This window comes from Homo sapiens, chromosome 6 (assembly GCF_000001405.40).
Source record: "Homo sapiens chromosome 6, GRCh38.p14 Primary Assembly".
Taxonomy (NCBI): domain Eukaryota; kingdom Metazoa; phylum Chordata; class Mammalia; order Primates; family Hominidae; genus Homo; species Homo sapiens.
In genome coordinates this window covers 14168431-14311000 of record NC_000006.12, presented here as the reverse complement: position 1 = coordinate 14311000, position 142570 = coordinate 14168431, and the positions used below count along the sequence as shown (strand labels likewise).

General features: G+C 43.4%; 3 long non-coding RNA genes across 4 annotated transcripts, besides 17 other annotated features; 2 read left to right on the top strand and 1 right to left on the bottom strand.

The window, feature by feature from the left end:
• Nucleotides 7964-8604: an enhancer, noted in NCBI's record as "OCT4-NANOG-H3K27ac hESC enhancer chr6:14302628-14303268 (GRCh37/hg19 assembly coordinates)". NCBI's record gives its function as "activates a minimal SCP1, AML or CMV promoter by ChIP-STARR-seq in naive H9 embryonic stem cells {active_cell/tissue: H9 hESC(naive)}" and the evidence as "EXISTENCE:reporter gene assay evidence [ECO:0000049][PMID:30033119]".
• Nucleotides 8605-9244: an enhancer, noted in NCBI's record as "NANOG-H3K27ac hESC enhancer chr6:14301988-14302627 (GRCh37/hg19 assembly coordinates)". NCBI's record gives its function as "activates a minimal SCP1, AML or CMV promoter by ChIP-STARR-seq in naive H9 embryonic stem cells {active_cell/tissue: H9 hESC(naive)}" and the evidence as "EXISTENCE:reporter gene assay evidence [ECO:0000049][PMID:30033119]".
• Nucleotides 11751-12276: an enhancer, noted in NCBI's record as "H3K27ac hESC enhancer chr6:14298956-14299481 (GRCh37/hg19 assembly coordinates)". NCBI's record gives its function as "activates a minimal SCP1, AML or CMV promoter by ChIP-STARR-seq in naive H9 embryonic stem cells {active_cell/tissue: H9 hESC(naive)}" and the evidence as "EXISTENCE:reporter gene assay evidence [ECO:0000049][PMID:30033119]".
• Nucleotides 13475-14143: an enhancer, noted in NCBI's record as "OCT4-NANOG-H3K27ac hESC enhancer chr6:14297089-14297757 (GRCh37/hg19 assembly coordinates)". NCBI's record gives its function as "activates a minimal SCP1, AML or CMV promoter by ChIP-STARR-seq in naive and primed H9 embryonic stem cells {active_cell/tissue: H9 hESC(naive and primed)}" and the evidence as "EXISTENCE:reporter gene assay evidence [ECO:0000049][PMID:30033119]".
• Nucleotides 18635-25180, bottom strand: LOC124901266 (uncharacterized). The gene is made up of 2 exons (XR_007059465.1): nucleotides 20933-25180; nucleotides 18635-18914 (listed from the first exon to the last, which is right to left on the bottom strand). It is a non-coding gene; the product is annotated as an uncharacterized LOC124901266 (long non-coding RNA).
• Nucleotides 25181-25546: 366 nt separating this feature from the next.
• LINC01108 (long intergenic non-protein coding RNA 1108) lies at nucleotides 25547-30874 on the top strand. Of its 2 annotated transcripts, NR_108096.1 has the most exons (3): nucleotides 25547-25945; nucleotides 26821-27056; nucleotides 27813-30874. It is a non-coding gene; the product is annotated as a long intergenic non-protein coding RNA 1108 (long non-coding RNA). The 2 variants fall into 2 exon arrangements; NR_108097.1 differs by lacking the exon at nucleotides 26821-27056.
• Nucleotides 37137-38050: an enhancer, noted in NCBI's record as "OCT4-NANOG hESC enhancer chr6:14273182-14274095 (GRCh37/hg19 assembly coordinates)". NCBI's record gives its function as "activates a minimal SCP1, AML or CMV promoter by ChIP-STARR-seq in naive and primed H9 embryonic stem cells {active_cell/tissue: H9 hESC(naive and primed)}" and the evidence as "EXISTENCE:reporter gene assay evidence [ECO:0000049][PMID:30033119]".
• Nucleotides 39321-40520: an enhancer, noted in NCBI's record as "P300/CBP strongly-dependent group 1 enhancer chr6:14270712-14271911 (GRCh37/hg19 assembly coordinates)". NCBI's record gives its function as "activates an origin of replication core promoter dependent on BRD2, BRD4, P300/CBP, MED14 and CDK7 cofactors, with strong dependence on P300/CBP, by STARR-seq in HCT116 cells {active_cell/tissue: HCT116}" and the evidence as "EXISTENCE:reporter gene assay evidence [ECO:0000049][PMID:35650434]".
• Nucleotides 39886-40030: an enhancer, noted in NCBI's record as "145 bp enhancer 158 fragment used in the MPRA reporter construct; PK_construct_3811". NCBI's record gives its function as "activates an SV40 promoter by MPRA in HepG2 cells {active_cell/tissue: HepG2}" and the evidence as "EXISTENCE:reporter gene assay evidence [ECO:0000049][PMID:23512712]".
• Nucleotides 39953-39963: a transcriptional cis regulatory region, noted in NCBI's record as "NFE2L2 motif; enhancer activity is reduced when this motif is scrambled". NCBI's record gives its function as "necessary for full MPRA enhancer 158 activity {active_cell/tissue: HepG2}" and the evidence as "EXISTENCE:site-directed mutagenesis evidence [ECO:0005528][PMID:23512712]".
• Nucleotides 45291-45822: an enhancer, noted in NCBI's record as "NANOG hESC enhancer chr6:14265410-14265941 (GRCh37/hg19 assembly coordinates)". NCBI's record gives its function as "activates a minimal SCP1, AML or CMV promoter by ChIP-STARR-seq in naive H9 embryonic stem cells {active_cell/tissue: H9 hESC(naive)}" and the evidence as "EXISTENCE:reporter gene assay evidence [ECO:0000049][PMID:30033119]".
• Nucleotides 69445-69514: an enhancer, noted in NCBI's record as "active region_24050". NCBI's record gives its function as "activates an Ori minimal core promoter by ATAC-STARR-seq in GM12878 lymphoblastoid cells {active_cell/tissue: GM12878}" and the evidence as "EXISTENCE:reporter gene assay evidence [ECO:0000049][PMID:35858748]".
• Nucleotides 74531-75031: an enhancer, noted in NCBI's record as "H3K4me1 hESC enhancer chr6:14236201-14236701 (GRCh37/hg19 assembly coordinates)". NCBI's record gives its function as "activates a minimal SCP1, AML or CMV promoter by ChIP-STARR-seq in primed H9 embryonic stem cells {active_cell/tissue: H9 hESC(primed)}" and the evidence as "EXISTENCE:reporter gene assay evidence [ECO:0000049][PMID:30033119]".
• Nucleotides 75032-75532: an enhancer, noted in NCBI's record as "H3K4me1 hESC enhancer chr6:14235700-14236200 (GRCh37/hg19 assembly coordinates)". NCBI's record gives its function as "activates a minimal SCP1, AML or CMV promoter by ChIP-STARR-seq in naive H9 embryonic stem cells {active_cell/tissue: H9 hESC(naive)}" and the evidence as "EXISTENCE:reporter gene assay evidence [ECO:0000049][PMID:30033119]".
• Nucleotides 76217-76417: a silencer, noted in NCBI's record as "peak5670 fragment used in MPRA reporter construct". NCBI's record gives its function as "represses an SCP1 promoter by STARR-seq MPRAs in K562 erythroleukemia cells {active_cell/tissue: K562}" and the evidence as "EXISTENCE:reporter gene assay evidence [ECO:0000049][PMID:32103011]".
• Nucleotides 99277-99336: an enhancer, noted in NCBI's record as "active region_24049". NCBI's record gives its function as "activates an Ori minimal core promoter by ATAC-STARR-seq in GM12878 lymphoblastoid cells {active_cell/tissue: GM12878}" and the evidence as "EXISTENCE:reporter gene assay evidence [ECO:0000049][PMID:35858748]".
• Nucleotides 99587-100026: a silencer, noted in NCBI's record as "silent region_16944". NCBI's record gives its function as "represses an Ori minimal core promoter by ATAC-STARR-seq in GM12878 lymphoblastoid cells {active_cell/tissue: GM12878}" and the evidence as "EXISTENCE:reporter gene assay evidence [ECO:0000049][PMID:35858748]".
• Nucleotides 101117-101166: a silencer, noted in NCBI's record as "silent region_16943". NCBI's record gives its function as "represses an Ori minimal core promoter by ATAC-STARR-seq in GM12878 lymphoblastoid cells {active_cell/tissue: GM12878}" and the evidence as "EXISTENCE:reporter gene assay evidence [ECO:0000049][PMID:35858748]".
• On the top strand, nucleotides 108707-116552 carry LOC105374940 (uncharacterized). The gene is made up of 2 exons (XR_926501.2): nucleotides 108707-110371; nucleotides 115725-116552. It is a non-coding gene; the product is annotated as an uncharacterized LOC105374940 (long non-coding RNA).
• Nucleotides 123317-123517: a silencer, noted in NCBI's record as "peak5669 fragment used in MPRA reporter construct". NCBI's record gives its function as "represses an SCP1 promoter by STARR-seq MPRAs in K562 erythroleukemia cells {active_cell/tissue: K562}" and the evidence as "EXISTENCE:reporter gene assay evidence [ECO:0000049][PMID:32103011]".

Here is a 142570-nt window from a genome sequence, read left to right as displayed (position 1 = left end):
GCCAGTCTTAGGTCTCAATATTTTATGAAATAGTCATTAATTTTCAATACAAGGCTGATGGTGATATGATGAGGACTGCATGTTTATGCAGAAAACGTTCCTTGGCTATCTCTAAGAGTTTGGTGAATGTAGGGGAAACAATTATCTCTTATTTTTGTAAGGCAAATGGTAATTATCACACCAGTCTCAGCTCTCTGAGAAGATAGGTCACTGCAAAGAAAGGGGCGGACTGACAGTGGGTGTAACACTGGGTAACATGGGAAGTGGGAGAATGAAGCTATTTTACTTGTGGCAGAAACCATAGAATCCATTCATTTAATCAATCATTCCCTCAACACAAATGTATTGAGTATCTACTAAGTCCCAGGCACACCACTAGGTGCTGTGCCATTCAATACTAAATGATGCAGAGGCTGTTCCTGCCCTCTGGGAGTTGACATTCTTTTGGCCACAAGGACTTAGGTCTCAGGAGACCCAATTAAGTCTTTTGTATGCAGGAAAAATTTTAAAGCAGCAATTTCTGCCACCCAAGTCTGACTACTTCTCACACTTGGGTCACCCAATTTTAGGCACTGGTGACCTAGAAAATCACTGACTTTCATGTAAACATTATGTTCGAGTATTGGGGATCTTAGGGATTAACCTACAGGCATCAATGCAGACTTTGTTCTTTTTAGGTCAGTTGGATAAAGCAGGCATGTGGCCCCTGATCCTCTTTGTCCCAGTTAAACTATGAATCTCTATCTCAGCGTCACAGACAGTACTTAGTCCCGGCCCCAGTTAGCTGCCTTGCACGTCCACAGTTCAGAACACATAAAGGCAGGGCGTGGATAAGACTATATTTGTCATGACTATAGGATAAACAGCTTAAAACACATATTGGAGACATAATGGGTCATTTTTCAAAACTGATAATGTCTTCGAAAACCCACTGAACAGTGTTAAGGACTAAGCAAATCTACAGCACAATCAGGGTCACCTGTTGTGGGGGTCATTTTGTTGGACTCTATATTACAACAGCTACAGACGTGTTTCTAAATTGAGGCTTCCATTTTCACTATTAATAACATGAGGGCAAGTCCCAACCTCCCTCCAGAGTACCAGCTATTCAAAATTAATTTATTAAAAATGCATTCTAGTCATTAGCGCTAAGCAGATTTATGAAAAGCAGATTGACTAGGATACAAAGATGTGCAAGCCCTTAAGTTTCGATCTGTGCCATGTTTGCTATCATTTATCTAGAATTCTGGTCATGTGTGTCAATATTTGCAGACTACCACTTTGCAGGTTATTTATTTCCCCTGGTCCATTTCTCATGGTGACACGGCTTTCCAGCATTGTGTGACAGGTGGTAGTTGACACCAATTTATATTAACTTCAGTTTATGCTGAAAATATTACACTAAAGGGAAGACGGTGTTCAGATTATGGTCTGAGCATATGTCAAATGCTAGGAAGAGTCTTAAAATTTCTCCTCATTTTAAAATGGTGAGCAATTTGGCTTTAATTTTTTGACTGGCATTTTTACTATTCTTTTGGTAGGTTGTCAGTGGATTTAGTGACAGCTGGTAACACCAGCTACAAAATATATTTTTCAAAGAAAATATTTAATAAGAACTCAGGTAAGCTCTTGTGTAGCGTTTCTATATTAACTATTTCATCAATGGAGGAATGGATTATGCAGTGCAAAAGCAGATTTTAAAAAAAATCAAAGATCTTTTTGTTTTTAAATAGTAACCATAAAAAGAGTTCATTTAGGGGCCAGCTGTCTATGCTGGAATTCTGCTTTCCTTGAAATTGTATTACTTTTCAAAGCGTAAGCAAGTTTATAATTTTAGAAAGAAAATTATTTGTATCCATTTATCATTGAATTTTAGAGCCAAAAATGACCAGAGTGACCCTGTGGTCTCTTTAACTATTGAGCATACTGAAGTAAGGAGGTAAGTGGGTGGCTCCTGGGCGCACGGCTGTAGCAATACAACCTGTGTTGGAACTCAGCTCTTTCCATGCCATCACAGACTATTAGCTCTCTGCTTATCATTCTGTGTGCATCTACACTTTCTATTATTTTATCTTACTGCTTATCAGTGGGAAGGAGCAGAATGCAGAATTTTTGAGTTGGAAAAGATCCATTTACTGATATACATTGCATAAGTATTTATTTGGCTAGCCTCTACTATGTGCCAGGCATTATGTTAGTTATTATGGAAACTAACATAAATCATTTCCCTCACTAAAGATTTTATAATTTGGGGTGTGAAAATGCACACGTGTGTGTGTGTAGGTGTGTGTGTTGGTGCAGGGATGGACATGGGGGTTGAGAGAGACAACTGCCAAGGGAGAAAAGCAATTCAGGAAGTGCACTGAAGTGTTATAGGGGATATAATACCAAGTCTGTCCTAGGGAAGGAGGGTGCCCAGGAGAAGGTGGGCTTCAGGCTTCAGAATCAGCCAGAGAGTTTTAGTTCTTAAATCAAAATACACCTTCCAGAGCATATCCCAGAACGATGACATTAGAATTTCCAGAGCAGGTGGAGAACAAATTTACATTTAATAAATGCTTCCACATCGTTCTGCTTTTCAGCCAAGCTTGCCACCCCCTGTCTACTCTACCCAGGGCTAAGGTGGCTGCTGGTCAGGAAGGATTTATAAGAGCAGATGTCTCTTGCATGAAAATCTGGAAGCTAAAGAAAGCATTTCCAGGCAGTCAGAGATGACCTTTGTATTAAGTCATTCTCACATTGCTATAAAGAAATACCTGATACTGGGTAATTTATAAAGAAAAGAGGCTTAATTGGCTCACAGTTCTGCAAGCTGTACAGGAAGCATAGGGGCAACTGCTTCTGGGGAGACTTCAAGAAGCTCCCAATCATGGCAGAAGATGAAGGCGGAGCAGGTGTCTTATGATGAAAGCAGGAGCCAGAGAAAGAGGGTGGAGGTACCACACACGTTTAAAAGATCAGATCTCGTGAGAACTCACTGACTATTGTGAGGACAGTACCGAGGAGATGGTGCTAAACCATTCATGAGAAATCTGCCCCCATGATCCAGTCACCTCCCACCGGGCCCCAACTCTAACACTGAGGATTACATTTCAACATGAGATTTGGGTGGGGACACAGATCCCAACCATATCAACATTAGACCTAGTTAAGTCCAGAGTTCCTCGCCCAGTCATTGTCCCCACCAGGCCATCTCTGACAATCCCTGGCAGAACAAAAGCTAATGGGTGACTGTACACAACATCCTAGCTGAATGTTTCTCTCTGATCGGGAACCTGAGTAGTCAGCAGACAAAATCACCTGAGGAGAGCTCATAGGACCAAGGTGCGGGGGTGGGGGAAATCTCTTCCTAAAATATTGAAGACCTCACTGGTATTAAAAATAGGTCTCCATGGAACCTGCAGCAATTCCTAAACAGTTGTCTGCGTTCCATTGCAAAGTAATGGCAAAATGAGAAAATAAAGGATGACAAGGTGAATTTTCCCTAAAGTTTAACTGATTTAGTTTTTAAAACTCTGAGTAAAAGGATCCTTATTGTTTAGAAGAATGCAAAATGATAGTTAATAACATTTTTATGTCCTTTATTTGGAAAAATTAAAAGCTATCAACCGTATGTCAGTCTCTGAAATTTAAAAAAAAAGATTTTACTGGTCTTTGAAACCCAGATGTCTGGGGACAGCCAGTCCAGAACTTCTAAACAGAACTCTTTTTTCTCTCCACTCTTATCTTGTCACTCTTTGTCCTCACATACACTAAAATCCCACTGCAGATAACCCCTCAACCTTTATAAATTGCTTCTTTTTTTGTACTATCTTAACAAACTTTGATTTCTTTTCGATTTATCTTATTCACCATTACTATACTTGCTGAAATCAATCCGAATGCAAGCACAGTAGAAACGACTTATTTAAACTTTCATTAGATCATGACCACTTATTTGAACCCCCAAAATTGCTAGACAGAATTTCAGAGATATTAACATTTTTTCTCCACAACGAAAGTAGAAAGGTGATTATTCCTTCTCCCCAAACCAGTTTCCCCAGGAGAGCTTTCTTTTTTGCAATCATAATATTTGATGTCATCCACTGCTCCGGAATCTTATATCAGTGAGTAGAAGTACTTGTTTCCCTCGTGGTTAGGGGCTCAATTTATGTGGATATGAATAAGATTTATGGTGTGTAATAAACATTACTAAAACGTGACAAAAGAGTGAAGATTTAAAGACACTTACTAATTTAAGATGACATTTTAAACATTCACAGTCTTTAGAGCAATACATATTTCAGGTCTTTATACAGGTTTCCAGGCAGAATGCCTATTAGGAAATGAAAATCAGCTGTGTACTTTCTCGCTCTTCGCACAACTCCCCACCCCCATTTATTGCTACCCAGTAGCGACCCTATCCATCAGTGTTTAGTGTTTCCTTTTTGCTCAGCACCTAGATGTTAAACAAATTAGAATCTTAATATATGAGGTGTGACCATGAGGTCTAAAAGGAAATAGAGAAGAAAAAACATATGAAAAAAAAAAAAGACTGGCCACAACTTCGTTATGGATGCCTGGCTAGACCTCTAAGTTTTCAAGGACTGAAATTGACTTAGTGCCAGTCTTCTGGAAAATGCTGCCCAAGCTATTTTTCCTCTTACATAGGAAATTATACAAGTAAATCTACCAAGAAAACATGCCATGGAAAGTTGATTCTTGGCCAATTTTCACACATCTGGTTCGCTGGGCAGTCTTTGCTCATCAGCTAATAAGGACTTAGGTGAACCCAGCTTAGTCCAGGCTGGCCCCCCATTCCGCGTTTGATCTCACCTGGAAGGCGCCCTCAGCTCTGGCGTGGCACTCTTCATTCAGGGCCTCTTTTATTTCCAACACAAAATGGTCTCTTGTTGTTAAATGGTTTCTAATTTTTCTAATAGGAGACAGTAGAGTTTCTTGCTGGTTTTCAGTAAGTGTGCTTTATTTTGCCTCCCTAATTTGTTCCCAGTTGAATCTGATTGCATTTACTTGGGCAAAAAGGAGGGGCTGTGGTAACCCTGAAAGCCATGTGCTTGAAGTAGCCCTAATGATCTCATGGGGTGTTGTGTGTAATGCAAACCCCAGGTCTCCTCCACTCTGAGTAGATGCCAGTCTCGGTGACTGACATGTACTTAAGCACTCAGGGCTGTTTTTCAGTGTGTGATTTACTCTCTCCCCTTTAATTACCCTGGAGATAGCAAGCCGTGAATACTTGAGGCTTGGCTTTCAGGGTACAGAGTATTCCCTGGCACAGGTCACAGATAGCACCTTGTCCCTTTGGGGCCTGAGCTAATTCAGGGAGGAACCCCATTACAGGTTCCAGGGTGGACTTATCTCTGCATGTCTAGGAATTTCAAAAATATATATCCAGGAGAGGAGTCTCTATGGTGAATTATGGTCAGCCACAGAAGAGAATTTAACTCATTCTGAGAAGCCCATAATGTTCAACAACCCATATTATAGAGAGCTATTTTTCTCTCTTCTCACACAGCAGCACCCCATGCCCTGCACATGGAGGGCTTAATAAGGATGGTTCATCTTCTTCCATGGGTAGCATTCACCCTAGGGGCTACCCACGTTCCTGCCACGCCTTTATGAGTAAAATGAGAGTTAAGTCTTGACATCATTTCTAGTTCCTGTCATCAACCTGGGCACTGTTCAAACTTGGAAGAACAAGAAATGAGTCAGGGCAACACGGGTTGCAAGGACGGTTTCTTACAGCTGAGGGCTTTTGCATGGCCCTTCCCTTGAATGTTAGTGAGCGAGCCTATTTCCTCTCACCTTTCTGGATGCTGCACCTTACCTACCACTGTGTGGATACATGCCTTCAGTGAGTTTTCTACTGGTGAGGGAGTTGTGGCTTGTCAGGCCTGCCTTCTTCCCAGCACAGAGAGATGCTCGGGCCTTCCCAGTCCATCCTGGCCTCATTCTCCCATCTGAGCTAACCGTGCCACTGGGAGGGCCTTTTCCTTAAAAAATGGTAATTTTCTTCTATCATGGGCCATTCTATGCTATCACCTAGTATATATCTACCATGAATCTAATATGTATTGGTTACAAATAAAGCAAATGACTTCTTTGAAGAAAATGTCAACAGTTAAAGATACTTAAGGCTAGGCTAACTCCTTACCATTGTCTCAGACAATCACCCTTCCTCACTCTTCCATGCCTTGGTACTTTTACCAGTACCTGGAGGCTGCGGAGAGGTATGGTTTAAGGGCTCAGACTTTAGTATCAGAAAGCAAGCGGTGTGACCTCAAATAAATTACTTAGTATCTCTGGATCCATAAAATGAGGGTGTTATGGCCAAACAGTTGCTAAAGTCCTTAGGGCACTAAAAGTCTGTGATTCCACACTAACAATGTTTTGCAGGCAAGTCTGGATGTGCAGTTTGGGAAATTTGCCTCTGTTTTTCACACTATGCTCATCTTTACTCAATGTCTTGTAGTTAGGCACATTGACTGTTTTTCTCTTCCATTCATTCATAAGGTTGACTGGCTCCACTTGCTTTTCTCTCAAAGCAAATGAAGCTATTCAGGCTTGTGCTTAAGTGGAGGTGCAAAAGCTAGATTTTCAAAGCAAACATAATAAGGACTATCCAGAAGGAATTGTAAAAATCAACTCAGATTAATAGACGTAATGTGACTAAGCTAGCTGGGCCACTGTGAAAATTTTGTAGGAACCAGGGCCCCCAAAGTGTAGGCAGAACCAGCACTAACACTTAGTGAACCCAGCACATACAGGGTAAGGTCCCCATGTCGAACTGCTGCCTGAAAAGGTTACCCCTCCCAAGCAGGTAGGAGTGAAATTACATCATATTAAACAAGCAAACAAAAACACCAATGTGGAGGGAAAAGATAAATGAAATAAAACTGGTATAATAATAATTGATGACACTGGGCAGCAGATGATGGGTAGATGGAGTCATTATTCTCTTTCCTTTACTTATGTGCATATTTAAAATTTTTCAATATAGAACATTAAAAAGGGATCACAGATTTAAATGTAAAATGTATAAAACTTTTAGGAGACGGTATAGGAGAAAATCTAGATGACCTTGGGCTTAGACATGACTTTTTATGTAATGACACCAAAGGCACAAGGAAAGAAATAATAAACTTAACATTATTCAAATTAAAAATTTCTGCTCTGCAAAAGATATTGTCAAGAGAATGAAAAGACAAGCTACAGACTGGGGGCAAATATTTGCAAAAGACATATCTGATAAAAGACTGTTATCCAAAATATACATAAGAATGCTTTGAACTCAACAGTAAGAACACAAACAATCAAATTTTTTAAATGGACCAAAGTCCTTAACAGGCACCCATCCAAAGAAGATATAGAGATGGTAAATAAGCATATGAAAAGATGCTCCACATCATATGTGATCAAGGAAATGCAAATTAAAACAATAATGAGATACCACTACACACCTATTCAAATAGCCAAAAAACACTGACAGCACCAAATGCTAGTGAGGATACGGAGCAACAGGAACTCTCATTTATCACTGGTGAAAATGCAAAAGCGTACAGCCACTTTAGAGGACCAGTTGACAGTTTCTTACAAAACTAAACATGCTCTTACCGTATGATCCAGCAATCACGCTCCTTGGTATGTACCCAAATGAGTTGGAAATGTATGTCCACACAAAAACCTACACAGGATGTTTATAATGGCTTGTCTATAGTTGCCAAAACATGGAGAAAACCAAGATGTCCTTCATTAGGTGAATGGACAAACTGTGGCACATTCAGACAAAGGAATATCATCCAGCACTAAAACAAAATGGGCTATCAAGCCATGAAAAGGCATGGAGGAAGTTTACATGCATAGTACTAAGTGAAACAAGCCAATCTGAAAAGGTTACATACTTTATGACTCTAACTGTGTGACATCCTGGGAAAGCAAAATTATGGAAACAGGAAAAAGATGAATGATTGCCAGAGGTTAGAGGGGAGGGAGGGATGAACAGGCAGAGTACAGAGGGTTTTCAGGCAGTAAAATTACTCTGTAGGATACTATAATGGTAGATATACACCATCATAAATTTGTCCAAACCCATAGGACATCCAACACCAAGAGCAAATCCTAATATAAACTGTGGACTCTGAGTGATAATGATAAATCAATGTAGATGTATCAATGGTGACTGTCAGGCCTCTGAGCCCAAGCCAAGCCATCGCATCCCCTGTGACTTGCACATATACGCCCAGATGGCCTGAAGTAACTGAAGAATCACAAAAGAAGTGATATGCCTTGCCCCACCTTAACTGATGACATTCCACCACAAAAGAAGTGTAAATGGCTGGTCCTTGCCTTAAGTGATGACATTACCTTGTGAAAGTCCTTTTCCTGCCTCATCCTGGCTCAAAAAGCTCCCCCACTGAGCACCTTGTGACCCCCACTCTTGCCCGCCAGAGAACAACCCCCCTTTGACTGTAATTTTCCTTTACCTACCCAAATCCTATAAAACGGCCCCACCCCTATCTCCCTTCACTGACTCTTTTCGGACTCAGCCCACCTGCACCCAGGTGATTAAAAGCTTTATTGCTCACACAAAGCCTGTTTGGTGGTCTCTTCACATGGACGCGCATGATATTTGGTGCTGTGACTTGGATTGGGGGACCTCCCTTGGGAGATCAATCCCCTGTCCTCCTGTTCTTTGCTCCGTGAGAAAGATCCACCTACGACCTCAGGTCCTCAGACCGACCAGCCCAAGGAACATCTCACCAATTTTAAATCAGGTAAGCAGCCTCTTCTTACTCTCTTCTCCAACCTCTCTCACTGTCCCTCAACCACTTTCTCCTTTCCACTCTTCAATCTCTCCCTTCTCTTAATTTCAATTCCTTTCATTTTGTGGGAGAGACAAAGGAGACACGTTTTATCCGTGGACCCAAAACTCCGGCGCTAGTCACGGACAGGGAAGGCAGCCTTCCCTTGGTGTTTAGTCATTGCAGGGACGCCTGATTATTCACACGTTTCAAAGGTGTCAGACCATGCAGGGACGCCTGCCTTGGTCCTTCACCCTTAGCGGCAAGTCCTGCTTTTCTGGGAAAGGGGCAAGTACCCCAACCTCTTCTCTCCTTGTCTCTACCCCTTCTCTGCCTTTCTGGGGGAGGGGCAAGTACCCCTCAACCCCTTCTCCTTCACCCTTAGCGGCAAGTCCCGCTTTTCTATGGGGCAAGAACCCCCAATCCCTTATTTCCACGCCCCAACCTCTTATCTCTGTGCCCCAATCCCTTATTTCCGTGCCCCAACCTCTTATCTCTGCGCCCCAATCCCTTATTTCCACACCCCGACCTCTTATCTCTGTGCCCCAATCCCTTATTCCCGTGCCCCAACCTTGTATCTCTGTGCCCCAGTCCCTTATTTCCACACCCCAACCTCTTATATCTCTGCACCCCAATCCCTTATTTCCATGCCCCAACCTCTTATCTCTACGCCCCAACCCCTTTTCCCACTTTTCTGGAAGGTAAGAACCCCCGAACCCCTTCCCTCCATTTCTCTACTCTCTCTTTTCCCTAGGCTTGCTTCCTTCACTATGGGCAACCTTCCACCCTCCATTCCTCCTTCTACTCCCTTGGCCTGTGTTCTCAAAAACTTAAAACCTCTTCAACTCACACCTGACCTAAAACCTAAATGCCTTATTTTCTTCTACAATGCCGCTTGACCCCAATACAAACTCGACAGTAGTTCCAAATAGCCAGAAAATGGCACTTTGAATTTTTCCATCCTGCAAAATCTAAATAATTCTTGTCATAAAATAGGCAAACGGTCTGAGGTGCCTGACATCCAGGCATTCTTTTACACATCAGTCCCTTCCTAGTCTCTGTGCCCAGTGCAACTCGTCCCAAATCTTCCTTCTTTCCCTCCCGCCTGTCCCCTCAGTACCAACCCCAAGCGTCGCTGAGTCTTTCTAATCTTCCTTTTCTACAGACCCATCTGACCTCTCCCCTCCTCCCCAGGCTGCTCCTCGCCAGGCCGAGCTAGGTCCCAATTCTTCCTCAGCCTCTGCTCCTCCACCCTATAATCCTTTTATCACCTCCCCTCCTCACACACAGTCTGGCTTGCAGTTTCGTTCCGTGACTAGCCCTCCCCCACCTGCCCAGCAATTTACTCTTAAAAAGGTGGCTGGAGCTAAAGGCATAGTCAAGGTTAATGCTCCTTTTTCTTTATCCCAGATCAGATAGCGTTTAGGCTCTTTTTCATCAAATATAAAAATCCAGCCCAGTTCATGGCTCGTTTGGCAGCAACCCTGAGACGCTTTACAGCCCTAGACCCTAAAAGGTCAAAAGGCCGTGTTATTCTCAATATTCATTTTATTACCCAATCTGCTCCCGACATTAAATAAAACTCCAAAAATTGGAATCTGGCCCTGAAACCCCACAACAGGACTTAATTAACCTCACCTTCAAGGTGTACAATAACAGAAAAAAGTTGCAATTCCTTGCCTCCACTGTGAGACAAACCCCAGCCACATCTCCAGCACACAAGAACTCCAAACGCCTCAACCGCAGCAGCCAGACGTTCCTCCAGAACCTCCTCCCCGAGGAGCTTGCTACATATCCCGGAAATCTGGCCACCGGGCCAAAGAATGCCCGCAGCCCGGGATTCCTCCTAAGCCGCGTCCCATCTGTGTGGGAACCCACTGAAAACCGGACTGTTCAACTCACCTGGCAGCCACTTCCAGAGCCCCTGGAACTCTGGCCCAAGGCTCTCTGACTGCTTCCCAGATCTTCTCGGCTTAGCGGCTGAAGACTGACGCTGCCCAATCGCCTCGGAAGCCCCCTAGACCATCATGGACGCCGAGCTTCAGGTAACTCTCACAGTGGAAGGTAAGCCCGTCCCCTTCTTAATCAATACGGAGGCTACCCTCTCCACATTACCTTCTTTTCAAGGGCGTTTCCCTTGCCTCCATAACTGTTGTGGGTATTGACGGCCAGGCTTCTAAACCTCTTAAAACTCCCCAACTCTGGTGCCAACTTAGACAATACTCTTTTAACCACTCCTTTTTAGTTATCCCCACCTGACCAGTTCCCTTATTAGGCTGAGACACTTTAACTAAATTATCTGCTTCCCTGACTATTCCTGGATTACAGCTGTATCTCATTGCTGCCCTTCTTCCCAATCCAAAGCCTCCTTTGCGTCCTCCTCTTGTATTCCCCCACCTTAACCCACAAGTATAAGATACCTCTACTCCCTCCTTGGTGACCGATCATGCACCCCTTACCATCTCATTAAAACCTAATCACCCTTACCCTGCTCAATGCCAATATCCCATCCCACAGCATGCTTTGAAAGGATTAAAGCCTGTTATCACTCGCCTGCTACAGCATGGCCTTTTAAAGCCTATAAACTCTCCTTACAATTCCCCCATTTTACCTGTCCTAAAACCAGACAAGCTTTACAAGTTAGTTCAGGATCTGCCCTTATCAACCAAATTGTTTTGCCTATCCACCCCATGGTGCCAAACCCATATACTCTCCTATCCTCAATACCTGCCTCTACAACCCATTATTCTGTTCTGGATCTCAAACATGCCTTCTTTACTATTCCTTTGCACCCTTCATCCCAGCCTCTCTTTGCTTTCACTTGGACTGACCCTGACACCCATGAAGCTCAGCAAATTACCTAGGCTGTACTGCCGCAAGGCTTCACAGACAGCCCCCATTACTTCAATCAAGCCCGAATTTCTTCCTCATCTGTTACCTATCTCGGCATAATTCTCATAAAAACACACGTGCTCTCCCTGCCAATCGTGTCCGACTGATCTCTCAAACCAAAGCACCTTCTACAAAACAACAACTCCTTTCCTTCCTAGGCATGGTTAGTGCAGTCAGAATTCTTACACAAGAGCCAGGACCGCACCCTGCAGCCTTTCTGTCCAAACAACTTGACCTTACTGTTTTAGCCTAGCCCTCATGTCTGCGTGCAGCGGCTGCCACTGCTTTAATACTTTTAGAGGCCCTCAAAATCACAAACTATGCTCAACTCACTCTCTACAGTTCTCATAACTTCCAAAATCTATTTTCTTCCTCATACCTGACGCATATACTTTCTGTTCCCCCGCTCCTTCAGCTGTACTCACTCTTTGTTGAGTCTCCCACAATTATCGTTCCTGGCCCAGACTTCAATCCGGCCTCCCACATCATTCCTGATACCACACCTGACCCCCATGACTGTATCTCTCTGATCCACCTGATATTCACCCCATTTCCCCAAATTTCCTTCTTTCCTGTTCCTCACCCTGATCACGCTTGATTTATTGATGGCGGTTCCACCAGGCCTAATCGCCACACACCAGCAAAGACAAGTTATACTATAGTACAAGCCACTAGCCCGCCTCTTAGAACCTCTCATTTCCTTTCCATCGTGGAAATCTATCCTCAAGGAAATAACTTCTCAGTGTTCCATCTGCTATTCTACTACTCCTCAGGGATTATTCAGGCCCCCTCCCTTCCCTACACATCAAGCTCAAGGATTTGCCCCACCCAGGACTGGCAAATTAGCTTTACTCAACATGCCCCGAGTCAGGTAACTAAAATACCTCTTAGTCTAGGTAGACACTTTCACTGGATAAGTACAGGCCTTTCCTACAGGGTCTGAGAAGGCCACCACAGTCATTTCCTCCCTTCTGTCAGACATAATTCCTCAGTTTAGCCTTCCCACCTCTATACAGTCTAATAACAGACCAGCCTTTATTAGTCAAATCAGCCAAGCAGTTTTTCAGGCTCTTAGTATTCAGTGAAACCTTTATATCCCTTACGGTCCTCCGTCTTCAAGAAAAGTAGAACGGACCAAAGGTCTTTTAAAAACACACCTCACCAAGCTCAGCCACCAACTTAAAAAGGACTGGACAATACTTTTACCACTTTCCCTTCTCAGAAGTCAGGCCTGTCCTCGGAATGCTACAGGGTACAGCCCATTTAAGCTCCTATATAGATGCTCCTTTTTATTAGGCCCCAGTCTCATTCCAGACACCAGACCAACTTAGACTGTGCCCCCAAAAAACTTGTCATCCCTACTATCTTCTGTCTAGTCATACGCCTATTCACCGTTTTCAACTACTCATACATGCCCTGCTCTTGTTTACACTGCCGGTTTACACTGTTTCTCCAAGCCATCACAGCTGATATCTCCTGGTGCTATCCCCAAACTGCCACTCTTAACTCTTGAAGTAAATAAATAATCTTTGCTGGCAGGACTATGCTGAATCTCCTCAGGCACTCTCTAATCAGATATCCTGAGTCGTCCCAATTCTTAGACCTTTTATACCTGTTTTTCTCCTTCTGTTATTCCATTTAGTTTCTCAATTCATCCAAAACCGTATCTAGGCCATCACCAATCATTCTATACGACAAATGTTTCTTCTAACATCCCCACAATATCACCCCTTACCACAAGACCTCCCTTCAGCTTAATCTCTCCCACTCTAGGTTCCCACGCCACCCCTAATCCCGCTTGAAGCAGCCCTGAGAAACATCGCCCTTTCTCTCTCCATACCACCCCCAAAAAATGTTCGCCGCCCCAACACTTCAACACTATTTTGTTTTATTTTTCTTATTAATATAAGAAGGCAGGAATGTCAGGCCTCTGAGCCCAAGCCAAGACATAGCATCCCCTGTGACTTCCACGTATACGCCCAGATGGCCTGAAGTAACTGAAGAATCACAAAAGAAGTGAATATGCCTTGCCCCACCTTAATTGATGACATTCCACCACAAAAGAAGTGTAAATGGCCGGTCCTTGCCTTAAGTGATGACATTACCTTGTGAAAGTCCTTTTCCTGCCTCATCCTGGCTCAAAAAGCTCCCCCACTGAGCACCTTGTGACCCCCACTCCTGCCCACCAGAGAACAACCCCCCTTTGACTGTAATTTTCCTTTACCTACCCAAATCGTATAAAATGGCCCCACCCCTATCTCCCTTCGCTGACTCTCTTTTCGGACTCAGCCCACCTGCACCCAGGTGATTAAAAGCTTTATTGCTCACACAAAGCCTGTTTGGTGGTCTCTTCACATGGACGCACATGAAAGTTACAAGTGTACTGCTCTAGTTGGGGCTGGGTTGATAATGGAGGAGGCTATGCATCTGTCGGGGCAGGAGACACATGGAAAATCTCTATACCTTCTGCTCAATTTTGCTGTGAACCTCAAACTGCTCTAAAAAATGAAGTCTTAGCTGGGGGCAGTGCCTCACACCTGTAATCCCAGCATTTTGGGAGGCCAAGGAGGGCGGATTATAAGGTCAGGAGTTCAAGACCAGCCTGGCCAACATGGTGAAACCCCGTCTCTACTAAAAACACAAAAAGTAGCCAGGCATGGTGGCACATGCCTGTAATCCTAGCTACTTAGGAGACCGAGACAGGAGAATTGCTTGAACCCGGGAGGCGGAGGTTGCAGTGAGCTAAGATCACGCCACTGCACTACAGCCTGGGTGACAGAGCGAGACTCCATCTCAGGAAAAAAAAAAATGAAGTCTTTTTTAAAAAAAGTTAAAAGATTCAGCCCTGTAGCAGGTCCCATTCAAGGACTAAGTAATAGGCTGCAGAAGAAAGGGTGGAAGGCTGCGGAATTGATCTGGCTGAATACCCTGAAGGCACTAATGAGAGAGGAGGCTGGGTGTCCATCCTTCTTCCATTAACTGCTTTGGGAATACCAGAAGAGCCCCATAATGATTTTACTAACGTCAGAGTTCCTCCTTGGAGAGATGGAATTATTGCACATCATATCTAAAGGTGGACCACAAACCTTGAAATCAATTAGACAAGGTCCAGGAAATTATTTTCTTTTGCTTCATATAAGTTTACTTGACCTCATCTTCCCCAATGGGCAATAGTTGGTGTACGTGCCTGTACATGTGTGCGTGTGTGTGTGTGTATTTGTGCATGTGTGTGTTTTGTAGGCTGTTCCATGGATGTTTTTAATATGGGCTCTGGAGGTTTGCTGCAAAGCTAAATTGGGTGAAGAATGAAGACTCATTGGTAAATATTTCTTTATGTGCCTATTTCCTTGAGTAGACTGTGACCTACTCATTTCTGTATCCCCTGACCTAGCTAAGCTAGCACAGAGCCCGCTCTCTACTAAGGGCAGAGGGAATGCTGGTTGAATGGGGTTAGAATGATACTAAAGAATGGGGTTTACCAGATGTGCCTAGAGGAAACCAAACCCTCGATGCAACCATGTTGACAAGAGCACACATTTTAGATTCAGACACACTCAGGTTCAAATCCTGCTTCATACAAGGAAACCAGGTGGTGCTAGGTCTGTGATTGTCTCTGCGTCTCAGTGATAGGGTAGGTACCTCTGCTGAGCTACATCAGAATGCTGAGCATTGTGGTGTGACCATGAACCAGAATATAAACGTGCTTTGGGAATAAAGTTACATTTAAATGCATTATATAATTGTAAACATTTTAGAGATAAGTGTAAGAATTATGTGCAGTTTTTAAATAATGGAAGCAATTTGTTTCAAAATAATAAATGTCTTAAGGTAATTTTTAACCAAAAGTCATAGCTGTTTAAGTCCAAAAGCCTCACAATTACTTGAAAGTAATGATTAATCATTTCTTCCCTTCTCAATTGAAAATAGATACACTGGAAAACACACTGGTGAACAGACATGAGGACTGCACAGGAGAGTCTGATAACAGGAGCTGAACAGCTTTGAGGTCTGTGGCCAGCATCAGTTGCAAAAGTAGTGCTGTATTTCTTCACTCTTTTTTTCTGGCTAAATATGTATTTTTTCAACTATCTCTCTAATACCATAGGAAAGCTCTAAATGTCATTCCGTTTTTCTTAAGAGATAAAAATAATGCACATCTGAGCTCCTATCCCAGCCCCTTGCCAGGATTTTGGGGGTCAACATAATCTGTCCCCAGGGCAGGAAATGGTATTCCAGCCCTTAAGATCAGCCTAAGCTTTCAAATCCTGTGCCCACCTGGAGGCTCTAAGACCTCCCATACATCAACCAGCCATGGCCAAGACCAAGGCTAGCATATTGTGTTCTACTAGTCATCAGTGTATCTGACTTGCATTTTAGGTACCAGCTCAGCCACAGGTGGGAAGAGCATCATGTGGGCTCTTCGGGCCCCGACTCCAGGCCTTGGCTCTTGGATGGCATTTCCAGACCTGGCTGGGCCACAGGGGAGCCCACTGCTCTGAAGTGGTGAGTCCCAGGTTTGGCAACATCCACTGCAATCTGACTGAAGAGCCCTTGGGCCTTAAGCAAACATCGGTGGAAGCCTGGCAGTACTCCCTGTGGGCCTGTAGTGGTGGCCATAGGGTGAGGCTCCTGTGCCTGTGGGAAGTAGAGGGAAGAGCAGGAAGAGTGGGCCCTAGAGACAATGAGCCTCTTGCTTTCTGTTGCCATCATTGAAAGGAAGGAGAGATATCTAGGGCCATGTCAGCCATACACAAGGCTGCTAAATGTGACCTCTTCACTGGACAAACATCAAGAGAAGGGGAGGGCTCTCCTCATAGCTATAACTTGTGGATCGACCTTGGACACAGCTTGATGACTGGAGCCCAAAGCTGCTGCATGTACCAGGCTGTACCCCTTTGCTTTAGGGGTGGGCTCTCCCTCTTTTAGCCTCATACTCTAGATCCTGGAGGAGGGCAGAGGAATTATGACTCAGGTTGGCAGCTCAAAGGTATTTGGAGAAAGGCACACAGGGTTATGAATGAGCTTTTCCCACCTTTTCAGCCTCCCAGCTAAGCCCCACTTCCAGGCTCCAGGAAGTCCTGCAGACACAGAAGCAAGTCCTAGACCAGTATCAGTCATTCCTAGGCAGTCAGAGACTCCCTGGAGTGAGCAGTAGAACCCTGTCTCAAGTTCTTCCTCTTCGATGCTTTATCACTTATCATGTTTGTCTATAGTGTGAATAGAATATTCAATCATTTATTTACCCACTGATTTATCAACTATCTATTAAACTCTTTCTGTGTTACAGGTGTCAGGCCAGGCTCTGGGGGAAGAATAGTGAATGAGATATCTCTTTACCTTTAGGATCTTTCCAGGCTAGGGTGTGTGTGTGTGTGTATGTGTGTCTGTGTGTCTGTGTGTCTGTGTGCATTGGTTTTTGTTTGGTTTAGTCTGGTTTGGTTTGGTTTGGTTTGAATTCTTTGTCTCAGTGCCCAGTGAGATAGATGCCTCTTTGCCTTCATGGTCCTTCCAGGTCAGGAATTTTGTCTGTGGATTGGTTAGTTTATTTGTTTGGTTAGTTCCTTGTTGCAGTGCCCAGGATGGTAGCTGATCCTGAATGGTTGTACAGCGTGTCTGTTATTACTAATGAAAATGGCCAGGCCCACCCACGTGGAGCGCTGGACCCAGGACACTTCATGCCTTACGAGACTCATTCTCTGCCCCCTTCACTTTCCCTAGAAGGTAACATCTAACCAAAATGAACAACAAGAAAACCTTAGGAAATAAACAGAAGGAAATTATCCGAAGGGGCAGCTTGCACCTGAAGTGCAGGTGAGGCAGCATGGGGTGTGGGGACAAGCAAGGAGAAGAGGTTGCTGTAGACCAGCAGTAACGATATTCTTGGTATGTTAACTTTTCTTGGTATGGGAACTTTAAAACCCTTTCCACAGGTTTTAATTAGTACCTCCTACTTCCCTTTCTGCCATCCCCTTGCCCCAAAGTGGTTCTAACTGCCTTGTTTTAAAACATCACAGGGCACTAGAAAACCCCAAGACCAGGATTGAGCATTCCTTTCACTCAGCCACAGGAGAGGACCCAGGAGCCAAAAGAAGCCAGGAAGCCCCATCTCCTCTCTCTGCCATCGGCAGCAGCACTGCTACCCAGGCAAATCCTTTTTCTCCTGTTCCCCAAGTGAGGGCTCCTGACAGAAAGCCAGAGCTGAAGTTTAAAACAATGGCATGGAATGGAATCCTACACCTCTAATTGGACAAAACCAGAGGAAAGTATCAGAACGGGGCAAGAGGACATCCACAGAGCAAGGAGGCACAGAGGTTGGCTTCATAGCTGAGCACCCTTGAGTTGTCTCCTAACTTTTCTGTCTTGTATCACAGTTCCCTACCCTCAACCCATAGGGGAGTCATGAGGATCAAGGAAATAATCCATGCAAAAAGCATTTCCAAAGTTCCTGCCTTAATTTTTTAATCTATAAAATGGGTGGAGCAACAGCATCTACCTCATAGGGTTATTGCAAAGGTTAAATATACATAAAGCATTTAGAATAGGGGCAGAGTTAAGAGTAAGCATTTATGGCCGGATGCGGTTGCTCACGCCTGTAATCCCAACACTTTGGGAGGCCACGGTGGGTGGATCATGAGGTCAGGAGTTCGAGACCACCCTGGCCAACATGGTGAAACCCCATCTCTACAAAAGATACAAAAAAGTTAGCCTGGCGTGGTGGTGGGTGCCTGTAATTCCAGCTACTCAGGAGGCTGAGGCAGGAGAATCGCTTGAACCCAGGAGGCGGAGGTTGCAGTGAGCTGAGATCAGGCCATTGCACTCTAGCCTGGACGACAGAGAGACTCCGTCTCAAAAAAAAAAAAAAATAGCATTTATATAGGATTTGTATAAGCATTCATTATTGTAACAATCGGGTCTGGGCAGGGCATACATAGTGCAGATAAGAGTTTAACTGAAGAGTTATTTAATGTTGATACTATTTACACAGGTGGTAGCAGGTTTCAGGAATCAATGAAGCATGGTGAAAGGACCAAGAACTAGCCTGAGGCTGGAGCTGTGCAAGAGGCAAGGTGGGGATTGGAGGAATGAACACACCAACCTTTCTCTCCTCCCACCTTCTGATCTCCTCTGTATGTCTCCATTGCCAAATCAGCCAGAAGCAGAGGGCAAGTGAGCCCACATGAAGCAGTCCATGGGTTCAGTTTTGGGGGGGCATAGAGCTTGGATCTGATGGAGGAGAAAAACCAAGATAACTAGCACAGCTATTCTTAGCAGTGAAGTTGGCATTAGTATTAATATTAGTATTAACCATTGCAAATTAATATTATTGCTATTACCATTGTGTATCTCTAGTAACAGGACCTGTTTCTTTTATTATAGATCTGAGTTTTCGGCTTTGTGTATATTTTATTTAACGGGGCCTGACTTTCTGTTTGAAAGATTTGTTGATGTGGCTCTTTTCATTTGAGCAGCTGTTGTTGCCAATGAATTAAAGAGTAACCAGGGCTCAAAGTGATTTGAGTCTGGTCCTGATTTGGAATCCACTGTGTGGAGCCCATCCATCCTCAGGAACCTCAGTTTCCTTTATTATAAAAAGGAAAAAAAGTTATAGCTCTTACAGCAGAGTTGTAAGAAAGACTACCCTGCCAGAACTGTTCAAATATGAGGAATTGGCAAATATAAAATTCTAAAATATTTCTTAATAATATGCACAAGTTCTGACTTAACAAGCATGGCATATTGTGACTACCCTGTTAAAAAAATCCGCTGATCATTTTTCACAACTTATTTATTCTTGGTGCCTATTTCCTTTCCAAGGAAGGAAAAGGGATAAAAGAACTTTAACATCTTTTTTCGTTACCAAGTGCTTTTTACATTATTCCTGAAATTCACTTCTACACGCAGAATATATTTAGGAGTCTGCCTTCTGATTTAAAATATATATTTATATGTATCTAAATCATTTCCTATAGACTTTTTAAGCATTTTGTTCATCTAAATGTGTATGTTTCTGCTCTAATTGAAATTCCTAAATAGTCACTTTCTGAACTGTCAAAATTGTAAAGCTGTTGATGGGTGCAGCTCTGGGGTTTCCATGGTAACTACTTTCATTGCCTAGGAGATGCTGGTCTGCTGATACTATCACTGAACTGGCTCAAATCTTGAAAACTTGGCGGTGCCCAAAAATGTGGAAGCATGTCCTGAAAGTTTAACGGGCTTTTATTTTTAATGGCTGGCACCAAGCGTGGCCTCATCAGGGCTTGGGAAGAGGCAGCTCTGTTTCGAGGTTCTTCATTGTGTAGAGGATGGGAGCTTTGACAAGCATGCTAATACTACCAGATCCTCTTTGGATGGTAAGCTTTTATGTGAATAGCTCCTAAATAACATTACCATCACTCACTACTACTGGTATGGAAATTGAGTTAGGATAACAGAGCCTGAGTTCCCCCATGAGATAACAAGATGCTTCTGAATATAAGTCAAAATTGGAGTATAGATTGTCTCACAACTCTACTGTTTTTTGTTTCTTTTCGTCTTTCTTTCTGTTTTCTCTTTTTGTCCCTCTCTTTCTCTCTTGTCTGAAGAGTCTGGGACGCTGAAGGCTATAAACATCATGGTTTGTTACACACTTTCGATGTCTGCTCAAATGTGGTGTACCATTTCTAAACCACCTCCTGTTAAACCGTTTGTGGGAAAGTTACATTTAAAATAAATCATTTCATGATCAGCAGTTTTATTGGTGCGTGGTCAAAAATTACCCAGGGAGAGAGAAATCATTTAGTTCACCCTTTTTTTTCCTATCCTAGGAACTCGAGTTTTTTCTAATTACATCCGGAGGATCATTTAAACAGGGTGGTCCATTTTAAAGCAGTCACATTTAAATCTACTTTGCATTAAATGAGCTTGCTTTTAGATGAGTTTGGCTGGCTCAAGAATACATCACAAAATGCAAATCTGATGATAAATAAAGCTTTGGCTACATCGTAGAAATGGGGAGCATTTCAAAAAATGATGTTAGCACTGACTGCTAAGTGAAATGGCATTCCCTGAACACTCCTCATATTTTAAACATTTAAATGTATGCTACTAAATCAAATATGTCCATTTAATATGTGGCAATTTGTAAGCCACACAAAATAAGAAGATGAGGTGCTAGTTTTTCCTCACAAGTTAACACTGGTGAAAATACAAGGGTGGAATAGGGCTGTGAGAAGTCAAAAATAGGAGGAAATGGCTCTGCATACTTATTTGAGGAGTGTTTTGAAGTCGCTAGCAAGCAGAATGTGAACTGCTGTGTGCCAATTATACCACATCTCCTTGGGACCTGAAGCTGTTGAGTTGATGCCTTCTTAGGCTTGGCTCCTAGAAGAAGATAGAAGTCACGAAGGGGTAAAATATTAGCTACGACTAAAAATGCTTTAATGAACGGTTGAAACAAACATCTCAGACTTTATACATGCATAAAACAAAAGATTCGTCCCTTTAAAGGATTAGCCTTCTTACTACTTTAAAGTATTACGCTTGTTAGCCAAAGCGATTATTACAATGATCCCGCTGCCATTGTTCAGATTTTTGAATGCCAGTTTCCACTTTTTAAAAAATTGCTTTCAAAAACTGCGACATGTCTGGGGCATTTTTTTTTTGTATTATACTTTAAGTTCTAGGGTACATGTGCACAATGTGCAGGTTTGTTACATAGGTATACATGTGCCATGTTGGTTTGCTGTACCCATTAACTGGTCATTTACATTAGGTGTTTCTCCTAATGCTATTTCTCCCCCGACCCCCACCCCATGACAGGCCCTGGGGTGTGATCTTCCCCGCCCTATGTCCATGTGTTCTTATTGTTCAATTCCCACCTATGAGTGAGAACATGCGGTGTTTGGTTTTCTGTCCTTGTGATAGTTTACTGAGAATGATGGTTTCCAGCTTCATCCATGTCCCTGCAAAGGACATGAGCTCATCCTTTTTTATGGCTGCATAGTATTTCATGGTGTGTATGGTCTGTGGCACATATTTCTAATTATTTACCAAAACTTATTCTTTCTTCTTTTGTATTATGTGGAAGCTGAGTATGTGGCTTCTATAATAGTAAAATGGCATCTGGGCACATGGCTACTCAGCTGGTGATTACCAGGTGTGGCCACGTGACTAGATTCTTAACAGAAAATAGAAGTGCTATGAGTCATTTCCAGACCTTGGTACAAAATATTGCACATGAGCTCTCCATGACTGTTTCCATCTCTCAGGAACCATAGGAACCCAGCATCGACCTAGCAGATGGCAGCTACTCTAATTCTTATGCTGGTAATACAAGAAACCTGGGTCCCTGGATGACAGCGTGAAGTAGATCCACCCTGCCAACCAGGTTCTTTTTTTAAACTTGTCACAAGAATGTAAGTTTCCTTTTTCTGTAAATACCACTGCATTGTTGGGTCTTTGGGTACAGAATTCCAAAAAAATGTAGGTAATGAAAATGGTGTCTCTAATGAGAAACAAAACCTAGTTGGAAAAGTAAGTCCTTGTATAGATGTTTAGGAAGGAGTTTCATGAACTTATAGTTAGTTATTGTACTAGGTTCACCAAGTGAGTGAATCAGAAGGACACAGAAAAGTACCTGGAAAGGAGTGACAGGAAGACAGGTGAAAGAAACATTGGAGAAAACACAATCAAAATTAATCAGATCCAATATTGTAATTTTTTAATACAGGATATGTTGCTCTAAGCTTTTTATGTTCAGCCTCACTTTTACATTCTTCTGCATATAATAGAATCCTACATAACTGAGGTGTGTCTGGGAAGGACATTTTGTGAGATTTTGTTGCCAAAATACTAAACTTTCAGAAGGATCTTAATAGGTCCATGTTTCAGTTATCTGCTGCTGTGCAACAAACCAGCCTAAACGTAATGGCTTAAAACTGTAATTTATGGCATATCACAATGCTGCAAGTTGACTTAGGTCAGCTAGGATGGTCTTCTACTCCATATGGTATACTTCGCATCACTGATCTGCCTGCATTCAGCTGGGAGCTTGGCAGAGAGGGGAACTTCCAAGATGGTCTTTCATCCCTCAGGCTCTCTCTCAATACAGCTCCTCATCTTCCAAACATCTAACCTGAATTTCCTAAAAGCATGACAGCTGACTCCCAAAAGGGAGCATTCCAAGAGAGAAAAATTAGAAGCTGCCAGTTCTTGAAAGGCTTGGGCTCAGAAGTTTTAGAATGTCACTTTTGTTAGTCAAAGCAAGTCACATTCAAGGGAGGGAAAAATAAACCCACCTCTTGAGGTGGGGGACAGCTTGCACCTACAGAAAGGGAAGGTGTTGTTGTTGGCCCTAGTTGGAATGCCTACTACAGACATTATACAGAAAATAACTGGTCATTATCCCCAGTTCCTGGCACACAGCTTCAATAACCCTTGGACTTTGCTGAATGATAGAACTGTCTTGTTATTCATAACAAGCCTCTTTCTACCATACCTGAGTTTATGCTAATAAGGTAACTTATTACAGGGCTCTTAGATAGTTTTAGGATGGGAGCTGGTCCCCAGATAAACCAACCACATGATTAAAGAGTTAGAATTTCAGCCCCACTCTGAACCTCTGGGGAAGGTAGAAGGACTAGAGGTTGGGTTCAGTCACCAAGACCCAGATAAACCAACCATATGATTAAAGAGTTAGAATTTCAGCCCCACTCTGAACCTCTGGGGAAGGTAGAAGGACTAGAGAGGTTGGGTTCAGTCACCAAGACCGGTATTTAAATAAATCATGTCTGCATAATGGAACCTTAATAAAACGCTGAAACAGAGAGGCTCCAAGAAGTTCCTGGGTTATGAACGCATCCATGTGCTGGGAAGGCAACATACCTGGAATTAAGTTGTTGGATGTTTTCCACATCTTTTCTAATCCCTAGGATCCTAGGCACACAGTTTGTCCACAATATATTCTCATTGTCTTGTTGTGCTGTTTTATCAAATCTTACCTATCTTCAACTGCCTTTGGACTGACACATACTGGACCTGAGAGATCAGCTTCCTGTCCACCAGAGGCTTGGAAGGCTTCCATAAGGAGTCCATGGAAGCTCTGCACCCCACCTCTACCCCCAAGGCCTTGCCCTGTGTATCTCTTTCTCTTGCTATTCATCTGTATCCTTTATAATAAAATGGTAACAGTAAGTATAGTGCTTACTTGAGTTTCCTAAGCCATTCTATTGAATTCTTGAGCCAGAGGGAGTTGTGGGAACCCCTAAATTTGTTGCCAAGTCAGACTGAAGTGAGGGTAGCCTGGGGACCCTGTTTGTAGCTGGTATGTGAGTAAGGGCAGTATTATTAGGGACCTTGCCCTTTACCTTGTGGGTTCTGATGTTAAATAGGGATAGTTAGTGTCAAAATGTATTGAATTGAATTGTAGGACACCCAGTTGGTGTCAGAGAATTGCTGTTGGAATGCAATCACCAAATAGAATCACCTTGTGGCTAAAACAAAGGTTGCAAGAATGCAGAGGGCTTGGATTAAATTACTTACACTGGTATTGTCCATGTGGCTCTCACAAAGATTTAGTTTTCTTATTGTAAAAGAAAAATACCTATATTCAGGTCTAATATGCAATTTAAATACACAGGAAAAAAACACCTTATAAACTGAGCAACACAAAGTAAATATTAGCGACTATTATGGGCCAGATGCTAATATAAAAACAAAAATCTTATTTATAACCCAACAAGAGCACTGTGGCCAGATTTTTACCCATTTTCAAGTCAAGTGAGAGAAATAATGAATGTAGATTCCCAAAGCTAAAGATATAAATTTGGTCCTACGTATCTTCTGTGTGCATGTCTGGGATTTTTTTCAACCAATTTTTTTCCATTCAGTTCCAGGCAGAAACTTGACAATTTCTTCTCATGAATCATCTTTCTATGGCACTATTCCACACCCGGCAGAAAAATTATGTGAGGCCACGGTCTTTGCTGGCTGGCACTCAAAGAAAACATGCAAAACTGAACTCCATGTGGTCTTTGAGCCATCCCTCAGATCCTGAATTCCCTCAGCCCTTGAACCTGAGTTGGGTTAGTGGGAATCCCAGCTGGGTGCCAGGGAGAAGGCTGCTCTCAGGACCCAGCAGAAAGGGATGGGACGGAGCAATGTGAGTAAATGAGGGACATCTGCTCCCGAGATTTTGTGGCACCCACTCATCAGAGGTAAAATGAGCCTGTAACATTTTTAACAATTCAAGCCTCTGGTGGACAGGAAGCTGATCTCTCAGGTCCAGTATGTGTCAGTCCAAAGGCAGTTGAAGATAGGTAAGATTTGATAAAACAGCACAACAAGACAATGAGAATATATTGTGGACAAACTGTGTGCCTAGGATCCTAGGGATTAGAAAAGATGTGGAAAACATCCAACAACTTAATTCCAACATATATTAAGTACTTCCTTTTTACCAGTACAGAGGATGCATGACATATAGTTTCATATAGTCAAGGTACAGTCACCGATGTAGAGTTTCAAATGTTCTATGTACATGCACGCACACACATACACACACATTAGAAGAGATGATCTACTCTTCTCTTGTTTACATGCTTTTCATGAAGCCCTTACAAAGAAAACCAAGAACAATTCCTCAAAACTCCATGCACAGCTTCCTCTTTGTGGATCCTGAGACTTCGGATGCTGGGACTAACTAGCCACTCACCGAGTCAAAGCTGGTGTGCAGAGAAAACCATTTCTCTCTTGTTAAATGACCTCGCTTCATCATAAAACCTTAAAAAGAAAGCTTCCAGATCATTTGTCTCCATCACAAAACTTATAAAAATGAGATGGAAAAAAAGTTAAATTATTTTGGCTCATAAGTTTCAGATGGAGTTGTATATTTCCCTAAAGGGTCAAAAATAGAACATTTATTAAACGACGAGTTATTCAAAAACCGGCACAGGCCCCAGTTGTCTTTCAAAAGCTCTGATTTACTGCATATTTCTCCCTTGAGAAAGGCCTTTTTTAAATGTTCATTTCCATTTTAAGAGACTGTGGGCTTTGATCTGTTGGGAGCATTCTTTTTCTTTCCCTGACTGGGGCCTGTCGGCTACTCAGGCCTGTGTTTTTCCATGGCCTTCCCCAGCATTCACACGGCATCTCCTGCATCTGCGTTCACCCTGGCTAATTTGGAGGTCAGAACTGGTGAGTCCCTGTAGCAGGTGACACCAAGAACCAATGAGCCATATTTGCTCTTCACACCTCAACAAAGATGCTGCTTCCAGGAGGTAAGAGAAAGGTGAGATGGGCTTGGGTGTCCCTACAACCTGCAAAAGCTGTCAAGTCCTCCTTTAAAGTTAATTTGAAATTTCATAATAAATTTAATCTTGTTACTCCAGGAAAGTCAAGGCACAGTCACAGTGATATTAAAATGTATTTTGCTTTTGAAAGAATCAGGTCCTTCTTTTATTTTTTGAGACAGAATCTTGCTCTGCTGCCCAGGTTGGAGTACAGTGGGATGATCATAGCTCCCAGTAGCCTCAAACTTGCCATCCTCCTGCCTCAGCCTCCTGAGTCGCTGGGACTACAGCTGCACACCACCACTACACCTCACTACTTCATGTCTTTTTTTTTTTTTTTAACTTTGTGTGGGTAATATCGATATGTGCTTGGAGTCTGCTGGCCATGAGTTTTTCTATTCCAGACAAGTTGGAAGATCAAGGGTGAAATGGGTCATTTTTAATATCAAACCTGTTGCCCTGCTTTGTTTTCAAATCACACCACTCTTCACCCTCTGGCCCCACTAGGCCTTAGTGCAAATTAGTAAAAACCTCCCCCTTGAGGGGCAGATACAGGGCCCTGCCACTGTGTCCATCTTGGTGAGACACCAAAGGCTGGGTTTTAGTTCCCACTTGCCTTATAAACACAGTTGTGCCTGTACTCCCACTTTGATCCCCCCTGCCCACAGGTGCCCAAAATACACACACACATACACACACACACACACACAACCCTTGAAATGACTGGAGTAGCACTAGATGATTCTTCCAGTGCTAAACAATTTATTATTTACCCACCTCTTCCTTTCCTCCTCTCTTTCCTCTTCTTGTCCTCTTCCTCTTCCTTTCTCTCTCCATTCTCTCTCTCTTCTGCAATAATACAGTGAGTGTTTGTGTAAGTTTCAAATCCAGCAACCTGAAGATTCGCCTCCAATGGCACAGGGCTGGACCGCACTCAGAGGTGGCTGCCACCCAATCGTCACTCAGCGTTTTATCGCTGGGCTATTCTGTTCGAGTGCTAAGCAATTGTTCACAGAAATAAGATAATGGAAAGAGCAGAGACAGAATGAGCAATGGAGAGAGTCGGGCCTACCATCGCGCTTACTGCTGTTCGTCACAGGTAAATGACACATACAGGCTTAAAAAGCAGCTCTCTCTTTTTTGTAGCCCATTTTTGTTTGTTTGTTTGTCAGATTACATGTTCGATCAATTGCGACAAGCCACTGTACCATGCAAGGCATTGTGCAATCCAGTATAAACCCAAACCTCCATGGGCAGAAAGGAAACCCATCCACACTGCCCTCTAAGGGCTGTTAACCACTGTGAAGAGAAGAGATCACCAGGGATTTTTTTCCCAGATGACTTTCTATGGCAGGGAGGGAAAGAAATTGTGTTCTCCAGGAGAAAGTGGTTAATTTTATTTTATTTTATTTTATTTTATTTTATTTTATTTTATTTTTGTAGCTGCAGGCAATCTGTGGATAAGTGGGTATTACCATCGTGGTACATCTCTAATTAATAAGATCAATTGCCACTGTATTTTCTTTTACAAACTCATTTAGATATGTCAGGGCTGCAATTATTTTGCGAATGATCTGTCTTTACGCTTATTCATCTTTCCTCTTCCTCAAGGAGCAAATAAAACTGTCAGCTTAAATGCCCTTTGAAGTCTGTTTTAAATCCTTGATTGAAAATTAAAAACAAAGCTCTCTAGCCTGGTGCCATTTCCAGGGTCAAAGTTCCTGTCCTCACATTGCTTTGTGTGTGTGTGTGTGTGTGTACACAGGCACGTGTGTGTATTGATTTCTGTTTTTAAAAAGGTAACATGTTGGCTTCTGAATCCCAATGTTGCACCCTTTTCTTTTCATCTCCTTAGATCTGCAAGAACTCTGAACTCATAGATTATGTCCAAACTGAGAAGCACTGGACAGTCATTTTGCTTATCTGCGGTTTCTCATTTCTGAGAAGAATCTCCATATGGACATTATCACTTTTGTTATAATCTCGAGGATGGTTAAGGTAGCTTTGATCGCCACTTTCATATCTCCTGTGATAATCAGCACCAATGGAATGTGCAGAAATCCATCCCTATTCCTAAGGACTCCTGATGTCATCTCACCAGGTGGGACGGTTTGTCCTGCTCGAGTCTGCACGCCCAGCTCCAACAGCTTCGCCCAAGTTTGGGGACAGGCTTCACCCAACACCCAGAATCTGTGCAGTTATTTGGCCCCTCATTGAAAAGCCTCTCACGGTTACAGACAAAATTAACTTGGTCATCCCTGCAGCGCCGGAGGGATACTTCTGGACTCTCTGTTTGGGGAGTGTACGCTCAAACCGTTTCAAGAAGAGATTTAAACCTCTTCTTGGAGAAGACTGAGGCTGGCACAAGGCTAACAAATCAAATAACTGCACCGAGGCAAAGCTGCCGTCTCTCCCGGGCTGTACCCTGCCTGCTTCTCCCATCCCTGCCTTCTGGCCGATTTGTCTTTAAGGTTTTAGCATTATCCCTCTGTTGACAAATGAATGCTTTTCTGGAAGATGAGGTATTTCCAGAAGCAGGCAGACACTGGCTGGAGCGCCGTAAGAGCTCTGCCTCCCTCGATTCGTTATGTGAACGGGAGAGGCCTGGAGGTTTTGCGCGAGCATTACGTTCAAGGTGATGATAAATGGAGTCTGGCCGGGGTGGTAATAAGGGAATTTCTAGCCAGATCCTGTCTAGACCACGGTTTGTTATGGAGGGAAAGCCACAAAAGGGGGCTATAGTACCCCGTTCCTCAGAGAAATTGTCCTCAGGGAGAGCCAAGCACATTTCCAGTCCGAACCTTCGTCCGGCCCCTCACTGGGGCCGCTGTAAATAACATTAGCCTGTCTTTCAGCAAGCTCTGGGAAGCTTATAAACCGAACACGGTTTTTGTTGTCTGTAGTTGTGCATTAAGCTCAGTACTGTCAAGTCTAATTATTCTCATTAAGGCCTGAAAGTTTTAGGGATTAATTAAGCAGAGAGCCAAAGCTTATGCAGAACAGCAATATTTTCCCCCTGAAGGATTAGCCCGTCATTCTGATGGGGTTTTCCTTGAGCGTTGCCCATTACTTTATAAGATAGCAAAGTGTGGAGCTCATATAATATGGATTAGAAATCGCCTACATTTCACATGTGCTATTCAGCCATGAAAATAAGTCCTGGCCCTTGTGCCTGTAACCCGGAAGGCTCACTAATGAGAACCAGGCAGTGGGGCTAATGAGAAATTCAATACGTGCCGTCTCTCCTTCCCGTTTCCTTTCAATTTACTTTCTACAGGAGCCAATATGTGTAGGAAAAGTCTGAGTGGATGCTGGTATTCTCCTCTTTACCTGGTAGGGATCTTAGAAATTATCTGATTCTAGTCCTTCTTGCTATAGAAGTGAAAACTGGGATTCAGCAACCTGCTTAAAGGGACCCAGTTAATGGCAAAGCTACTTGAAGAGAAGGTGACAGGAAACTTCAGGAGGTGTAGACAATCATTAGGTACATTAGGATGGTGAGGGTACTTAGTCTTAGGTTTTGGTGTGATGGAAAATGCCGCAGAAATGAGAAGGTCCCACAATGAAAGGAGGATGCTGGTGAGGACCTAATTTGCAGACGAGCCCCAGGAACTCTGGTGCCCTGCTTGGCAAAGGATTTCAAGGCTTCCTGGAGAAATGGGGGTAGGGGGAGGGATCGTTAAGCCCTGGCACCCCAGATATAAAAAGGAAAGTCAGACGTGGGTAATCACCCTGTCTTCACCCAGCAGCTCCAGTTTTCAGCAAGGCAGAGGGGACACTTCTGCCTTCAGTCTCCCCTACTTCACATCAAGGCGCCGTTGCATTTGATGGCTCGGGACGCGGCCTTCCTGCCTCCCACACTCCCAAATCCATGCCTTGTTTATCTTTTTAGAATGGATCTCTGATGCCTGCCCACCACGCGGCTGGAGTGGCGCCAGCATCCCCAGGGCACGTCTGTGATGACCGATGAGGTCCACCACCTCTACCCCAGACCCTCCCATACCCAAAGGCTCCCTCTGCCCAGTGAAGTCCCCTTCGCCCCAGCATTCCTGCACCAGGCACATCCCAAGGGTGGCCCCGTGTCCTGCAGGTGGCAGGAGAGTGCACCCTCCTCAGACACCAGTCTGATATGTCACCAGGAGAGAGCGGGCGGTCCTCAGTGTATGCTCTTTTCTTGTCTCTGGGGAGCTTGTTTTGGCTCCTCAAGAAGACCTTGGAAAAAGCACAGGTTGTAGAGGCGGCATTCGCCGGGCAGAACCATGTCCCAAGACAACTGGTTAGTGAGGCCAGGCGTGACAATCATAATCGGAGCAGCAACTGTGCAATGGCATAGGCAAAGGGGGCCGAAGGCGCAGCAGCCACCACCATTATAGTCAGACTGGGCACCGTTTCCTAAATGTCACACATCCTTCCAGCCCCTTGATCTTTGCTTATGAAAAGGGTCATTCCCTCTACAATCCTCTAGAACTCTTTGTAGGTTTTTGTTTGTTTTCCAAACACTGTACTTGCTTCTTTATCTGTCTCTCTATGAACCGTGAGTCCCAGAGGACCTCGTGGTCCTCAATTATCCTTGCTTCTCTGTGGCCTGTGCCATGGGGCTGAATGTTTGTAGCCCCCAGAATCCATATGTGGAAGCCCTAATCCCCACTGTGCTGGTATTAGGAGGTGGGGCCTTTGGGATGTGATTAGGGTTAGATGAGGGCATGAGGGTGGGGCCCTCATAATGAGATTAGTGACCTTATCAAGAGGATGAGACACTAGATCCCTTGCTCCCTCTCTGCCTGCAATCACCAGTGAAAGGCCAAGTGAGGACATAATAGAAGCCATCCCTTCCCAGAACCCAGCCATGCTGGCACCCTGATCTCTAGCTTCTCAGCCTCCAGAACTGTGAGAAATAAATGTCTGTTGTCTACTCCACCCAGGTCGTGGTCATTCATTATAGCAGCACAAACAGACTAAGACAGTAGGGAACAGTGATTGTTACATTATAGGTGCTTAGCTAACTTGCTCACTGATCGGCTGAGGTCTCTCCCCTGCCATTAAACAGTGAACCAACAATTAGTTAGCAAATGCAATTTCAGCTTCTACTGAGGGAAAGATAATACACCCAGCAGTGTGAAGAAATTTCTTTGCAGAACCAAACTAAAGGTCCAGGTTACTAAACACAGCATTAGTTTTTCTCAAATCAGTATGTGTTGTTATACAGGCAAGCCTAATTAATCATATTTCCAGGGTATACACTGAATAATCTGAGAGAAGAAATCAATTACCTAAATTCGTGGTTCTCATAATTCGAAGCAGTCGAATTTCAAAGTGTAGGTTTTAAATCAGAACTGTTGATCGTGACAGATGGGGACATGGGAGGGAGGTGTGCATTTTAAATTTTAAAGAAACGTAATTTTATAGCAACCTGCATCTGTTAATAGGTTACATCTGTATCTTTTCAATGTTGCAGACATATAAGGCAAAAGAAATATTTTATAGATAATTCAACTAATTGACAGGCCTTTTGTTATTTCTTTGTTTTTTGGGGTTTTTTTGTTTTGTTTTGTTTTTGGTTTTGGTTTTTTTGGTTTTTTGTTTTGTTTTGTTTTTTGAGATGGAGTCTCGCTCTGTCACCCCGGCTGGAATGCAGTGGTGGGATCTTGGCTCACTGCAACCTCTGTCTCCCAGGTTCAAGCAATTCTTGTGCCTCAGCCTCCCGAGTTGCTGGGACTACAGGTGTGCGCCACCACGCCCAGCTAATTTGTTTTGTATTTTTAGTAGAGACAGGGTTTCACCATTTTGGCCAGCCTGGTCTCAAACTGCTGCCCTCAAGTGATCCACCTGTCTTGGCCTCCCAAAGTGCTGATTACAGGCCTGTGCTACTGCACCTGGCCTCTTTTCTTATTTCTAAATCTACTAACAGAGGCTGTTGACTTAGCACTTCTGCCCAAGCTCCTTCAAAGGCAAAACCATGCAGGAGGTGGGGAAGGTGCCTAGAATAAAAGGATGTAACAAATACAAGATGAGGAACAAGTAATATCATTTTTCTTATTGCTTGTTAATTATAATAACTCAGAAGTTGAAGCTTAAATATGTCTCCTTATCTTTTTTTATTCTTCTTTAATTAGTTCTGTTCAGTGAGCACCCTGGTTGGCATGTGTAAGACGTGCTCAGGAATACTCAGCCAATGACACTATAGGATTGCCGGATTTAGCAAAACTGATGTTGTAAAGCCGCTTGAAACTTCTAACGTGTGTAGAGAATTGTATGCACTTTAACAACAGATACATTTTCTTTCCTCTCCTAAGCTGCATTTGTGCCCATCCATTCTTGACCACATGCCTGTATGGCTGCTGTTGCTAGGGAGCCTGGATGTGACAAAGGGCTTTACAGCTCAAAGATCAGAGGGACCAGGACGCTGTGAGCAGCTGCCAGTGGGAACCTGGGCAGCTAAATGCAAGGGGCACTTTCCCCTCGCTGGCAAAGCAGCATCTGGGGGCTGCACTGGTTCCTGCCCCCACCTTCCTCTCCCTCTCCTCCTCCCCGTCTTTTGCCCCCTACCTCTCCCTCCATCTCCTCCTCCCCTTCTTCGAACTCACCTGCCCACCAGGGGCTGGGTAGTGAGTGAAACAGGAGAGGGTGCCCATCAAAGTGGTTTGGCGAGTGGCTACTGCTCAGTATTGCCATATGCAAGGGGCACTTCTGATTTTTCTATATTTTTCAAGCTATGCCAGTTATCTGGGTGTTGTGTGAAGTCACCATATTATTATTATTTCTTTTGAGATGTAGTCACCGTATTCTTCAGCACTGATGACTAACTTGAGTCTTTGAAAAACACCGTGCAAGCTAAAGCAAATGTCTCTGTGGGCTTCCCGACTGCAACCTCTGGGTTAAGGGAAGCCCAGTAGGTGTTTCTCTTTCCTGTCCTACCACCCTGAAGCCTGCCACGGATTCATTCAACAAGTGTTTTTGGACATTGACTATGTGCCAGGCACTGTTCTGTGCTGGACATAAGGCAGTGAAAACTCAGATAAAATGCCTGTTCTCAATAGGCCACATTCACTGAGAGATGGACAGTAAACAAAATGAGTAAGAAGAAAATGTATACTATATTAGATAGTACACAGGGCTATGGAGGAAAACAAAGCAAGATGGCAATAGGAAAGGTGGTTTAGTGTCCACTTTTGAATAGAAAAATTGGAGAAAACTTCAGTGAGAAGGCAGCAAGTCAACAAGAACCTGAAGGAATAAGCCACCTAGAGAACAAGAGAAGAACATTCTAGAGAGAGAGAGTGACGGCAAGTGCAAAGGTCCTGAGGCATGTAGCAAAGGGACTGGTCAGCAGGAGAGGTGGGAGTGAGTGAGTGAGAGCAGGGAAGAGTAGGAGGGAGGCCAGAGAGATGGGGTGGGACAGCCCACTGAGCAGCCTCTGCAATCCATGAAACTGTGGGGGAATTCTGAGCAGAGCAGAAAGTTGACCTGGCATGTTCTCACAGGTCACCCAGGCTGCTGTGTTGAGAGCAGACTGCAGGGAGGCAAAGTGGAGGAGGGAGGCTATGACAGTGATCACAGCAATGGAGATGATGGCAGCTCAGAGCGGGAAGATAGCACACAGGTGGAAAGAGAATGGTCAGATCCATTGCTAGGCAGGCCTCAGGAAATACCAGGTATGGAATTTCCCATCTCCTGGATTTGTTTTAGTCACCTATCAAAAGTAAAATGTAGCATCACGTTTAAAGAATTTTCCACTTAAAAAACCAAAACTGTTCACTTAGCTGCCTTAAAACTCTTTGCTGCCTTGATAGTCTGGCTTCCTGTGCACGGAGAGATCTGTTGACTCTAGCAGGATGAGTTAAGTGAGATCACAAGACACAGAAAGAGGAATAGACAGATCTGAAAATAAGCACTGGCTCATGCACCCAGAACCTAAAGCAGACCAAAATAAACCACATCCTCCCACCACTTTATTTTTTTATATTTAAGGGTTTTTTTGTTGTTTAGCAAAGTATAATTTTAGAGGTGGCAACCAGTTTGAAAAAAAGATGAGCAGGAGGAGAAGGGAAAGAAGAGGACGAGAAAGAGGAGGAGGAGGACAAGGAGGAGGAAGAGCAAGAAAAAGAGAAAGAGGAGGAGGAGTAAGAGGAGGAAGAGAAGGAGGAGGAAGAGGAGGAAGAGGAGGAAGAGGAGGAGGACCCTTAGCCAGGAGCCCAGGACTCAGGAGCAGTGCTGGCCCTTCCCTCTGTCACGAGTGGCTGCATGTAAGGAGAATGAGAATTGCAGACTTGAGCTGTTCAGAACCTCAAAATGTCTCTAATTAGAGACAGATTCAATGTCTGCTATATGTGCTATGTGCCACAGCATTTCCTGTTAATTAAAAGTCATTCACAGCTCTGTGGGTTAAAGGGCCTATTCCATACTCCAGATACTCCTAAAAGTGCTTAGGAAGGGGTAGGAGGAAAGGCATGGCCCACCTGAAAATAGTCCTGCTTCCCCTTGAGACCAGAGTGACCAGCAAATCACCGTGGCAGGTGGCATCTTCTCCCCTCCACAGCAGAGGCTCAGGCACTCCATTAAAAAGGGAGGTAACTGTCATCTCTCAATTCCAGGAATTCCTTCATTCTCTGCCCACCACTTCACCTTCTTTGGGCTCCCTCTCTGGCCTGACCTCCCAGCAGCACCATGTTTAGGTTCTCTTATTTGCCAAGACTCCCTAATAAAGATGCCTTGGCACTCAGCCCATATCCCCTCCACACTTCCCTCGATGTCTGAGGCTGCTCACTGCCAACCCTGGCATTCTGCTTTTTGCCTGGTTTGGGGAACCTTCTAGGTCCACCTGCAGGGAATCCAGAGTGCCAGGTCACTGCCCAGAAAGCCTGCCTCAAGCAATCATGAGCAAGGAACTGTTGGATAATGCCCAGCTTCCTCGTCCCGTAGATGGATTAAATCCAAGGCATGTTCTAAAGTGTCTCCGGGAGCTCCCTGTGGGATCAAGCTCCAGGTGCCCACTGTGGCAAATGGCTTAATAAGCCCCCTTGCTTCCCTCCCTTATCTGTCTCCCTTCCCCCATCCATGCTTCCTGGCCTAACCTCCTAAATAAATGATTTGTGCTTGAAGTCTTGCCTCAGTGTCTGCATTCAGAAGGACCTATCTAAGACACCCATCCACCGCCTCTGACTTGTGCTTCCCCAGGAGAAAGTTCTGCCTGCCCAACTCCTCTGATCCTGCCCTAACCCCCACAGGCAGGGCCCTTCCAGTCCAGGCTAGGCTTCTAGAACAGCTCCCCAGCACAGCCTGGCACCTGCGTCCCTGCGCATCAGGGGCAGGCATTATTGCCTCCTCGCCTTCACCCCCACCCACCTCTGCTGGAGGCTCATGCTCCGTCCTGTCCCAGGAGCCATGGCTATGAGCAGGGTGCCCCTCACAAGCATTCTGCAGCCGCTGCTGCTGGCAGCTGTGGTTTCCTATCAGCTGCTGCGTGCAGGCTGAGGGAGACACTCCTGGGCCTCATCCCAGACTTCCTGGCTTTGCCAAGCTCGCCGCTGCTGGGATGAACAAGGGAGCCCGAGTGTGGAGCTGTGTAGAGTCCCTCCAGGCCCAAGAGCACACTGGGGGCTGCCAATCTCCACATAGAGCTGAAAGAGCTGGAAGCAGAGCCCCAAGGGTGGCAACAGAGGACAGTCAGAAGAGGATGCTCACTGGGGTTGCATCTGGAAGTCACTTATAATTTGGATATCTAATGGCAATGTGGCCTCTTCATGAGGGGCATGGCTGGTCAGGCCTGGGCAGATTGCCTACACGCCAAGCTGTTCTGGTTGATTCTTTGACCGGTTGCCATAAAGCGCCTTTGATCCAACCTTGACACTGGTGGGTTTCACAGCTCTGAGGGAGACACAGCCATCTGGCAGGCTATCCACAGTGGGAGCCCAGACATCAGAGGTTTCTGGAAACATCCGTGGGTATTTTTAGTGCCCCATTTCCCTCCCTTCTTCCCTGACAGCTCCTAAAACAAACCTCAACAAGCAAGGAGGTGCCTGTGTTTCTGCAGCTGGGGCCTCTCCGCCTCCACTCCTGACACCACGTGGGCTGACCTCAGCGAGCTTCTTGCCTTAGCTCTGCGATCAGCCTTTCCTAGAAGGCCCCTGACCCTGGATACCTCTGCCTATGTGCCTGATTCTCATAGAGGCTGGTCCACAGCAAAATAACTTGCAAGAGGACCAGGACGCATCTCCAGTGCCTGGAACACTGCCTGCACGTCACAGGTGCTTCATACAATTTGCCATATAAATGAATGAATAAAGTGACTCATCACTGAGGCTCAAAGCAGTACCCAGGCCAGTTGTTGAGACACGCACCCCAGCGTGGGCTCCGCCACTGCACTCTGCCTTGTCTTGCTGGTTAAACACGTTACTCCCGTTTTTCCCTGTGTAAAGTGGCATACAATGGAGGTTGTGCAACGGAAATGGTTTAGTTGGACTTTCTGAAAGAAAGCCAAATCTGGCAGAATCAGAGGTTGAACTTAACAGACTCTTTTCCTTTGACCAAAACTTTATCTAGGCTCCTCCAAGTCCTCTGCTTGATGGGGCCTGAACTTGGGCTTCCTTCTGTGTCCTCATAGAATCCAGTCTGAGCAAGAATTCTGCTCACTTTAGCAAAAATCCCCTCTTTGGTGCCTTACCACCCTTAATGCCTTATCACCCCGACCTGCCTTTTGCAGTAACTGATCAAGTCAGTTTAGCCAGAAACCCCTCATCCTTGATGTTTTCTCTTAGTCATTTTCCACCCCTGACCCCACTCAGCTCCCTGGTTATAAATCCCCACTTGTCCTCGCTAGAGTTGAAGTGGAGTCCGATCTCTCTCCCCCACCGCAAGACCCCATTGCTGTGGTCCCCATACCCTATCGCCATGGCTCCCCTTGAATAAAGTCTGCTCTGCCATTCTTAAGAAACTGAACCAAGAAAATTCTAGAAGACAGGAGCAGTCAGTTCAATCATCAACACCAGTGAGGCAGCAATGAAGATACAGAGGTGTAACGTGACTGGGAAGGAAGCAGACAGGGTTAGGGGACCAAGTGGGTGAGAGTGGCAAGTGACTGACAGCCTGGAGTTATGGGTGGCTCCAGATTTTTCTGGCTCAAAACTGGAGAATAATACCATTAACCAAAATCAAGAACATGTCAAGAATATGTAAAAGGGCACTTTTCCCTTAAGTACCACAATCTCAGCAATGGCAGGCTTGACTCCTAAATAATATCAAATCAGAAATTTCTCATTCGTCTATCTGAGCAATTTGATTGAGACCTGTAATACATCTTTGCTAAACCAGGCCACAAAATGTGTACCCGATCGATATATAATTCCTCAAATACCTATCTTGTTTTCACCTTCCTTCTAGAAACATACATGGCCTTTTTAAATACACACATTTTCTACAGAAATGCTCAGGGCACAGAGGGCTGGAGGTCACAGCCATCTAGGGATCTAGGGTGTGTTGCCTTCTGCAGGCTGTCACGGGGCTCATGTGGGCCAGAAAAGGCTTCTCTGGTCTGAAGGCAATACTTGGCATATGCAGAACGCCTGCTGTCAGCAGTTGCTTTTCAAAGGCGATGTTAATTCCAGCTCATTGTTCTACCCCATTTTCCATTCAGAGGCACAGCACGAGGTATTTGGCAGGCCATGAACTAAAGCTGCACATGTATTCCAATCTCTTTTGGGGTGGGTCCCGGCCTTGCTCCCACACTCTCCCTCTCTCCTCCCACTTTTAGTATTTCAACTTTCTTCCCCTTTTCATTTCTGCTTCCGACTTACATACTGCACGGGTGTGGCCTCGTGGAAAAGTAGATTGGTCTTTGGAAATAGAGCTATTCCCACAATAGGTGGAGATGTGGGATAGATTGGAATGATCCAAACGCAAATCTCAATCCAGATCCTGTCGATACGAGACCGTGGCTGTGGTGTAGACGAGGAAGGCTGGCAAACCCAGAAAGATCCAATGGACAAAGCTTCATCAAGCCCTTATCATGCCTGGCATTGAGGATGTAACAAAGAACAAGGGAGACCCCTGTTCTCAAGGAGCGTAGGGTCCAGTGGGCCATGCTAGGCCTGAGGTCACCTCCCTGAGAAGGAAGCCTTGTCACTGCCATGTTAGAGATGGGCAAGCTCAAGTGCAGAGCCATTACAACCTTCCTAGCAGCCAAGCCTCATTAGTGGCAAACTTCCAGGTCTACTGACTCTGCTCCCTCTATCACAGCTGCCCACTGGCTTAACAGTGGCATCAATACACCCATCCTGGATGACTCTATCCATGACTTGGAATGATCCTTATAACCTATTAAGCAGGAAACAAAATTAAAGAACCCAAATCCAGCTTAGTGCCAGTTTCTAGTGGCATCACCTGATGTGTTCTTTTTGCCTGCTGCACTGATAAAACCAATTCATTGAGACAGTGGTATTGCAGTAGAGAAAGGGTTAATAATTGCAGGGCTAGCCGAGCAGGAGGACAGGAGATATTACTACTCAAATCAGCCTCCCTCAGAACTCAGAGGCTATGGATTTTATAGATTGTTTGTTAGGCAGGGGGCTAGGGAATGGGGGCTGCTAATTGGTTGGGGATGAATTCACAGGAGTATGGAAAATGGTCCTCCTGTCCTGAGTCAGCATCTTGGTGGAGGCCACAAGACTGGTTGAGTCATGAGTCATGGGTCCAGGTGAAGTAAGTCGCCAGAATGCAAAAGTCTGAAAACTATCTCCAAAGGCCAATCTTAGGTTATACAATAGTGATGTTATCTATAGGAGCAATTGGGGAAGTCACAAATCTTGTAATCTCTGACCACATAATTCCTGAGCAGTGAGGAATTATAGAAAAGCAAGCTAGGAACAATGGCGGGTTATTGTTTAACTGTACCTACATTTTAGCAGAGTTCAGGCCCCTCCCATAACCATAATCTTTTAAACTTTTATTAGTTTTTCAAAGGTGGTTTAGTCCCTTAGCAAGGAGAAGGTTAGTTTTTGGGAAGGACTATTATCATTCTTGCTTCAAAGATAAACTATAAGCTAAATTCCTTTCATGTTTAGCTTGGCCTACACCCATGAACGAATGAAGACCAACAGCCTGTGAGGCTAGAAGCAAGATGGAGTTGGCCACACTAGATTTTCTCATTGTCATAATCTTTGCAAAGGAGTTTTAATCTCTAGCTTCCCTTTAAGTTCAAGGTTGAGGTTGCATAGAATAACTTGAAAAATTGGCCTATTATTCAACAACCTTTGTGATAAAGATTACCCCAGAGGGTGTGACCTTAACTCTGAAACATCCTATTATTCTAACAGAAAGGAGTTAGGCTCTTAAACCTGCTCAGTAAATGCCAGATCCAAATATTCTAGGAGGTGCATAGATTTGGTTACCTGGCCTCTCCTCTTGTTGAGTATCTGCTGTACTCCAATTACTACATCCATTTAATCACACTGTGACCGGACCCCACAGTCCAATCACAAGAATGAGTGGTTGGCAGTGTTATGACTAGGCTGTCCCAAAAGCCCTAGTTCCAAATTTACCAGGCAAGGAGAGCAGCAGGAAGACCAGCTGCAGAGGGGATTGACTTTCTTCCACTTGGTCAGGAGGCCGGCACCTTTGAAATTCAAAGGCACTTCCTTAAAGCCAAAAAAAAAAAAAAAAAAAAGCTAGTCCGGGTCCTTCTGATCAGGGAGGATGTGGAGGACGGGTGTGAGTCAGCTCTCCAGGCAGCTGCTGTGAGCTGATGGAGCTTGGGTGGAACCCACTGAGACACCGCACTCCAAAGCACCTACCGCCCAGTGTGGCTAGTGTGGGAATGCCAGTGCATGCCATCCTGCCTTGGGCTTCTCCAAATGAGTGACTGCTTGGCACCAAAGGCAGCACGTCACCCACTGGAGGGCTGAGAGGCAAAGCCACAAGCGATGACAGGCCCTAAAGGAAATAGCGTCACCATAAGCCAGACTGGAACCTTACCAAGGGTGCAGTCTGGAAAAAAAACCCAGATGCTGTGTCAGCTCAGCCACACCCAGCCACAGGAGAGCTGGAAAGGGAAAGATTACCTAGAGAGGTGGGGCAGCTTGGCGCTCTGCAGGGGAGAGAACCAACATCAGGCTTTGCGTTGACCTCAGTAAGAGCTTGTCCAACAAACAGGCCTTGAGTAAGGTGCACCCAGGTTGGAATGTGGGTCCATGACTCCTGATTGTGTGGCCTTGGCCAAAGAGTCTTGGCTCTCTGAGTCTCAATTTCCTCAAAAGTGACAAAAACAAACTTCAGAGAGTCACTGTGAGGATTTAATGAGACAATATGTGCACACACACACACACATGCCCCTAGGACAGTGCCTGACACATAGTAGGTGCTCAATAAATGTTAGTTCTTTTGTCACACCCTGCATCCTACTCATTCATTTGTGAAACCACTCGGAGCAGAGATCCCTGACAGAAAGACCTTCATTTATAGGATAAATGTACTAAGTTCAAGTCTGAATCCTACCCATCCATTTAGAAGCAAGAATAGAAATAGTAATTCCACAGGCCGCCCAGATGTGTGCATCCTTCCTTCCCAATGCATCACTGCTGGTTTTCCCCAGCATTCGCCAGTGCAGTGGAGACCAGAGTTTCAGAGCCTTCCACACTGTCCACTGAACAGCCCCACCCTTGCGCTCAGGCTTTCCTTTCCTATAGACCACCCTGTGAGAGTCTTGGTGAGCCCTGGTCTTCTTTCTGCGCATGGTGTGCCTCCTGTTACCCTCTTCATTCTCACCTCCCTCATCCCCCAATCCTCCCCTCCAGGTCCAGGCTCTTTTCACCTGCTAGGAAGCTGACCTCCTGTTGTCCACCACAGCTCCTCCCCCTTGGTGGAGCCCAAGCTCTCACTCTCCAGGGAATTCTCCATATTGACATTGCCCATCAGGGAGGTCTTGAAATTACATCTCATTTATGTTTCCAAGTGTACGCAGAGCCCATGACTGCCTTCCTTCCTTTCAATCTTTCCAAAATTAAAAAAAAAAAAATTATATATAAGCAGCACAAATCACCTAGCAAACCATGTTAGCAGGAATCTGCGATTCCTTTTTACTTAGACACTGCTGGTGTATAAGTGGATCCTTAGAAAAGGAGAAAGCTAGGGAGTGTCAGGAGGAAGAAGTTGCCCAATTCTCTGCACATGAGAACATCTAGAAAAAAGTAGAGTGGTAGAGTCCTTCTCCCCACACCTCTCCTCCAGCCTGTGAGCTTTGTCTCACTAAAGAAAAGGAGTGAGGGGTGAATAGGAAAGCTACCTTGGGAAGCCAGGGAAGGCAGGCCCCTCTGTCTCCACCCCAGGCACCTCACTTGAAGCCCTGAGGGAAATGAAGCTCTCTGTTTAAAGAAGCAGCATTTCCTCCACCTGCACCTCAGCTATCAGTGAGGGAAGAGAAGCAGCACAAAGAGTTGCAAATTCCCCTCGAGGTCAGGCAACCTCTAGCTTACACCGGGGCAGCTTCCTCAGCTCACTGCCATCCCCCTACAGCAAACCAGAAAATTGAGTGTCTCTCTTTGAGGCTGCCATGGTCCCTGCATGTGAATACACCCAATAGGAAGCCTATCCATTAATGTGAGATTGTGTCCTGTGACCTGGACATAAAATGGGAATGGTGGCATCATTCCAAAATGGCAGATTTGGCACGAGCCTTGGGCCTTGGTTCTGCCACCATTGTTATAATAGACAGAGGTGACATAGGACTGGGTCTCACCTCTTGGTGGATCAAAGGGTTTATTCTTCACTGCTGTTGGCCAAGGGCACATGGGAGTGTAATGGGCTAAATGGTGGCCCCCAATAAGATGTGTCCATGTCCTAAATCCCAGAACCTGCAAGGGTGACCTTATTTAGAAAAAGGGCTTTGCAGATATAATTAAGGATCTCGAGATAAGATCATCCTGGATTATCCAGGTGGGCCCTAAATCCAGTGATAAGTGTCCTTATAAGGGTCACAAAAAGAAGAGACTCATGGAGAAGAGGAGAGGCCATGTGAAAACAGAGGCAGAGATTGGAATGGTGCAGCCACAAGCCAAGAAATGCCTGGGGCCACCAGCAGCTGGAAGAGGCAAGGAAGGATCCTACCCTGGAGCCTTTGGAAGGAGCATGGCCCTGACAACACCTTGATTTTGGACCTCTGTCCTCTAGTACCACGAGACAATAAATTTCTTTACATTAAGTCCCTATGTTTGTGGTAGTTTGCTACAGTAATCCCAGGAAGTTAGCACAGGAGTAGGACAGATTTGTCCATCAGAGATTTGCCCATCAAGAGTCCTCTTTTTGCCTCCACAAACACCCCTTTCTTCTACCTCCTCTGCTCTGTACAGCTACACAGGTCCCCGAGTCTCCAATAGAACTGGAAGAATTGTGAGATACTTTGAGGTATGGTATGTTATTCAGTTCACTGCGTATGGAATTAAAGCATGAAGCAGTCCTTTTCAGGAGAGATATGCAAGCCCTCAGCATAGGGCGTAGCTCAGCATCAGTACCCAACCAATGAATATCCTCCTTCTCCTCCCCTCCAACACTTCTCCCCATTGGATGGCAAGCTCTTGTCCTGTCTGGGCCTAGTGCTTCAGTGACAGCATCAACAGGGCTGCTGAGAAAGCCTGGGAGTGTGTGCTGCACCAGGTGGCTGGCCAAGGGGGACATGGGAGCTGAATTCCACCACGCCCCATTCACCAAACCAAGAGTAGACATTTTTTTTAAGAGACAGGGTCTTACTATGTTGCCCAGGCTGGTCTCAAACTTTTGGGATCAAGCAATCCTCCTTGGCCTCCCAAGTCGCTGGGATTATAGGGGTGAGCCAACATGTCAGGCAGCCAAAGACTACACTTGACAGCCCAAAGTTAAGTGGGTTTTTTGTCAGTTTGCCCAGTTGAAGATGTCGTCTTTCAAAATCAAGGAAAGATACTATCGGAATGATGAAAAAAAATTTGAAATAGACTGTAGTAATGATTGCACAACACGATGCGTGTCATTAGTGTCATTGAATTGTACACTTAAAATTGTTAAAATGATGAATTTGGTGTTATATTTCTCACCACAATTATAAAAAGGTTAATACTGCAATATACCAAACTCATTGACTTATACACGTTAAGTGGGCAAATTATATGGTATGTGAATTATATCTCAATAAAGCCATTTTAAAGAATGCAAACAAATTTTTAAAACACATTTTTTTTGAGAGAGAATTTTGCTCTAGTCCCCCAGGCTGGAGTGCAATGGCGTGATCTCGGCTCACTGCAACCTCCACCTCCCGGGTTCAAGCGATTCTCCTGCCTCATCCTCCCAAGTAGCTGAGATTACAGGTGCCCGCCACCACACCCAGCTAATTTTTGAACTTTTAGTAGAGACGGGGTTTCGTCATATTGGTCAGGCTGGTCTCAAAATCCTGACCTCAGGTGATCCACCCACCTCTGCCTCCCAAAGTGCAGGCATGAGCCACCACGTCCAGCCTTAAAAAACACATTTTACAAAAAGAAAAAACTTAAGACTCCTATTAAACCCATTCCGTGAAAAATTTTTTTTTCAGAAGCTGTGTGTGCTAGCAGAGGCTCTCAACACCAGGCTTGCTCTGTCTTTCACTGGCCATTGACTGGTGGAGTCCAGCTTTTGGTGGCTGTTCGATGCAGGAGATGATGTTCAGCCACACATAGAAACCTCCGTGTTGGAATGCTGATTCTCTGGTCACTCAGCTCATCAGTCAGGCTGCCCACCTCTCAGACTCTAACCGTTAAAACTCCCATTTTCTCTCTTTTCTGTGTCCTAAAACTCGATGTGCAGGCTTTCTCTTTGTCTTTCCCATCTTAATTGGCACATCCTGCATTTTCCAAACCAACTCTTCTATTTCTGGTTTCCCATTAAGGCTTTAGCTTTGCACTGCATCATGCCTTTGATGTTTTGAGAGCTGTGAGCAGGTTCATAGGATGTTTTGAAGGAAGGAATCATTAAATAGCAACAATTTTCAGTACACTCTCTATTTGTACATAAAAAGTACAGGTAGACACAAAGAAACAGAAACAACTTGTCAATTCACCCCCTCACACTACATTGGGAAAGATAATCTAGAATTCCTGACACACTGCATTTGCCGTAAACGCAATATGAAAGCAGATTGGAAATACTTGCCTAGCGATGACAGAGGAAGTAGGTCGGAAAAACGTCTTATGGATAAATGGGTATCTATTTTTTGTGGGGAGGTGCCATGTCCAGATAAGGGTGTGTATTGTGATTAAATTTAATACTGGTGTAAACACTCTGCAACCTGCCATTTTCTCAGTTGGATTTATGATTTGTCCATATAAGACAATCAGCAAAGAGTGGCAGAGAGGCGTAGGAGTCTAGAGGGAAGTGATTAGGGCTAAGAAAAGAGGGAAAATTAACAACAGTCTCAAAAAGGTAACATCCTACCACACATAACAGGTAATGTTTGGGAAGAAGATGTTAAGAGATTGAGAAAAAGAAGAGATACTGTAAGAGCAGTTGTAAGCATGTTTTATCTGATTCTAATTTTTAGAAAGTTAGCAATTTGCATACTGCACCTGTATTAATCAGACACTTGACTGAGCAGAGGCTTCTCATTCCTTTACTCTATCAAATTGTCTAGAATGACACTGGGGGAATTGACTCTGATGTTCAAATAAGTAGCGGGGAGGAAAGTCTAAAGTCACCACTCAATAAAATAATTTGGCACTTTTATTAGAAAATCGTTATATTTACCAAAGGAAAACCTCATTTTGACTGGAAACACAGAAAAACCAAGCAAGTAATTTCAAAGCCTGCATGGGGAAGATGAAAGTACATATCTGTCCCCAAAGAAAGCCAAGCTGAATAGGTAAATCCAGCTCCCAATTATTCCATTCTAGGTGGATTATACAACAGTTTTGCTTCGATTTGTGTTTCTGAGTGACTGTTGTTTGGCACTGCTAGTTGGCTATGCAAAGGCCATTTTGAACTACTGAATATTCACTTTCCAGTGTCCTCTGTATCTAGGCGTGTCCATGTGACATGGTTTTGACAAAGGAGACATCAGGGTTTGCTGAGGGTGGGAGCTGGGGAAAGGAAGGCTTTCCTTTCCGATAAAAGAGACAGGTGGGACATAGCGTGAGCTATACTATCTCTTCCCCCTTGTTTCTGTACTGCACATGGTCGTGATGCTTTGAGCTACATAGCCATTTTGTAACTATGAGATGGCAAAGATAAGGGACAAAAAGCCAATACTAAGGATGTCACAGCGATCAGATAGAAAACATCTGGCTCCCTGATGATTCAACTGAGCAGCTGAACCAATACCAGCCTCTACCTACCTCCCAATTTCTTAATCAGAAAAGCTAGTGCCTATTGATTTAAGGTACCATTGGCTGGGATTTCTCTTACTTGCAGCCCAAAGAATTCCTAAATGACACACCATGTAGCAGGAGTCCCAAGGGGCCTAAAGCAAGAGCTAGAATTGTGGTGTCTGAGTAATGAATGTCACAAGCAGCCTGCAGGCATCTGTTTGCACTTACAGAAGGTTGATGACAGGGGCCTAGGGGCAAGACACAGATGGAGGGGACAGCATGGGGTCTGTTTCCTGATCAGAACCCATGGACTAGGCTTTGTCTGTGGAGAGAGTGCCAGCAGGCAGGAGTAGTTGAAAATCCAAGGGGTTTTGTGTGAATGGGGGCACAAGCAAAACTGCTTTAGACTTCTGTCATGAAATACAGCACACAACTGCGCCCTGTGTCTGTGAGGAGCTCAGTGTGGCTCAGGTCCAGTTGAGATAGGAGAAACTGCAGTACCATTTGGTCACCAGAAGGGCTTCCATAGTTAGCACCCTGGGCAGAGAATGGCCACTGATTGGGTATAGGACATGCTATCCCCAAATGTGGCACCTTGGCATTTAAGAAAACAGCAGAAGCAGGAAAGGAATTTTCACCTTTCCCACTGCCCTTCTTCCCTGAGGCAGGTCATGAAACCTGGGAAGGATTTTCTGACCTTCTCCTGAAGCAGATCATAACAGCCTCATATGAAAGAAGCTCTCCCTATACTCAGAGGAAAATAACATTTTTTTCTTTTCTTTCTTTTTTTTTTTTTGTTTTGAGACAGAGTTTTGCTCTTGTTGCCCAGGCTGGAGTGCAATGGCGTGATCTCAGCTCACCACAACCTCCGCCTCCCAGGTTCAAGCGATCTTCCTGCCTCAGCCTCCCAAGTAGTTGGGATTACAGGCATGTGCCACCACGCCTGGCTAATTTTTGTATTTTTAGTAGAGACAGGGTTTCTCTATGTTGGTCAGGCTAGTCTCGAACTCCTGACCTCAGGTGATCTGCCTGCCTCAGCCTCCCAAAGTGCTGGGATTACAGGCCTGAGCCACTGCACCTGGCCCAAGAACATTCTTATCTATGAGGACACAGGGACACAGAGAAGAATCTAAGCAAACAGGCCTTGTTAAATCCCCCCCAGTTTATTACCATTAAATCATACCCCTTTGTCCAATTACTTTCTCCATCACTGTCAACTCTTCATCACATCTAGCATAAAAATACACAAGCTGAACTGTTTCTTTGGAGCTTCTTTTTCTTATGAAGGCTCCCATGTTACATAAAACTTATGGCAAATAAATCTATATGCTGTTCTCTGGGGCCTCAGTCATGAACCTAAGATAGGAAGGAACGTGTTTCTTCTCCCTTATACCACAGTGAGGCACTGCCTTGGGCCCTCAAAAGCACTGGACATCAGTAAGAGGGCAGACCTTAAAGATGTGGGTGAGAGATGGCTGCCCAGCAAACAGCAGGAGTGGAATTGCTGAGTCTTGTGGTATATGTATGTTCATATACCACAATGAAGTAGATACCACCATATAGTTTTTGTAGTAGATCCCATCACATAGTTTTTCAAGGTGTTGTTTTTCAATTCATACTGTATAACACCACAGCACATAGTCAGGATATGAGAATTTCAGCTGGACCTCACATCTTCACCAACACTGAGTGTTGTTGATCTTTTTAATTTTAGCCATTGTGGTGGATATGTAGTGTTGTTGTTACATTATGGCTTAAATTTTCATTTCCCTGAAGACTAATGAGATTTAACACCTTTCCACATGCATATTAGCCACTTGGATGTCTTCTTTTAGAGGTGCTCAACAAGGATTTTTGCACATTTATCTATTGAGTCATCTTTTTCTTACTGATTAATAGGATATCTTTATCTACTCTAGATAGGAGACTTTCCTCAGAGAGATGTATTGCCAATATCTTTTTCCTACTGTCAGGCTTGACTTTCAGTCTCTATTAAGAGACATTTTTGTGAATAGACATTCTTATTTTTTATGTAGTAAAACTTATTAATCACCTATTTTATAGTTATTATCCTTTTGTGTGTGCCCTGCTTAATAAACAATTTTTCACTTTAATGTTATGAAAGAGCCCTATTATTAAACTAGAGTTTGAATTGTTTCAGCTTTCATATTTATATTTGTAATTTTCCTGGAACTAATTTTTTAAGATATGATGTAAGATAGGAATCAATATTTTTTTCATACGTATATTTCACTGATTCAGACTATTAGGAAAAAGGTCATTTTTTAAAAAATGCACTGCTATGTTAACTTTGGCATAAATCAAATAACTTTATATGAATGGGTCTATTTTTAATAATTTCTTCTGATACTTTGCTTCATATTTATATTTTACATGAATACTATGTTCTCTTAATTACTGTAGCATTATAATCTCTCTTAATATTATAAGCCATCTAATTTTATTTTCCTATTCAAGGAGAATGTAGTTATTATTCTTACATTTTCATACACATTTTATAATCAGCCTGTCACTTTTCCCAAAAGGAAAAAAAGCAAAAAACAAACAAGGTATCCTAAATTCTTAATACTTAGATCAGTTGGCTTTATTATAATATTGAATCTCTAATCCATGAACATAGTCTATTCCTTCTTTATTTGACCTTCCGTAATTTCTTTCATAATGCTTTCCTGCAGGTTTTTCATTAGATTTATTCTAGGCATTTGCTATTTGGGGATCCTATTATAAATGGTATGATTTTATTTTCTTTTCAATTGTTGTTAATATATAGGAATACAATTTATTTTTGTATATCAACATTGTATTCAGTGACTTTGCTGAATTTACTTAACGATTCTAACAGTTTTGCTATAAATTATTTTGTCTCTTTCTAAGCACACATTCATGCCATTTACAGATACTGATAGTATTGTACCTTCCTTTTGAGACTTCAGAGTTTTTTTTTTCTTGCTGTACTTTAGGACAACGTTGAAGAAACGTTATCCAGGAATCTTGACTAATTTCTAATCTCAAGGGATGGCTTCTGTATTTTACCTTTAAGCATGGTGATCGCAGTAGATCTTTTTAAACAGATGCTTTTTGTCAGATTAAGGAAATGTTATTTTCATTTTGATAAGTAAAGATTTTATCAGAAATGTATATTGAATTTTATCAAATGCTTTTTCTACATCTTTTGATATAGACACATGGTTTTTCTCCTTCATTCTATTAATGTGATAAATTACAATTGCTGTCTTTTGATTATTAAGCCAATCCTGTATCTCTGGAATTAACTCAGATTGGTTGTAATTTGTACCTTTTATAAATCACAGATTTGATTTGCTAATATTTTGAAAAATAATTAAAATTTACATTCATGGAAGAGATCAGCCTGTAATTTCTGTCTTGTGATTTCCTTGCATTATTTTGAACTATATTTGGCTTTACACATTTTAAAATGTCTTTTGTTTTCCTATTTCTGAAAACTGTATAAAATCAGTTATTTATTTATTAAAGTTTGAAAAAAATTATTGGTGAAACCATCTGGGTCTGGAGTTATCTTTAGGGAAAGGTTTTTAATAATGAATTCAATTTTAATAGCTATTGAGCTATTCAAAATTCCTGTTTCTCTCTGTATTAATTTTGATAAGATCTATTTTTATAAATTATGAAATGTATTGGCATGAAGTTATTGAAAATATCTTCTCACTTTTTTAATGTAAGGAGATTCTGGAATAATGTCCCTTTTTTCATCCCTAATGTGATAATTTATGTGTGGTCCCCACGCTACACACACAAATATTTAATACATAGTCTTACTAGGGGGTAATACATTTTATTAGTCCTTTCAAAAAAACAACTTTTAATTTTGTTGATTTTCTCTGTTATACATTTGTCATCTATTTCATTAAATTCCTATTTCTACTATATTAGGGTTTAATTGTGTTTTATTTTCCCAAATTCTTCGTATGAATATTCACATCATTATTTTCAGCCTTTTTTCTTTTCTAACATTTGAGGCTGTGCCCTTCCTTTAAGCACATATTTTAATAGGCCATATTTTATCATCATTTCATTCATTTTTGTGATTAATTTCTAGTTCAATTTCACTGTAGTCAAAGACTATGATTTTAATAGCTTACAGTTTGTTGATACTACTTTATGGTCCAGCACATAATCAATTTGGAAAACGATTCATGTGTACTTAAAAAGAAGGCATGTTCTGTACTTGTTTGGTGAGTCTCCTATGTATTATAATAATTCAACTTGCTAGGCCTGTTGTTCAGGCATTCTATAGCCCTCCTGACTTTTTGACTGCTTGTTTATCATTTACTTATACTGTTAAAACCTCCCACTATGATTCTGGAATTTTAAACACATCATTTTATCATCTTCTGACTTCCATCGGTTCTTTTGAGAAGTTCGGTGTTAGTGTTGCTCCTTTGAAAGTAATGTCCTTTTTAAAATCTGATTACTCTTAAGATTTTTTTCTGTCTTTCATTTTTAGCAGTCATATAGAAGACCATGAGATATCTAGATGCATTTGTCTTATGTTTACCTTATCAGTGTTTATTAAGCTTCTAGAATCTGTGTCTGGATATTGTTTTTCTGTTCAGGGAAACTTTGGGTATTATCGCTTCAAACTTTGCTTCTGTTTCATTCTCCTTCTCTTCTTTGCTTCTGGGATTCTAATGACAGTCAGGGACTCCAATTCCACATATGTTAGGCCTTCCCTGGACACCTCACAGCCTAGAAAAGGCTCAGAGGCCCCAGCTGCCCCAAGGGAACACACCTGTTGGCATGCTCACAGCCCACCTTAGCATGTGCCTCCTTGGGAAGTTCTTTCACAAGGTTTCTGTCATGGGCTTCACCCAGGTCAACCCTTTATGTTTCTCCCTAAACACACTCTGGGATGCCTCTTTGTGCTAAAGACAGTTCTGTTCTTTCTTGTGTGAGCCCCACAATGCAACTTGCCTTTAAACTTGGGCCCAGAAAGAAGACTCCCTGAGCAACTGGGGAGGACCCCGGGTCTAGGCTTTGTGTTTGTCAGCTTCAGGCTATCTAAGTGGCATACCAGGAAAAAAAAAAAAAAAGTAGAATTAGTAAGGAGAGCAGAATAATGCAAATTTGGAGTTTAATAACTGTATGTTTTTCTCCATGGGAGGATAGGGCACCATAATCCCTTTTGATCCTGAGTAGAGTCTCATCTTGGTCTTTAAATGATGCCAAAAATAATTTTATTTTAAAAAAATTCTTGCCTTAACCATCTTCTTCTCCAAATAACAGAAAAAGCAAGCAAATTTTACATACTGTGTTTATTCTTCCTTGTGTCCTCCTTGTAATAATCCTATGATACAGATTCATTATCTCTATTCAGAATGGGAAAAACAGGCTCAAGAAACAGAGGCAGTAAGTGGAATAGGCAGGGTTTGAACTCAGGATTGCCTGTCTCTTTTCAAGTCTGGGCACTTTCAGTGCTACAAAAATCCCACCTCCCTTAGTTCTCTCCCTTTCCTCTCTACGCTCTATTTTTTCTTCCATCAACACATTCAGTAGATCTAATAAAAATCAGGTGACACAGGACAAGCATCACACTGCTGCAAGCTTCCCCACGTAGATCTGACTTGGATTTTAAAAAGATGTCCGTGGAGGGGCACACAAAGAGCTCTAGCTTGTCTCTCTCGTTATCAGGTTTTGATGCTTTTGCTTGAATTTGTGACAGCTGTGTTGCTGCAGCTTCTCCTCCGATTCTCTCACCCTTTCCCTTCTCAGTGATTCAATACAATTTCTGTGTTTGTGATCTTCAGGGGAGCTGTTCTTTTTTTCATGCAACAATGAACCTTCAGGGAAGGCAAGAGCTAAGACACTTGTTTAATAAAAATGGAGACACTTTTTAACAAAGCAAGCAAGAGGAGAGAGGAGTTAGGGTCACAGATGGCCTAAAGAAAGCGAGCTCTGGCCCGGGAGTTGGTTTTTTTGTGTGCTCAGAAGCCGCTGGAAGTGTGTGCTCACGTGCTTGTGTGCATTTTGCTGGCTGCAGTCATGAACATAACCAAAGAAGGGGCTGGGTGGATTTGACAAGGGTGGGCAGAGGAGGAGGGGTCCTCAGGTGGAAGGCAGAGATGGGGGCTGTGTCTGTGGCAGAGCTTGTAGCTGTTTGGGAGCATGCTGATTGACACATGATTCCAGGCAGGCCATCACCCATGGGCGCATCATCCTGCCATTTAGCCTTAAGAGACACTCTGCGCTTATTCGTGTGGAAGGCCTGGCTCGGGCAGGCCGCCACAGCCATCAGCCGTCATCATTCCAGAGGCCTGTCACACGGCCCAACACCCACCACAATTCCCAGGAACTTGAGAAACACGAAGTTGCTTTTCAGCATCTCAGGATCTGTGGAGGAGCCCAGCACCTCTTGGCTCCTTCCTGGTGCTCCTTCTGCCCCAGCTGCCCACCGGAGCCCCTGTGCCCCTGACAAAACAGAAAGCCCTCGCCGGTCCCCAGCAGCCAGAGACTGGGATTCTGTTTTACACTGCAGTTCACTCCTAAGTCAGGTGTGAGGGTTGGGGCTGAGGTGAGGCTGGTAATCAGCTAGGCAGCCCTGATTGCATCTTAATAACAAATGCAAAGCACCCAGAGCAGCAATTTGCAGTAATGGGAAAAATCAGCAGGTCCCTGGGATTTGACAGGAAGTAAACACTCTCCAGGCTCAAATTTGGGGGAGAAAAAAATATTTATAAGAGTACCCTGGCACTGCTTAGAGCTGTGGGGGCAAGAAAGTGGAAGAAGAGATTATAGCTAGACTGAGGGAAGGGAGGCTGAGGCCAGAGCCTCAGGGTAACTTCACCCTCCCTCCTCCTCCTCTTTCTCCTCCTCCTCTTCCTCCTCCCCCTCCCCAGTCCCATCCCTCCCCTCTCTGCCTCCCTGTGTGAGAAAGAATATCACATTCTCTTCCTGTTCCTTCTACCAAATACCCACCGGGAACAAATAGAAAAGACCCCCACCAATAAAAACTGGCCAAACAAGCATACTCAAGTCAAAGCAGCCCTGGTTGAGGTGTCCTCAGGTAAAGGCTCATTTTTGCCCACCAGCCTTTTTTTTTACTGTGCACACACTGAGCCAAAGCGGGGCTGGAACCTCATCCATAAAATATCCCTGTCCTGCAAGGAGATTTTTCTCTTATCACCTCCTTGGAATGGAACGGAATAGTTATCCCCATTAGAAGGTGAAATGTTTTTCACAGTGTCAATTTTTCTTCCTCTTTGAGAATGTTCCCCCCACTGAACACATATTTTTCTTACATGTAATTTGATTTGGATGGTTTCTTGACCTGCATCCAAATCGAGCCGTGGGTAATTATTACTGTCACTATTGTTATTAATACTGATATTTATCATAATCTCACAAATGGCAGGGACAGCCCTTAATCTTGCTATTTAATTTGGTTGAAAGGAAAATGTGAGGCCCTGGCCTCCCTCCCAGTTTATTCTCTTTTACCAAATTCCTACTATGTGAATAATTAGCCCAGTTTCCAGTGATCTGGAGTCAGTATATCTCTGAATTGCATTCAGAGGATAAAGTAGGGTGAAAGTGACAAGAAGTCAGATTTATCTCATGAAAATGAGAAACTATCTAATTGTTAGACGTCTCATGAGGTAGTAAGCTCCCCATCACCAGAAATATTCAGCTAGAAGCCGAAAGGTCGTCTGTTAGGTGTCAGGTATGCTGTTTTAGAAAGGGATGAATGAGGACTGTGGTTCTCACATTTTAGTTCTATCAGAATCACCTGGGCGGCTTGTTCTCTGATTTCTGAGTCCCACTCAGGGTTGCTGATTCAGTGAGTCTGAGGCAGGGCCCAAGAGCTTGCATTTCTTTCTTTCTTTCTTTCTTTTTTTTTTTTTTGAGACGGAGTCTTGCCCTGTTGCCCAGGCTGGAGTGCAGTGGTGCAATCTCGGTTCACTGCAACCTCTGCCTCCCGGGTTCAAGAAATTCTACTGTCTCAGCCTCCCAAGTAGCTGGGATTACAGGCGCCTGCCACCACACCCAACTAGTTTTTTGTATTTTTAGTAGAGACAGGGTTTCACCATGTTGGCCAGGCTGGTCTCAAACTCCTGGCCTCGTGATCCACCCGCCTCAGCCTCCCAGAGTGCTGGGATTACAGGCGTGAGCTTGCATTTCTAACAAGTTCTCTGTGCCTGCTGGCTGGAGGGCATGGGTACTTCAAGAGCCACTGAACTAAGGGGAAGGTCAGTCTAGGTCATTTAAAGATTTCCTCCTACTCTAAACTTTTATGATGCCATGTGTGACACTATGATTTTATATGTGATTTTATATATGTGTGTACACACACACACGCACCCCCATATTGATTTTCATCTGCAGTTCCTGAATCATAACACCCATAACCCTTATTGCAGTCTTTTGTTATAATGTTGGGGTGCTTTAGACCTCAGAGATGGGCCTCTGGAAATATAATCTCTCTCTCTGACCTTTTCCTGTCCTCCTTTTACCTGCCCAAGGCAGGACTCTAATCTGATTGTGGATCAAAAAGACCCTCATTCCAGAGAGGGTCTTGCCCCATATCCTAGAGGAAAGAATGCTATGCAGAGAGACCAAGAAAAGTCTGAACAGACAGGCCTTGCTGGGTTTAGATCATGGGCTTTTTATCCAGGCACATTTCTACACGGTTGTCAACCATGCCTATGTAACGTCAATCATGCCTATCGGAAGCCTCCAGAAAAACCCAAAAGGACAAGGTTCAGAGAGCTTCTAGAGAGCTGAACATGTGGAGGTTCCTGGAGGGTGGCACTCCCAGGGATGACACCTGGAAGCTCCACGCCCCTTCCCGCACACCTCTCCCTGTGCTGCTCTTCATTCATATCCTTTATAATAAAGTGGTAAACACAGGTGTTTCCCTGAGTCCTGTGAGCTGCTCCAGCAAGTTAATCAAATCCTAAGAGGGGGCTATGAGAACGCCAACTTGAAGACAGTAGATCAGAAGTTCCAGAGGCCTGCTCATGTCACAGATGTGTGAAGTGGGGGCAGTCTTGGGGACTGAGTGAGCCCTCAACCTGTGGAATCTGACACTATTTCCAGGTAGGGAGTGTTGGAATTGAATTAGAAGACACCCAGCTGGTGTCTGCTGTCAGTGTGGGGGGAAAACCCACACATTTGGCTACAGAAGCCTTCTTCTGTGTTGATTGTTGGGGTGTGAGAGCAGAGGCAAAAGGTCTGAGACAGGTTTTCCCCAAATACCATCAAGTGAGAATTATTTAAGAAGTGACCGAGAGTAATTGGCTCAGGTGAAAGGGATAAGATGTGGCAGTTCTCTCACTAACTTCATATAGGCATTTACCAGAAGGACAACTTTCGTCTTCTTCTCTGAGCACTGTCCTATCTCCGTAGATCTATCCCAAATATGCTTCTAAGCCTGCTTTTCCTTCCCGTTGTCTCATTTAGCAGGAGACCTTCCACTGTCTCATTCAGTTCGGGTGGCAAACCACACTTACTTGGACAAGTAAGCCCTTAGTTTTTAGTCTCCCTGTAAAAACTGTACATGTTCTGGCTCTGATGCCTTAAAACAAAAATAAAACAACGCAGAAGTCCTTTTCCCTGACACATGGTGAACATAACTCAGTAACACCACCTTATCTGGTGATCTCTGTTACTCAGTTTCATTCGGGAGCTGTGAAGTCACCTGGAACAATGTTTGGTGTACACTGTATAGGAATCCCATGGGCAGCTGTAGCGGGGAATATGGAAGAGAAGCAGTCCCAGTCATGCCTTGTAAGACACGACCTTACCTGTGGGCTTCAGGGCTGCAGAGCAGCTTCCATGCACACTGTCACACATGATGCCCAAAACACCATGATACACGAAACACGTATCATTAACTGCATCTTATTGATGAGAAAGGTAACACCTGGAGAGCTTCTACATTGCCAAAAGCTCACAACAAACACTGTAGAAGAAAAATTCAGGTTTTCTGACTCTTAGAGCAATCTTTTCATTTACCTCACCAAGCTGCTCTTGGAAACAAAGCAGTGGGGAAAGAGGCGTGATGGGGATGATAGCGCCCAAATGGGAATTTTTGCAGCACTAGGTAGGGACAGAGAGTCTAGACAACCACCAGCTCCCACCTCCTCCCCAGTCTATCTGGGAAACTTCCCTCCCTCATCTGCCCATCCATCTATTATAGATAGCCATCCATCCATCTCATTTTAAAGATGAAGAAACGGGCCCAGAGAGGTCAAATATCTTGCCCAGGATCACACAGCTGGTTAATAGCAGAGTCAGGACTAAAACTAACCTGAGCTCAATCAATTTTTTTTTTTTTTTTTTTGAGATGGAGTCTTTCTCTGTCGCCCAGGCTGGAGTGTAGCGGCGCAATATCAGCTCACTGCAACCTCCGCCTCCCGGGTTGAAGTGATTCTCCTGCCTCAGCTTCCTGAGCAGGTGGGATTACAGGCGGCCACCACTATGCCCAGCTAATTTTTGTATTTTTAGTAGAGACGGGGTTTCATCATGTTGGCCAGACTAGTCTTGAACTCCTGACCTCAGGTAACCCACAGCCTCGGCCTCCCAAAGTGCTGGGATTGCAGGCATGAGCCACTGCACCCGGCCAAATTCAAGTCTTCTGATGCTCAGTATTGACTATATACTGGGCCAATTCAAGAGAATGGCAGTATGATCTTTGGGTAAATTTGCTAATGTACTTTTTCCTTGTGTTTTCTGTTACCCGTGTCCCTCCCCTTTATTCTAGAAGTAGCTCGATATGTCATGCTTATCGCCTGAGTGAAGGAGGAAGATGCAAGAACAAAGTCACCCGAGAGGGTACGTGGGGTGTTAAATTTAAGTTTAGCTTAAAGATGCCTCCTTACATATTTTAAGTTCAGCCTAAAGGTTTCTTCATGCACAGTGAACTGTAACCTACCCGAATGTGTAAACAGACTGTAACCTACTCTCATGCCAATCGCTGAGTTTCTCGGCCAATCACAGGTGGCCAAATGCTCAAACCCTTTTCAAATAAGGCGCACACCGAGGTGTAACCAATCCAGCTGTTTATGTATCTCACTTCCATTTTCTGTACATCACTTTGCTTTCGCTTTCTACAAGTCTTTTTCAACCAGGCCTAGAGCCTCTCTGAACCTATTGTGGTTTGGGGGCTGCCCAATTCACAAATCATTCGTTGCTCAATTGAAGTTTGTTAAACTTAATTTGTCTGCCAGGCACATATTTTTGCAGGGGACAGGGAAATGTCCATATAGACAGTTTGGGTCACCTCAAATCAGCATGTCTGCAGCACCAGTATGGCGGTCCCATCCCATAGAATTCTGAGAAATAAATTCTGCTTCATCCAGTGGGAGGAATCTGCTTGCAGTCCACCCTTCTAGAACCAAAGCCCAGCACTGGGGCCTTGGACGACCCTATAGGTGCGAGGTCTGGGCCCTTCAAGTATCTGATAGACCCCGGCAGTAAAGAGTCAGACAGGGCCGGGCGCGGCAGCTCACACCTATAATCCCAGCACTTTGGGAAGCCGAGGCGGGCAGATTGCCTGAGCTCAGGAGTTTAAGACCAGCCTGGGCAACATGGTGAAACCCTGTCTCTACTAAAATACAAAAAATTAGCTGGGCGTGGCGGTGTGTGCCTGTAGTCCCAGCTACTCGGGAGACTGGGGCAGGAGAATTGCTTGAACCCAAAAGGCGGAGGTCGCAGTGAGCCGAGATTGTGCCACTGTACTCCAGCCTGGGCAACAGAGCGAGACTCTCTCCAAGAAAAAAAAAAGAATCAGATATTTCCCCAGAAAGGAAAAATGGGCCTATGGATGCTTCAAGCACCTGAAGAGGACTTAGAAATGTTCACAGAAAATACTTCAAAGTGCAGGGTCTCCCAAGGGTTAAGGCCTGGTGCAGGAGTCCTGTTCATCCAGGCCTCGGGGCAATACTGCACCAGATCAAAGAGGGGGAAGAAAGTCAATATGATCTTGGGGACTCAAAGCATAAAATGTATATGATGATATAAATGTAAGGTTTCCCCACCCTGGGACTGGATAGATTCCCTGGGTCTGAAAGTGAGGGAGAGGAGCATGGGAAGGGAGGGAGGGAAGACTGAGATGCTCCTGGCTCTTGAGTTTTGTAGGAAAGAGAAGAAGGAATAATACCGTGAGTGCAGAGAGGATCACCCTCCTGGGCCTAGGGAAAGCCTTGAGGGGTAGTAAGGCCCACCCACCCCCTACCTGTTTTCACCACCCCCTACCTGTTTTCACCATGCCTGGCAAGGTCAGGTACAGAGGAAATGTCGTGAGGTGTGTCTGGGGGGGCAGGCTGGAGGCAGCCTCTCAGAAGCTCTCTCCCCTAGGGTGTGCTGGGCCAGTGATGTGTTTTCTGTGCTCCCAAGAGGGTGCAGGCATGGCAGAGAGAAAGAGAGAGGAGAGAGGCAGACAGAACCTAAGAAGTAGTTAGCAACAAAGGCATCCTGGCAGAGAGCTGGGTGAGGAAGAAGGACCTCTCTGCAGAGGCCAGGACAGAGCCGTGAAGACACCCAGGTTCAGATGACCCTGCTCTCCTTCTCTCCACACCCTCTATATTTCAGTACTGTCTACCTCCTGGGGTGCAGATGTGACTTTGAAGAAAGAGAGGAGGATCCTTATCTGACTAGATTTTCATCATTTGGCTAAACAGGGGCTCAAAATAGAAATTAAATAGTTACCAAAAACAAAAAAGAAATTTAAAAACCTCTACTTTTTGCACATCTCAAATTTTGATGTCGCATTATACCTACCACAAGAGGCTCAAAAAAAGTCACAACTAAAATCCTGGAGTGTGTGGATGGATAAGAGTCCTAGGGAGCCGTTTTGTCCCTGAGACACCAGCGATGGCTGGGCAGAAGAAAACGGACACTGGAATTCTTGGGTGTTTCATTTGTATCTTGGGATTCTGGGTCCTGGTCTCTTGCATCTCTTTCAGCGGCCTGTGATGTTGAAGAGGCCAAAGAGAAGGTGTTGTCACGAGCTCTCTATCCTGTCCTCTCACTCTCACCCAGCCTCGTACAAAAGGATATGAAAAGCATGTAAGAATGGGTTGCAGCATCTTTGCTGCAGGGATTTGGTCTTAAGGCTGTGGGGTCAGTGGCTTAGCTCCAGCCTGAACAAGGTATCAACAGGAAGTCAAGGTCCAGGAACTATGGGCCCCCAGCCTCTCCTCACAGGAGCCCTTCTCCCAGTCCCCAGACAGGCAGGTTGGAGGGAAGCCCTACACAGACCAGCAAGCGCAGGGGGACTCTCCTGGAGCACCTGCTGAAGTCACCTCATCGCCCAACATAAACCATGTCACCGTCTGTTGTTTTCAGCAGCCAGGACATTCTTGTTTTCTCACAAAAGAGCCTCGGTCACCTGAGGACATTTCTTGCAGCAATCCAGCAGGTTTTTGTCTTCGTGTCACCCGATTCTCCATGTTCCCTTCAGGAACGATGCCATCTTTTCCACAGTAGCAAATACACTGAAACTGAACTAGTTAGGAGGATTAAAAAAAATCCTTGTAATCTGCAAACTAATGCCTTGATCTTTTGTCCTCTTTCAGAAAGAAAGAGATCAACTAATAGCTCAACAGGGTTTAACCTGGGCTTACTGAGAAGAATCAAATTTTTTTTAAAGAAAATAAAATTGTAATATGAGCCAGTCATACATTCATATTCATCAACATATGGAAAGTGTGACTCCAAAGAAAGGTTTGGGGAAAGAACATCACAATACAAGAATAATTAAGATCAGATCCCCTATTCATTGCATATGTGTATGGTATATGTGCCTGTGTATGTGTATGTATATGTATATGTATATGTATATGTATATGTATATGTATAAGTATATGATTGATATGGTTTTGGCCTGTGTCCCCACCCAAATCTCATGTTCATTGTTGGAAATGGGCCTGGTGGGAAGTGACTGGATCATGGGGTGATTTCTTAGGGTTTAACACCATCCCCCCCGGTACTGTATAGTGAGTGAGTTCTCACGAGATCTGGTTATTTAAAACTGTGTGGCTCTTCCCTTCTCCTTTTCCTCCTGCTCCAACCATGTAAGATGTGCCTACTCCAACCATGTAAGATGTGCCTACTCCCTCTTTACCTTCTGCCATGATTGGAAGCTTCCTGAGGCCTCCCCAGAAGCAGAAGCCACTATGCTTCCTGGACAGCCTGTGGAACCATGAGCCAATTAGACCTCTTTTCTTTATGAATTACCCAGTCTTAGGTATTTCTTTATAGTAGTGCGAAAACGGACTAATACAATGGTATATGTATGTGCATATGGTATACAGAGAGGCACAGCAAGTCACATATCAAGTCACTTATAATCACTTATTAAGTTGTTATCAATGCTGCCCCCAATGCCTGGTATCACCCTAGGTACAGTGGGAGATACATAAAAAGAAATATATAAGCTCTCTTGACCCTCACAGAAATAACTAATTTGGGACTCAAGATTTCATTAGAGGCAACAATCGGAGAATAATACAAAAAATTATTATAATTGGTAAATACAATAAGAACAACTGCTGACATGTGTTAAGTGTTTACTAAGTACCAGCCCCTTGAGTATGTTATCTCATTAAATCCTTAGGAAAACAGATAAGTACTGTTATGAGAGTGATTTTATAGAACCAGAGATTGAGAGGTTTGAACTGGGCCAAGGTCATGAGTGAGTACGGCAGGACATGAAGTCAGATCTGCTGGACTTCAGGCTACTTGAGCACTCCCCAGCTCCACATGTGTGTCAATAAGAGGAACAGAGAGTAAGTGCTGGGGTCATTCAGAGAAGCCAGAATATGGAGATCCAGAACACTCAGAGAAGGCCGTAGAGGAATGGTATACTGTATTATACCACGGATGCTCTGGCTGGAGCTGGGACCAAGGAAAGAGAAGACTCTGGCAGCTGGCTCCGGTCTTGGTGATGTGGGGGAGTTGTGAGTTCTAGGCACCTGGGGTTCGACTCTCAGATCTGTCTGATGGATACCCAAAAAGGTAAGTGACTTTTGCAGTGTCACACATATCCCTGAGCTATGAAAGGTGGTAACTCAACCAGATGCTGTCCAAATCTTGTCTTGGGGACAGGGGTCAGAGAAGGACACAGTGTAGCTCAGGATGCAACTCAGGCCATCCTGGAAGCTTATCTCCTTGGTAGAAGCCTCTTTGATTGGCTGTATGTGTAAACCTTGAGTATCAGATTGGCACAACCTCAACTGGCACAGACCCTGACACCCAACACCCACTTGAGATGGATGCTAAGTTTTCAAGCTTTTCCATTAGAGGCCTTAAGCTTTCTTGAAGTAACCCAGATCTAAATGATATGTAAAATAAATAAAAGTGTTGCTTCCCCTCTGTGTGAAATCAGAACCTGAGAACCTGGTCCTGCTTAGGGAGGTGAAGTAGAGGTGAGACTGGGAGCTTAAATCGGGAGTGAGAGGTGAAAATAATCTTGTGGAAGGGTGAGAGATGTGAACCCAGGGACCAAATTCTCTTTCTTTATCACAGACCAACTCATTCATTTAGCAGAAAAAATTTCTAAGGGAATGTTTCTGGAGACTTTCGGACAGATTTCTAAATAAAATGCCCAAATCCTCTGGAGTACTATGTATCTACTAAGGAGAAGCCTCATTTTATTCTTCATCTCATCAACAGACACCATATGGACAGTCTGCAGCATTTTATCATCTATCTCCTAATTACTCCATGAAGCAGGCATTATGTTCCTCATTTACTGGTGAGGACCCCAGGCGACAAGAAGCTCCATAATTTGCCCAAAGTCAAATGGTTGAAGAATGCTGGAACCAGGATTCAAACCCACATCTGCTTAAACCCAGAGCCCCAGCTCTTGACTGCCTCTGTCATTTGCTTTGATGGCAATGTAACTGTCAAGCGATTTTGCTCCCTCTATGCATGATGAGAAGTGTCCATAATGAAAGGATTCTAGTGTACACAAGTGACTCCTCTGCATAACAGGGCACACAATTGTTCACACAACTGAGTGTTTGTTCTTAAGAATTTCTTCTTCAAATTGAAAGACCACCACCGGCAACAACCACCAAAATACATTATGAAAGATTTAATCAAGACTTAGGAAGTAGGTGTTTAGAGTCCATTGCTATTCTTTTTAACATGCATTTTACATATAGTGAAAGGTACAGACCCTACATGTTTAATTCAATGAGTTTGGGCAAACCTATACAATACACCTATGTAACTACCACCCAGTCAAGATAAAAAATATTGCCATCACCCCAGAAATTTCCCTTTTCCCTCTTTCTAGTCAATTCCTCTCTACAGGCAACCACTACTCTATCACCATGGATTAGTTTGCCTATTATAGAATTCTGTATAATTGCAGTCATACAATGTGGAGTCTCCTGCGTCTATTTTTTAGGCTCAGCATATTGTTGAAATTCATCTATGTTGTTGCAAGCATCTGTTGTTCTTTCTTTTACTTACTGAGTAGTATTCCAACATGTGAGTAGACCACAATTTGTTCAGACATTCTATTGTTGATGGGCATTTGAGTTGTATCCAATTTGGGCTATTATGAGTAAAGCTAACATCTTATTCTTATATATGTCTTTTTACAGTTATGTTTTCATTTTTCATGAGTTAACATCTAGCAGTGGAATGCCGAATCACTGGGGAAGAATATGTTTCACTTAAATGCTTAATCTCTGCAAAATAGTTTTCCAAAGTGATTTTACAATGTGAATTCCAGTTGCTCCATATTCTTGCTCACATTCATTGTTGTTAGTTTTTAATTTTAGACATTCTCATGACATGGTATCTCATTGTGGTTTCATTTTGTATTCCTCTAACAGCTAATGATGTCCCCTTTTCCTGTGTGTGATTGCCATTTCTGTATCTTCTTTGGTGAATGTCCTTTCAAATCTTTTGTACATTTTTTAAAAAGAGTTGTTCATTTTTTATTTTTTATTTTTGAGAGTTTGTTATATTTTCTGGATAAGTCTTTTATCATATGTGATTTGCAAATATTTGCTTTAAGTATGTGGTTTGGGGAACAGTGTTTTTCCAAGAACAGAACTTTTAAATTTTGATGAAGCCCAATTTCTCAGTTTTTTCTTTTATGGATTAGGCTTTGGTTGCTGTAACTAAAAATATCTTTTCCCAAACCAAAGTCACAAAGATTTCATTTTCTGGTTTTCTTCCCAAAGTTTGGTAGATTTAAGTTTTGCATTTATGCCTATGATCCATTTTAGGTTGATTTTTGTCTATGGTGTGAAGTATGGGTCAAAGTTAATTTTTTTGCACATGAATATTCAATTATTCTAGTGCCTTTTGTTGAAAAAAACCTCCTCTTTCTCCACGTAATTTGCTTGGCACTTTTGCAAAAAATCAATTGACCATATATATTTGAGTCTCTTTCTGGATTATTTTCTATTCCAATGATCTATTTGTCCATCTTGATCCCAATATAGTAATTACCACAGTTTCAAAAAAATCTTGAAGTCAGATACCATTAAGTTTTTCAACTTTGTTTCTTTTTCAAGGTTGTTTTGGCTACTGTAGCTCATTTGTATTTGTATATGAATTTTAGAACTAGTTTGTCAACTTCTATTAAAAAAAAAACTAGGATTTTGACTTGGAATGCACTGAATCTATTTGTGGGTTTTTTTTGTGGGGGCGGTGGGGGGGGCAGAGAGGGTCTTGCTCAGTCCCCAAGGCTGCACTGCAGTAGCACAATCATAGCTCACTGCAGCCTTGACTTCCTGGGCTCAAGCAATCCTCCCACTTCAGCCTCCCAAGTAGCTGGAACTACAGGCACGTGCCACCACGCTCAGCTAACTCTTCAAAACTTTTTGCAGAGACAGGATCTCACTATGTTGCCCAGGCTGATCTTGAACTCCTGGGCTCAAACAGTCCTCCTGCCTCAGCCTCCCAAAGTGCTGGGATGATAGGTGTGAGCCACCATGCCCAGCTATACTTGTGGAGAAATGATATCTTAACAATACTGAGCCTTGAATCAAGAAAGAAAGTCAATTACTATGGTATATCTCTCTTAATTTAAACTTTAAAAAAATGTCTTCTAGCATTGTTTTGTAATTTTGTTAAGTTTATTTCTAAGTAGTTTATGTGTTGATGCTATTAATTGTTATTTCACTTTTCAGATTTTTTGCTATTAGCATATAAAAATTTTTATTGTATCTATATCCTATAAATTTGATAAATTCGTTTGTTATTTCTAGCAGTTATTTTGCAGATCACTTAAAATTTTCTATGTATACAATCATGTCATTTGTAACTAAAGACAGTTTTATTTCTTTCTTTCAAATTTTTATGCTGTTTGTTTCTTGGGTTTTTTTTTTCTTTATTATAATGGCCATGCTCTCAGCACAATGTTGAATAGAAGTGATTAAAGCAGATGTTTTTGTCCTGTTTCTTATCTTATATGTAATGTCTTCAATAGTTCTTCAGTAAGTATGATGTTAGCTGTAGGTTTTTTGCTTCGCACTGTTTCAGATTTACAAGTTCTCTTCTATTCTTATTTTGCTAAGAGTTTTTATCTTTAAATGGTTGTTGAATTCTGTCAGGTGCTCTTCAGTCATCTCTTTCCCTATTCCTATCTGTGTTTAAACTGAGGTTTCAAATATTTCTGCCAGCCATCACGTGTGCCCTAACAGGTGTCGTCTTTGGGCAACTTTGCTGACTCTGGCACAGCACAAAGCTGGATCTACATGGTGTGACTGAAATCTCATAGCTTCTGTTTTAACTCAAATACTGTTCATTATGGGAATGTTCTTAATTTTGAGCCAAATTATTTTATAATTACATATTTGACTATTAGAAACAGTTACTGCAGATTTCCTTTCACCTACCACATTTCTTGAGATTAATGTCGCTAGAAGCCTTGGGACTGGGCTTGTTTATCAGAATCAATTCACAATCGGAAGGAAAACATGCAGAAGTATAGAATAGGCTCCCCACTTTCTTGGCCATGAGGCAAAAAAATTAGAAAGGAAATGAAGCTCTGAGGTGTGTCAAAGGGAGTACTGTGTGTCACAGCCAAGTACTGTGTTACCTGTGGGTCAGCCAGACCAAACCACATACAGTAATGGACAGTTTGGAGAGAAAGTTACATCACTGCCAGCCTAGATTTGGCCATGAAGAATAACTACCTCATTCCCAAAGATTGCCAAACCTTCTTATACGAGTCCCTTAGAAATTTTTAATTCAGTCTCAAAAGGAGGTATTCACAATATCATTAGACATGACAATTTAAACGTTTGAAGCCAAGCTTAATCCAGATGAAGAGTTATTTTTTTCTCTCTGTGGCTTCATACTTTATTCCTATTTCTTCTTCTCCTTATTTTCTTTACTTTCAACTTTCTATGTCAACTAAACATACCAAGTATCTAGAGAGCAACTTTTGTTGAAGACTACAACAGAATATATTATTCACACTCGGCTTGTCTTTCACAGTCAATTTGGAAACATTTGTATGACACTCCAAAATCTCAAAATTTGTAGGACAAGCATTCCTTTGAAATTATTTTCAGGGCCAAGTCACCCATGGAAACCAGCTTTGTTACTTTAGGGCCTGAGTTTTTTATCCAGTGAGAAAACCCTGCAAAACTAAAAGGATCTGGGGTCAAATAAGTTTAGGAAATGTGGCATATGATGACATCCTCCTGGAAATTCACAAGACACATTTGCATATTAAAGACTCTTGGCTACACATGTTAACCTAGTGTCGCCCTCAATTTTTTGGACCTTGGAAACTATTGGTTCAGTTTGGTTTGGTTTGGCTAACGAATACCTTTTAACCGTCATTCCACAGAACATGCTTGGACACCGCTTTGCAATGCACCTTATATGTTCACCCAGCCTTAGACATACTCAGCGCTGCATTCTGCAAAAGAGAAACAAGTACCCCTCAAGGCAATAGTCATTTTTTGATAATCAAAATCATCTTTCGAGACCCTTCAATCTGGCCTTGCCTTCATGGCTGCCTGGATGGCAGAGTACCATTTGAGAAAGTATTCCATTTAGATCTGTGACGTGGCTTGATAGTTGAAGGGAGTTAAGAGTGGAAGGAGAGTGAATGTCTTGCAGTAGAAAACATAGATGAAGTGAGAGTGGAGGTGGAGGAAGGATAAAAGAGGAAGAACGTGGAGAGACACAAGAGAACACGGGCTCTAGAGAAGATATGCTCCTTGCAGGAGTCTGTGCAGTCTCTGTGTGTGGTTCACTCCGAGGGCTGAGGTGAGACTTCATTGGCAATGGAGCCAACTACCTTTATGAAGAGAATTATGTTGCTTAACTCTCACTGGAGCCTGTTTGAATCGTTCCTACAACCACGGGCAATGAAGTCCTGTTTCTTCTTTTACCTTTCCTGCCATCTTTTCTTTTGGAGTCTTAGGGTGGTTTCAGTGGGTTTTATTATTAAGGCGACTTAATTTTCTTTAGTACAAAACTTTCTTTCGTTTTTTGTTTTGTTTTGTTTTGTTTTGTTTTGTTTTTCTGAGATGGAGTCTCACCCTGTCGCCCAGGCTGGAGTGCAATGGCAAGATCTCGGCTCACTGCAACCTCTGCCTCCTGGGTTCAAGTGATTCTCCTGACTCAGCCTCCTGAGTAGCTGGGATTACAGGCACCTGCCACCATGCCCAGCTAATTTTTTGTATCTTTAGTAGAGACGAGGTTTCACCATGTTGGCCAGGCTGGTCTCGAACTTCTGACCTCATCATCCACCCACCTTGGCCTCTCAAAGTGCTGGGACTACAGGCGTGAGCCACTGCACCCGGCCAGTACAAAACTTTTTGATTCCATTTGAGAATGCTGAGTTTTTTTCCTGTACTCAGAGTGTTTCCTCCGTAGGGGAGACCCATGAGTTGAAGGGCTAGCCTAGTGCTGTCTAAGAAAACACAGAGCAATGAGGGAATGTTTTATATCTGAACTATCCAATGGTATGCCCAGTAGCCACACTGGCCATTGAGCACTTGAAATGTGGCTCATGTGACTGAGAAACTGAATTTTCAATATAAGCAAATTTAAAATTAAATAACTACAGGAGGCTACTGGCTACTATATTGGAGAGCAGGTCTAGGAGCTAGATTCTTGAGGAGAAAGGAAGTCATCTTTATCTTATAGCCTTGGGAGGCCTATACCACAAACAGAGGACTGTAAACTCTGACAAACCAATTAATATTTCCCTTAGTTTTAGACTGACTTGTGTATGCCATAGTAAGTCTTATCTGAAAATACATAGTTTTCTGCAGCAACCCTGGTTTTGTATACACAGGGGCTGTTTCTCCTAATTCTTTGACTTTTAAAATGTCCAGGAGGCTATATATACGTGTAGTAAGTGCAGTTTAAAAAAAGGTCTGGAGTCAGACAGACCTGGGTCCTAATCCTCATTCTGCTACTTACAGTTTTGAATGACCCTCTTTTTAGAGGATCAGCCACCTTTACCCACTCTTCATCTACAAGGTTGCACCAGGAATTGCCCTGTTTCTATCATGTGGCCTTTCTCCCCTCTCTCCCAGGCATGGTTGACTCTCGAGAGGACAGGCATCCTAACTTGTCCTCTCCCTGGGAAACTGGAAAGAGACAGACAGGGAGAGATGAGATACTTCGGTGGCTGAATCTGTAACACTAACATCGTGCCCTGTAGGTGTCCTTGTTTTCAACATATGAACCATAAAATTCAAGGGATCCAGTCTGCAAGAGAGAAAAATTATACAGACAGGCAGGACGGGGTGAATAAGAGATGGAAGAAAGGCAGTGAAAGCCACTTAACCTCTCCCTGCCGGACATTATAGCCCACACCAATATACGTTCTGGGAAGATACTGTCTCCCAGCCCCTTGCATTTAAACAAGGCCATCTGACTCGAAGGAACATATGCCACTCCTGGCCTGAGGCAGCGGAAGTCCGCTGCAAGATTCTCCAGTCTCTCACTTCCCCTGCTGGGGCAAATTTACAGGCCTTGTGTTGAGATGACAGATCCAATGGTATTAAAATGGCTTGGGCCTCTGAATCACCACACAAAGGACAGTTGTCCCCAGAGAACCACTAACATTGTTGCCTTAAGCCACTGAGATTTTGAGATTGATGTGTTACTGTAACTTGGTTTATTCTGGTTCACATTGTCTCTGAGCTTTAGTTCCCTCATCTGTAAAATGGGGATGAGACATTTCTGATAAGGCTGTTGTCATGAATGCATAAGGTAATGTCTGTTACATGCCTTCCATAGTACCTGTCACAGAGATGGTTGATGAAGAAGTATTATTTCTTTATCCTTGGTTTTCTGTTTTATAACTTTTATTTTAGGTTTGGAGCTACACGTGAAAGTTTGTTACATAGGTAAACACGTGCCATGGGGGTTTGTTTTACATATTATTTCATCACCCGGGTATTAAGCCCAGTATACAATATAGTTATCTTTTCTGCTCCTCTCCCTCCTCCCACCCACCACCCTCAAGTAGTCCCCAGTGTCTCGTTTCCTTCTTTGTGTTCATAAGTTCTTATCATTTTGCTCCCACTTATAAGTGAGAACATGTGGTATTTGGTTTTCTGTTTCTGCATTAGTTTGCTAAGGATAATGGCCTCCAGCTCCATCCAAGTTTCCACAGAAGACATGATCTTGTTCTTTTTTGTGGCTGCATAGTATTCCATGGTGTATATGTACCACATTTTCTTTATCTAATTTGTCATTGATGGGCATTTAGGTTGATTCCATGTCTTATCATTGTGAATGGTGCTGCAATGGACATTAGCATGCATGTGTCTTTATGGTAAAATGATTTATATTCATCTGAGTATATACTGTTTGTGGGAGTGTAAATAATTCGACCATTGTGGAAAGCAGTATGGAGGTTCTCAGAGAGCTAAAAGCTGAACTACCATTAGACCCAGCAATCTCGTCATTTCTTTATTCTTAAGCCGTTGTGATCTCTAAGTCTATTTTCTTCTTGCGCAGTCTACGTCTACCAGACACTTTAGTCAGTGTGATACAATCATAGCAAATCCAACATCAGCTGAAATATGTTCTGATCAGCCTGAGGAGTTCACACCAATCTCAAGAGGGACCTGTTGCAGGCCAGGGATGAACTGTCTTTGTTGGGGCAGCATGAGGAGGTGAGTGTGGAGCACGGCCTGAGGCCTCCTCCTTTTTGTTGCTGGCAGATGGGCAGTTACTCACAAGACAGCCCTCAAGAGAAAGAAATTGGCTTTGCCACCTGGTGCTTCAGAAAAAAAGAAAGAACAAATAAGACTCCTGTAAATCTGCTAGCAACACCAAAGGCAGGCATTCTAGATCCTCCCCACGTGACCACACCCTCCCCTCAGGCTGACCTGGGCCTCCATTTTTGCCTAACTTCACATCTGTGGAAATTTGGAGTGTTCGTGTGTGTGTGTGTGTGTGTGTGTGTGTGTGTGTGTGCAGAAATTCATGTTAAGGATACAGCAAAGGGAATCCATTGACATTCTCTTCTGGAGTTCTGCATGGTGCTAAATGCACTTGGTATTTATGATTAGAAAGAAGATCTACTGCCACGGTGACAACCTTGCTCTCCAAATTGGCACGTTCAACCAGTCAAGAAGGACACATTTATGAGGTGTGAGTCTGAAAATGAAAATGAGATCAGTTTGGATTTATAACCTATCAAAATGATCTTGTTATTCTATAGTCATCAGTTGGGGACCCAACAGAGAATCATTCCTGATAGCCTGGTTGAGAGGCTTGTCTTTCTTTCTGAAGTGGTCATAGGTCAGTGTTTCCACCAGGAACTAGAGGCTCCTGTGTGTAGGTTCTTTGCACAGACTATACCAACTTTTAGCCTCTACTTAAGCAGCAGGGCAGGGCTGCAGGACGACTGGTCAACCCTTCAGAAGAAGTGAAGCAGTGCTGGCTGGAGAGGAGGTGCTCTGTCTTGCAAAGGGTGTCCAGCCTCTGCTTGAGCCCACGTGTGCCCCTCACATCTGCTGGATGCTGCCATGGGACAGGCAGGAATGGATGAAGAGAATTAAAATTGATAAAGATTATCTTTACCTTCAGTCATTCCTAGTCATCTCCAAGATCTAATCTATTGAATGGCTATTTCCATTGTTACCTTCTTACCATTGGCTATTTCGCTGCATGAGGAAGAATTTGGACTTTATGGAAATTTTTTGTCAAGTCATGATCCCCAAAGCTGAGAGTCCAGGACCAGAACTGTGCTTATGCTATACCTAACCCTTCTCAAAAGGAGGCCAGGACCCTGAATGTCTTTAAGATTGAACTGAAACAAAACTGCAAAGAGAATTTGTGTGTGTCTGTTTGTGGTTTGGACGGTCAGAGGCTGCATTTCCTTCCACCTGTGCTTATAAAGGGCATCCTGTTTCTTTCTTAAGGAGTATTTCATTTGTTGGTGAGAGGCGTTTGTTGATATTAAGGGTAGCCTATAAAATTAAGTGAATGGCTGGTTCCTCAGTTTCTAGCACATTGGTTCTTTATATACAGTGCAGTTATTCAGGGAGTTTATTTGGTTATTTGTTTTCTTCTTTATCTCAAGGGGCGTTTGAATGGGGTTGGCTCTCAGTTATTCAGGTTATCGAGTTTGCTCATTGGCAGCTGAGTTGAGACTGGAGTGGAAAGGAGATGGAAGCAGCCAGGTACAGTCGGTGCTGTTACAAAGCAGAGGACTTATCCAGCCCAGTGGTCAGGACATGAAGAGGACAGATAAAAGACCAGGAGGTGGTGTCACCACCTGTTGATTGATTTCATATGAAACCCCAAGAACAGGAAAAGGATAACCTCATGGTTGCACAGTCTAGAGTAGCCTTCACATGACTATAATGGAATATGCAATCCACATATGTAATTATGCAATCCACATATGTAATTATGAGCTTTCTGGTACCCCTATTTAAAAGGTAAAAGAAAGAAATAAAATTATATCAATAATATATTTTATTTAACACAATATATCCAAAATATCATCATTTAATGTTATATTTTACATTCTTTTTTTCATATTAAGTCTTCCAAATCTGGGGTTTATTTTTTGCTTATAGCATACCTCCATGCAGACTAGCCACATTCCAAGTGCCCAAAAACCACACGTGGCTGGTAGCCCCCACAATGGACAGCACGGACCAAGCAGATAAGGAGAATGTAATGAGAGATAAGTGGGAAAGGATCGTTTGTTTGGAGAGGATGTTGATAAGCTTTATCCATGTTATGTTTGGCATTTTGGTGGGATATCCGAGATGAGATGACCTGAAGGACATTAGAGATATAGGGCTGATGGTATAGGAGGGAGAAATGAAGAAGACTGATTGGCCAAGGCAAGTTTGAGTTAACAGAAAGCCTTGGTTACTATATTCTGAAAAACTTGTGGTGTGAACTTCTGTATTGACAGAGGCTCTAATATGAAGAAAGGGATGGTCTCCATAGCAAGCAGGCATCCCCTGAAGCTTTCGAAACTTCAAGTATTTGGGAATGCTATTGCCTATACCTTCTTTGTCAACCTCCAAGTCATTCCTCAGTATACATTAAGGACTCGGCTACGAGTTCTCTGTGTATGAACCATCCGACACTAGCTTTTAAGTTCCTGAGCTCTTATGGCCATTAACAGTCCTCTACATTCTTCTGTACCCATCATTTCCATGTATTCTTGGACATCATGGACATCATGGTACTTTTCTGCCTTGCAAACATTGATTCCTTTATTTGCCTGTGATATGTGTGCGCACAGACACACACACACACACACACACACACACACACACACAGAAACACAACAGTTTCCCAATACTTTTTTCCAAGGTAGAAATGCTTTTGTCTTCTATTATAAAAGTAGGACATACTGTTAAAATATCAAATAGTACAGAAGTATATATACTAGCAAATAAATGTACTCTTATTCTCAGCCATTTTTTTCTGTTTTTCTTATAAAATAAAGATATATCATACCAGACCATACCATTTTTGGCATCTGTTTTTTCTCTTAAATGTATATTTTAGAGATATGCCTCCACTTCTTCCTTTTTAATGAATATATAGCACTCTCTTTTATGGATGTTAAGCAATATATTTGTCTACTCTCTTAACCACAGAGATTTATGATCCTTCAGAGTTCTTTTGTGTCAGACCTTTTACATATTAACTCTGCACAATTGTCAGATTTTTTTCTTACAAATGTATTTCTAAAGTAAAATTGTATCATTAAGTACTAACATTTGAAAGCTCTCAATGAACGTTGTTAAAATGCTACATGAGGTTTATGTTCCTTTCAACTACTTCTTGAGAATTCCATTTCCTAATTCCACACTAATACTAGCCATTTTTATTCATTTTAATCTTGTCAGTCTGATAGGTAAAAAAAAAATCTCATTACATTTTACATTTCCACTTCTTTGATTACTAACGAAATAGAGCAACTTTTAATTATGGACTGAATATTTGCATTTCTTCTGTGAATTGCCTATTCATATTCTTTGCCCATTTCTATATTGGTGTATTTGTCTTTACCTTACTAACTCGATACTAATATTTTGTCCATAATATATGCTGCAGATATTCTTCCTAGTTGTTTGCTTTTGACTTTGTTTGTGGTATCTTTGCTTAATATTTCAATTTCAGGTAAAAAAAAAATCAGGTTAAAATAATTATATGAAGAAGCTGCAGTTGGAAATTAGAGCCGGGTATGGCAACAGGAAGAACTAGTTCAATACTTTCCCTCAGTAACAAAATTGGCCTAAACGCAACATATAGGAGCAATGAAAATCTTTTAATCTACGTATCTCATGTAAGTGTCCCTTTGCTGAAAACAAAAGATAAGTTTGTATTTTATTTTAAGAAACAATTGAGTCTCTAACCTGGAATAAGATCGAAAAAAATAAAGATAGCTATCTCTCTTTTCTCTTGCTGACTTAATTCTGAAATTTCTTGAAAATGCTAGCTGGGATATAGAAAAGAAAATGCTCTTGGAAAAGTAACTTTGCTAATTTAAAAGTCATGATAATAATCATTTTGGAAATACTTTTCAGTTGAGACAAGTTTCTCCAACATTATCACTTTTGTTGCAGGTGGGGATTCCCGGCTAGGTTAAGCACAGCATTTATTCCAAAACATTTTTAGGCCTTCCTTTATGCTAAGCGCTTCTGGAAAAAGAATAATTTATTGCCAATTGGCAGTAGGCCAAGAGCATGAAGAAGTTCGGTATTACTCTAAATGTGCCCCCAGTTTATAGTCATGGAGGGGTGAGGCCTGTATGTAATAAATATAGAAAAATGAATTAGCACAGTCCTGCTTTGAGGGCTTACAGTTTAACAGGGGGTGAGGTTATGTAAATACATCGTACAGTGGTGGGTGCAATGTCGTGGGGAATTGGTTCTACCAGGAAGGATCCAAGCAGTTTCAGGAGCAGCAGCTCTCAAGCACAGTCTAAAGACAAAGTATGCAATCAAACTATCCAGAATCCAGGAAAGCAGATTTCAAATAGTACAGAGGAAAGATAGACGTGATTCCAAAGGCCAAGAATTCTAAAAGCACTTACCATGTTCAAGACATTCTGCTAAGGTGGTAGTTTGAGCCACCAAAAAAAAAAAAAAAAAAAAAAAGGATGAGAATTCTCCACACACAGATGAAGAGGGGCCATGGGAACCAGTATGTTGGTGACCATAGCTCCAATGTGAGTCAACCTTTTGATGTGACTTCTTTTAAAAATAAGATGCATTTTCAAGCTATAATAATAATAATAATAATAATAATAATAGCTTTCATGTGCCCTTTTTACTTTCCAGGCTCTGTTTCAAGTATCTTACATATAACAGCTCCATTTAATCTTCATACAAACCCTAGATCTCCATCTTACAGATAAGAAAACTGGGGCACAAAGCATTTAAGCCACTTACAAATTCATCTCATAGGTGGTGGGTCAAATTTTGAACCTGTGCTTGGATGTGAACCCGGCCATTTAGGCTTCATTGTGTGATTTCATGCCAGCTGTTCTACAAGCAGCTACACTGATTGAGCCTTTACTATCTTCCAAGTGTGTGCTAAGCATTTACACGTATGATGTCAATTGCCATAATCTTGTGAGGCTGTGAGGTTGATACTATAATTAGCCTCTTTCGTAGATGAGGAAACCAAGCATTCAAGAGTTTAGTTGCTTGCTCAAGGTTAAGAGGTAGTAAGTAGCAGAGCCAGGATTTGAACTCAGGGAGAATGATCCCAGAAAGAGCTCACAGGCACTATCATGGAAGCATACAATCCAGAAGGAAGGACATGATGGTTTCATGGCATTCAGCATCACATTTACCATGTGTGCCTTCATAGTTCTCTTTGGAACCCCCACACACAAGAGAATATTCAAAAGAGGGTCTGCAAATATTTGAGGAAGTTTGCAGGAACTGACAGGTTCAGCTAAAAGGAAACTGGAAACAAAGATGTATGAATGTTCTGATTCTATGAAAACAGGGAGAGGAGACTTATTTCCTATGGTTTCCAAGGTGAGAATAAAGAAAGATTTTCCAAAAGTAAACTACTAAATAGAATGGAGCGAGCCCCTGATGCCAAAGCAAAGGCAGGGAGAAAATGTCAGAAAGTTTAAAGAGGGGAATTGTGTGTTGAATGCAGATTTGGTTGAAGTTGCCCCTAAAGTCAACTCTCCTCTATTAGTTTACACAATCTTAATCATCTTCAAACATGCCCAGTGCCTTTTCAAAAAAAAAAAAAAATGACAGAATCAAGACATGGGAAATTCATTAGAAGCTGTTTATCCAGCATTTTATTAACTAGTGTTTGCATGTTTTCTCAATTCTTGAGTGCTTAGGGTTCACACTGATGCTCCTAAAGAAATAAAAGTGCCTTCAGTGTTTTAAAAGTTAGATTGGATTATGTCACTTGTAATTTACTGTTGAGTATATTTTCTAGCATTCTAAGCCTTTTGAAAAATTGTGCTCTGTGAATAGCTAATTGCTCACCTTTAACCAGAATATGTGATTAACTAGGATATCCCAGGCCCCAGCCATGACAAATAGCAAATGTCCCAGAAGAGTCCCCAAATGAGAGGATAGAGCTGAGTAGTATAGGAGGCAGTTTCCCAGTTGGAACCAGAGGCAGCAAACCCCTGCTTGTTTCCTGCTCTGACCAAGCCCAGGTCCCAGAGAACGTTGATTTAAATGTCAGTGGTGCGGTTTATTTAGCTATTTCAGGAACTGGAGCATTACCACGGCCATTGGCAACCAGAAAGCAGCTAGAGCTCAGGAGGGGTGGTGAGCTCCCCAAAGCACAAGGTCTTTTCTTCTTCAGAACTGTCTGGTGGACTGGCCAAGAATGCTGACAGAGGTGAGATGCCAGCTTCAGAGGTAAGCCCCACCACCCCAGCAAGACGCCCCAAATACAAATCTTCCAAGGGAAGGGAGTTTACTCAGTTCATTAATGCTCCTGGCTCCCACTGGCAGCAATCACAGGCAGCGTGCCTACAGCCACCACTGCATATTTCAGATCCCTACTTCATTACCTGTCCCTCCTGGACAGCTGCTCTAATCACTGATGAACAACCTGGAGGATTCGCCTTGTCAGGGCTGGTCAGCCTTGAAGCGCTGTGTCCTCACCCAACTCCTGAGACTGGCCTGGTAATCCCATTTCCTGTGTCTAGAGACACAGTGAGTGGCCAGGGTGAGCAGGGCCAACTACCTGGACTGGGACCAGAGCTGGGCTCTGCCACCTAGCCTTCCCTCCACTTGTGTCCTTTTGCTGACTTGCTGCTGGATCTGTTCTCTCTGCCTGGGGGGTCTTCTGACCCCAGGATGTCTTCCCCTTGCCTGTGCCCTGTGAACTGCTCCCAAGTTCAGCGAGGGCTTTGCACATGCAGCTGAGCTTCAGGGAAAGTGTGCTGGACCCAGTGACCCGAGGCATGTTCTGGTCCCCGGCTCTCTGTGTGGTCTTGCAGCCTTGAGGCTTGTTTCCTTAGCTGTAGCCCAGGGGCAATAACCACTCCCGGCTGCAATGCAGAGAAAAGGAGTGTGGAAGAAAGAAAAGTATGAATGCCTTTGTGAACTGGGAAACACACTACAACACAATAAATAGGAATACGCTATTTTAAAGGGGAAGGACATTTTGACACAGGCTATGACTTGGATGAATTGGAAGGACATTATGCTCAGCGAAATAAGTCAGTCCCAGAAAGACAAATACAGTGATCCCCCTTATCCTCCTGGTTAGATTCCAAGACCCCCAGTGGGTACCTGAAACCGTAGACAGTACTGAACTCCATATGTATTAGTCTGTTCTCACGCTGCTAATAAAGACATACCTGAGACTGGGTAATTTATAAAGGAAAGAGGTTTAATTGACTCATGGTTCAGCATGGCTGGAGAGGCCTCAGGAAACTTACAATCATGGCAGAAGGGGAAGCAAACATGTCGCCTTCACATGATGGCAGGAGGAAAAAGTGTCAAGCAAAGAAGGGAAAAGCCCCTTATAAAACCATCAGATCACATGAAAACTCACTCACTATTAAGAGAACAGCTTGGGGGGACTGCCCCCCATGATATAATTGCCTCCCATGAGGTCCCTCCCCCAACACATGGGGACTATGATTCAGATGACAATTTAAGGTGAGATTTGGGTGGGGACACAGAGCCAGACCATATCACTATATATACTGTTTTTTCCTATACATGCATAAGTGTACAGTGTGAAAATACTGGACACAGGGAGGATTCAGGTCTCAAGCCAGACAGAGCAGGATGGTGCTAGATTTCCTTACACTGCTCAGAAGGGTATGCAGTATAAAATTTATAAACTTCATTTTTTTAAAAACAGAGACAGAGTCTCCCTATATTACCCAGGCTGGTCTCAAACTCCTGGCCTCAAGCAATCTGCCTGCCACAGCCTCCCAAAGTGTTGGGATTACAGGCATGAGCCATGCATAGGGACTGAATAGTTTATTTCTGGAATTTTTCATTTAATATATTTGCACCTCAGTTGACTGAGGGTAAGCGAACTTGCAGAAAGCAAAACTGTGGAGAATGCGTGACAACCACGCCGTGTTATCTCGCTGCATGAGGTCCCTAGAGTAGCCAAACTCAGAGAGACAAGAAGCAGAATAGGGGCTAAGGGAGTGGGGATGGGCAGTTGTTTAATGGGTACAGAGTTTCCGTTTTACAAGATGAAAAGGGTTCTGGAGATTGGCTAACACAGCAATATGAATCTATGTACCACTACTGAACTTAAACTACCACTTACAAATGTCCAACACGGTACACTTTTTGTTTCTGTGAATTTTAACATCATTAAAAAAAAAATAGGAGGCACATGCCTTGCACACCCACATGCTCTTAAAAGCAATTTTGTTTTAGAGCCATTTCTGAGACTTTTGTATACTGCATTCTCAATATATATGTATGGAATTGAAACTCCTATCTGTGTTTCACGAAAGGAAAAGCCGTCTGGTGGCCAGAGAGAGGACTTTGACAGGACAATAAAGCTCCCTACCACACCACGTTTCATATAATTGGAAAAATCTTAGGGGAAGTTCTGGGCCTGCTACAGAGTTGTTCAGCTTCTGGAACCTTCCTGCCTCTGCTTCTGTGGCCTCAGCCCTCCTTACTTAGAAAACAGACTCCACATATAAGCAGCAAAAAAGAAAGGAAATGCATAGCCTTGTGTGGCACTTGCCTTGGTGATCCTCCTCTCTTCCCCTCGCTCTCAGCAGACCCCAAGTCTGACTTCCCAGAGGGCACACAAACCACCATGTTCCCACCCCCTAAGTTACCAACATACGTGCAATGAACCTTTCCTTGGATCTCTAGCAACTCTGCTGAAATGGATTTTGTCAAGGCCAACCAAGGTCAGCCATGCCCTTGCTCCTGAACTCCATGATCCTTCCTACTTTCTGAACTTCTCTTCCTTTAGTTTTTTATAAGGGAGGGTTTTCCATCTAGTTATCCATGTATTCTCAGTCCCCAGTACATCCATCCTCCCAGCCCTTCCAAATTTCTCTTCCTCAGAACAACTCCCTCATCTTCCTTCTCTTCTCAGTCTGTGTATTCTGCCTGGGGGATTACACTTTCTTTTACAGCCTTTACCATCTCTACACTAATGAATCTCCAGGCTAGATTCCTCTTCTAAATGCCAGATTTTTATATTCTAATGCCAATTACTCCATTTAAAAACCTGTCTGTATTTCCTTCCACCCCCAAACCTATTTGCCCCAGTCCTGCTGGCACCTCCATGAATACCACCACCATCCTCCAGGTGCAGAGGCCAAACCCAAAAGCCATTCACAGCTTTCCCTCCCTCACCCCCATCTAACATCTAAGTCCTATTGCTTATGTCTCCTAAATATCTTCAGAATCCACGGACTCCCTTCTGCCATGTCCCCAGTATTGCCTGCATGTGGTTGCAGCAGCCTCCTCCTGCTCCAGCGGTAGCCCTCTCTACTGCGGGCAGGGTCCCAGCAGATGGCACATGGCGTGGGTACTTGAAGAATCCCTGTTTACAAAGGTTCTTGCAGAGTTAATGAAGCCAACAAAGATGGAGAGTCACCATGGGGCTAGCAACAGTGGGAAGCCTTAGGCACCTGAACCTGAAGGGAGCTGTTATTATTACATGTAACTCAGAAAGAAAACCGTGGCTAGGAGAAAGGTCTGCCAGGCAGGACTGTGGCTCACAGCAGGGGAACAGAGCCATTGCCAATCTGAAGCCATGGCAGGGAGGGAGCTGGGGAAAAGATACCCCGATTTCTCTCTCCTCCCACCCTCTTATCTCCTGCTCCTGCCTCCTATGGGCTGAAACTGCCTGGAAACCAGAGGGCAGATCAACCTGTTAAGCAGTCTAAGAAACATCAGCTTACTGGTGCTCAGAGAAGAATGAAGACAAGTAGCAAGTGAGTCTGTAGGGGCAAATGAAGAATCCCTGGCACGTCCTCTCTAACTCAGTTTCCATACTTCAGCTTAAGCAGCTTAAGTAACTTTTCTCTTTTTTACTTTCTTTCTTTCCTTTTTTTTTTTTTTTTTTTTTTTGAGATGGAGTTTCACTCTTGTTGCCCAGGCTGGAGTGCAATGGTGCGATCTTGGCTCACTGCAACCTCTGCCTCCTGGGTTCAAGCAATTCTCCTGCCTCAGCCTCCTGAGTAGCTGGGATTACAGGCGCCCGTTACCACGCCTGGCTAATTTTTGTATTTTTAGTAGAGACAGGGTTTCTCCACGTTGGCCAGGCTGGTCTCGAACTCCTGACCTCAGGCGATCAACCCACCTCGGCCTCCCAAAGTGCTGGGATTACAGGCATGAGCCAATGGGCCTGGCCTTAAGTAACTTTTCTATAGCACAAATCTGATTTTGTCATCCCTTTCTTAAAAGTATTCAATGGCTCCACGATGCCCCAGGATGATGTGAACCTCTTAATGCCATCCCTGCACAGTGTGGCTGCCTAAATCTCCAGGCAGGCACCCCGCCGTCTCCATCAGTGCCCATATCCCGGGCCCTGATTGCCCTTCCTCACTGTCCACTCCAGCCATTCCGAACTGATGGGCAATGCACTGTCTGGTATCTACACCCCTTTGCAAGCCAAATTCTTCCATCCATCAGTTCTCACTTTAGTTGTGGCCTCTTTCAGGCAGCCTTTTCTAACCACCCAAGTTGGGGCAAGTGCCTCTCCTGTGATGTGGCGCTCTCTCCTCATTCCTATTACAGCACACTGTATTCACTCATAACATGCTATTGTTTCTATCTATTTCCTGTCTATGTCCCCCACAGATGGAAACATACCGAAAGTCAACACTGAGTCTCATCTGCTGTGACAGCACCCAATAGATATTTGCTGAATCAATGAGTGAACCTCACGAAAAACCCTGTGACATTGATATTCATCTCTCATTTTTATAACTGAGGACACTGGGATCTGGAGATGTTTAGTGATTTTTCCAAAGTCACAAAACTGGCTCTAGACAAAGTCCAGATTAATGAATCCATGTTTTCTAATTCTTTGACAGGTACCTGTTCTACCTCCCTGGGCTGCCTGCCAAGGATGCCCTTGGTCTGCCAGAAAAAAAGTATTGCTGCTTTGCCCTGATACACACAGAAGTCTAGATTCCATTCATACCAATATCGGTCCTTCCTCCCCCATGAAGCATGTGAGATGCTCTCTCTCCATCGCCAAGTTTCTTCTTTCTGCTGGTTTCTCTGGCAAAAAGGCAAGAGGCAAGAACTGATGTGGGAAACAGTGGCAGAGAGTTAGAGAAAGCAGGTAAGTCCGAAGGCCAAATCCTTTTGCTGGGCAGACTGGAGAGAGGGAGAGACATTGAGTCACTGCAACCCAGTACCCTGACATGACCCAGGAGTTAGTTGCCCAGCAAGCTTGACCCAACACTGGAATGCTTCCCACATCAACCTGCACTGTGGAAAAATCCAGTTCCTTTTGCAGCATAGGCTTCTCCTTCCTCCTCTCATTAAATGGAGAATGTTTAATAGAGCGATTGCAGGCTTTCATCCAAAGCAACAAATAGCTAGCACGGCTGGCTCTCGAAACGCTAGCAGGATGTCAACATGGGAGCCTTGGAGAAATTTTTCTTGAAGAGTACTTAAGTCAATAATACCAAGGAGAATGGTGAGTGTGTGCAGCAGCCTGAAGTGGACGTGCTTGGTGAACAAGGGGCACAATATAAAGAGCACAGCGGCCTGCCCTGCACTTTCCACTCACCAAGCAAGGAGCCGGGTGGCCTGGGGAGGCCTTCAAGTACTTTGGAAATGCACAGAAGCCTCCAGCACTCCCATTCCAAGGAAAAGGGGCCATTATGTCCCTTTTATAAATGAGGGTGCAGCAAAAAGAAGTGTTTTGCCCTGGTTCAAAGCACAAGAAGGTAGGAAGGCCAAGGGGGAATTCTGACTCTGATTCTGACCCTGCTCTTATCTGGCAAGGGTCTCCCTGGACAAGACAATGGGGAGCTGGTTACAGGGCTTTGTCCCAAGCACCCCACTTTCCCAAGAAAACTCTCAGGGGTAAGTGTCCCCAAAATAGGGCAACATAAGGATCTAAGTCCTTCGAGGTACGAAACAAAGTGAAAAACGATTGAAAAGTAAATGGATGGATATAGCAGCAAAAGCTTGGGGCTTGGTCAGTTGAAGTGAGGCAGCTTCTGATGTGCGAGCCCTCGAAGGCTCTAGAGAAAGAGGAGGTACACTTAGGTTGCACTTTTGCCTGGGGGATCGCCAAGGACTTCACATATGAAGCCTTTTTACAAATGAAATTTTAAAGAAAATTGTACTCAGAGCTTTAAACAGAGTGCCCTTAATGGAACGGGCTCCATCCTAACATGATGTTGCCATAAGTACCTCGAGGGTGGGAGTCAGGTTGTATTTATTTGTGTTCCAGTGCCTTACATTTTGTGGCAGGGTAAGGGTGGAAGAGAGAGAGGAAAGAAGGGAGGGAGGGAAGGGAAGAAGGGAAAGTGGGAGGAGGATGAAGGGCAGGAGGGAGGAAAGAAGGGAGAAAAGGAAGGAAAAACACAAAAGGGGAAGTTGAGATGTAGGGAAGAAAAGAAGAAAAGATTTTCTCCTCCTTTTCTCTTCTTAGCAAAGACTACAAGACTTCAGAGTCACAGCTGGCTACAAACCCACCCCCTGCACCCAGTACCACTAGCTGGAGACACTGGAAGATGCTCTTGTTATTCTCGGATCACCGCCTACCCCCAAAACCCATCCTCCCTGCTGCCTTACCTGAGAAGTTGAACCCCAGAGACAGAAAGGATCACCTGCACTCCTTGTACTGGGCCTTCCCATCGGCCAACGTGTGGCATGAACGAGGCTGCATCCCTCTTCCATAGCACCTGCACTCGTAGGCTCTGCAAATTTCATCCCCACCTTTGGCCCTTCAGGCCTAGGGCAAGTCACAGCTCCCCAGAACTGTTCATCCCCAGGTGTCTCGCCATCCCTAGATAGCACCTGTAAGCCTGACTACACCTCTGTAAAGCGTGCCCTTCATTAAATTTTCTTCTGTTAAACCCTTTGGAGTGGGTCTTGGTTTTCCTGCCAGAACCATGACTGACATGGACAGTTACTTAACCTCTCTGAGTATTGACTTCTTTGCCTCTAAAATGAGGATGAAAATATTTACTTGGCAAGGTTATGGCAAAGGTTATGTGAGATGACCTCTATGGAGCATCCATTATGTGTCTGGCACTATACGATGCATTTTACATGCATGAATTCTCCTCTCTGCCTTTTTGAACATGCAAACAATACCTTGCCCCTAGACTGTCTAACAGAAAAGAGCAAGGATGAACTTTTAGCTCATCGTCTGGGTCTAGCCTTCTGAAGCTACAGGGTCTGACAGCTTGGGTGGAAGATGAAGATGTTTGCATTGTCTCACAGCTGGAAGGGAAGCACATGATGTGCTCTGTGTGTGACACGGGCCTTGCTAACAATTCCAGGCCCTACCAGCCAAAGATAAAACCTGTACACATGCACAGTGTTCTCTACTTTAGCAAGGAAGGTGGCCGTGGCCAGCTCAGCTTGGGATCTCTTCCTCAAGGCCGCCTTGTGAGATCCACTCATCCTGCAGGACCAAGGCACTCAGCCTGGCCAAGGGCTTCCATTTTGTAGGGATGAGGAGAACTTTACTAAGCTAAGGGCTCTGTGGTCACGGCCAATCATCTCTACACTCAAGTAATAGAGTCAAGCATCTTGATCACTAATAATCACTGTAAAGGATTAGTTAAATCTCCAGAGAAAATCCAACTCAATCTTTCCATAATGTCATTCTTTCAGTGAGTATATAGGAAGGACTCACCATGTGTCATTATAGGGGGCTGAGCTGGATAGAATACAAATTTAAGCGCAGCCAGCATCCTTCAGGAGCTTAGAGTTACGTGGAGAAGCCAGGCATCCAGTACCTTATGCAGTCAGTCACCAGCTCTCCACGTGCACAAAAGCTCGGATGGAACAACTCATGCATGGTTTGGCAGCTCACCAGAGGGTGACATCAAAGTGGGGAAAAGTGGTTGCAGTTGTCTTCACGGCAACAGAAGAACAGGGGAACTCAGGACGTGACTTTCCAAGGTTACTAAAGTCCTGATCTGCAACTCATTTGCACAGCCCACATCAGAGTGTGCAGCTTGACAGCAGATCTGATCTTAGCCTGACTGTTTACTACCTTCACAAAGTCATCCTTCTGGTAGTTGTTTGATCGACCTGTTCAGACCCTGGGTTCTTTTTTTGTTTTAGATGCAGTTTTGGTCCTGTCGCCCAGGCTGGAGTGCAGTGGCATGATCTCGGCTCACTGCAACCTCTGCCTCCCCAGTTCAAGCGATTCTCCTGCCTCAGCCTCCCAAATTAGCTGGAATTACCGGTGCCGGCCACCATGCCTAGCTAATTTTTTTGTATGTTTTAGTAGATATGGGGTTTCACCACATTGGCCAGGCTGGTCTCAAACTCCTGACCTCAGGTGACCCACCCGCCTCGGCCTCCCAAAGTGCTGGGATTACAGGCGTGAGCCACTGTGCCCGGCCTGGGTTCATTTTTAAGCAGCTCCACTGGTTCTTTTCCTGTGTTTCCTATATTTGCTACATTTTTTCACTCTCATACTTGTTGTTATAACCATAATTTCCTATGATCAGTTTACAAAGAATAGCCAATCATTCACGCGGAAATGCATCCAATGGCTTTTTCGTGTTTCATCCAACCCATGATTCAGGACTCTGTGATCTTCTGTTACACTTCCAGGTATTGTAAACACCGACACTTTACAGAAGAAAATTAACAAAAAGCAGAGAAAATTTTTTGTTTTGTTTTAAAACATTCAATATGTAGGGTTTTTTTTCTAATCATATTTTTATGTAGCTAATCTTTTAGGCAGGGAAGTACATTTTTGTTAATTTCTGTACTCTGTACAATTTCTGTATAATGGCATATTAAATATTTACACAGATCTGATGAAATTAGGAACAGCGGCAGTCATTCCTTTATTTCATTTTATTGTGCATCTACTAGGTGCCAGTCACTGTTTTTGGCATCGGGGATAAAATAGTGAAAGAAATGAAGTCGTCCCTCTCTTGGTGATTACAATCTAGTGAAAGGAGGTGGAGAATGAGCATGTCTATGGTAAATCAGGTAGTAATATATGCTGAGAACAAAAAATAAAGCAGAGTACAGGAACAGAGGATCAGGTGCTGTTTTAGATCAGGTGGCCAGCAGAGGCCTCTTGGATAAAGCGAGAGACCCTAATAGAGGGAACAGCCAGTGCAAAGGTCCCAAGAGAGCAGAAGTTTGGCAGTCTGGGAAGAGAAGTAAGGAAGCCGGTGTGCATGCAGTGGAGTGGGAGAGCGGGATTAGTTGTGAAAGAAGGGATCAGAAAGGCAATCAGAGTATGAATCACATAGGATCGCCCAGTCCATGGGAAGAACTTTGGGCATCATTCAGAGTGAGCTGAGAGTCTCGTTAGAGAGTTCTGAGCAGCACATGATACAATTTACGTTTCAGATGGTCCACTCTGGCTGCTGCTGTGTGGAGAATAGACCTCAGGGGGAAGCGGTGTCAGGGCCGGAGTGGAGGGGCCACCACAATCATCCAGGCATGAGCTGACAGGGCCTCAACTCAATGTGACGTGCATTTCATCTTTGCCATCTTCTTTCCTTGATTCCCATAAGCCATGTTTGTGTTTTGCTTTGCTTTGTTTTTTTTTTCATCCTTGGTGGAAATGAAGTTTCATATGTCACAGCTAACCACAAAATATAGACTCTCTTAAATAAAACATAATGTTGGCTAAAATTATGGTACCAGTATACTCTTTTTATCTCATTCACTCTAATTTGAAGAAAGAAATATAAGATTCTCTTTCTTTTCCTGCATGAAAATCCTCCTAGCAGTAAGTTTCAGATTTTTGAGAGATTGGTACAACATCAGATTAGAAATTGAGAACTTTGCTTTATTAAATGGACTTTTCTTCTAGTAAATTTTTGTTTAACCACTTCTAAACTGCTTATATCAGACTTTCAGAAACTTATCCTTTAAAAAGGAATGCCTATGATGCTAATTTTCAGAGATTGAATCATATCTGAATTACGTTATCTGACAGTTTTCAGGTCTATAAATGTAAGATCATCACTCAATTTCCAACTTACAGTCAACACACAAAAAAGGGAGAAAGCGAAGTATGGCATTGCTAGAGACTGTATCACTGGTTTATAATATTCAATGTTCTCCCTACAGACCAGGGCCTGCAGAACAATTATACTTTCCTCCTTGCCAAGATGAGGCTTGGCTATTTGATTTGCTTTGGGCAATGAAATGTGAGTAAAAGTGGCCTGTACCGTACCTGAGCAGAGGCTTTCAAAACTAACACATGGTCTCACCATTGCTCTTTCCCTCTGCCATGAGGCTGACAGAGGCACAGACAGGAACTGCTCCTTCAGCCTAGGCTCTGGAATCAAATGACATAGAGTAGAGCTCAGATTGCCTGCAAACTATGACTTGAGAAAGAAAAGATCTTGTTTTTGTTAAGACATTGAGAATTGAGGGCTGCTTGTTACTGCAGCATAACTAAACCCAAGCTGACTGGTAAAGACATAAACCTGTTTTTTACCTATTTTTGCTCCAAATAGGTGGAACCTTAGAGTGGGATCTGTTGCTTTCTTACAGTTTATTATAGCCAGATTTGGACTAACCTAAAAGGACCTGAAGCAAACTTTAGTGGCATTTAGAAGATTTGTTAAAGTCTCAAGAAGTCCCTATGTTCTCTCCAGGTTACACTTTTGGGATTTTCTAATCCGGAAAATCTCCAAGGTGCAATTTCATTTGGACCTTCCCCTTCAATATCTTAACCTGGGGCCTGGGATACAGAATATTTCCCAGTCTTCCTTAAAATAGTAAGCTTGATTTTTGAATAAAGACCTGTTGCCATGACAGGGTGGTGAAGATGGACCACTGAAATGATGTGCCCTCCAACAGACTGGATAATGTTGGGGGACAGAGTGTTATCACTCCAACTTGCTTCCCAGATCTTGGGTTGAGTATTGATAAGGTCTATCAATAACTTAGCCTTTCACGGAATGTCCTGGGGTTACTTAGAGATCTTCCTAAATGTGAATATATATCAGATAATTTGTAATTTCCCAGCTTAAAAGTCCCCAGCGGTTTATGAATACACTTCCAATCAGCATCTAAACTCCTTCACATGACCTTGCGAGTTCATAAGCATGAACTGGCCCCTGCCTAGCCCTCTTATCCACTGCCTGCCTTTTTCTCCATCAACTTTTTCTTCTCCATTTGTACTGGTCTTCTTTCAGTTTCCCAAATACATCAAAATCTTTCCCTGGTTAGGGACTGCAATTATTGTTTCTTTCTCCTGGAACATTCCTGACTCTTCACCTATTTTATTTTTCAAAGCATAAAAGACTGTGGCTGAACAGTTGGGGCTCCCCTGAGAAAGGGTGCTAGGAGCACCGTGTTCCCAGCAGCAGCCCCGGCACTTGTCAACTCTCAGGATAGACAGGAAAGCAGAGAAAACTGTCAGGGAAATCCCTTCCCACCCTTGCCTAGGTTTTCCCAAAACTTCACCTTCAAATAATTGCCATGCCCACTTTTTGAAGAGGCCCCACCAAATATTGTTGAAAACCACTCCATAAATCAGAGGTGCTAATCCCAATTAATATCAATAGTGTGCCTTTTTGTTGCCCATCTTTTCTGTCTCTTCCCAATTCAGTTTTCCTCCAGATTTCTGTCTGGTTCTGTCTGTGTGGCCAAAATGAGTGACGAGTAATCAGAAGGCAAATCTTTTTGCAATGAGGAATAGAGATCTTATCTTCCTTTAAGCAGCTGGGACTAGTACCGGTATCACTTCCCTTGCCTAACAGTTCTAACCTGAAGTGTGCTATTTTAAGCCATACATATGATTGTTGTCACTTTGTCCCCTAAAACCTACATAGGTCCTATTTTAAGTATCTTGGTTCCCTTTATTTCTGCAGCTTCTGACTTCAAGGGGGAATAAAGATAAATTATTTTATTTCCGTTGTCTAATTTTCCATATTCCCTAGGGACCATACTTAGAGCTCACCCCGCAGAAGAAGGAAGGCCGGATTGTTGAACGGTGATTGGACCCAGTGCTGGTTACTTGGCTTTGGAGTTAAGAAAAAGTTCTTTCAATGGACTGTGGTTTATCTGAAAGGACTAAAGAGAGCTCTCTTTTTTCTGCGACATTCTCACTGACAGACAGAATGCTTCTCTCTACATTTTGCAACAGTGTACACAGGAAACAGTGCAATTTGACAGCCAGGCCCAGGATCCATAAGTATGTACACATACACATACACACTTTTGCATGTATCCAAACCGAAGAAGGATGAAGGGCTTCTTCTGTAAGCCAGCAATAAATCACTGTAGAGCTAACTACAGTGAGGATGCCTAGAAGGGACAAAGCAAATACTTCATTCCTGATTATCATCCAAAATTTGTGGTGTTTTTGACTCTTTTTAAGAATTTTGCCATCATCAGTGTGATCCCTATTGAAATACTCTGAATGTTTCAACTCATTACAAACAATATAAAATATTACACTGCTCTTACTAATAACAAAAGCTAGTATCTTTGACTGCTTAATATACGCCAGATACTAGACTAAACAATTCGCATGAATTACATGATTTAAGTGTTAAAGTAATCCTATGAGCTGGATTACAATTGTTTGTTGTTAGCAGTGGTGGTGGTATAGCTATCATTTTCTGGATCATACAGTGAAGGCTTAGAGATGTTAAGTAACTTGTGCATAGGTCTCACAACTAAGAAGGAGTACAGCTGAGTTTCAAATCCCAGCCATCTGACTCCAGGACTCATGCTCTTAAGTGGAAATTGGTGTCCCACTATGGAAGCTACTTGGAAGAGCAGAAGAACAAAGTTCACCATTTAAATAGAAATAAAACCAGTATCCATTTTACCTAACAAATCCCATTCCATCTAGCAGGCTGCCTCCCTATTACAGTATAGACTGGGATGATTTCTTCAAATTCTGTGTTCATTTCTCAGTTACACAGTGGCCATATTATGTCACTTGAGCCCTACCCATAGGAACAATCTTTAAGTATCCCAGTCTTATTATGAAGTCTTTGAGTAATCCCCTAAATCTCATTGGCTAGGGTCCAAGATGGAATCTTCTTATACTAAATTCCACTCCAAATTTTAAAATATTTTCATAAGGACCCAGTACATTTACAGAATGTGTGAATATCCCTCTTCCCACTTAAAAAATGAGAGAAATTCTGGATGAGATATTGCCACCAAGATAGATCATCTTCTCCACGTTAGGATTGTGGAGAACCAAGGAAATATCATGATATATGGAAGAGGAGCTGAGTGGGAACCAGCCCTTCTGAAAAGACCTCATGAAATACTCACTTAGAAAAAGGCACTCATAGTTCAGCCTCTACTGATTCAAAGAACAGGGTTGAAATAATTTACATTCGATGTCCACATAGCAGGGAGTATAGAATTCAGCTCTAAATACTTTTTTTAAAACCAGACAAATGTTTCTTTGGGGGAGTGCACTCTGACAGCCAGGCCCAGGATCAACACTAACGTGGTCAGACACTTGTGCGATGAGCTGCAAAAATCACAGCAGGCGTGGGGCTGCGGGCAGCCTCCTGGAAAATGTGACAAATAGCCGAGCTGCCCACCCTGGGACATACCTGTGTACACCAGGATGCGATTCTGACTAGTAAGTGTATTAATTATGCCCAAGGCCTGGCAATAACTCTTAGGGATTCTGTAGCAGAATTTCCAGGGCAGTGCTCTGAGCACTGTCAGAGGAGGCATGAGGTGGACCGGGAATATTCCCACGTGTGGCCCTAGGCTTCCCTCCAGCAACCACCTTCCATTTCTTTAGCCACATTAAATCATGCCCAAACCGGACTGAGAAGTAGAAAATGGAATAATTCAGTTACTCCCTTGAATAGCTCCCCGAATTTCTACTGGTCACTACTATATTCCTAGCATGCCTGGACCTTATCATTCTCACTTCCAGCATTTTCTTTCATCTTCCCTAGAGGAGCCCTGTGCCCCAGGTAAGCCCATCTCCCTGCCCCTTCCATAACACGTGGCTGCTTCGACCTCCTGGCCTTGGAGGATGCTTTCTCCCAACCCGGGGAGCTCTCTACCCCTCTCCACAAGCTCACTCACCTCCCAGCCCCTCTTCAGATCCTGAAGTCTGCTCAATACAGACAGGTGGGTTGGTTATATGATCATCCCACCCCACTCAGCCCTTTTCACCGACAATGGGTGAAGGCTGAGGGGAGGTGACTGCAATCAGAAAAGGATTGCTTTATTATTTTGTGGGTGCTTGCTTATCTGGCAAGCCTAAGTCCCATGCACGGGAACACCATGGAAGGCCAGTGAGTATAAGACTCTCCACTGCCCACCCAGGAGAGACAGGGGGGTGACGGGGATGGGCATAAAATAGAAAAATGAGAGGAGTGGGGACTCATCTGAGGCTGCTCTAATTCAATGGAAGGGTGATCCAACGAAAAAAGTGGAGAACCATCTTACACCTTCTGGAATTTGGCGTCTAGAGCTGTCTATCAGCAAGATTATGCCCTTGCTCCCCACATGGCTTTGAGACATAGTAGAAGATAAGAGCAGGGCTCCAGAAGATTCTGAGCTGCCCTTGCCTTCCTTGATTGTACCTGGTTCCATGCCTTTCCAGCATTCATTATCAGTACTGCACACACTTGCTCTTCAATTGCCTGTCTTCTATTTTTGCTTGCTGTCTGGTTGTATACTTTCTTTCCAAATGAGTTGCTAAGCTGGAAGGCAGGGCTTGTCTCCCATAGCCTGGAACTTAAGTATGCGCTAAGTTATATAATTTAAAAAAATCTCTAGTAAGATGTAGTTTCTCTGTTATTGTGTCATATAAAAACAGCAGGGTGGATTTTCATCATCTTTGCAGAGTTTCAGATTTTTTTTCTTAAAAAAAAAAAAAGAATTTATCAGCTTACAGGTCTGGAGGTCAGAAGTCCAAGATAGGTCTTACTGGGCTAAAGTCCAGGTGCCCGCCAGGCGCAGTGGCTCAGGACTGTAATCCCAGCACTTTGGGAGGCTGAGGCGGGTGGATCACCTGAAGTCAGGAGTTTAAAACCAGCCTGGCCAACATAGTGAAACCCCATTTCTACTGAAAATACAAAAAATTAGCTGGGCATGGTGACGGGTGCCCGTAATCCCAGCTACTAGGAAGGCTGAGGCAGGAGAATCGCTTGAACCCGGGAGGCAGAGGTTGCAGTGAGCCGAGATCACACCACTGCACTCCAGCCTGGGCAACAACTGTGAAACTCCACCTCAAAAAAAATAATAAATAAATAATAAAGTCCAGGGGCCAGCAGGGCGGTACTCCTTCTGGGGCCTGCAGAGGGGCATGTTTCCTTGCTCTGTCCAGCTGCTAAAGGCTGCTCCTTTCTTTGGCTCAAGATCCCCTTCTCCACCTCGGAAGCCAGCCACAGAGCATCTTCACACCTCTCTCCAACTCCCACTCCCCTCCCTTCCTCTTTCCCCTATAGGGATCCTTATCAAGGACACCTGTAATGGGGCTCAAGACACTCTACCCTACAATAGGGCACCAGTGCAGAGTGAATATTTTAAGCCAAAAGAATTTCAGAAATAGCAGGTGCAGGAAGGTCTCTCTGACTCCCCCTGCCCTTCTCCCCTGGGGCAGGTCATAAGAACCTCATGTGAGAGGAGCCCTCCTTACACTTAGAGGAAGACGGCATCCTTATCTCCAAGATGAGGGACACTCAGAGGAATCTGAGCAAATGGGTCTTGCTGCTCCCCCAGTTTCTCACCCTGAGCTTATACTCCTTTTGTTTTCCCTCAATCATATTTTTCCACGACTCTCCATTCTTCTTCAAGCCTACTGTAAAAACACTCGGGTTTGGCCAGGTGTGATGGTTCATCCCAGCACTTTGGGAGGCCGAGGCAAGTGGATCAGGAGGTCAGGAGATTGAGATCACGCTGGCCAACATGGAAAAACCCCTTCTGTACTAAAATATATACAAATTAGCCGGGTGTGGTGGTGTGTCCCTGTAATCCCAGCTACTCAGAAGGCTGAGGCAGGAGAATCGCTTGAACCCAGGAGGCGGAAGTGGCAGTGAGCCGAGATTGTGCCACTGCACTCCAACCTGGGTGACTGAGACTCGTATCAAAAAAACAAAACAAAACAAAAAAACACTGGAGTTTAACTGTTTCTCGGGGGTCTTCATTTCCTTGTAAAGGTCCCCATGTCACATAAAAATTATATTAAATAGACTTGTATGCTTTTTTTTTTTCTTGTAAATCTATCTTTTGTTACAGAGGTCCCAGTCAGTGAGCCTAAAATGGGTGAGGAAAAGAAACTTTTCCTCCCTTACACTTGGCTAATTCAGGATACTGTCTTCTCAAGGTTTTTAACTACAGCTGCAAAGTCCCTTTTGCCATGTCAGGTAACACAATCACAGGTTTAGGGGACATCTTTGGGGGACACATCATTCTGTCCACCACAAATGGGAGTTGTTATTATCCACAGGCCTGAAGGGGCGGGAAAGGGAACTATTTCTAGAACCCAGAGAGCAGTATGATGATGGGGAGGTGGTGGGAGGCCCATTGGTGGTGGTAATAAATGCCAGAATTCAATCTCTTCTTACTTTGTAGAGTCTTTTTTTTTCAAGATGGACTGACTGAAAGTAGATGCTGCACAGGAGCCCATCTGAAGGTTCAGACACTGTATTGTAACACAATGAAGGAAGTCGATGTCCAGACTCTAAAGCCAAGTCTCTGGGCTCAAATCCTAGTGCTACCATTTACCGGCTGGGTGACCCTGGGAAAATTATTTCATCTCTCAGTATCCCCATTGCAAAATACAGATGATGACACGAATATCTAATTCATAGAGTGGTTGTGAGCATTTAATGAATTGGCATTCATGAAGCACTTAACACAGCTAATAGTAAGTGCTATTGTTATTATTCTTCAGAGAGATTGAAGTGGATTTCAGGGAGAACTCTCTCCATGCTGCAGACAGAGAAAACAAAAATGGTTTAAGAGTAGAAGTTACAAAGTCAAACACTCTGAACCACAGGTCCTGATTTTCAGACAACCTGTTTCTCATATTGGGCAAGTCTGTGTGGACTCCCTCCAAAGTGCAGAGCAAGCAGGATTTACATATTTAACAAGCACATCTGGAAAGGCCGGTTAGTGCTCAAAACATACCTGTCAAATCGCATCAAAGCAACAGCTCTGATGGATTTAAAATATGTCCTCAAAAGACAAGATGGTATGTAACTTTGGAAAGTAAATCATAAAAGGCATTGTGGTGTCCTTCTTGGTCCTTTTCTTGGATAATTTACTACAGCAAAAATGAACTGCCACATCATAAGGACACTTAAGAAGCCTAGGGAGAGACCCAGGTCATGAGGAACTGAGGCCTCCTGCCAATAGCCATGTGAGTGAGCCATCTTGAAAGTAGGTCTTCCAGTCCCAGTCAAGCCCTCAGATGACTGCAGCCCCTGTTGACCCTCCTGACAGCAACATCATGAGAGACCCTGAGCCAGAATCACCAGCTAAGCAGCTCCCAGATTCCTCAACCACAGAAATTGTGAGATAATAAAGGTTTGTTGTACTAAATCACTAGGTTTGGGGGTAATTTGTTACACAGCAAGAGAGAACAAAGAGAAGCTCTTTTGTTGATAAGCTATCAAATAACCTGTCTACCCCTTTTACCAGTATCATCTTAACACTTGTTTCAACATCATGCATATGTGCCTGATTCCACGCATTGGGCAGTGAACTTGAATCCTTTAGGGTTTGTAAAGGCATTCTCAACGTGTGCACGTGTACCTCTAGAGAACCGTGGGTATATCTTAGGGGTCCTCTTTGCACGCCCTGTCTCGGATATGGAAGATAATTATTTAGATGGTGCTGGGGTAGTGTGCCCTGTTACTATGGGTGCCCATCAAACCTTTTGTCGTTTTTAAGGATCTTATCAAAGCCTTAAGAAAATTTTTCTAATTCATTTGTAAATAAAATCGTAATTTAATAGGGCCTGTCATTCTCTGGTAATGTCTCACACAAATAAACACACAGACTTAGCAAGCACTAAAGTTCATTCACTTAGCATTAAGTAATTATTAATAAAGTTAATTAATAATGAATGTGCCAGCCTGTTGTCTTTACAAAACCAAAAAGACATAATCCCTGCCCCCATGATCCCACACTATAATCACATAACATAGTTATGTAGGAAGTGCAGTGGAGAGGCAGCCCAAGACTCCTGCAGAAGAGTAGGGAGACTGCATGGGCATTAAAGAGAGCATGTTAGCACTGAGACCTGACTTTCACTTTCAAAAAGGATCTTTGCAGCAGCCCCAGCGCCCCTATTCTTTGGTGGAAAATCAGAAGGAAAAGGAGCATGATGTTTCTGATCAGCAGTATTAGCCAATGCCTAGTGGAGGGTTCAAGGTCAACAAAAGCACCAAATAATATCTACCATAATCCAAGAAGTCCACAGTAGCCCTGAACACCCGCTTGGTTCTTGTGAAAGGCTGTTGAGTGCTCAGTGATGGGCAGGGTCACAGCAAACATTGCTTTTCCTCGGCCAGCTTTGTTCCAGGTCGGTCTGAAAGGTACACAACACTGCCCGAGCTCAGAGGCCGGCAGAACTCACAGAACAGGTGGAATTATGTACCAGAAAGAGACTTGAGAGTGTTTATTCACTTGCCAGATTTATTTATCAGGTACGGGATTGAAAGGATTTCCCCACAGGATATGTAGAGATTAGTGTGCAGAGAAAATGCTTTTTCAACAAACGCTTACGCTAATCAGGCCTTGGTTTTCGTATCCAAGCACAACAGTGTTTGCCGCCCTTCCCAGGCATTACTGGTAAGAACAAACACACACAGTGACAAACAAAGAAAGCTGAAATGTGGACACCTGTCTATCACTCTGAAGAGCAGCTGTCACTTTTTAAAAGCCCACAAACATATTTTAATGATATGTTAGATATGTTATATTAGCTCCTTTACGATAAAGCCAGTCTAGGTCTACCTGAGCCTCAAACATTTGAATGAGAAGGGAAAATTTCTCTCATTCAGTACTTTGTCTACTTGGAGCCAATGATCAGATCGAATGATTTCCAGAAGCTTCTCAAGCCCACGCTAGGTCTAAGGAATGCATTCATTAAGAATCTATCGCATCTAAGCTTAAAAATGCAGCTGAATGTTTATGGGTCTCCTGAAGGGCAAGTTGAGAATGAGGACAAGGCCACTCCAGCAAGCTTCTTATATAACCGCCCTCTTTCGCTGTGTCTATAGAGAGGCCAAAGCATCCAGATGAAAAGTGAAAAAGTCATCCCTCATCTGGTCTGGCTGATGCCGAACATCTGGATGTTATATAATAAGCCATTGGGGTCGTTTTTCTTGCTCTCTTTTAAAAGTAAGCCTAACAATTAAATCTGGATTTTAAACTCTAAATTTCATCTATTTTTCATAAGCTCTTTGAGCGGGCTGGTCTTGATTATTCTCCTCCATTAAAAACTGTACAGGAATGCTCAGAGAGGAAACTGCTCAAATAGAGCTAACAGCCACAAAGGTAATCTCTGACCCTTCCTACGAGTCTTCAGATTTCCATTCATCATGAGTAAAGGGCCTTACCACAGCGAGGAAAATACCGACATGCGAAATGTTCATAGGCATCCGTGACCTCACTTTGAAAAACACTCACTTCTGCACAGTGGCTCAGTTTTACACAAAAGTGAATCATACCAACAACTCAAGCAATTCCTTTCTGTTCAGTTCCTTACAATTTTTCAAAGCTCCTTGAAACAGGACAATGGACTAGAAAGTGCTCTCAGGCCACACCTGACCATAAAGTCACCAAGTTCTTGGTCAAACACAATGCATACTCGTGAGGAGTGAGCCTCGTGGCTCTCTCCGTACCATGCGTTCTTCTCATTGAACCCCGCTCCAGGACCGGCGGCAGCCTCCTTTAATTTATCAGGAGCTGGTATGCCTTTCTCTGCTCACTGGAGTCTATTTTCACTTCCCTTGCTACTTTCTTTTGCACCTCTTGGTTACTCCTATAGCTAACTTCCAGCCATCCAGTCCCTGCTAAAGAAACAAGCACAGAAGCAAAAAACAATGAAACACCATGTTTCAGTCACGGTAGTGGCAGCATTTTGTCTTAAAGGAAGGTAATATCTCCACATTATTGTGGGAAAATTGGGGCTTAAGAAGATTAAGTAACTTGCCTTCCATGTGGCTGAGTTGAGATTTGAATTCGGATCTGTTGTCAGAAATGGCAGTGTCAAACAACAGATAGGCGCTTGGCTTTTGAAGTCAACACACGTGGGTGCGAACTTGAGCTCTGGTGCTTAACTGTGGAACTGAGCGAATTGTTAAACTTCTCTAAAGCTCACTTTCCCCATCTGTAAAATGGAGATAATGACAATAGTGTCTCCATTGGGTTTTGTGATCATAAAAGGATTGTAGAGTACTTGGTTTAGTGACTGGCATGCTAGCTTTCATCATCATCATTATTATCTACTAGATTTCCTATGTTTCATTCCGTGACACAACTTGAACAAGAACACTCTTGTCTTTTGCTATTAGGTTTTTAAACAAATGCCCTAGTTATTCCACATTCAGCTGCAACTAACAAAAACCCAGTGAAGAATTGCTTAAACCATCAGGATTTTTATCGTTTACTCAACAAACAGTTTGAAAGTAGATGGTCCAAAGGTAGATTTGGTAACTGAATGATGCCATCAAGGAATCAGGCTCTCATGTATTATCCCTCATGATCATCAGATGGCTGCCACAGCTCCAGACAGCACATCCTCATATGACAGAATGGAAGAGAGGAGACAAAAAGAACGTTCTCCTCGTGTTCCTCTCTCTTATCAGGGAGGGAAATATTTCTCAGACGCTTCCATCAGAATTTACCTTACCTTTCCTTGGTCAAAAATGGTTATATGACTACCCCCAATCTCAGCAAAGGAGAATGGATTGCCATGGTTGCCTTAGACCAGGGGTCTTCAAACTTTTTCTGCAAAGGGCCAGATAGCAAAGAATTTAGGAGGCCATACAGTCTCTCTCACTACCACCCAACCCTGCTGCTATAGCACAAAAGTAGCCACAGGTGCTAAGGAAGCAAATGAACATGTCTGGGTTCCAACAAAACTTTATTTACCAAAAGAGTTAGCTGCTGGGTTTGGCCAATCCTTGCCTTAGGTCAGTCACCACGTCACTGAGTACTTGGCTGCCCTAACTAAAGTTGGATTCTATTAGCAAAGAAGAAAGAGGAATGGCTATGTGTAGAGCCTGCCACAGGGACGGTGGCTCCAAAACACTCCCGGGAGAGTTGAGATGTGACACTGTGAGAACCAGATACTGATGGAGGACTGTCAGGAAGCCAGGGGCTACATGTGGACAGACAGACAAAAGGAACTTGCCATCCAGTGTTTCCCAGCGTCCACACCAGTGGTTCAAATTGCTTTGGAAGAGCCCCAGGATTCCTCAGAGGTCCCTGGCTTGTGTGTATGGGGAACCACATGGAGGAAGTCATACCCGGGTCCCTCCCCCATGATTTTAACCAGAGCCCTTTTGCTTTTATCTGCTTTACAAATGGTGTTCCTATATATGGTTTGGGGAATTTTGAGGCAGGGAAGAGGGAGCAGGGGAAAATCTTAATGATAATAAAAATTGAAACCACTAGCATAGAGGATTAGCATCTAATCTGCCATAAAACATCCCTTTCTAATCTATCTCCCATGATCCCACTAAGTAACCTCTGCCCCCGTGAGATGCTCTAGCCAAGTAGGCCGAGTGTTCCTCACGTTACTCCAGCATTGCACCTTCTCTTCAGCCTTGGACCTCAGCTCATCTGCATGGCTGGAATCACCCTCTTCATTCTGCTTGGATAGAAAGTTTCCCCAATTTTTGCCAGTCTAATGAAAACATACTTATTTTGTACTTATTATGTACAAGTCGCCAAGTTGTAAAAAGGAATGAGAAACATAAAAGATACAGTCCAGGCTACGCACTTTGGGAGGCTGAGGCAGGCGGATTGCTTGAGCCCAGGAGTTTAAGAACAGCCTGGGCAACATGGTGAGATCCCATCTATACAAAGAAATAACAAAAATTAGCCAGCCGTGGTGGTGTATGCCTGTAGTCCGGCTCCTGGGGAGGCTAAGATGGGAGAATTGGTTGAGCCAAGGAGGTCGAGGCTGCAGTGAGCTGTAATCCCACCACTGCACTCCAGCCTGGGTGACAGAGCGAGACCCTGTCTCAAAAAAAAAAAAAAAAAGAAAAGAAAAGAAAAAGAAGATACAGTCTCCTTCCTCACAATTTCGTAATCTAGTTGTACAGAAAGAACATAAATAAATGAAAGCTGAGTACAATGATGAGCATGATTAGAAAAATCGATTAAAAATAAAAAGAACAGATACTTGCAAATGAGTTTTACCCTGCATAGATCCCTTGGAATACATGCTTTCCAGTAAGGCTGCCAAGACACACTTTTTGGGGGACTTTTTTTGGGAATTACATTTAGTTCCATCTTTTAAGCCATAGAAGAAAAGCAGTCTCATTCAGTTAGAGTGCATCCTATTTCATTTTACCAAAAATGGTTTCTCAAAGCTTGATTGCTGGCTTTTTCACTGGACTCCAAGTGGTGTCTGGATGGCTCCAAACATCCTATCCACCATCAAAAGAGCAGTTTCCAGGATCGAACATATTTAACAGATGTGCTGCAGGTTCTGAACATGATTCCACAAAAGATGCCCCCACTGTCTAAGAGGACGGCCACTCTGCAGCCACGACTGCGCCCCTGAAAGCACAGGACAGTAGGGGAGGCTCCTTCAGCTGACACAGCCAAGGATGCTTCTGAGCTGGGGAGGTTGGAGTTAGGGCTTGAAGTCAGGCGAGGTTTGGTTAAGAATGGAAATAAGGATTCAGCGATGGGGAAGCATTTCAATTCCACAACTAGACACTGAAGCCTGGATTCAAATCCCAGTTTTGCCATTTACCAGTTGTGGACCTTGATGAATTTCTTAACCTCTCTGGCCTTCAGCCTCCTCAATTATGCAATGGGAATTATAAGAGTTGGTGAAGCACACAAACCTAATTAATAAGTTAAGAGATGTAAGACACTAAATGTGATGTCAATGTTTGCTATTATCCGTATTTTTATATTATCCCCTATGGCAGAATGAAATCTCATTGACCGGCTTTCCTGGTTAATCTCATAAACTGTCTCATTTTTCAACTATTACAAAATATAGTCCAATCAAACTGAGAAACGTGACCACCTCATTCAAATCAGTACTTCTCTCCTCCTTCCAACACCTGGAGGCTGGCTTAGGTCTGGAAGCATGTGGCTGGGACGGGGACCCAGTCAGTGTTTGTTCCTGCTTCCTGGATCCCCCACCTTCTCCAATCACTGGGTGATTCTGGAGGCTGGAAAGTCCAAGGTCAAGGTGCTAGCAGATTCAGTGTCTGAGGAGGGCCTGTTCTTCACAGATGGCACCTTCCACAGGTTCTCTCATGGTGGAAGAGGCAAGGCAGCTTCCTTCGATCTCTTTTATAAAAGCACTAATCTCATTCATGAGGGCTCCACCTTCATGACTTCATCGCTTTCCAGAAGTCCCACCTCTTAATACTGTCATATTGGGTATTAGCGTTCACAAACAAATTCTGGGGGGACATCAACATTCAGGCCATAGCAGGTTTCTCAGGGCCCAAAGAACAAAGCTCTTCAAGGAGGATTCAGCTGCATTTGGGGTTGGTGCCCTTGGGAGTGGCAGATGTGCACATGCTGGCTCTTCTGCGGATGCTTTTCTGGGTTTTCTCAATCCTCTTCCCCTGTTGTTGCCAGTTCACCAGCTGCAGCTCTGGGACATGGGTAGCCCCTGTTAGCTGGCACTCACTCGTCACCCTCAGGTCCTGGCATGTGCTGCTCACCTCGCCCCTGTGGGGGGATGTGGGTCCACCCTGCCTCTAGGGAGACTTAGTGCATGTATAACTCACTGGCTCTTGGAAGAAGAGGTGGCTCCAAATACCTCCTTCTCTCGCCACTGCAAACAGCCGTCTGCTTTGCAGGTTGCATCTGTCCTTACACCTCCCAAACTCCAGGAGACACCTAAAGCTCTTCAGGGAGTTCTCTGGAGCCCAAGTCATTTATCTTGAGGTAGGTGGAGAAGCAAAACATATAGACACCTCTCTAAAAAGAAAGACCCACTGCTGGCCTCTCCTGCATCCTTAGCCTCCTATCGTATCACCCCAAGGCGAGGCTGGTGTCGGTCCCTTAACAACACCCCAGAGAGGGTCTATACCTCACTTGAGAATGGGGGTGGGAGTTGTTTGACCCATATATTGTTCTGTGTTGGGGTCTCAGCAGAAATTCCAGCAGTCACGAACACAGAGTCCCTTTGAGTGTCCTGTTAGGGGCTGGAGTAGGCTGGGGGCATCTTTGGATATTACCTGGAGGGCAGCCCAGTGTGAAAGGCCTGACTACCAGGGAATGGAATCCGGGCTTCGTGGTGTAGACAATGGGCAGGCAAGGTGTGTTTCTCTTTCCTTTTCACATGTAGGTAAGTGCAGCCCCAGTTGCTGGACTTGCCTTCACATCCACGGACCTGCCCTTTCCCAGGGTCAGCTGGGTTCAAAGGGCTCTCAGAACGTTTTCTTTAAAGGAAAAATGGAGAGTGGCAAACGCGTGCCTAGGTGGGAGCAGGGAGTAGAGGGGGGCGGTTTAGATAGCAGTAAGGGGACATCAGACCAGCTACAAGCCAACAAGGAAAAAAGTGACGTAAGGAAAAAAATCCCAGGGAGCAGAGAGAAAAGTAGACTCCCCAATGCCTCGCAGTAAATGAGGACGCCTGGCGCCTGCGGCGAGGTCAACTGAGGTCAGACGAGCTTATCTCTCCTGTCCCGGGAATTAAGGGCATCCTGGGGACAGCTGCAGAGCAGGAGGCTCCCCGTGCCCTCCTCTTCCTAAGCAAGTCAGGATCCCAAGAGGCGCGTGCGGGGAGGCCCCTCCGAAGGGCTGCTGGCTTGTGTCTTCCACCAGCGCAAAGGGAAGCTATCGGTTGCTTCTGCAGTGAGGCAAGCTCAGCCGGACGCCCAGAAGAGAGACGAGGTGTCGCTGTCGGGGTGTCTGCCTGCCTCTTTAGGATCAATTATTAGCGTACAGATCCTAAAACAAAACAAAACAAAACACTCCTGAAAACATCGACTTGCCTCAGTGACAGGCCCCAAGTTCGGGACGCCAGGAGACGCCAGCGGGGCTGTGAAGTGCAAATCGCCCCGAGGCAACCCGAGAACGGGAGGACTGTCACCAGCCCGCCAGGAGAGTGCGATGCCCCGGTCCGTTCCGGAGCAGGGAAACTTTTGCGGGAGGCTGCGCTGGCACCGGCCGCCTGGCGCGGCTCGCGCGGACCCGGGCGACGGGACACGCAGCGCGGCACTGCCACCTTGTGGGCATCGGCGGCAGCGGCGCGGCGGGGCGAAGCCGGCGAGGCGAGCGACCCGCGGCTCGGAGCCCGACGCCGGCCAGCGAACGCCCGCAGGAACGCGCCGGCCGAGCGGGAGCCCGCGGGGGCGGGGCGCGCGGCTCCGGTCACGTGGGTTAGCAACAGGCAGCAGCCAATGAGAACGCGAGTCAGGTGGTGCGTGCGCCCGCCGCGCGCGGGAGGTAAGGGGCCCGGGAGGAGGCGTGGGCGCGCCACGGGCCCGGTGGGACCGCGGGTGGGGAAGTCCAGAAAGCTTGCTCTTCCCTGTCAGGAGCCGCCTGCCGCAGGCGGGATGAACGAGAGCTGTAAAATGGGACTGTCCCATTCCCACGCTCCACGGCTGCGACCCCTGTACGGGGCAGTGGGCGGCGGCGCGGGTAGGAAGCAGGCGGGGAGCGACGCGGAGAGCCCGATTTGTCCCTCCTCCAGCCACTTGTTGCTTATCCATGGGCCTGGGACTGCCATTTGGATCCACACAGGGGAATTAAAACAAAAAGAATAATGAGGCTCCTGGCCGTGGCGGGGTGCGCATTGGCCCTCTTGCCCTGCGTGTAGCAGGTGGAGGAGACAGGCTCCATCCTTAGAGCTTCCCAGAGCCCAGGGTTGGCCTGAAGACACCAAAGCAGAGGACAGCCAGGAATTGGGTCAGAAAGAAAAAGCTTCGTTGGTTTTAATTATTTTAAATAGAAAAGCCACATCCAAAAGTACCAATAATGATTTTTACAGTAAACCCACTATGTTGACATAAACCAGCCCACCCCTGAACGCACAGAAGACCGTAGCACAAACCGTGAGAGGCGTATTGAAGGACTGGGGCAAAATCAGGACCGACAGGCAAGCGTGGTTTCCATCAGGGTCTTACTCCTCTGGCTTCCTAGTTTAGGCAGATTTCACCCTGTTAATAGGGTCCGTGGATCGGTCTCTCTTTCTCTCCTCTCTCTCTAGCTCTCTATCTCTCTCCCTTTCCACCTCGTGTTTCATTCCTTTGAAACAAATCCAGGGAGCAGATGGCCTCAGAAGGGTATCTAATCCATGCCTGGCCTCGAGGCACGTACTATAAGCTGTGATACCGTGCTAAGGTGTTATTATAGAGACAAAAATATCTCAGACTGCAGGATCTAGCCATCCTATTCTTAAAGTTCCCTAGGGAAAGATGTTGTACAATATTCTTTGATAACCTACTACAAATGCTAACCACTTTAAGTACAATATAAGAACCTTCTGATCCTAGGTTTTATTTGTTTCTATTTAAACTCATTCAGGGTCAGGCTACCCAGAGGGCAGTTGAACACCTGTCCGGTGGCTTATGGGAATGCCTTGCACGATGTGCACTTCCCTCCACCAGGATCAGTGTGTCTGCTGACACTGGGGACCATGCCTGAGACATAGGTACAATTGGGCTGTGCCAGGGCAGCTCAGAGAAAGTGATCCACTCTGATTCAGACCCTGCCAGCTGAGTTACTTACTTCCCTTACTTCCTTTTTTTTGAGATGGAGTTTCGCTCTTTTTGCTCAGGTTGGAGTGCAATGGTGCAATCTTGGCCTACTGCAACCTCCGCCTCCCAGGTTCAAGTGCTTCTCCTGCCTCAGCCTCCCGAGTAGCTGGGATTACAGGTGCCCACCAGCATGCCTGGCTAATTTTGTATTTTCAGTAGAGACGAAGTTTCACCATGTTGGCCAAGCTGGTCTTGAACTCGGATCTCCAGTAATCTACCCGCCTCCGTCTCCCAAAGTGCTGGGATTACAGGCATGAGCCACCGCACCCGGCCACTTGCTTCTTTTAGAGAGCAGGCTTTGTGCACCTACCAGTGTTGAAATACACTACCTTAATGGTTATGCTTCTCCAAATTTGATATAGTATTTGATTTTTAAATGTACCATACTCTTGAGTTCCTGACCAGTACACTGTTTGAAGGATGTCACAAGGACGTGCATTTGAAAGTCTGAATCCACAAATATGTATTGTGCTCTAATTGCCAGGCCTGGGCTTAGATACTGGGGATACAGCATTGCAGCAGGGAATTTGCAGAATGAAATGGAACCGTGAAGAAAGGAAATGAAAATAAATCACCCTGTTTCCATAGTCACCTCCCCCACACTAGTGGACTATTCTCTCTTAATCGGCTCCCTCAAACTCCTGCCTCTAGGACCTTCATTCTCTCTGACTTCTTTGATCATGGAGCAGTAAGATCACCATATGTTGGATATTGTTAAATAACATGATATGTTGGGAAAAGTCATGCACTAGGAATGAAAAAAAAACATACAGCTAGCTTCAGCCCTGGCTCTGCCACTTGACAAAATCCATAACTTTCTACAAAACTTTAAGATCTGAATCTTGGAATCTTAGTTTCCTAATCCCTAGAATGGAATAAAGAGTCTTACTTGGCAACTCCACAGGTTCAAGATTCCAGGCCTCAGTTTTCTCATCTGTAAATTGAGGGGTTTGACCTAGATTTACAGCTTGCAAATTTTCCTTAGAAGTGATTCCCCATTTATAACAAAATCCAACATAAAACCCCAACATATAAAACAGATAAAGACAGACTTGCTTTAATGGCCCTGAGGCAGAAAGCTCTGAGTCCTATATACTCTCTTCTCCTACCTTTTAAAGGCCTTGAGGCATCTGTGCAGAACCCTGGGGTTTCACTGAACACAGTTGGAAACTCACTGTGCTAGGTGATTGTTTTAAAGTACCTTCCATTTCTAAAATTCTATAAATCAAAATTTCCTAACATTGTATATTTCTATGATGAGATTTAACCCGTTTTCTTTCTTCATTTATTTAATTATGTTATAGGAGATAGTCGCAAGCTAAAACCAAAATATCTTTCATCACTCCCTCCCTATTTGTAAAGCCAATCTCTCTGCCACAGGGAGGAAAAAAGATGTTGATGGAACACGTATGGTGTAATGAGAAAAACACAATGGGGATGAGAAGATATTAGTTCCAACCTTGGTCCTGCTTTTAACTAGTTCCATAACTAGTTAGCTTGATCAAGGAATCTTATTAACCTACCTAAATCCAGAAAATTAAGAGGTTGGGTGACTTAGTAATCACAGTCATGCACATGAGCATTGCGGGAGCCTGTGCCCTCATGGCCTTCCTTAAATAATTCAATTCCAACTCAGCCTACAGGCTGACTTGCTTTATCAACCTTTCTTCAATATATATATCCTCACCCCAGAGGGAATGAAGGGTGAGAAGACAAATTAGGTTGTAAGTGACACCACCAGGACATCAAAATAGAAATATCAACTCAATCATTGTTATGTTTGCACAGATGGTTCAAGCCCACAGCACGCCTTGACCCCAGCTCACCACGCAGGAGGCACATCTCCATTAAGACAGGGTTCATGCAATATACACGTTCATAAGGGCAAACTACAAAATCTTAAAAACCCCAGAGTTTGGAGAATGTTTAAAGGAAACAGTCTGGGTTAAGGACCCAGGACCTGGGGTTCAACCAAAAGGAATGACCCCACAAAGGACAAACAGTATGATTCATTGCCTCTGAGTGTGCACATCCTGGGAAAAGGCAACTTTAGGGGTGGACACAAGAACAACAGCTCTGGTCATGGCTGTGACTTGGTTATAAGTTAACTTTATGGGTCACTGAGTGTCTGGAAACAAACTATAAAAAGAAGAAAGGGTGGCCCAGGCAGCTTTCTGTTGGAAATGGCTGTGACCAGTTGCTTCTGGAAGGGAGATGTATTGACTGCAATAAAACTTGATAGGCTCAGCACTTGTCTGTTAAGGCTAGAATCGGAAGTCAACTTTGGACCTGAGTAATTGGTATAAATTTGTGTATAAGGGCAAGACAGAAGGGATTTTATTCCAAGTGGTCAACAATATGGTGTCCAGCTGCTGCATATGATCTGCCTTCTCTCTGACCTCTAATCCCACGAGACTATCTGCATCATCTGGGGTAATCCTAATATCCAAGCAAGTGGATACACTTTCACTGTCACCACACTGGCTTTTGTTTTTTCCTTTAATCTTTGCTGTTCTTAGGAATAGCAGAACATTTAAGGTAAAAATAAATAAATACATCATAGAGACTTGCTATTCTTAACTATGTCTGTTCTTGGGAAAACAAATTGTACACAATGTTAACTTCTAGTCAATCATCCTCTTTAACTTTAGTGTCATTCGGTTAGCCGACAATTATTAAGCACACACTTGCACATATCCAGTGTCATAGAGTCCAAAGTTGTAGGCAATAAATATAAAACAAGATTATGCCAGAAATGCTTCAAAAAATACACATCATGTTTTATACTTAATTATTTTTCAAGCTTGGTGGCGGGAAGTTCGGGGTGGGGGTGGTGCATTGTAAGTTGTACTCAAAGTATGATGTAGAAAAGCCTTGAGCTGAGTTTCAGAGGCCAAGAAGCTCATTTTAAATATCATTATCTATAGCTGTGTGGCAGCTGAACAGAACATCACATTTCTGAGGCCCAGTTTTTTCATCTGAAAGACAAACGAGGTCGAACTGGGTCATAGTCCATATCACAAAGCTTAACAATAATAGTAGCCAATATTTTTTGAGACAAGCACTTTGCTTTATCAGTTACTCCTCATAAGAACCCTATGATGTATGCATTACTATTTCCCCCATTTTTCAGATAAGGAAACTGGGTTTTGAAACTTAACCAAGGTCACACAGTGAGTAAGTGGCAAATCTGACATTTAAACCTAGTCTTTCCCAGCTCCCAAGTTGCGCCCAACTGTTTCACAATACTGAACTGCCTGAGAGTTTATCTAGGAAGAAGATAAGATTTTTTTTACTTATTCAGGTTTTCACCTTGACTCCCTTAGAGCTGCAAATAGAAGTCATCCCTCCATTGGCTAGCACAATGGGATCTTCAGAGACTCTCTCATACGTGGATGCTGAAGGAAAAGAAGGTGGAAATGGCTACCTGGGGAGAAAGGAGGTAGCTTCAGGGAACACTGTGCCCACTCCTATAAGGTCTGAGTAGGAGACTAGACTTTTGCTTAGTGACTGTGCCCCAGAATTCTAGATCTACAAGGAAATGGGCACCCAGAAATGACAGGTAGGAGGGATAAGGGGAAACCAATGATGCCTGGCCAAGACCTTTCTGTCACTTCTTCTCATAGACCCCTTAGACCAAGCCTGGCTTCTGAATTTCCCACAGCTGTTGAATCAACACAGGGCCAGGTATGTACCTGAGTATAGATAGGAAATAGCAGCTGAACCCTGCTGAGGAAGCTGGGGTGTCCAGAACAGTGGATGACGTGGCCCGATTTGATTTCTGGTCCCCCACACCTGAAGTCACTGCTGCTGCATGGATGCCTGCAGAGTGCTCACGAGCTCCAACAGACAAAACGCTATGTAGGGCTTACATGCTGAGTGACCAGAGACTCGGAGCCTCTGGAATGAAAGGATCCCATTAATGCAAATAGGATCTAAAGATAGTATCTCCATAGATACTCTGTAGTCCATAGTCCCAAAGGAATGTTTTGGCTTCCACAAAAAAAATAGCACTTTATACGGAGAGGGACAATGTGGAGCCAAAGACAGATTACACAGAGTCCCTGCTCTTGGAAAAACTCAGTATCTCTTGGGGTACACCAGGGCACCCCTTTGGGACTGCTTGGGTTAGTCTAGTTATCCCAAGACAAGAAAAAAAGTACATGAGAGATATGTGTGACTGTTTTATAAAAATACACACGTTATTGACATATACTTAATGGATTAAATAGAAAATAATCAGTTGAGGAATGACAACTTCAAGAAATTTCACATTTTGTCTTGAAAATACTGGAGGTGTTGGCTGGGCGTGGTGGCTCATGGCTCTAATCCCAGCACTTTGGGAGGCCGAGGCGGGTGGATCACCTGAGGTCAGGAGTTTGAGACCAGCCTGGCCAACATGGTGAAACCCTGTCTCTATGAAAACACAAAAATTAGCTGGGCATGGTGGCATGCGCCTGTAGTCCCAGCTACTAGGAAGGCTGAGGTGGGAGGAATGCTTGAACCGGGGAGGCAGAGGTTGCCACTGCACTCCAGCCTGGGTGACACAGACTACGTCGCAAAAAAAAAAAGAAAGGAAAAGAAAATACTGGAGCTGTCAGGAACAATAAAAATAATCTTATCCGTTATCGAGAAAAAGGAAGCAATTATGCGTATTCTCAAAAATAACAGTCAGAAGAGTTAATTCTCCATGTCTGGTCTATATTAGATTAATCTTGAATTGTATTTCAGATGTAAATTACTCTTCCTCCAATAAATTCAATTTTACGGATATAGGTGTACTTCTCTTCCAATCTATTTTTGATTGCTTGAAAACTGCCCCACATTTTGCTGACCACACATAGATACTATGAACCCCTTTGTCAGCTGCCTGAGGTGATCATCACCATTTGGGGACTCCCGCTTGAGGAATGAGTGACTGCTCCAGTGGAAAGAGGTCTGACTTAGACACTCCAAGACCAAGAATTGAGTCTAGCTCCGCCCCTAACTAGATGTGAACTTATAGACAAATTACATGGCCTCTCTAGTTCTGCATACAGTAAAGAAACAAAATTAGATTTCTTTTAGCTCTAAAATTCTGTCCTTGCCTAAGTCTGATGAGCAGAAACAGGGGTTCCTTTTGCATGAAAACACTGGGCCTACTGGGAGGAATGGTAAAAGGACTCTGGGGACTGGAGATGGAGCCAGGGACTCTGGAATCAAGCACACAAACAAATGCCAGGGGCAAAGACTACCCCCCAATTCCCAGGAAATTCCCTGGATGGATTTCAGACAGAAGGAGACATTCCTGCTTTTATCCTGGAGCACACATTGGGGACTGAGACAGCTGGACAGTTTGGGGTGAGACATTGGATAGACCTGTTTGTTGTCCTCTGAGTCAGCCAAGGATACTTTCATCCAGGGACAGGACAGTTGTGTTTTGCTTGTTTGTTCATTTTTTAATGCAGGAAGAGTGAGACTACCCTTTGAGGAGCTCAATAAAGAAAGATACATATGGTGAAAAATACCCATCTCCCATCCCAGTGGCCGTAGAAGCTACTTGCTGGGTTCTTGCACTCCCATTGGCTATGATAGGAGCAGAGAGTCAACATGTGCGCCAACAGCAATGTCTGATCCCTTGGAAGATCTGTGTTGAGAAGTAAGGTAGTAGCAGCAACAGAAGCAACTGCAACCAAAGAGATGGACCCAAGAAAATTTTCACAGTTTCAAAGGCAACATAGGAGTCCTCAAACCAGCTACAGGAAGAGAGGAGATTTGGAAGAGAGGAAAGAGGGGTGCCAGTGACTTGGTGCATGGATGAGTCACACCAATGCTTGTTCTCATTCCCCCTATAATTACTATTTGCGATTCACCTTCCATGGGTTCCTGGGGCCTGGTAGAGAAGGGTTTTTTGCTAAAGCCAGCGTCTCCTCCAGCCACCTATTGGCAGGGCTTTGTCATCCACTGTTGCACTTCCAGCCTGATGTTGACATCTCTTCCACCTTCTAGGACTTGCCTCTGATTTGAACATCCAAGAGAGAAAATTTTTTCTCCCAATTTGAACATGGGTGTCAAGGTGGCTAGAGCCAAGTTTGTTCCCATCACCTGAAGAAAATACCAAGACTTGTAGCCTTTCTATTGCCTATACGACAGATCCATGTACTCAGCAGCTGAAGTGTACAAGGAGATGAAGAATTACTTAAATTCACCCAAAAATGATACTGTGTATGTGCTATTTCTAGTAGCCTCTCTCTTCCTGCAACTTGCTAGGTACTTTGGTATTACTCCATGTGTTTGTAATGACGACATTTCACAAGGGGCAAGAATTTCCACTCTCCAGTATTTATTTTATACATGTCACCCCCTTTCATTTTCAACACAACTAGGCAACAGCATTATCCTAGTTTTACAAAAGTGGAAACGGAGGCCCTGGGAGGTAAAGTGCCTTCCTTAAGCAGGAGAGCTGACAACTACAGCAAGTTCTCCTGATTCCAGGGTCTGTGGCCTCCTTCCACCCGACAGTAGGCAAGAAACCAAGTGATCAAGAAGAAGGCTTATGAGCCGGGCCGCAGACGAAGAGGTGGCAAGTGCAGGCAGTTTACTGCAGCGTCGGAGAGTGACGAGTTGGTGCGTAATGATTTGCCATGTGGACAGACAGGCTAAAACAAGGATATTCTTTGTATCTGAGCATCCTTTGTGTATAAAACATAAACAAGGCAGGTACAGACTTGTTTCTTGGGAAATCCCGTCCTGTCCCTGTGGGCTTCCTTCATCTTCTCATCTTATCCTCACAATGTTCACTCCTTGGAGTCTTCCCGTCCACCAGCGCCTGCCTCATTCAATCCTTGAGCTAATGGGAGCCCAGAAGGATCCTGACAGTGCCATGGGACAAGAAGGAAAAGAGAGAAGGGCAAAGCCACAGCACTCCAGAGGACCCTCTCCCTCTCCCTGTGTGAGGCTCCCATGCAGCGCTCAGGCCCCGCTTCTCTTCTCACCACTCAGCCCCTCAGGGGCTCCGTCATCATGGGGAAAGATGAGCAAGCCTTGCTAAGTTGCATGTTCTTCTCAAGTGCTGGCTTTCTGCATGCCATCCCTGTGAAACAGGAACTTTCTAGAATGTGTCTCACTATCACTAATGGTAAAGTGCTCAGAAAAACGTTCAGACGGAGGGGGTGCTTGTTTCTGGGGCAGGAGGGCAGGGAACAAGCTGCAAGGCTGTTCACTCCAGGCAAGAGACAAAACCCTGGAAAGAAACCAGAGGCTGGGTGAGTGAGGAATCAGGAGGCTGGCGTGAGCTGAAGAGATGGAAGGACAGTGTGTGCGCATACACGTGCACGTGTGTCTGTGTGTATATGAATCTGTATGTGTGTCTGTGCATGTCTGTATGTATGTCTGTTTATGTGTGTCTGTGTGTGTGTCTGTGTGTATGTGTGTCTGTGTGTGTGTTTCCCTCTATGTATATGTGTGTGTGTATCTGTGTGTCTATGTGTTTCTGCATGTCTGTGTCTGCATATCTGTGTGTGTGTATGTGTCTTTGTGTCTGTGTGTCTGTGTGTCTCTGCGTGTGTGGGGTGGAGGGCACTGGAGCAGTGATGGTAAGGGTTAATGGGAGATGATCAAGACTGAGAAATGTTCTGAGCTGGAGGATGGCTTTCAAAATTTCCAAAATGCTTGAAAATTCGAACTGGAATGCTGCTCCTGCCACCTGACTGCATGCCTGACACCCCACGCCCCACAGCTCGGAGCCCCTCTCAGCAAGGGGCCCCACAGCATCCCACAGAGATTCCCACTCAGCTGCCTGTTCAGAGGACTCCTCTGGTCTCTGCCAGTTTCCTGCGAGATGCTTGCACATCCTGAGACCCCACTGCTTCATCAGCAACATGGGAATAATAATACCAATATCCACTGCACAGGACTGGTGTGAAAAATGAATGCATGAACACAGAAAAAAGCACAGTGCCAGACACATGGGAGGGGATCATATGTTTTTGTTTCTGAACACTGAGTGGGTGACAGCCATGTGGCAAGAGGAGGAAAGCGTGGAGTTGGGGGCCAGACAGACTCTGCATCAAGACCTAGTTCTCACCTTTCTCACTGTTTGGCCTTGGGCAAGCCCCTGAATCTCTCTGGACCTCAGTTCCAGCCTTCCTTCCACCATGGCTCCGTTATGAACCCCACCTTCAGCTCCAGGACTAATCCACCTGCAAAACCCAGCCCCCTTGCCCAGGGAGATAGGGAGAAGCCACCAGCCAGGCGGGAGAACACAGATCCAGAATTGAACTCATGACCTCAGCTCGTCTTGCCAATGTGAAGCATGTGACTTCATTTTGCAGGTCAGAAGAGTAAAGCTGTCCATGCCGGCTGGACATGAACAAGGAGGCTGCCATCCTATGCACAGCCCCCTACATGGCTGGTAGCCATCTTGTGATCATGTCAGAAGCCAGGCTTGGGGTGATGTTGACTCTGAGGAGGCCAGAGAGGCAGGTGGAGCCAAACCAGGGGATATTGTGTAGCCACTGGATCCAACCCCTCCTGAAGCCAACCCATCTCTGGCCCTTTCAGTTATAGCAGGCAATTAAAACCCTGTTGTGCATAAGTCAGTCTGAGCATGTTTTCTGTTGGTTGCAAGAAAGATGCTCCCTACTTACCACCTTACACCTTACACTGTGATACGTTGCCAATTTAAGCCAGAGTTTTGGTGATTGTGTCTGTTTCAAGAAGACTATCCTCAGCTCAACTCAGGTCCATCTAAATCATCTCAGAGGAAAATTCAAAGCCCCAAGTCCTTCAAGGTACCCAAGTCTCCCCCTCCTGGTTTCTTTGCTGCCCAGGTGCACAAAGTGTGTCCCAGAGTCTAAAGATAGATGTGGATCAGCTATGGTCTGGATGTTTATGTTCGCCCGAAATTCATGGGTTGAAATCCTAACCCCCAAGGTGAGGTTATTGGGAGGTAGGGACTATGGGATTGTTAGGTCATAATGGCAAGACCTTCGTAAATGGGATTAGTGCCCTTATAAAAGAGGCCTGAGAGACACTCCTCGTCCCTTCCACCATGTGAGCACATGGCAAGAAAGTGCCATGTATGAACCATAAAATAGGCCTTCTCCAGATATTGAATCTGCCAGTACCTTAATCTTGGACTTCTCAGCCTCCAGAACGGTAAGAAATACATTTCTGTTGTTTATAAGCTACTGTATTAGGCCATTCTTGCATTGCTATAAAGAAATCCCTAAGACTAGGTAATTTGTAAAGAAAAGAGGTTTAACTGGCTCATGGTTCTGCAGGCTGTACAGGAAGCATGGCGCTGGCATCTGCCCAGCTTCTGGGGAGGCCTCAGGAAGACTTCAATCATGGCAGAAGGCAAAGAGGGAGCCAACATATCACGTGGCCAAAGAAGGAGCAAGAGAGAGAGAGTTGGGGGAGAAGGAGAAGGGCTACACACTTTTAAATGACCAGATCTTGCAAGAACTCACTCAGTATCATGAGGATGGCACCAAGCCATGAGGGATCTGCCCCTATGACTAATCACCTCCTACCATCAGGGATTACATTTCAACACGAGTTTTAGTGGGGACATATATTCAAACTATATCCACTACGAAGTCTATGGTATTTTGTTACTGCAGCCTGATTGGACTAAGACAGGATCAGAGTCCATTTTCTACTCAGAACCCTCCATAAAACAACAGACGTCACTGTGAATAATATGCTCTTTGTCTCCTCTACCACTGTATTCATTAGCTATTGCTGCATAACAAATTACCCCCCAACATTACCAACTTTAAAGAGTTGGAAATGTATTAAAGTGTTACCTGAGGGATCTAGGAGTGGCTCCTCTAGGTTGTTTTGGCTCAGGGGCTTTCATGGGGCTGCAGTCACCTCGAGACTCACCCAGCGCCAGTGGAGTTCCTTGCAAGATCACTCAGGTAATTGCTGACAGAACTCAGCTCCTTATTGGCTGTTGTCCAGAGTCTTCATCTCCTTGACACATGAGCTTCTCCATAGTTGCTCACAGAAAGAGAGAGAGATCCCAAGAAGAAGCCATACTCTTTTATAACCTAATCTTGAAAGTGACATACAGCCATTCCTGTCATATTCTAATTGGCCACACAAACTAGCCCTGGTACAACGTGGAAGAGAGTTATGTTGTGTGAATACTCGGTGTGAATACCAGGAAACGGGGCCATCTTGAGGGCTGGTGGCTACAACCTCCATGGGGCCTTCCTGGCCCTCACTCTCCTAGTCCAGCCATCTCACTGAGTTTTCCTTCTCTCTCCTCTTCACCCAGTTCTTCCCTCAAAGCAGTGAACTCTCTTCCTTAATCCTTGTCATCTGTCCCTGTCTACGAAGTCTCACCTGCCCCAAGCAGACATTCCCAAAGGCAGTTCTCTCTCCAAAAAAATTATTAGTAACTCTTTTAAGAAATGGAATGTTTTTATCCTGCTCTACTATCTATATATGTATTTATAAATCTATTTATTCTTTCTTGATAATAAAAGGAAAAACTTGAAATAACTGTAAAGCACTGACCATTCCTTAAATCCTTCTCCCAACTTTCCCCACTCTCTACCCAAGACCACGGTGCTCTTTTCCTGTGAGAATTATTCATCCTTGGAAATTCATCCTTGTCGCTGTAACTTCCCGTGCCTCATTCTATCCCAGCCATGTGGAAAGACAGCATGGCTCTTAAATAGGCTGGGTCTAGGGAGCAACACCAGAGAGTAGCTCCTCTTCTATGCCAGGAGATGCAGACATCATGAGCTTCACTCAAACATAAATGGAGGTGGCTGGGCAGAGACAAGCGGTTTTTCTCAGGTGCTGCTTTAGAGGAATAAAGTCCTGAGATAGAGGGGAAGATTAACACAGTAGATCATTGATCCAGGATATTCAAGACCTAATTTTCATGTTTGCATGTATTTAGCCAATATCACTGAACATCCATTAGGTACCAGGCACTATTCCATGGCCCAGGCATACAGCAGGGAACAAAGACATCCAAAATCCCTACCCTCATGGAGCTTATGTTTTAGTAGGTAAAGCCCAGCAATAAATACATAAATATATACTAGGCCAAGAAGAAAAATAAGGCAACCCAAGTAGAATGTCAAGATGATGCACTGTATTAGACCAAGTAGTCAGAGAAGGCCTGATAACCCATTTTTGCTTAACTTTATTTTCAGAATTTAGATCTATTGACTCCAAAGAGTATAATAATTGAACAAAAGGTATTTTACCAGGTAAAGAATGGCACATAATATGTGACATAAAGAATGGTAAGAAATAAAGGAGTTAAAAAGAGTATCCGTTAGAAAATCCTTTATATAATATACACATTATATATCATTGGAATCCACCAAAAAAGTATTAAAAATCATTCTGTATCCCCTGAATACATCTGGATTTACCTTAAAACAAAAATAATATATTACAAATAAAATACAAAACATTTAGTGATGGAAACAGATGAATACATGTCACTTATCAATTCTTTCCTGGAAAATTGGGATGTTCAGTGCACATCCACTTCCTAAAAGATGACCGAAACAAAAAAATCATGTTATAATAAAAAATCTATGAAATTGCTCTTCACTGAGAAATCCTTCTTGATTGCACAGGGAGGAATGGCAAATTCACTTATCCTCAGAAGTTGTTAGTGCATTCAGATAGAAAGGGAAGAGGACACGATAGCTCTTTCACAAAGATCCATCTGTATCATTTTTGGCCCTTGCTATGCTTTTCTTTCCAAATTTCCTATTCAGCTTTTTTTATCTGATGAGTCTATTGCACAGTAGTCAATGACCAATGTCCTGTGAGTTTGCAAGCCTTTCACACGATCAAACGGCCTCTAATGGAGTCATGTGTGGCCACGACCACTCTACCTGACCACACTGAATTGCCATCAGCCTGCTCACCTGTTGGGACAATCACCAGGCACCATGTGCCTTGGCAAACTGTCCTTGGAATTGGCATTTAAGAAAACAAATGGATGAGAGCTTTACATTTCTGTTTGGAATATTCCTATGTTTGGGCATCTACATTAGGAATTGGCTATAATATCATAGTGTTTTATGATTAACAGAGCCATCTCCTCTGCTTTCACTCATTTAATCTTACAACAGCCTGATGAAAAACTGGGAGTTGGAATTGCCAGTCAGTGGCCAAAACCTTTTCCTTTTATGCCTGCCGCCATCCCTAGATGGCATTTCCCAGCATCCCTTGTATGTAGTGGTGGCCATAGGACTGAGCCACTTTCTGGTCTACAGAAACATCCTACAGGAGTTTTCCACACTTCTTCCCCTTCCACAGCAAACCTGTGGAGGTGGACGAGCCACAGATGAAAGGGGCTTCAGTCTCTAAATTACCACAGAGACTGGAGCTACCGGCCAGTTAGGAAGACCCACTCTGAGAAAAGAAAAGAAAAAAAAATGTCTATTGCATCACCCTGTAGATATGTGAGGGTTTTCTGTTGTAAAAACTAATGTTACTTAAGAATGTGTATTTCTCCAGTGTTTCATTATTAACACAACAGTTTCATATACTTTATCTCATGTCAGGAAGCTGGGAGTTAGTATTTTTGTTACACGCCCCCTTCCTTTCAAATTGGGCATACTAGGGCTCAAAGATGCTGAATAATGTATCCAAAGTCACACAGCTGGGAAGAGGTGGAATTTGATGTTTTATTTAGGTCTGGTCAGACCCAACCCTGTGGCCTTTCCACTAGATCATGATAATTTCACAAAAGTTTAGTGATGACACAGGTCTTAATGTTCTAGGTGATTTTGTAGGTATTGTGCAGAGGGAAATAATTAACCAGCATGCATTTGCTATTGGTATTCTTCTGGTTCCAAATTTAGGACTTAAACCATGTTCAGTCACTTGCTCACTGCCTACAGGGCTCCATAAATAGTTTTATGCCATTGTTCTTTGGTAAGATGCCATCTGTCTACTTGACTTTATTGTTCTAAAATCTGATAGAACACTTTAACCCTTTCCTTCTCCCTCACGTTCACAGCAAAGGCTTGCATTCTTTAAAAAAATCATTGGATAAATATTCAGTGTCCTCTAGGTGCAAAGCACTATTTATGATGCTGTGAGAGATATAAAAATAAATAAAACACACAATAGAGTGGTTAAGAAAGTAGACTCGGTTCAACCTTGGAAAGCTGAAAGAAAAAGTAAAAAAGAAGAAAAATTTGAAAGAAAAAAAAAAAGACAGTATACTCTGGAATAAGTGCCTGAATTTAAATACAGTTTCCACTTCTTACTAGCTTTGTGACTTTGGACAAATTATCAATACTTAGCTTCTTTGTTCCTATGTTTCTTGCCCCGTGGAATGGGGATAGTATTGTTAGCGCGGCTGCGAATCTGTACGAATCTGCAGCATCTCAATTCTTGCCTCCTCAGCAGAAAGAATTCGACTGAGGGCCAGAAGGAGAGACTGAGGTTAAGTTTTAGAGCAGGAGTGAAAGTTTATTAAAAAGCTTAGAGCAGAAACAAAAGGAAATAAAGTACACTTGGAAGAGGCCCAAGTGGGCAATGAGAGATCAGGTGCATGGTTTGACCTTTGGAGTTGGAGTTTTCCATGTTGGCATGCTTCCGGGGTCTTGGGTCCTTCTCTCCTGAGTCTTCCCCTGGGGTGGGAAGGGTGGGAAGAATCACAGTGGCCTCTCAGCACTTGTGAGGGGAGCATGTGCAGTGTGTTTACTGGAGTTGCACGCATGTTTACTTGAAGTACTCATCTCTTACTAGTCAAATGTACCTAGGAGGTCATATACTAGTTAAGCGCCGCCATATTGCCTCTTAATGCACATGCTTGAGCCCACTCGCCCAACTCCTGGCATCTTATCGGGAAGCTGCTGATCGCCAGTTTCAGGTGTTTGTGTTTATTGGGAGACTGCCTTTTCCCTGGTGCTGGCTGCGAACAATTATTATTTTAGAGAGACAGTTAACAACCGCCTGACCATCACCTGATGGTTGCCTGACATTTTTGGTGGGGGGGCGGGGAAGCCCTCTCCTGCCCTGCTCATGCCTGACTGGCTACCTCCTGTAACAGTATTAGTGCCTACTCATGATGATGTTTTAAAGATTAAATGAAACAACACATATAAAGCACTTAAAGGGCACTTGGCACCAAGCAAATGCTCAAGAACTGTTAACTTACTCTCAGATAAATGAAAGAGATATACCTAAGTGTTGGCTATGAACAGTTATTGTATCAGTGCCATCCACAAACGCAGACAGTTATGCGCTTCCATTTTCCTCTTACTACCTAAAATTACCAAGATCTTGGTGCAATTTTTCTTAAACCATAAAAATCTCTTTCCTTCATATATCAGTGAATAGTGCATTTTAAAAATTCTCCCATCTTTTCTGTATTCAGGCACTCAGGAAGGAAACACACACTCTTTTTTTTTTTCTATGCCAGGCACTATACTAAGCACTTTACATCTGGGTTTTTGGTTTTGTTTTGTTGTGTTTAATCCTCTCAACAACCTCAATTTCTCATTTGCAGATGAAGACCCCTAGACTTCAGAGAAGATGATATCTAAGTGTCAGAGCTGGGATTCCAAACCAGATCTGTCCAGCTCCGAAGACTGAGCTCATAACCCTTAACACTAATCCCCTCTCTGACCCAGCGCTGTGATTCTAGGCTAGTCTGATTAAAGCCCCAGAATTTCACAACCTTTTAAGAATACAGTCAAGAAAGAAGAGATCATTGTTTCAACCTGCCTCTGAATCGTAGTAAATAACGGGCCCTGATATTAACAAGGCAGCTTCCCTCCTAAGTGCGAAGGACCCTTGAAAAGGGTATCTTAATCATGGGTGTCATATTTTATGATTGTGTCTGTTTGTATTTAGTACACTTGTTATCCTTGATGTTTTCGCCCTGAGGACATCAACTGAACAAAGTTGCATACATCTTTGTGGATTACCCTTTCTGCATCCATAAGTTATCTGCTCTTTTAAAATAATTTGTACTAAAACACCGAGAGTTTTTTCTAATGGGAATAGACAGCTAGTGTTTTTTTAATGCAAATGACTTCTCCCCACATTCTCCCCAGCCCAAAGCTAAATCTGCATCAGCATCGGAGGGGCTCGGTGCTTCTAGAAGCAATTTAGGCACAGCAGTTGGGAATGGCAGTGTGACTTAAAGCCCCTTGCTCCGTATTAGGGAAAGCTACATGCGAATTCCGAAAGAGATTCCATAGGATGAGCAGAGATGTGTTCAGGGCATTTATTATCATACTCGCTGCTCTTGTTTTTAAGAAACCAGCTTCTGTTCAGGTGGTTTTGTTTGTATGCAAAGATTAAACTGTTAAATAAAATCACAAGCACCGTCTATTGTATCACAGAGTTTCATTTTCTCCCGGAGCTGAAACATTTTGGTTTTTTTTTTAACTATGACAGTATTTCTGAACTCTATCTACAGTGAAAATCAAAAAGCCCGATTTTAACTTACACCTTATTCCAGCACTTAAACATATGAAGTTATGAGTTGCTAAGTGTGTACCCTTATTTAGCTACTTCTACCAGAATAAACCAAATCTCAGTTCAGTATAGTAATAGACCTGAATATTTAAATAGAGAAAGAGAAATAAGCCCTGCGCTGAGAAGGAAAGCTTGAGTATTGCCGCCTCTTGGCTAAAAATAAATCTATTTCTATAGATCCTGTTTTTATACAACTATAATCCTTTTTTATATATACAACTGACTTTGGAAGAAAAAATTATATATAGAAAAAAACTATTTTAAGACTAATGAGACGTTTGAGAAATTGGGCTCCGCAGGCAAAAGGCAGCCCACAGAAAGAATTATGCAGGACCTCAACTGTTGTTAGGGTCATAATTAATAATTACAGTTAGTTCTTAAGCAGTAATTGCTACAGTGCCACTTCCAGCAACATTCTGGCCAAAGCACCCCACCCAGCACAGTGGCTCCCGGCCTGCTAGCTGTTGGACAGCACAGCTCCTCTGTGGTGGGAATGGAGACAATTTACCCTGGGAACCCAGACTAGGGGAGATGTTAAATCATTTGCAGACCATTAAATGATCTGCACCCTGGGGGAGCAGGGAGTCCTGGAGCAACTTTCTCATGCATTCCACACCCCAGCCTCCCAGGCATTCCACACTGTCCTCAGTCCACCCTGGGACTCTTCAGCCTCTCCTGTACCCTGCAACCTGTCCTTATAAGACAGGGACCTACCACCTCGGCAGCTGCTCTTTCAACCATCTCCCTCCACTCATTCTAGGCACCTACTAGGAATTTTCCTGGGTTTCTTGATTCTACGCCCTGTCTTTAGCTATCCCATTTAGTGTATTTCAAGGCGTGCTTTGCGGAGTGCCCACGTCGTGATCAAACCATGGCCCAGACCCACTGCATTGGAGCCTCAAGAGGTCCTAGGGAAAGGCGCTTTATAGTTACCTTCCTGCCTTCCCCTGACTCTAATGCACACTGAAGATTGAGATGCACTCTACTCATCAAATGACTCATTTACCTTTCTATCACAGACTGCTCCCCTCTTGCTTTTTCTTCTCAGGCATCACTTTTTCGATAGCTCATTACCATTCCCAAAAAGAACTCTAATAGTCTTTGGTCCTCCCCTAAAAGCCTTCCGTTCTCCTCAGTGTCACTCCCTAAACTCTTTCCCATGGGCAGACTCAAGGGCATTTTAAATTCTACGCTTTCCTTCTCTCCAACTTTAAAAGCAAATGCTTGTATCATTTAAATAATCATTCTTCCATCTCACTGAAATCTCTTCTAGACTCTTGGGCACACTGACAATCAGAGTACAAACCCAGGTTTTCTCCCCTGCTTTCAGGAGGCAGGGACCCTGGGATCAGTCCAGGTGGCTTCCTATCAGGAAGATGGTGCCTGCTACCTCCTCCCAGGCACACCACCACCATACAAGGCTTCAGAGCAGTGGGCCCCAGTCTGTCTCTTCCAGCCATTCCAGGGTGTATCCCCAAAAGGAGGATTGGTGGATTTGTGTTATGAACAGCATATGAGAATGCCAAACATGTGAATGTGCCAATCTGGTATTAACCCCCCACCAGTGTTCCTTTCTGCAGTTACACATGGATTACTGGCAGCCTGAGATCTGTTCCTGGGAGCAAGAGTCATGCTCTTCTGGACTCCTGGAGATAGCCAGTGTGGGATGGACAGATGCTTTCTCTCTGTCGAGTTCCCAGGCAGGGTGCTATCTACAGGTCATGGAGTGGGAGGGTGATCTTGGCTGGTTGGCTCTTCTCAAACCCCTCCAAAGCCCCTTGGGTAAAAGGAGTATTAAAAGTTCAAAGGACAATCGTGAACTTATTAAAAAAACTTTCAGACTGCTCATGAGTTATGAATATTAAAATTAGGATTGTTCCCATTTTCCTCTTTGTTCCCAGGGCAATGGCTCCCCCAGCTGTAAAATAGAGGCAGAGGAAGAGCAGCCTGCATTTAGGCATATAAGGGAGCTCTTGGTGCATTCCAGCTTGTTTCTGGAATTGCGGTATCTACCACCCCAGAGAGATATTTTTTTTTCCATTGTGGAATAAAATCCTTATTATTTTTCATACCAATCCCATGAGATAAGAAAAAGAAGAAGAAAAAGGAAGAAGAAGAGAAGGAAGAGGAGAAGGGATGAAAAGGTTTAGGGTCTGCAATTTGACCCCACATTCTATTTGGGACGAGATGAATTATGGAGGAGATATTTTAAGGTGCTGTTTCTGACCCAAATAGCCAATGGATATCCTTCTTTCTTGCTTCCACTGCTTAAGCAAAAACCAGCTGTGCTCAGCATCTGGAAGAGTGGTTCTGACCTTGTTTTATCCTAGTTGATTCCCACTGGCTTTTATGTTTTCCATAAATGATTGAAGAAAAGTTCTCAGTTGGAAATAGCAATAAAAACTTCCATAAATTCTTGGTGAGCACCAGTTTCAGGCAGCTCATTGGATTCTCACTCTGCACAGTCCCAAATTCTGTGAGACGGACTGTCCAAGATGCAAGGAAGGCCTGGATCCGGTCAAGGAGGAAGCCCAATAGCCCACGTCCACTCCTAGGTCTCACTTCTGGCAGCCACAGAATTCCTAGGGCCTCTTCTCAGCCACAGGTCCCATGTGCCATTCCCTCTAGGTTATTTTTCATCTCTAAAACTGTATTTTCCATCTATTAAGTGAGGATAGCAATAGTATCAACCTCTAGCCACTTAGGACAGCACCTAGCACATTATACAAATGCATTTTGATGATTATCAATCATTTATTTAATTTGTAATCAGGAAAATAAGAAATACTTATTGAGTGACTATGATAGGCATTTTACCTTCTTTGTATTGTTTAATCCTCCAAACAGCCCTACTAGGTAGAAACGATAATTCCATTTTACAGAAGAAAAAAATTGAAAAACATTTTGTGAAATTAAGTAATGGACCCAGGGCCTCTCAGCTTATAAATGGCAATGGAGGGGCTGTGCTAAACCATACCTGTGCTCTTTCCAACACTCAATAGTACCCAGTATTGAGAGCCTACTGTATGTTCTAGGTGCTGGGGGTACAGAAGAGATGACATGGAGAAGCGCCTAAATCTCACGGATAAAAGTACCACTTTGCTATAATTCCTAAATCCTTTAATGATTGGTGGTGAGGTTGTAATGAAAGAGCCGCCATCAGCCGCCTGTCAACTCCCGGGAAGGTGGTTTCCCATCCTCACGCCTCCCTACCCTCTGCTTATGTGAAGTTGCCTGCCTCAGTCTCTGTCACAGCTTTAATACTCTCCCTGCCCTGGGTATTGTAATACTCTCAGCTTCATTTCTATCTGTTGGCAAAACAAGAGCTCTGTTCAGACGAATTGCCTATCAAATTGGCTCAGAAAATTCATGTTTTACTTGGATGTGAACCTTCTCAGAAAGCCTGGCTGGAGGATTACTGCTCCCAAGGGCCCCATGTCTGAAAATTGGAGAGAAAGAAAGACAACACTCAACACGCATTAACAAAAACTGTGAGAAAACCAACCCAAAGTTTACTCGACCCTATCCAGCCTCCAGCTCACGCTGCACATGGCTTGAGCCACCCTTCCTTCAGAGAGGGAGCAAGATTTCAGATCTTCCAACATGTGCCTTCCTATCACATCTCCAGGGGCCCATTTGGCAATTTCAACTTCAACTAATAACGACATAAGGGGATTTTGCAAATTTATAATCTCCAAAATGTACATCAGCCAATATTCTATTTAATTTTTAAACTCCATTTCTTTCATTAAGGAGCTATTTTGGTTCTCAAGGGGGTCACTAGTTTTGTCTCCATTTTGACTAATTTAACACATATTATCAACTACTAGCTAAGGTTGTCTGAGCTGATGGGAAACTTTTAGTTCTGGCTTTACCCAGCCTTTCACCAGAATGAATCTTGTCAACTCCAATCGCATTTAATGGACTTTAAATGTGTTTCCTATGACATTTTCCAAAACCAAAATAAGCGAAAAGTGTTTTGCATTTCCCATAGGGTAGTGCTAACCTCACTACAAAATTTAGGGCCAAATTTTATCCACTTGAGGCTCTTTTAATAACCCAAAGCTATGGTCCTAGCTGAATCAAACCAACATTTATCTATCCCAAATATTTATCTTTCCTTCTACTATTGCCTGATATTGTTTACTTTTTGGTCAAGATAAGATTTTTCCTTCTGCTCTTTAGCAAAAGGGGCCATAGGCTCAGGGACAGACAATTACACTGTCAAAACTGTAAACTCGGTATAAGCTTCTGAAAGTAATGGAATGGAATTGTTTTAAGACCTTTTTTCCCCTAAATGGTTTCTGAGGGGACATAAGGTAAAAGGATAAATGTGAAGGCAGGATGGTTTTCCGTGTGACTGATTAGGAACAGAACATTTGTAAATTAATGCTATTTTTCAAAAACGGTAAATGGGGAATGGGATTGAGAGGTGTCTATTTTGAAATTGTCTTTACAACAGGATTTTGAAACTTTCTATTTCATGGCCAGTGAAATAGTGCATCTCCCATTTCATCGTGAAGCTGAGCAACACTGCAAACCCTGGGAGATGAATACAAAACGTGCTTATCCTGCCTCTCTTTCCTGTTACTTTTTCAACTAATTTTTACAAAAATTTTAACAAATTTTGGAATTTGCCGATGACCTCTTTGGTACCGAACGTGTCTGGTTCTTCTCTTAGTCTAATGCGATGGGAGCAGTGGAAGGGACAGGTATGAAGCCAAACGGGGAGGGAGAAAGAAAAGAGCAATGTCCACAAACATGGGTTTAATCAACCCGGGTTGGAAAGCCAAGGAAAACTTCGTTAGGCCCAGATAGAAATATTTTGTACCTTTCTGCCAGGCACTGTAGTTTATCAGAGGAACCGCGGTTTAGAAATCCACAGGCAAGTGTTATAAATTTGAGAACATAAGTTGGAGCCCTTCCCATTCCAATAAGCAGTTGCAGGTGTGGTTTTTATGAAATTGTATATTTAGGGATGGAGTAGGAGGGAGGGAGAGGAGAGAGTTGCATGTTCTAAGCAAACTGTATTTGCATACACATTATGCATGTACCCAACACACACTTGTGCAAAGATGATTAAATATGTTTCATGTTGGCAGCCTCTTACTGTGTTTCCTTAAAGCAGGAATAGCAAATAGGTTCAACTTGCATGCCAAATCCAATCAATTTGTAGTGGCTGTTTGAAGTGTTATGTTGAGAAGGATTCAGAGGTCATATCTGGTTCATTCAATGAATTTTTATTTTGTGTCTACTATGTTCTATGCACAACGGCAGGGCTACCCCATTTTATGACAGCAGAGGTACATTCCCATAGAGTATAATACAACTGGTGCCTCCTGGAGTGGTACCACCCAGCAACCCTGAGTCTCAGTGAGGCTCTGCGATCCGGGATGGATTTAGGAAGAGTGTAGTGACCGATTAGCAATGTCTGCCAGGGCATCAGACCAGCATGGGAGGGCAGCAGGTTGCTGTATGTTGCAACATTTGTGTCATATATTTGTCAACCCTGGTGAAGAACCATCAACAATATGCCCACTTCACTACATTACAAACTAACGTACTTTGTTCATCTGAACAATCCAGTGTTGTGTCGTGAAAGTGTTAATAATTGGGGCAGGGCAATGCACAAGGTAATAATAAAATGAAAGAATTGTCCTTTAGTATCGTGGAAGCAGAATAATGTTGGTGCTCCGGAATGTTTTGCCATGATTTTTCTCGAAAACCAGGGCATAGTGGAATTCCCTGTACTCTGATTTCTGTCATTTCCCCTCTACTCCCAACTACCTGTTCACTGGATAGCTGTTAGCTGTTCTCACAGAGGCGTCCATTGACAATTCTTGAATCCTTGTGTGGAAGGAACCTCAAGAGGTCTTTGGGGGTCATTCTGCTGCCTTTGGTAGGGCCACATCCCAGAAGGAGGATCTGTTTTTACCTGACAGGATTGCAGTTGAGGAGCCCTTTGGCCAGCCTACTGGCCCCAGGCCACAGTATTTGAGAGAAGTTCCTTCAGATGTGGTAGTTGGCCCATGAAAGAGAGTTAAGACCATGTTAGGATATTCCATTCTTAGCCAGGCATGGTGGCACAAGCATATAGTCTCATCTACTCGAGAGGCTGATGGGAGAGGATTGCTTGAGGCCAGGAATTCAAGACCATCCTGGGCCACATAGTGAGACCCTGTCTCTAAAAAACAAAATTTTAACATAAGAAAAAAAATGAATATTCCACTCTTCTCCCAAATCTTCTATAGGTTACTATAAGGAGTCAAGTGCAAAAATGTCAATTTTAAAGAAAGAAGATATGAATTAAACTTGATGACAGAGTCTCATAACTTGACCTCATTAATTGCTACAAAATACGATCATTTCCTCATCTTTTTCCTATGCCTACTTAAAGGGTGTCGAAATAAACAGGCCTCATAAATTATTAGAAATTCTCTTATTTTGCTTTGATTCATTTTGAGGAGCTTGTTTTATGTTTTATATTTCAGCTGATGCTATTTAGTCATGCAAAAAAATCATTTAGCTATAAAGTCTATTAGGAATTCTTTCTCATGCATGCGTTTAATATGGCACCGTTGAGCACAGCTGTGAACAGACAGACTCTGGAAGTCCTTGTCTAGATGTGGCATCCTCTCAGAAGCCTTTCCTGACCCACCTTCCTCTCACTGCCTGGACTTCTCCTATTCCAGCACCTCCCACACTCTTGTGATTGCCTCAGACTTTCATGAAGCACTGAGCTCCCCGAGGCTCAATGAGACTTGAAGAATAATTTCCAACTTAAGGGCTTGTTTAGGATGAAAGGAAAACATGTTAAATGCCTTGAAAATGTACTTATCAGATATGCTTGTCCTTTCAACCAGTAGCTCTATTTCTAGAATATTTCCTAAAGAACTAATCAGACAAGTGCACAAATGTGTAGGTTCAAGAATATTCATCTCAGCTCTATTTGTAATGGGACAGAAAGAGAAAAAGAAAGAGAAGAAAATTTAAAAACAACCTAGATAATCAACAATAGGAAATTGGATCACTAAATCAAGATAGACGCTCACATGACTTATATAAATGCAGCCATTAAAAGTCATCCTGTAGACCAATGTTTCTTGATATGTAAAAATGTTCACAATAGATTCCTGAAAGAAAAATAAATCAGACTACAAAGGCCAGTCTAGGGCCTGGCCATCCACGGATAGAAGGAAAAGCCACGGATCAGCAACATCAGCCGCTCCAGGGAGCTTGTTAGAATGCTGAATCTCAGGCCCCACCCTAGACTTATTGAATCAAAGCCTGCATTTGGGGCCGGGCACCGTGGCTCACACCTGTAATCCTAGCACTTTGGGAGACCAAGGCAGGTGGATTGCCTGAGCTCAGGAGTTCGAGACCAGCCTGGGCAACATGATGAAACCCCATCTCTGCTAAAATACAAAAAATTAGCCAGGCATGGCTGCCTGTAGTCCCAGCTACTTGGGAGGCTGAGGCAGGAGAATCACCTGAACCCGGGGTGGGTGGGGGATGGGGGGGAGTTGCAGTGAGCCGAGATCACGCCACTGCACTCCAGCCTAGGCGACTCTGTCTCCAAGAAAAAGAAAAAAGAAAAATGCCTGCATTTGGGCAAGAGGCCCGAATGCTCTGAACACAGTAGAGGCTGAGAAGCACGGGGTTAGACCATGGACCACTACAGGTCTACAATGAAGTTTCTGCTGGTCTATGGCATCGTGAGAAAAATAAGGGCAATGTATTGGGTTTTTCACACAGTTAAATATATTTAACTTAGAGTCCCATTCTTTATTCTGAGATTATAATCTTGCTTTTATAAAGTTAAGCTTTCTTTCTTTTATACAATGATGGTGATTTTTGGATGGTAGGTTTTCTTGGTTGTTTTGCTGTTGTTTCAGTGGCCTTAGTTGGCAAAATAAACAGTTGGTATGGTAATCCTACGTGTTGTTTTTGAAACTTTACTAAGAAATCTGAGAATCATGATGAATACTAAAACACACCGCTTTCAAGTAAAATATGTGTGGGTGTGCGTTTTCAGGGAGGGGGGTGTAAATTACAAACATGTAAACACTGGTTCCCTTGGGGAGGTGTAACTGTGGACACTTTCTGCATTTTGTTTTCTTCTTTTCTGAGTTGCCCAAGTTTTCTGCATTTAGCAATTTAAAAAATAAGTTGAAGCAGAAGCTAGAGGAGTCTAAAAAAGACAGGGGTTTGGGTCAATAGCTTAGAAAGCTGTGTCTGTTTGGGAACTTGGGACACAGTGGTTATGCACATGGATTGTGGAGGCCCAGCGGCCTGGTGCCACCCAGTGACAGCCACTTAGGAGCCAGGAAACCTTGGCCAGGTCACTCAGTGTCCTTGCACCTCAGGTTCTTTAGCTGTAAGATAACTTATGATCATAATCATACCTAAAATCTAGGGTCATTCCGAAGCTTAGGTGTATTACCTTACCAGGATTGCTGAAACAAATTACCCCAAACTGGGTGGTTTAAAACAACAGAAATTCATTTCTTTACACTTCTGGAGGTTTGAAGTCCAAAATCATAGTGTGGGCAGGGCCATGCTCCCTTCAAAGGTTCTAGGGGAGAATCCAACCCCTAGAGAATCCACACTTCTTCCAGCGTCTGGTGGCTCCAGGCTTCCCTTGGCTTGTGGCTGCATCACTCCAATCTCTGCTTCCATCTCCGCAGGGACTTCTTTTCTCTCCCTGTGTTCTCCTCTCTGTCTTTTATAAGGACACTCCAACTGGACTTAGGGCATCCCTGGGTAAACCAGGATCACCTCATCTTGAGATCCTTAACTTAGACAAATCTGCAAAGACTCTTTTTCCAAATAAGGTCGCATTCACAGGTATGGGGGGTTAGAATGTGGGGATAGCTTTTGGGAGATACTATTCAACCTGTCAGTACAGCATATATAATTCAATTTAAAACAACAAGTGACACATAACAAGTGTAGATTTTGTCCCATTTCAGTTCCCAGTATCTGGGAAGTTTTTGTCCTAAAATTCTCTCAGCCAGGCATGGTGGCTCATGCCTGTAATCCCAGGACTTTGGGAGGCTGAGGCAGGAAGATCACTTGAGGCCAAGAGTTCAAGACCAGCCTGGGCAGCACAGCAAGATTCCCACCTCTACAAAAAATAAGAATTAGCCAAGTGTGGTGGCACATACTTGTAGTTCCAACTACTCAGGAGGCTGAGGCAAGTGGATCGCTTGAGCCCAGGAGTCTGAGGCTGCACTAATCCACGATTGCACCACTGCACTCCAGCCTGGACAACATAGGGAGACACTGTCTCTACAAATAAATAAAATAAAATATTCTTTAAAGGTTCTTGCTTGGATATAAGTCTCTTGCTTTCCAATGTCCAAACCAACTGAATTATTCGTGTTACTAACGATCTCCATCTCAAGAATCATAGTTTTAAAGAGCTCAGCATTTCTGTTTGCCATAGTTACCACTGAAAATAGAAAGAGAGGCTGAGGGAAGCATCAGAAAATCCTAAAGGAAACCTCTCTAGATTAACTATTAAGTATATTAATATTTAGTAAAAGTGAGCCCACAGCTCACACAAAATTCAGTTCATTTTTCCTTTCTCCAGGTAGTCACTTTACATTCAAATGACAAATAACTATTCCACAAAGAGCACAGGAGACTATTGATCTTAGGTGTAGAGCAGATTATCATTCAGGATGGCCTTCGTTAAGGGCACCATCTGAAGATGACTCATACAAAGAGACAACCACGTCTCTCTGAATGGTCCTCCAGACCTCATGGGCAGCCTGCTAGCGTCTCAGCCAAAGAGATTGCTGTCACCACCAACCAAGATCCCAACTTGACTTTAAAGTGCTGAAATACCAGTATTTCCTTGTAACCGTTTTAGGTCTTCATATGGGTGAGGATTTATATAAAGTTTTGCATCAGAAAGTAAGCGCAGTATTTGGCCTACAGCAGGCGCTTGGTTCATGTTTTATTCAATGAATGAATGAATGTGTTTGGGACTTGGAAAGAGTCAAACTTTAGAATTCATGGACTGTAGTTTCATCAGACAAGTTATGTACATCCTTCAAATATATGATTTTTTTTTCCTCCGAAATAGAGGTTTTCTTCTAAATGGGAAACTGAACTGCCAGGAGGGTAAATCATTTCCACTACTTGCCAAAGGGAGTCAGTCTGCCCTCTGATGCATTTCTAGAGTCAGGACTAAGCAGAGAATCTGCAATGCAGCTTCTTGAGTGTACATGGGATGGGAGGTGCCTAATCGCCCATGAGCTGCCTCTTGCAGGAAAGTAGGCATCACATCCACATGGCACCCCGTTTACTCGATTAACAGTACAAGGGAAGACACAAGACAGAATCCTTCTTCAAGCCTTCCTAAGCAGCCTTCGATCTCTGAACCACAAACTCACAAATTTTTCATAGAGCGATGCAGACTTTTCACGTGCATGTTCAGGAATACCTTTGTTGCTCTCACTGGCTGACTTAGGGACCATGCAGGAGAAACAACTTGTCAGTCACTCCCAGTATCTCTTCAAACCCAACTCCCCAACACTTAGTCCAAAAAATGGATGTCTCTACATGCAGACGTGGAAACATAAAGCTGTCATTTGGATATTTCAGATGGAAAATAATTATAGCTTCCTGAAAATTCAAACGACTAAGGCCGAAGCTGTGGTTGTTATTTGGATTAGCAAGAAAATTGCCTCGATTCTTCCCTCAATCTGCAGTCACCTATGAATGAAGGTTACAGTGACATCCTACTATTATTAGTTGTATCTCTCACTAGTGAACTCCAGAATTAAACTCTGTCAGCGGTGAAGCCATTTCGAAAGCAGACTTCCAGATAATTAGAACCAATAGAACTATAAAAGTTTCAAAAGTGCTTTATGGAATGTTACATTTGGCTAATGTTACACCCATTTTACTGGTGGTGGTTTTTTTAAATTTCAGGCTATGGGCAAGCTTTGTAAGAATGTGAAAATCAATATAAAAGGTTTGTCAGGGGTGACATGTTTATTAATGTTTTATTGATTATGCTATTGGTTGTAAATTTTCTAACTTAATAAGGCTCAAGTTTTTTTGCAGTAAAAGACAGAGGTTATTTAATTAACTGGCAACTTAATGCAAACTACTAACATGATACATTGTGACTACTTCAAAGTGACACCTAATTTATCACTCTACAAGTAGGCATGATGTCACACACACTCTCAAACATACACACACACACACACGCACACACACACAAGAATATTATGCCACTGAAAAGATTAGACAAGAGCAGACTGATATGAAAAGGAAAATATCCTAGTACTTAATGCAAAAGAACCTGGCAGTATGCACTTAATACTAAAAAAATACCAAATATGCACATAGCTGTTTTCTGTATAACAGAAAATTAGGAATAGGCTCTTTAAAAGCTAAGCAAAGTTACAAATACCCATAATTCAGGCAGCATTTGTTAAAAAAAAAAACATGATAATCTACATTCTGTGTTCAGAGTGAAAATTCTGTGACTTAACCCAATGAGCTTGTGAAGTCACAATCACTTATTTCACGTACCTAAGAAATCACATAAATCCAGTCCAGCTATGGTTTGTGTTACTGTTTCCCAGAAGTGTTCAGTCCGCTTTATACTATTACATATTCACTCTACTAAAGTCCTGTACTAAAGTGATTTTGCTTCTCCACTGTTCACTGTCACAAGCTCAGATTCTCTCCTAAAGTAGGACACCGAAGTACAAAATGGTTAGACTCAAAGCATCGACCAACAAACCACTAGTAAAAACAAATCTCAGCCAGACATGGTGACTCACGCCTGTAATCCCAGCACTTTGGGAGGCCGAGGCGGGCAGGTGACTTGAGGTCAGGAGTTCGAGACCAGCCTGACTAACATGGTGAAACCCGGTCTCTACTAAAAATACAAAAATTAGCCAGGCATAGTGGCAGGTGCCTGTAGTCCCAGCTACTCAGGAGGCTGAGGCAGGAGAATCGCTTGAACCCAGGAGGCAGAGGTTGTAATGAGCTGAGATCATGCCACTGCACTCCAGCCTGGGCAACAGAGCGAGACTCTGTCTCAAAAACAACAACAACAACAAAAAACTCTCTCTCCCGATACAATTCCTTCAGGAAGGGAAACGTAGTTGACTCAGGTTCTATTTTCTTGGATTTTGGTTCTTTTCCTACCATAAGCCCTGACACACAATATTTTATCTCTTGCAACATTCCTAGAATCACATCATGGTATTGAACTTGGAAGGGGGCGGTTCCTATTTGCCACCATGAAACTCAGCTCTCAAGTTTGCCAAGATGTGACACTGTTTTTTGAGCCACATAAAGTAGAGTGCAGCTGGTAAACACCTCTTTAAGTCCCTATCATTCCCACACTAATAGCTAAACTGGCATTAATTATTTTTATCTTCTTCCAAACTTCTTTCCTCAGGAAATGATTTAAATAACTGTTTTGCAGTCACAAAAACCTCTTGAATCACCAACTCTTCCAAGAAATTGTAAAGATTCTCATGGAATCGCTTCAATAAAGCATTTATTTCCTCCAAAGAATGGTGGAAGGGGAAGAATTACATCCTGAGCGCTAATTTCCCCAATTACCATCAATGGGTTTTCTCTCTACCTGCCAGGTTAATAACCAGCCTGTTTTATCACCCTGGCCATATAAAAACCCTCCATATCTGGCAATTACCTCTCCTCTCTTTTTTTGAATTATTTTTAACATGTCTCTTCAAGCCCTTTCAAACTTTCTAATGGAGCCCTCATGTGAATGTTTCAATTTTTGCCCTCTCAATCTTACATAAGGTCTTCCAAATTCTCAACAGTAATTCCCGATTAATAAAAATTTCACTGAGATATGAGTTGCTTTCCTTCCCACTCATTTGAAGTCTCCCACAGTGGGTTCCTAAAATATCTGAAAAACAATTTTCAGTAAAAAATAATTCTATAAATACATAGCCATGAAACCAGATTCCCTTTGAGCTTTACCTAGTGTTGGTCATAAGTTAATGCCTTGTGGAAAAGTCCTTTTTCTCTCCTTTCTTTTCTTTTATTACAGCTTTGTATCTTTTTATATTATGAAAAAAATCCCCCAAATTTAAAAATATACATTTTAGAAATTTATACAGATGTGATAAAACTATATAAACCCCAAAGGAACAAAATTAGGAACACAGGGTTAAGGCTGCCTTTTCCTTGGGTAGTGGAAGAGATATGGGCTGTCCTGGGATGGTGACACAATAAAAGTCATTGTCAACGTCCTAGTGTTACCCCGGGTGCTAAGATTACAGCTGCTAATTAAATAAAAATAAATAAATGAATGAATACATGAAGATATACTTGAAACCAATACTGAAAGTGAGTCATAAACCAAGATTATGATTGAAAGACACTTAGATGTTCATCTGTACAACGTGAATAATGATTTCCTATATCACAAACTTGTAATTCTTTGAAACTCTGAGTTCAAAAAGGGTTATTTGAAACCCTGTAAGAGATGCATTATTGTAATAACAAAGAGCATACACTTGCCATCAGACAGCTGTGTTTAAATCATACTTGGACACTTGCTTGCTGAGTCACCTTGGATAAGTGATTCAAACTCTAAGGGCCTCAGTTTTCTCATCTATAAAAAGGGAATAATGGGCTGGGCGTGGTGGCTCATGCCTGTAATCCATGCACTTTGGGAAGCCAAGGCAGATTGATCACTTGAGGTCAGGAGTTTGAGACCAGCCTGGCCAACATGGTGAAAACCCATCTCTACTAAAAATACAAAAATTAGCCGGGCATGGTGGTACATGCCTGTAATCCCAGCTAGTTGGGAGACTGAGGCAGGGGAATCTCTTGAACCCAGGAGGCCAAGTTTGCAGTGAGCCAAGATCATGCACTGCACTCTAGCCTGGATGACAGAGCAAGACTCCATCTCAAAAAATAAATAAATGGAAGGGTAGGGCTGGATAATGATACTTACACTTCTTCATTGGGTTGTTGACAGGAGCAAGTTAAAAAAAAAAGTATTAAGAAGCATTTAAAGCAATGTTTGGCATATGGTGAATACTGAGTGCATATTAGCTGTTCTTCTGCATGTCCCTAGCACGAGTGTGAGGTGTAAACGATCCAGTAACTATTCTTTTCTCTTTCTATGTTCACAAGATTATCTGCAGGCTAAATGAGGTAAGAATTTTGAATCTGCTTGGTGAGTTCTCTAAGGAGTTATTGAAATGAAAGGGGTGGGTTTGGCAGTGGCAGAGAGAGGGGAGAGTCAGGGAACAGGCCCAGGGGGCAGCAAGAGCCCCCCTGGATCAGCCAGGCTGATGCTGAGCTTCACCACATCTGCCTCTTCCCACTCAAGCCCATTAGCCCCATGGAGACAAAAAGTGAAAAGTTCCCATGTTTTGGCTAAGCTCTACTGCTTTCTAGAAGATAGAATGCATCATCTTTCAGAAGAGTTCTCAAGGAAGGCACAGTCTTCCCCAGGAAGCAGAGCTGGCCCTTCCTGCCAGCCAGGGCTGTTTGCTGTCTTCCCTCTGGTGGCCCCACCTGGCTGTGAGTACACTTGGGACTCCACTGCCAGGAGGGAGAGGGACACGAACAAGGCACTCCTGGAGGGCCACTGAAGAGGAAGTCAGCATCCAGCTCTGCAAGAGCAGGACAAGGCCTGTTTGAGACAAGATCAGGGTTGGGGCATGGAAAGCTAAGTGTTCTGCCCATCACCGAGCGCTGGATGCTGTCCGCAGCTTGGGAGTGTCCTGTCCTCACAGCCGGTGGGCTCTGTTGGTCTGCAAAGGACAGCATCTTCCCTGGGAGGTGAACACTGTACTCCTGATATTGTCAGCAGGGGTGAAGGGTGGACATCAGCTCCCTTTTGCGTTTGGGAAGTCACCTGCTGTACGTTCACAATGGTGAGAAAGAAAAGAATTATTTTCCTTCCTGGATTTTCCATATTTAATCACTCCACAGACCCCAGGGTATGCTCTGGCTCTGCAGAGGATGAGGAGGTAGTTTAAGTCTCTCCTACAAAATAGGGCCAGCTTTTGCCAGAGAACATGCTGAAAGCTGCCAAGCCATGAAAGCAGAGGGACAGGTGCTTAAGGCTTACTGAGTATCTGGTAGTTATGGCTCCATTGTCTTGCTCAACTCTTCCACAAAGCAACCACTCTGGAGTAGGATTCTGAACTCACAACAACTTTGTTGTTGTTGTTGTTGTTGTTGTTGTTGTTAGACAGAGTTTCACTCTTACTGGCCAGGCTGGAGTGCAGTGGTGCAATCTCGGCTCACTACAACCTCTGCCTCCTGAGTTCAAGCGATTCTCCTGTCTCAGCCTCCCAAGTAACTGGGATTACAGGTGTCCGCCACCACAGCCGGTTTCACCGTGTTGGCCAGGCTGGTCTTGAACTCCTGACCTCAGGTGATCCACCTGCCTCAGCCTCCCAAAGTGCTGGGATTACAAGCGTGAACCACCACACCCAGCCTGAACTCACAACTTCTTACGGTGACCTGATTATCACATGGAACACTAAGGCAGAAACAACCCATGTTCAGACTAGTTATTAAGGATAACCAGGAAACAGTGAGTGCCTCTTTTAAGCTGGCCACTTACTTTCCTTGGCATTTTGTATGCATCTACTAAGCTTTTCCTCATAGGCGTCCCAGAGGGAGGTACTATATCAGCTCCCCTTTTAAGAATGAGAAAACTGAAGCGTGGAGAAGTGAAGGCACTGCCCAGCATTACAAAGCTATGAAGAGGGAGGGACAACCATGGATCCAAGTTCTCTGCCAAGCTTTTGTGCTATGGCACTGTATGACAGTGCCTCCCTGAGAATGCAGCATCCACTTGAAGAGTAGGATAGTGAATCTGAGAGTCCGCAGCACCCACAGTTCAGGAGCCTATATTTGTCAATACCAGAAAGAGTACTTTTACTCGGCACTTCATGAAACCAACAAAGAGACTCAATTAACAAAGACTTAAGCAGTAAGAACAATGGAATTTACTACGCATGTTTACACACAATAGAAGAATCTAAGCAATTTGGGGTAGACTCTGACATTCCTTTTCCAATCATTTCAGTGATGTCCTGCAAACATCTGATGGCAATGTAAATAATCCCAAACACACTCCTTGTCCCGTGTAAGCACGTAGTCTGCTCTGGAATGCCTCCTTGAATCAAGGCTCTTCTTACTAACAAATTTTAGTCTTTGCTTAAGCCCTTTTACTAAGCACTTTCAAATGTTGACTAAATATCAATTGATTTCTCCAGAAATCTTTGCTTCCCTCCGATACACTCTGCCAAGTGTTGCCTTCAATAGATGAACGTTTCCTGTCTATCTGTCCAAAGCGTGGGTGGGTGAGCAATCTGAGTTCTCTTGGTGGGCCCTTCTTCCCTGGGGGCATGTTATTCTGGACACTGTGGCTATGCAGGAAATAGTGGAGTCTTCTTTGCTAGAACAAGAGTTGTTGGGATACTCTCTTGGGAAGATTTGTGAATGCCATCAGCCTTGACAGTTCCAGGGCAACACCACTAAATGTTTCTTTGACAGCCACAGCTGGTACATAGGACTGTTTAATCATTTAGTGCATTAGGCCAGGTGGGCCTCAAGAAATCCTTAGCTAGAGATCTTCCTTGGGCCTCTGCCCTGGTGTCTCAAACCAACTCAGTGTACACGGACACACCCTAAGCTGGCTTTCTGTTACTCAGGTGTATTATCCATCAACAAGTTACTACTGAACACCTGTTCCGTGATCACTGCATGTGTTGGTACACTGAACTAAAAAATTGTTTGTCCCTTCCCCTGAGCCCTCTTAGTACTCCCAGCCTGCCCACAACCATAACACTAGAACCAAATTAAAGGCCACGTGCAAGGTTCACTCTCCAACATTGCAGCCTGACTTTGCATTTAAGGCTGACACAGTGAAGGTAGCTCCGTCTTCAGTCGTAACCTTGGTCAGATTTGTACAGCATCAGTTGGAACAGGAAGAGAAAGAGCAATAGAAATACAACTGCCAACTTGGTGTGGCTGCTGCAGGGTACTTCAAGACCCTCCTCTTTCTGGCTGCTTTCTGCCCCATTTCATTTGACGCCCTATCTTTGCCTGGCCCACGTGGATAACAACCCAGTACTGGACTGTTTTCCTTGCTAGAACCCGGTAGTCACTTCGGATTTTGCTTCAATTGCTGCCCCTCTGCAGCAACATTCCTCCCCACACCCTGCCAGCCACTTCTCCCCAGCCTCCCCACTTTCTGCACACACCCCAGTGTTCTACGCAGCCTTGGAAATAGCCTTGGTCAAACTTTCTAGCCTGACAAGAAAAACAGTCTTGATCCCTTAGGTGGGTGTCATTTCACCTCATCTGCCTAATTAGGGCATTTTCTTGAAAACAACTCACGTTATTCGGGTCTACGTGGTTAAGATGCCTCTACTAAACAAAACAAAGGGCAGAATAGATCCAGAGCTTTATAAATACAAAAGATTGAGCCAGTGGAAAAGATCACAGCACACGCACTTCTAAATGAACTGCACTGGAGGTTAACCGAAGCATTCCACGTCTAAATATAATGAACCTATAAAATAATGACTACAGTGATAAAACTAAAATACTTCCAGGTGTTAACCATTGATCCCTTCTCATGAAAGCATTATTGCAGCCATTTAGCGAGTAGTACTAGGTTATTATGTCTCTCCTGTCTGGTCCATTTTCTCGTATTTCCTTGTACTGTTCCTCCCCATTTGTGTTGGCCATCTCAGTATGCACTCTGCGCCTGCCAGAACAGACCTTTTCTGACACTGATACATGAACCAGGTATAGTCTCTGCCTGTCTCTCTGCCTGTCTACAATTTCTGAATTTCATTCCCGAATGGGAATGTTTCCTGTGGCAGCCACACCAAGTTTGCAGTTCCCTTTCTACTGCTCTTGCTCTTCCTGTTCCAACTGATGCTGTACAAACCTGACCAAGGTAGGACTGTCGATGGAGCCACCTTCACTGTGTCAGCCTTTGGTGCAAATCACCCACTTAAGGGCCCCTGTTTGTGCAGAGAAGGGACCTTCATAGACTTCCCTGGCTTTAGGTAAACAAAAAGATGTCTTCTTTGGCTGAGAGTTTCGTGCCCCTCCATTGCCCATTGCTCATCCTCTCAGGTGGTTTCCGATCTCTCCTGCAAACAAACAACCTTTCCTTAAGGATGGATGGACTCTAGCAGGCCAAGCTACTACTGCACTACTTAACCACACTACCAGAAAGGAAGATGCAGAAACTCAAGTTCTTGCAGGCTAGGTGTATCTGGTTTTTAGTGCTACTGTAACAAATTACTACGAACTAACAGGCTTACAACAACACACATTTCTTATTTTACCATTCTAGAAGTCAGAAGTCTCGAATGGGGTGACAGAACTGCCTTCTGCAGGCTCTAGGGGTGAATCCATTTCCTTACCTTTTCCAGCTTCCAGAGGCCAGCTGCATGTGTTGGCTTCTATCTCCAAAGCTAGCAGCTCAGTGTCTTCAGATCTCTTCTCTCTCTCTAACCCTGACACTCTTGCTTCCCTCTTGTAAGGATCCCTGCAATTACACTGCCCCTGCTAGGATAATTCAGAGTCATCTCTCCATCTCAAGATCCTTAATTATATCTGCAAAGTCCTTCTGTCATGTAAGGAAAGATATTCACAGGTTGCAGGTACTAGGAGGGGAATATACTTGGGATGCCATTATTCTGCCTGTTATCCTATTGAAAAAAATAAACGTCTAATAGAAAGTATTGCAGATTCTTAGACCATCAGGATTTTCATGGATGCCTATGAAGTGCACCTGAAAGATCAACTAACACCCTCATATACACATGAGGGAAATTGAGGCCCAGAGAGGCAAAATGCTTGCTACATACACACAGCAGCTTAGGGGCCTGGCGGGGTCTGGAATCTAGCCCTTGACTCCCAGTCCAATGCTCTCCACAAAACAGTCAAACTCAAAAATCAGTCAGTCTTTTCCACTATGCATTCTCTCCTTCTGCTTTTAAAAAGAGCCACGTTGGCAGATGGAGCCTCTGAGTTTCCCAGCTGCTTCTGGGACAGCAGGCTTCTCTTGAAGCTGAGCGCCCCTTGCTGCAGGCCTCTCTAGCATGTGCTCACTACACGCTGGGCATTCTGCAGTCACGTTCTTTGAAGATCCTTTTCTTTCATCTATGCTCAAAATAGTACCTGCCATTGTGTTAGCCTCAGAAACTTCAGTGAGGATCCAAAGGATGGGTAAATTTATCACCTGGTGAACTGACCTACATTCTGCTTAATTGTTTTTGGCCTGACCATTACCCCAGGCATCAGCGTCAAAAGGAATAAAAGCGATGGTTAGATCTAAATGCATGGAGATTTTTATGGCTCTGGTTGATCTCCCAAATTAATAATTGCCAGGAAGAAATTTAAAGATAAAAGACTCTTAATGTGGAGTTAATTTTACAAAAGAAAACCACACTTCTGCTGATGCTTCAGGAAAAAGATGAGTCGGGCATTTCTCGGGGACAGATTAATCTGGTCTACTTCAGTTGCTCTTTTATTATGATATGTTGGGTCAGGTTTTATTTTATTACAAAAATGACTAAATCGGGTGCCATATCTTTTCTATACATAAGCGTTTTGCAAAAGCCATGGTTTCTCTGTAATTTACAAAATGTACCACATTATCAGATATAATTGAAGAAACAACGGTTTTTCTGAAACATGAACTGAAGATGTCAAAAGATATTTAAGATGTTTCTAAGGTCACTGTCAAATGCATATTATCTCTGTTTTTTTTTTTTTAATGCTTCAGTTACAAAATCCTTTTGGAGAGCTTCAAAAAGACATTCACTTCCTCCTGATCTGATCATTTCGTACATTTGGCAGCTGTTGAGTTTCATTTTCTAATGTGTTTCCAATGGAGATGTACGTAGCATGGCTTGTTTAATATAATTTGTTGTTTATGCTTCAGTATTCATGGTATTTATCTGCCTAAATGTGCAAAAAGGAGCTGGGTGAATAACTGTTTTTGTTTTTCTTCTCTTTCTTTTTAAAAAAATTTTTAATTCAACATTTTTTCCCCACATCTTGCAAAATATAATCAGAACTGGTAGAGTTTGCACATTTCAGCAAAAGAATGATGCTTCTTCAGATATCTCCAAACAGCTCCCAGACCTTAGATTACTATGATAAATGTAGGACAGGTATAATTCCAGCATCATGAATGCCATATCAAGAGAAGCTTCTGTTTAGTAAAGCAATTTTCATGTCCCAGTTGTGGAGAGCTAAGTTGCTAATCTGACCACATAGGGTTTACACACAGTTGTCCATTTGCATCCTCCAGCACCACGGACACACCTCAGACTAAGCGTGGCCACACTGAATTCATCCTTGTTCCCCAAATTCAGTCTTCTCCCGATGCTTCCCATCTCAGCAGCAGACACCGCCATTTGGTGAATGCTGGAACCATTTGGATGGTTCCAGCTGTGTAATCCCCACATCCAACACCAAACCTATCAGTTTTTATCGTCTAGACATCTCTCAAATGCATCTATATCACTTTACCTCTGCTCCTGGAGCCAGTGCCACGTTATGACTGCAGTGGTCTCCAGGCACTTTTGCCTTCATGGGCCCCTCCACCCAAAAAAAAATCTAAAATTATTATTTATGACTGTTGGTATACAATCAAATATAATCTAACTTGGCCTCATCATTGTATTTATTTTAAATTCTGATTTTAAGATAAATTAAAAGAGCCACCCTCAGCAATCCATTCTCCAGCAGTAGCCAGAGGACCTGAATATTCAAATTTGCCTACAATCCATCAAGTTCAATGCAAAGTGTTGCATTAAAATTTTTCAATTGAGATGAAATTTCCATAACATAAAACTTATCATTTTAATAATTTTAAGTGCATAATTTAGTAAAGTGATTTTTTTAAGAGATGGGGTCTCACTCCTGCCCAGGCTGGAGTCCAGTGGCACACTCATAGATCACTGCAGCCTCAAACACCTGGGCTCAAGTGATCCTCCCACCTGAGCCTCCCAAGTAGCTGGGACTGCAGGCTTGCACCAACACACCCAGCTGGTTTTTAGTATATTTACAATCTTGTGCAAACATCGCCACTATTTAATTCCAGAACATTTCCATGGCCTTATCAAGAAACCCCATACCGCTGAATTTCTCCCTCTCAACCCCTGACAACCAGTAGTCTATTTTCTGTCTCTATAGATTTGCCTCTTTGGGATGCTTCATATAAATAGAATCATATAATCTGCGGCTTTTTGTTCTGCCTTCTTTCATCTGGCATGCTTTCAAGGTTCATCCATGTTGTAACATTCATTGGGACTTCATCCTTTTTTATGGCTGAATAATATTCCATTCTATGGAATGGATAATGGAATAATATTCCATTACAATATTTCATTTCAGGTCATCAGTTGAAGGGTTACTTTCCACTTTGGGGCTATTATGAATATCTGTGTATAACTTTTTTATGAACGTATATTTTCAATTCTCTTGGACATATACCTAGAAATGGAATTGCTGAGTCATGTGGTAACTCTGTGCTTAACTTTTTGAGGAACTGCCAAATTGTTTTTATCAGCAGCTGCACCAGCAATGTTTTCCATTCCTACCAACAATGTTTGAGGGTTCCAGTTTCTCCACATCCTCACCAGCACTTGTTATTTTTCCTTTTTAAATAAATTCTAGCCATCCTAAGGGGGTATAAAGTGGTATCTCATTGTTGTTTTGATTTGCATTTCCCTAATGACTAATGATGTTGAACATCTTTTCATGTGCTTATTAGTCATTTGTATTACCTTTAGAAAGATGTCTATTCATCTCTTTTGAATTGGGTTGTTTTTGTTGAGTTGTAAGAGGTTTTTAAAAATATTTATTCTAGATGCTAAACCTTTATCAGATATAGAATTTGCAAACATTTCTCCCATTCTGTGGGTTGTCTTTTCATACTCTTGGTAGTGTCTTTTGATGTACCAAAGTTTTAATTTTAAAAACTATAACTTATCTATTTTTTCCTTTTGTTGCTTGTGATTTTTTTTTATTTTGTTTTTTATTTTTTATTTTTTTGGAGTCTCGCCCTGTCACCGAGGCTGGAGTGCAGTGGTGCAATCTCGGCTCACTGCAACTTCTGTTTCCCAAGTTTGAGCGATTCTCCTGCCTCAGCCTCCCTAGTAGCTGGGACCACAGGCGTGTGCCACCACGCCTGGCTAATTTTTGTATTTTTAGTAGAGATGGGGTTTCACCATGTTGGCCAGGCTGGTCTCGAATCCTGACCTCAGGTGATCCACCTGCCTGGACCTCCCAAAGTGCTGGGATTACAGGTGTGAGCCACTGTACCTGGTGCTTGTGCTTTTTATGTCATATTTAAGAAATATTTCCTAACCCAAGTTCACAGAGATTTACACCCCTTCAAATAGCTTTATAGTTTTGTCTCATATTTAGGTCTGTGATTTATTTTTAGTTCACTTTTGTATACGTTGTTAAGTAGGGATCAACACTTATTCTTTTGCATGTGGATATCCAGTTGTCCCAGCAACCCTTGTTGAAAAGACTATTATTTCCCTATTGAATTGTCTTGGCAGTCTTATTGAAAATCAATTGACTATAGTGTGAGGGTTTATTTCTGGACCCTCAATTCTATTCCATTGATTTATTTGCTCATCCTTATGCCAGTACCACATCATCTTGATTACTGTAGCCTTGTAGTAAGTTTTAAAATCATGAATTGTAAGTAATCCAATTTTGTTCTATTTCAAGATTGTTTTTGCTATTCTGAATCCTTCAAATTTCCATATGAATTTTAGGATCAGTTTGTCAATTTCTGCAAAAAAAAAAGAAAAAAAGGCAGCTGAAATTTTGATAGAAATTGGCAAGAGCTGACAACCTTGATTGCTTCTGACCTTAGGGGGAAAGTTTTCTTTTCAGTCTTTCACCACTGGGTGTGATGCCAACTGTGGGTTTTTCATAGATGCCTTTTATCATATTGAGGAAGTTTCCTTCTACTTTCAGTAGTTTTCTATGTGTTTTTTTTTTAATCATGAAAGGGATGGATTTTTCTCTAATGCTTTCTCTAAGTTGATTATGATTTTGCCCCTTTATTCTATTAATATGGTGTGTTTCATTGATTGATTTTCATATGTTGAAACAACTAAGCATCCCTAGGATAAATCCCACTTGGCCATGGTGTATAATCTTTTTAACATGCTGTTGGATTGTTTGCAAGTATTTTGTTGAGGATTTTTGCATCTATAGTCACAAGAGATACTGGTCTGTAGTTTTCTTTTCATGTGATGTATTTGTCTTGCTTGGAATTGTAGTAATACTGGTCTCCTAGACTAAGTTAGGAAGTGTTCTAACTTAGTCTCCTCTTCTATTGAAGTATTTTTAAATGTCTGTTGTTAATTCTTTTTTAAATATTTGGTAGAATTCACCAGTGAAGAAATCTTGTCCTGAGTTTTCTTTTTTTGAAAAATCTAGATTTCCTATTTCTTCCTTAATAAGTTTTGGCAGTTTTTGTGTTTCAAAAATTTACATACTAATACTTTGCTGCTGTGCAGCTCCATACTTCACTTTATGTTACTATTGTCACAGATCACATCTTTGTGCATATGTTCTCATGAACATACATTTATATTTATTGTTTTATGTAGTTGTCATTTAGATCAGATAGGAAAAAGAGGACTTACAACCAAAAGAATACATTAATATTGTCTTGTATAATTTGTTATGTAATTATTTACCTTTACCAGTGTTCTTAATTTCTTCATGTGGATTAAATTTCTGGTGTCCCTTCATTTCAGCCTAAAGGCCTCCTTGTAACATTTCTTGTAGGGCACGTCTAGTAGTGCAAACTCTCTCAGATTTTGTTTATTTGGAGATGTCTTAATTTCTTGATCATTTTTGAAGGATAGTTTTGCTGGGTATAGAATTTTTGATTGACAGTTTTTCATCTTTCAGCACTTTGAATTAGCATTCCACTGCTTTCTGGCTTTCATGGTTTCTGATGAGGAGTCAGCTCTAAGTCTTATTAAGAATCTCTTGTACTTCTCTCTAGTTGCTTGCGAGATTCTCCCTTTGTCTTTAGCTTCAACAGTTTGATCAGCAATTACAATGAAGTATAGTGGAAAAGCCAGTGGTTTTGGTGTGGTGCAAACATCGACTTTAATCCCAGCTGTGTCACTTTTTAGCTGGTTTTCTCATTTTTGAAATATAATGATATCCACTATTAGGATTATTGTGAGAATCAAACAAAATAATGTAAATGAGGCATGAAGGCAAGCAACAAATCATTGTTCAATTTTCACAGTCTCAGGACAGGGCAGGCTTCCATTTCACTGCTGACTGATGGGTTACTATTGTTACTGCCATTTTATTCCTCCTTCGCTATGTGTTCCTTCTAAAAGAGCTTACATCTGCAGTCAGGAACTGCTACTTACTATACCCTAGCTTATTTCAGTGGCCCATCCAAACCAGTATTATTTCTCTTAGAGTATCATCCAGGGATGCTTAATAGCAGAACATAATGTTGTCACCTCATGGCCCTCCCTGAGATACAACTGGTACCCTTAACTTCCCTTAAATAATGAATTCTGGTGAAAAACTGGTTTTATTTATGTTTTTGTTTTTTCTAGAACTGTGTCTAGAACTGTATGTTTTAGCTCTGCCTCATGAGGGATTACTTGTGTATAATTACTTGTTCCATGTGTATAAGACAAGGCAGATATTTCTGCTTCTGCCCCACACAGAGACAGATCTCATCTGAGACATACAACCTGCTCCAGGAACATTCAAGCCCTTTGAGCCAAACTGTCCACACCTATGGGCAGGACCCAACAACGTAAAGCTTAAGATGTGTGTGTTCAGGTCAGAGGGCTGAAATCCTAGCTGACTCTCAACTCTCTTGCACTCTGGTTCCTGCCTACTTAAATCTATGGAACCCACCTACTGCTTCCTAATCTACCTGCCTCCTCTGGACAAGTTTCCACCTATTGTTCTTGCTGACTTTGCTGGACCTCTATTTCTTGGCTGAAGTATGAGTCTTGACTCTCCTTAGGCCTGTTTAATTTATTCAACAAATACTAGTTTAGTACTTAATATATGCAAAGTTCTGTTCTAGGTGCTGGAGATACAGCCCCTGGCAACAAGTCAGACAAAAATCTCTGCTCTCATGGAACTTACATTCTAGTTAGTCTCTAATACGCTGATGTAACAAAGAGTTCACTACTCTATCTCAAAAAAAGATTGGCTGATGTAAGTCTGTATTCATCAGGTATGAGTAACCTTCTTTGAACCTTAAAAAGGATAGTTATAATTTTATGCCTTAATGACGTCTAACAAACAGGTCAGACACATCCTCCCCTCTAAATCATGGTGCTTCCTTGAGCTTTCTCTGTTTCTCTGTTATTTTCCCCACTACCTGGCCAGCTGTGGAAGGGAGATTCTCTCACTGCAGTTCCTGGGCATCGTTTGGAGATCTTATAAATGGAAGTCCCTCTGACAATCTGCCACTCCTCAGCTAATCAGTCAGTGCCCAGGGGCTATTGATTCCTGCATATTATACGTGATGGCTAAAAATTTCATGTCATCCTTCAGTTATGTCTAAACTCTTGGGTGGGTAATTTAGGAGCCTAAGAATTTATTTTCATACCCAGGTTTTTAGTTTTAGAGCAGCCTATGATCTTATAACTATTTTTCTAATATTTTTGCCTGATTAGCTTCAAAAGAAAATGTAGAGTTGTGAATTTCATCAATACGGAAATCTAACTAGATGTTATTGATCCTCTCTATGCTTCTCTTTGGTCTCAAACCATCTTTTGTAACATGGTTATTAAGTGGCCCTTCTGGTTCTGTAGTCGTTTTCCT